Raw genomic sequence first — 110,828 nt, 5'->3', positions numbered from 1 at the left:
GATCGCCTAGCAAACGGCCACTCCGATTGGCCGTTCACGGCGATCTGTGATTGGCTGTGTCCAAGGGACACGGCCAGCAGAGAAGTTCCCCGCTGCGCGCTCGGGAGCGCGTGCGGGGAACGCGGAAAGGGGCGGACGTGAAAACACGCCGCCCCAGAGAAGTAGAACCACCCTGCGGCCGTATATAGTCGTACGGCCGTCGGGAAGTGGTTAAGATTGCCCCTTTTTATTTTTTTACTTTTTGGTCCGAGTATACCCTTCATGACCAGGCCATGTTTTGCTATACGGCACTACGTTACTTTAACCGCTTAAGGACCGCCTCCTGCACACATACGTCGCCAGTATGGCACGGCTGGGAACAGGCTCGTACCTGTACGTCCCCTTTAAGAGCCCAGCCGTGGGTCGCGCACGTGGCCCGAAGCTCCGTGACCGCACCTGCGGGACCCGCGGACCCGATCGCCGCTGGTGTCGCACAATCGGGTCACAGGAGCTGAAGAACAGGGAGAGGTGTGTGTAAACAAACCTTCCCAGTTCTTCTGTGTGGCAGTGACACTGATCGTGTGTTCCCTGTTATAGGGAACGACAATCAGTGATGTCACACCTACAGCCACGCCCCCCTACAGTAAGAATCACTCCCTTAGGGAACAATTAACCCCTTTGCGCACCCTAGTGGTTAACCCCTTAACAGCCATTGTCATTTTCACAGTAATCAGTGCATTTTTTTAGCACTTTTCGCTGTGAAAATGACAATGGTCCCAAAAATGTGTCAAAAGTGTCCGATGTGTCCGCTATAATGTCTCAGTCACGAAAAAAAATCGCTGATCGTCGCCATTACTATTAAAAAAAAAATATTAATAAACATGCCATAAAACTATCCCATATTTTGTAAATGCTATAACTTTTGCGCAAACCAATCAATAAATGCTTATTGCAATTTTTTTTTACCAAAAAAAAGAAGAATACGTATCGGTCTAAACTGAGGAAAAAAAAACGTTTTTTTTATATATTTTTTAGGGATATTTATTATAGCAAAAAGTTCTCTATTTTTGTTTATAGCGCAAAAAATAGAAACGGCAGAGGTGATCAAATACCACCAAAAGAAAGCTCTATTTGTGGGGGAAAAAGGACGCCAATTTTGTTTGGGAGCCACGTCGCACGACCGCGCAATTGTCAGTTAAAGCGACGCAGTGAGGAATCGCAAAAAGGGGCAAGGTCCTTAACCTGCATAATGGTCCAGGTCTTAAGTGGTTAACTTGCATTGGCGCGGTCAAGCAAAGCTGTAACAAAACAACATTTATATCATTTGTTCCTTTTAAATAGAGCTTCCTGTTGGTGGTATTTGACTACAACTGCATTTTTATTTTTTGCGCTATAAACAAAAAAAGGCCGAATAATTTTGAAAAATAAATATATATATTTTTTTTACTTTCTGCTATAAAACATATAAAAAAATAAAAATAAATTCTTTATTGCTAAGACACCCACCCCCCCCCCCCCCTTGCAGAGTAGCACTAGCATCAGGAGCGTTCGGCATGTGTCATAGTCATTGCACAGGCGCCGTTGGGAGCGTGCGACATGTGTCATAGTCATTGCGCAGGCGCCGTCGGGAGCGTGCATCATAGTCATTGCGCAGGCGCCCGGGAGCGTGCGACATGCGTCATAGTCATTGCGCAGGCACCGTGTAGAGCTGACTCTCAGCTCTACATGTTCGACTATTTCCGGTGGCTCCTTTGAGGTTCGTACTGCGCAATCGCTGCGTCGGGAGCGTGCGGCATGTGTCATAGTCATTGCTTAGGCGCCGTGTAGAGCTGACTCTCAGCTCTACATTTTGGGTATTTTTAGCGGGTCTGTTGAGGTTCGTACTCAGGGCTTTCACACTGGAGACACAGCAGCGGCTGTTTAGGGTTGGTTCGCAGGCGCTATTTTAAGCACAATATCGCCTGCAAACCGCTCCAGTGTGAAATGGGTCTAAAAGTTTGCAACTTACAACAATTTGTGAGGGTAGGTTCACACCAGGTGCAGTAGGACTGTATTAGGTGGGGGGAGCAAGAACGCAGCCCACACCGCCTCCCGGCTCTCTGCTCGCCACTCCCAGCACTGGGCTGACAGGAGTAGTGATGTCGCTGTCACTACTCCTGTCAGCCTTGTAACAGAAAGAAGGTCGCCCACATGCCTACAGTAAAACCATTGCACCCAGGGCAGCTGATCCTCCCGCCCACCCCTTGTCCCAGGCCCTGCCTGGCATCCAGCACTTTCCTCTACTTCCCTCTTCTCCGCAATTGCACTGTCCCTTGGCATCCTCACCTAAATTGCAGGGCATTGTACTTGATTATGTCAGAGAACCTGCGACCGCCGGGGCTTGGTAACCTTTTTTAAAGATCTGTTTTTAAGCTGCTTCTGCCACCTTCCTAGATGGCAGGGTGTCTGGCAGTTGGATGCACAGCCCCAGCACCTCGCCTACAAGAACTGGGTTAAAATGAAGGCAGTTTGCCTATCCACGCATGCGCAGTGTGCGCTCTCGCAAAAGCAGCGGAGCGCAGCGCTCTACATGAGAGAGATAACTGCGCATACGTGGTTAGGCAAGTCGCATTCTCATACCCGAGGGCTCATTTATGAGGTGTTGGGGCCACACATCCAGCGGTCGGACGTCCTGCCATCTGGGGGGGTGGCGAGAGGAACCCATCGTAAAAGCAGCTTAAAATGTAAGGATGGGGGGAAAGTACACTTAAGGTCTAACTAAAAGCAAAATATTTTGTAGTGGAGAGGGATTAGAACACCTGTCAGTTTTTATTGCTGTCTGTGACCCAATCAGGGAGATCCTTCCTCTCTATTTGTCCTGTTTGCCATTATCATCGAAAGTGACAGTAAAAGAAAATCCCAAATTTGGGGTTGTCCCCAGTAAAGTAATAGAGGGGAAATCTTCCAATGGGGACAACTAGTTCCCCAAGGAATTCCCTTAATTTGCAGTTTGGCTAATTACACTTCCTGTTTGGATATGGGACAGGAAGTGAAGGGAAATCTCCCCAATGGGACACAGATGGAGAAAAAAATCTGACAAGGGTTCTAACCCACCCTTACTTTATCCAAAATAAAAAAGTTTTACTTATAGTTCTACTTTAAAACTGTAATGCCTAGAGAATTTTGTTTTCAAAAGTGTCATTAAAAGGTGAGCAAACCCTTTAAGGACCTGCTGTGCCGCTCTCCTAGCACCCCTTTGATCAGACAACCCCTCTCCTAGGCTCCCTATTGGTCAGGCACCCACTGAACCTGTACGGAACCATAAACGGTCTTACATCCTGGAGGGTCCGGTAAGTAAAACTGCTTGCTCTGCCCCCCCCCCCCCCCCCCAAGACCTTAACCCCTTCAACACAGGAAACCCTCACTGGCCAGGGAGCCTTTTTTCTTTCCTTGGAGTTCAGCCTTAATTCCCCCGCCATGCCGTTCTCCTAGGCTGCCTATTATTCTGGCAACCACTGAACCTGTACGGAACCAACAACCTGGAGGATCCGGAAAGTAAAACTGCTTTTTCTGCCCTCCAAGACCTAAACAGGCAACTAACCCTTTCCACACTGGAAACCCTCACTGGCCAGGGAACATTGTTCCTTTCCTTGGAGTTCAGCTTTGAGTACCCGCCATGCTGCTCTCCTAAGCTCCCTATTGATCCGGCAACCACTGAACCTGTACGCAGCCATGATGTATCCCCCCCCCCCTCTCCCCTTTCCTTACAGCCTAGCCAAAGATACAAAATATCAGCAGAGAGGAAACACATGTATCCAGACAGATCAACAAATCCATAAGCGCTCCCTGAGCCCCCCACACCAAAACTGAGGACCAAGAGGGAGAAGACATCTAGACACGGCTCCAGATAAAGGCCAGCACAGCAGCTGAAGACTGTCAGGCCTTTTGTATTGATTAGTGGATGGAGGTAGGGGAAGGAGTAGGAGGGGACAGAGGAAGGATGGGGGGGTTCTTCCAGGTCTGTTTGGAGACGACCCCCCATGGTTGGAGAGGACCCCCCATGGTTGGAGAGAACCCCCCCCATGGTTGGAGAGGACCCCTTATGGTTGGAGAGGACCCCTCATGGTTGGAGAAGACCCTGCATGGTTGGAGAAGACCTTCCTGGTTGGAGAAGACCCTTCATGGTTGTAGAGGACCCACCATGGTTGGAGAAGACCCTCCATGGTTAGAGAGGACCTTCCTGGTTGGAGAAGACCCCCTGGTTAGAGAAGACCCACCTGGTTGGAGAAGACCCCCCCCCCCCATGGTTGGATAAGACCCCCCATGGTTAGAGAAGACCCTTCATGGTTGGAGAAGACCCTCCATGGTTGGAGAAGACCCTCCATGGTTGGAGAGGACCCCCATGGTTGGAGAAGATCCCACTGGTTGGCGAGGACCTCCATGGTTGGAGAGGCCCCCTCATGGTTTGAGAACACCCTCCATGGTTCTAGAGGCCCCCCTATGCTTGGAGAAGACCCCTCATGGTTGGAGAAGACCCCTCATGGTTGGAGAAGACCCTCCATGGTTGGAGAAGATCCCACTGGTTGGAGAGGACCTCCATGGTTGGAGAGGACCCCTCATGGTTTGAGAACACCCTCCATGGTTCTAGAGGCCCCCCATGCTTGGAGAAGACCCCTCATGGTTGGAGAAGACCCCCCATGGTTAGAGAAGACCCCCCATGGTTGGAGAAGACCCCTCATGGTTGGAGAAGACCCCCCTGGTTGGAGACGACCCCCCTGGTCGGAGAAGATCTCCATGGTGAGGGTTGGGGGGAAGAAGAAGGGAAAGCCAGGCTTACTTGAGTACAGACTGCTCCTTCTCCTCTTCCTTCTTCTGCCGGTCCATGACGGCCAGGATGGTCCTCCTCTCGTCCTCGGTCAGGTGGCTGAGGTCCGGCATCTCCGGTAAGAGCGGCTGTGCGGGAGGCGGAGGGCCGCCCCTGGGCCCGACAGGAGCAGACATGTTGGTGGATGAGCGAGGAGGACTGAACGTCAGGCGGCTGAGGACATAAATCACACCGATCCTTCCTCCGATCACCGGGCGGGCGGGCGGGGAGGGATGTCACTCCATGGAACAATCGCAGGCGATCGGAGACAGAATGCTACAAATAATAACACACCGATCTGTCCAATGGGGGCCGCCTGATCCTGGGGGGGACATTCCACATCTCTGCACTGGGGGAGCACATCACACCCCAACCACCCCCCCAGAAAAAAAAACTCCCCACTGTCCCCCCTCCCCCCTGCACCCCACAAGGTGTCCCTGATGGTGAGCGGAGGGGCCCGGAGAGAGGCGATGGGTGACAGGCAGCAGCAGCAGCTGGAGAGAGATGGGGGAGGAGGAGGAGGAGGATGGCAGGAAAGGCTGCTGAGCATGCGTTGGTCCCAGCTAGGTGGAAGAGGAGGAGGAGGATGGATAGAGATCTTCTTCCGGAGGCTCCATCAGCACCAGATGGCTCCTAACACACATGGGCACCCAGAGGGGCCACAGCCTCCGATCACCCTCCGGGGGGGGGGGAGGGGCACAGCCTCTCATCACCTTCCAGGGGGCCACAGCCTCCGATCACCTTCCAGGGGAGGCCACAGCCTCTCATCACCTTCCAGGGGGGCCACAGCCTCCGATCACCCTCCAGGGGGGGCACAGCCTCTCATCACCCTTCAGGGGGGGGCACAGCCTCTCATCACCCTCCAGGGGGGGGCCACAGCCTCTCATCACCTTCCAGGGGGGGGGGGCACAGCCTCTCATCACCTTCCAGGGGGCCACAGCCTCCGATCACCCTCCAAGGGGGGCACAGCCTCTCATCACCTTCCAGGGGGGGGGGCACAGCCTCTCATCACCTTCCAGGGGGGCCACAGCCTCCGATCACCCTCCAAGGGGGCCACAGCCTCTCATCACCTTCCAGGGGGGGGGCACAGCCTCTCATCACCTTCCAGAGGGGCCACAGCCTCCGATCACCCTCCGGGGGGGGGCACAGCCTCTCATCACCTTCCAGGGGGGCCACAGCCTCCAATCACCCTCCAAGGGGGGGGGGGGCACAGCCTCCGATCACCCTCCAGGGGGGGCACAGCCTCTCATCACCCTTCAGGGGGGGGCACAGCCTCCGATCACCCCTCTGGGGGGCCACAGCCTCTCATCACCTTCCAGGGGGGGGGCACAGCCTCCGATCACCCTCCAGGGGGGGCACAGCCTCCGATCACCCCTCTGGGGGGGCCACAGCCTCTCATCACCTTCCAGGGGGGGGGGCACAGCCTCCGATCACCCTCCAGGGGGGGCACAGTCTCTGATCGCCTCCCCCCGGAGGGCCACAGCCTCTCATCAACCTCCGGGGGGGCCACAGCCTCCAATCACCCCCCAGTGGGGGCCACAGCCTCCAATCACCCTCCGGGGGGCCACAGCCTCCTATCACCCTCCAGGGGGGCCACAGCCTCCAATCACCCTCCAGGGGGGCCACAGCCTCCAATCATCCCCCGGGGGGCCACAGCCTCTGATCTCACCCCCCGGGAGGGCCACAGCCTCTGATCTCACCCCCCGGGAGGGCCCCAGCCTCTGATCACCCACCAGGGGGGTGCCACGGCCTTCGATCACCCTCCGGGCAGGCCACAGCCACTCATTGCCCTCTGGGGGGCACTGACCGTGTGCAGCCAAAAGTGGTGCTGGCATAGTTTGCGCCATTGGCACGTAGCTGCAAAAAATTATCAACGTTAAGGCGCCGTTTAAACGCACTTCCACGCGAGTTCACTTTTCGATTGGGATCCTAGTACACGTGATGGGAGAATCAGACAGAAAAATAGCGATTTCAGAGCGATCGTACTTTTGAGAGCCGATCACGCCAGTTTATGCGAAACTATCCAAAGGAAGAAGCATGAAGATTTTTAACCCCTTCTTTGTGGTTAAAAAAGCCTAGCTTACGGCTGAAAAGCACCACTTAAACTAATAAAACGAGTAGCGCTAACGCAGTTGCGTCCCCAGTGTGAAAGTTATTGAAATATATTAGCGTACAAGCGATAAACGCACCTAGTGTTAATACGCTTACGCATGTCAAGCATTTTTCTGCGAAAGCGCAGCTGTTCCTGGACGTTCTCATTGGCTGTGGAGGTTTTTTTTTTTCTGCCTCTAAATGCCTATGTGTGCATGGACATAGCAGCTCACATGGAGGGGCGTTAAGGCTCCATTCTCATTAGCGTGTTTCCAAAGTCGCACAATTTCCAGTGCGACTTTGATGCAACTGTTGGTGCGACCCTGATCCGACTTTATATTTTCTGGACCAAAGTTACGTCAAAACTCGCACCAAAGTAGCGCAGGCACCTTTTTTTAAGACCCTTTCACACAAGCGTTTTGCAGGCAGTATTTGCTCTAAAAATAGCGCCTGCAGTGTGGGCTTTTACACTCGAGGGCTTTTACACTGGAGCGGTGCGCTAGCAGGATGGTAAAAAAAGTCCTGCTAGCCGCATCTTTGGAGTAGTGAAGGAGGGGTGTGTATACCGTTCCTCCACCGCTCCTGCCCATTGAAATCAATGGGACACCGCGGCTATACCGCCGGCAATGCGCCTCTGCTGTGGCGCTTTGCGGCGGTTTTTAACCCTTTCTCGGCCGCAAGCGGGGGTAAAACTGCCCCGATAGCGGCCAAATAGCGCCGTAAAATTGGCAGTAAAAATAGCGGCGATTTACCGTTGACGTCGCCCCAGTGTGGAAGGTTGCCCCAATTTGAATGGGTGCCATTGAAAAAAATGGGCTGCGGCTTGTCATGCGACTTTAGACATCAAGTCGAACATGTGTGAATGAATCCTTTTTTTTTTTTTTTTTTGCATGCTAATCTCAGATAGAATCTGATGAGTTTGCTAAAGTCACGAAAATTTCTGTATACCAGAATAAAAATTCAAAAGTGATGTCGTGTTGTAATGCATTTGCATAGCATTTTCGAACGATAGCTGTACTGATGAAACGAAAATCGTGCGTTCTGGCATCGTACGAAAAAAATCGTGCTTATAATATCGGATGTGAAAAAAGGGGAAAACACTGCGCTAAACCAAACATATATGTGAAGCAAAGCAGCTAGCTCACAAATAAACAAAGTGGTTCTACTATAATATTGGATGAACCGCCGAGATTGGCGCTTGAAAGCTCTGGGGTGGATTCAGGTAGGGGCGCGCACTACTACGGAGGCGCAGCGTACCGTTTTTACGCCTCCGTAAATTACGTGCGCTACGCTTCATTCACGAAGCAGTAGCTCCATAATTTGCGTGTGCGCTCCATAAAACTGCCTGGCGTAAGCGCGCGTAATTTAAATGATCCCGTAGGGGGCGTGGATCATTTAAATTAGGCGCGTTCCCGCGCCGAAAGTAGTGCGCATGCTCCGTCGGGAAACTTTCCCGACGTGCATTGCGGTAAATGACGTCGCAAGGACGTCATTTGCTTCAACGTGAACGTAAATGGCGTCCAGCGCCATTCACGATTCACTTACGCAAACAACGTAATTTTTAAAAATCGCGACGCGGGAATGACGGGTATACTTAGCATTGGCTGCCCCTGCTAATAGCATGGGTAGCCTTACGCAGAAACCCACGAACGCAAACAACGTAAAATGCGAACGCAGGGCACGCGTACGGTTGTGAATCGGCGTGAGTATGCAATTTGCATACTCTACGCTGAACAATACGGGAACGCCACCTAGCGGCCATCGTAAGAATGCAGCCTGCGATACGACGGCATAAGAGCCTTATGCCAGTCATATCTTAGGCTGCAGTCGGCGTATCGAGCTTTCTGAATACAGAAAAGTCGATACGCCGGCGTAACTAAGCAATTGCGCTGCGTATCTATGGATACGCAGACGCAATTGCTTACTGAATATACCCCAAAGTTACTAACAATCCGATTTTCGTACGATCGCCTCGATTTTCTGATCTTGTGTATTGGGCTTTAGTGGCAGAAAAAAATAAAACAGACACCCCTAACAGTTCGGTTAAAAACGTCCAGTGAGGCCTAAATGCACCCAGCAAAGGTTTGTTTTTGAACGCAGCAAAACGCACAACATACAAGCTAAAACGCGCAAAAAAATAAACCACACAAAGCTCATAGGGCAGCCCATTAAAGTGAATGGGCTGCTATACGCCATTACCTGAAAAACACACATTAACCACTTCCTTACTGGGCACTTAAACCCCTTCCCGACCAGAGGACTTTTTGCGATTCGGCACTGCGTCGCTTTAACTGACAATTGCGCGGTCGTGCGACGTGGCTCCCAAACAAAATTAACGTCCTTTTTTCCCCACAAATAGAGCTTTCTTTTGGTGGTATTTGATCACCTCTGCGGTTTTTATTTTTTGCGCTATAAACAAAAATAGAGCGACAATTTTGAAAAAAAAATAAAATGTTTTACTTGTTGCTATAATAAATAGCTCAATTTTTTTTTACGTTTTTTTTATCCTCAGTCTAGGCCGATACATATTCTACATATTTTTAGTAAAAAAAAAAAAAATAAATCGCAATAAGCGACTGGTTTGCGCAAAAGTTATAGCGCCTACAAAATAAGGGACAGAATTATTATTATTATTTTTTTTTACTAGAAATGGCGGCGATCTGCGATTTTTATTGGGACTGCGACGTTATGGCGGACACATCGGACACTTTTGACACATTTTTGGCGCCATTCACATTTATACAGCAATCAGTGCTATAAATATGCACTAATTACTGTATAAATGTGACTGGCAGGGAAGGGGTTAACACTAGGGGGTGAGGAAGGGGTTAAATGTATTCCTTATATAGTGTTCTAACTGTGGGGGGAGGGGGGTGACCGATCTGTGTCTCTATGTACAAGAGACACAGATCCGTCTCCCCTGACAGCACCGCTGTCTGTGAGAGCCGGCAATGAGAAATGATCTCATATGTAAACATATGAGATCATCTCTCATTGGCCGCACAGATCGCCTAGGAAACGGCCGCTCCGATTGGCCGATCTGTGACTGGCTGTGTCCAAGGGACACGGCCAGCACAGCAGTTCCCCGCTGCGCGCTCGGGAGCGCGCGCGGGGAACGTGCAAAGGGGCGGCCGTAAAAAGACGGCCTGTTAGAGATTGGGAGCCGCGCTGAGGTCGTACAAAGTCGTACGGCCGTCAGCAAGTGGTTAACACAGCAAGCAGGTGTTATGCTAGATTTAGATCTATGCATGTGCAGTTGATGCGTTTGGAAAGTGTTGATGTTTCTAGGAGGAGGTGTCTGTTGTCATGCAGGAAAACGCACCAAAATGCTTGTAGAATATGAAAAAGCGATCGGCGGCACTCCACTTAGCCCCTCTTGCCATATATTTTTTAAATAATCAATACATTTTCCAGTATACAGTAATGTCTCCACCCAAAAATCAACCTTTCTTGACGCGTTTCACCGCTTCTGGCTTGCTCACATTTTGATGCAATTCCATTGAAGTTTATGGACCTAAAAACGCACCATACTTCAGGTAAAAAAAGTCCCTGCACCTTTCCAAAAAAACACATTGCAGGAAACTGCGTAGATGTCAATGGGACCCACAGGTAATACAGTTACGTGGATTGTAGTGCGTTTCTGTAGATTTGCAGGCAAACTACTAAAATGCATAGATGTAAACCTAACTTTAGGGCAGGATGGGTGCAAGGATTTTTGTCTACTTAGACGATGGTGCATTTTTCCAACACCCCCTTGTGTTCTGCCAGCTACTTCCCCCAGGGATCTCCAAACTACGGCCCTCCAGCTGTTGTGGAACTACATGTCCCATGAGGCATTGTAAAACTCTGACATTCACAGACATGACTAAGCATGATGGGAATTGTAGTTCCTGAACAACTGGAGGGCCATAGTTTAGAGACCCCTACCCTAGAGAATGACAGCTCTGGTACAGGAAGTGATGTCATACACGTCACTTCCTGGTCTGTGCACACTGGGGGAGGCTGAGTAGACAGAGATATGCTGAGATCCCGCCTCCTTTCCCAGCTACACCCACTACGACAGTACCGGGTCTGCAGGAGGGACAGCAGAGCCCGGTGAACACGGCACTGGGGGGGGGTCGTTCGCGGTGGGGGGTGGCACATTGCTGCGGTGGTTGAAGTGATAGGTGGCTTCACTATCACTTCCACAGGAAAGCCGACCGTCGGCTTCAGTAAAGCACACACAGTAAACCTATAAGACCCCTTTCACACCGAGCCGCCCCGAGCGTCGGTGGTAAAATGCCGCTATTTTTAGCGGCATTTTACCGTCGGATTTTCGGCCGCTAGCAGGGCATTTTTATCAATTTGTATCCCCCGCTAGTGGGCGAAAAAGGGTAAAACCGCCCGCAAAGCACAACTACAGTGGCATTTTGCCGGCGGTAAGGCGCCGCTGCCCATTGATTTCAAGTGCATTAGGAGGCAGGACTTTTTCTGACGTCCTGCCAGCACACTGCTCCAGTGTGAAAGCCCTCGGGCTTTCACACTGGAGTGAATGGAGCAGCTGTTTTAGGGCGCTTTGCAGGCGCTATTTTTAATGCTATAGCACCTGCAAAATGCCCCCAGTGTGAAAGGTGTCTAAAGCTCCAAACTATGGCCCGAGGGCTATATGTGGCCCTTCGCCTTTATCGTCGTATCTCTGCGTTGCGCCGTCGTATCTATGCGCCTGATTCTTAGAATCAGTTACGCGTAGATATCCATTAGATCCGACAGGCGTAAGTCTCTTGAGTATGCAAATTAGCTAGATACGCGAATTCCAGAACGTACGCGTGGCGCTTTTCCCGGCGTAAAGTTGCCCCTGCTATATGAGGCGCGGCCAATGTTAAGTATGGCCGTCGTTCCCACGTCGAAATTTGAAAAAGTTACGTCGTTTGTGTAAGTCGTCTGTGAATGGGGCTGGACGTCATTTACGTTCACGTCGAAACCAATGACGTCCTTGCGGCGTACTTTGGAGCACTGCACACTGGGAAATTCCACGGACGGCGCATGCGCTGTTCCGCAAAAACGTCAATCATGTCGGGTCACAGTAGTTTAACATAAAACACGCCCCCCTGATCCAAATTTGAATTAGGCGGGCTTACGCCGGCCGATTTATGCTACGCCGCCGCAACTTACGGAGCAAGTGCTTTGAGAATACAGCACTTGCCCGTGTAAGTTGCGGAGGCGTAACGTAAATCAGATACGTTACGCCCGCACAATTTTACGCGGATGTACGTGAATCTGCCCCAATGCATTTAGGCATCTAGATGGGGTAAAGACGACTTGCTGACGTTCAAACTGAGCATCAGAATGGGGAAGAGAGGGGTTTTAAGTGACTTTAAACGTGGCATGTTTTTTTCATGCTTATTTGCATCTACTGAGCTTCTACAGTCTCTTCCTGTCTGCATGCATGTACCCCAGTGGTGGCTGCATGTCATTGCTCTAAACCAACTCCATGATGGTGACAGGTGCACAACATGCCTTTGCTGTGAGCATCAGCAGGCCTGCTTGTAGTCTTTAATGCAAATACGGTAAAAAAAAAAACTTACTAATGTATCAGTAAAAAACAATCCAGAAAGCAGCAGATTGATGTGAGATATACACAAAATATGAATGGATAGAAGAAGCCACTCTAAATAGTCCAAATAATTAAAAATAATTGATTAACCACTTAAGCCCCGGACCTTTAGGCAGCTAAATGCCCAGGCCAGGTTTTGCGATTCGGCACTGCGTCGCTTTAACAGACAATTGCGCGCGTGCGACGTGGCTCCCAAACAAAATTGGCGTCCTTTTTTCCCACAAATAGAGCTTTATTTTGGTGGTATTTGATCACCTCTGCGGTTTTTGTTTTTTGCGCTATAAACAAAAATAGAGCGACAATTTTGAAAAAAATGCAATATTTTTTACTTTTTGCTATAATAAATATCCCCCAAAAACATATATACATTTTGTTTTCCTCAGTTTAGGCCGATACGTATTCTTCTACCTATTTTTGGTAAAAAATCGCAATAAGCGTTTATCGATTGGTTTGTGCAAAATTTATAGCGTTTACAAAATAGGGGATAGTTTTTCTTTTGTTTACTACTAATGGCGGCAATCAGCGATTTTTTTCGTGACTGCGACATTATTGCGGACACTTCGGACAATTTTGACACATTTTTGGGACCATTGTCATTTCACAGCAAAAAATGCATTTAAATTGCATTGTTTATTATGAAAATGACAGTTGCAGTTTGGGAGTTAACCACAGGGGGCGCTGAAGGAGTTAGGGTTCACCTAGTGTGTGTTTACAACTGTAGGGGGGTGTGGCTGTAGGTCTGACGTCATCGATCGAGTCTCCCTATAAAAGGGATCACTCGATCGATGCAGCCGCCACAGTGAAGCACGGGGAAGCCGTGTTTACATACAGCTCTCCCCGTTCTTCAGCTCCGGGGAGCGATTGCGAGGGGGCGGCTATTCGAATAGCCGCGCCCTCACCCCGGATCGCTCCCCACGGGTTTCCGACCGCCGCATGTACCGGGGGAGGGGTCCCAATCGGCAAGCAATTGCTTGCTTGCGCCAGCGTTACGAATGCTCCTGATTCAGGAACATCGTAACGCCGACTGCAGCCTAAAATCTGCGTGGCATAAAGCTCTTATGCCACGCAGATTTTAGGCTGCATTCTTGCGATGACCGCTAGGGGGCGCTCCCATTGTGCTCAGTGTATAGTATGTAAATTGCATACTAACACCGATTCACAATGTTGCGCGAGCCCTGCGTACGCAAGTTACGCCGTTTCCGTACGGCGTGTTTAGCGTAAGGCTGCCCCTTCTAATAGTAGGGGCAGCCAATGCTAAAGTATACCCGCCGTTCCCGCGTTGCGAAATTTGAATTTCACGTCTTTTGCGTAAGTGATTCGTGAATGGCGCTGGACGCCATTCACGTTCACTTTGAAGCAAATGACGTCCTTGCAACGTCATTTGCCGCAATGCACGTCGGGAAAGTTTCCCGACGGCGCATGCGCTTTACGATCGGTGCAGGAACGCGCCTAATTTAAATGATTCCCGCCCCCTACGGGATCATTTAAATTGCGCGCGCTTGCGCCGGGCAATTTTGCAGGCGCGCCCTGGCAATTTACGGAGCTACTGCTCCGTGAATCGAGGGCAGCGGCGCAAATTTGCGGGGGCGCAGGGCAAAATCGTTGCCCTGTGCCTCCGTAATTTATGCGCAAATCTTACTGAATCTGAGCCACTGTTTATTTGTTGCAGGCATTTATGTATCACCAACAATTTACACAACTCTATACATATTGCACATTGACATCAGCCCTGACCTCAAGGCGCTTACAATCTAAGGTCCTTTTTTTACATGTATATATACTAGGGTCAATCTAGAAAGGATAAACCTACCAGGATGTCTTTGGAGTGTGGGAGGAAACCCACACAAGCACAGGGAGAACATGCACACTCCAGGCAGGTAGTGTCCTTTTTGGAATTCAAAATGAGGACCTCATTGCTGCAAGCCAGAAACGCAAACCACTCTCCCATCTTCTTTTGTAATGTCATTGGGTACCAACCATCTCTTCTGGGTTCTTGCACTGGTCCCCTGAAGATACACAGCTAAGCATGTACAATGTGTGGACTATGTGTGGTAGATGGCCCCGAAACCTCCTGGAATGTCTGACATTAGTATTCCAGGAGACTGCAGGCAGCATGATGTTGCTCACCTAGGAAAGAAAACAAGGATGTGTGGGCCGGTGTTCTGTCAAAACAGCCAACTCGCACTGGCAGCGTATACACTCTGGTAGACGATATAATAAGTGGACATTTTTAGTCCGCTCGCTAATAAGCAACAACTTGGCGCCTCCAAGGCGGTGACAGCTTTTTCCTCCTTGGCCGCTGTTCTGTCAAAACAGCCAAGTCATCGTTTACCATTGAGTATACCCTGCCAGTGTTGTGTCAAAACAGCCAACTTGTCGAGATCTCCATTTACTGATCCTGGAGAATCACCAGAAGTGACGTGATTGGAGATTTTGATGAGCTGGCTATTTTCACAGAACGACGGATTTAAAAATAAAAAAAGGTGTTTACACAAAAAAAAGAACCGTGGCAAGCAGCCTGATAGGAAATTGGCAGACACGGCTCAACAGCTCCTATAGCACAAGATAACTACAACACCACACAGAAAAAACAGGGAGCATATACAAGGATGATGATGACAATGGTGGCTGCAAACTGTAGTTCCTGCCAATTTTGTTTAGATGTTTTCTAATCCAAACCTTACCAGACACCATAGACAGATCCTGACTCTGAAGATCAGGGCCGATCCGCCCTATAGGTCACTATGCAAGCCGCTTAGGGCCCCGCAAAGCTGCGGAGGGCCCCCCAAATTACTAGAGGCCCCGGCTGATGAGAAGTCATTTTCCATTTTCAGCCCCTCACCCCGCTTCTCAACTCGCTGGCTGCATGGGAGAAGAGGTAAGAAGTCGGCAACCCCAGCTTCTCACTTTAATGTAAGATGTCATTTCCAACAGCAGAATACCCCCCCCCCCACTTCTCAACTTCAATCTTTAATGTGACATGTCTTTTTGCTTAGGGCCCCAGGGAGGTCAGGATCGGCACTGCTGAAGATTACACACTTCCAGCCTCACCCTGTGCAGAGATTTTTCAGCTTGTCGGACAACAGTTTAGGCACTAGCAGATTTATGCCGCATACACACGATCATTTTTTGGCATGAAAAAAACTTTGTTTTTCAAAAACGTCACTTAAAATGATGGTGTGTGGGCTTCACATCATTTTTCAGGTTCTGAAAAACGACAAAAAAATTATTCGAACATGCTGCATTTTTTAATGTCGTTTTAAACAATGTCGTTTTTCGGGTTGTAAAAAATGATCGTGTGTGGGCTAAAATGAAGAAAAAAACCCGCGCATGCTCAGAAGCAAGTTATGAGACGGCAGCGCTCGTTCTGGTAAAATTACCGTTCATAATGGAGTAAGCACATTCATCATGCGTAACAGACAAAAAAGCGTGAATCGTCTTTTACTAACATGGAATCCGCTAAAGCAGCCCAAAGGCGAATGGAACTTCCCCTTTATAGTGCCGTTGTACGTGTTGTACGTCACCGCGCTTTGCTAGATAATTTTTTAAAAACGTTTTAATAATGAAGTTGGGAAAACTTCGTTTTTTCGACATGCTGAAAAACAACTTTTTTTTCGGGCTGAAAAATGATCGTGTGTACGCGGCATTAGGCTTCATTTAGACATGCAGTGGAGGGGGAGGTAAAAGTGAGCTGTTGAGCTGCATTTTTGCCACCGGTCACACCCCCAACCCCCCTCCTGCAATAGACAATACACAGGGGTGTTTCCATGCTGCAGTCGCAAAGCTTTGCTTCACGCCCGTGACAAAGTTTACCCGACATGTAGCCTCCAGGAGCCACAAGCACACCTATCCTAAATACTAATCTAGATTTCCATCTGACAAAGTTTTGCAAACTTACAACCAGTGTAATATTTAGTGGAATGAAATTACGATTAGTTAGATAACAAGCATGATATAGTTCTGATGTTTGTTTCTCCTCTGAGATCTAATTCAAGAGTTTAACAAAGTACAGAAATACCAACATAATTGGACAAGTATCAAGAAATGGATGCTCCCTCCAATACAATCAAGGGCCCAAATATTATTAGCAAGACCCAAATAAATGAGCCAAACAGGCTGGGCCCCCCAATGAAGCGTCTGTTTACCAAGAGCATGAACTCTGTGAATGTAGTTACCAAATACAGAATAAAGGCATATTTATAAAAGAATGTCACATTAACAGTTAGTCAAATGGTAACACAGTTGCATTCAAAGATATGTGGAAGCGATAACATAGGGATTATGGGCCAAATCCACAAAGATCGTGCGTAACGTAAATGTTTCCATTTAAGTTACACTGCCTTAAAATTTCTACCTAAGTGCCCGATCCACAAAGCACTTACCTAGAAATTTTGGGCTGTGTAACTTAAATTCCGCCGGCGCAAGGCGTTCCTATTCAAATGGGGGCAATTCCCATTTAAATTAGGCACGCTCCCGCGCCGGCCGTACTGCGCATGCTCGTGACGTCATTTTCCCGACGTGCATAGCGCAAAATTACGTTACGCCGAGCTTTGTGGATTGCGACGGGTCAATAAAGTTGCGTCGGGAAAAAAAAAAAGATATGGCGGGAAAAAAAAAATTCAAATTTAAAAAAAAATCGCGTCGCTGGAAAGAAAGGTCTGCTTTTACATGGTGTACTAACTTTACACCTTGTAAAAGCAGCCCTAATTTTGCATATGCAAACTAAAACTTACGGAGAAAAAACTAAGCTGGAAAGCTTCGTGGATCTCCGTAAGTGCTAATTTGCATACCCGAGGCGGCATTTCGACACGAAATTCCCCCAGCGACGGATGCGGTACTGCATCCTAAGATCCGGCAGTGAAAGTCCCTTACACATGCCGGATCTTCTCCCTAACTATGGGAAACTGATTCTGTGGATCAGTTCCATAGTTAGGAACAGGGATACGACGGCGTAACAGCAGTTACGCCGTCGTATCCCTTTTGTGGATTTGGCCCAATGTTCATGTTCTATCTCTAAAAAGGTAAGTACTGCATTGATTTAAAAAAACACCCGATTGTGCTTTCCACAATTAGCCTCAATCTAATGTTAAAAATTTGTTTTTCGGGTGAACCCCCGCTTTAAGCTAGGCTGCCTAAGCCTAGGCATGAGTTTTAAACATGATCTGTTTTGTCACCGACTTGCAAATTCTGGGGAAAATTAGGATGACTTGGTGTTTAGTATTAGTCCCCCATCTTAGGGGTTTGTCAGACCTGTCACTGGACATTGAAGATGCAACTGTTCAAAGCTCTGCACTCCCTCCTCCAATAAGCAAGCTCCATTTGTTGGATTCCAGGCACTGTGCAATGTGTAAGGCCCCTTTCACATGTGCGGACCGTATGTCCGCATTTTCATCCATCAGTTTGCGGATGAAAACGGGACATACATTGGTCCCTATGTGATTGCGGGTGTCAGCGGATGAACATCCGCTGACACCCGTAATCACCCGCCTCCGCAAAGATCCGATTTTGCGGACGGAAGAAAATCCTATTTTTTCTTCCGTCATCGGATGAACACGGACACACGGTCCGTGTTAATCCGATCCCCCCATAGGGGAGAGCGGAGAAAAGACAGGGCGGTCCCTGCACAGAAAAATACCCTTCCCCAGCATGCCCCGCGAGGGAAACACTCCTCCATTTGGCTGCTGGGGAAAAGCGGCTCCGCCTGGACCCCTCTGGCGCCACCTGCCATCCAGAGATGGAACTACATCTCTGGAGCACAGAATGACCCACAGAACAGCCCAGAACCGACAGAACCCAATTTAGCAAAACAGCACGGATGAGAGCAAGGTAACTCTCTCATCCCCCAACTAAATTTAACATAGCACCTGTACTGAAAAGTACACAGGCGCTACACAAGTATAGTTGTTTCTTCTGGTTCAATATTACCAATTCTCCTGATCCTAAGTATATACTGATTTTTTTTATTCTTGTGTTTTGCCAGCAATTTGTAGATCTGCTGAGAAACTGCCATTACCTTGAATGTAAGAGAGATCACATGACACCTTGTAAAATGTTAAAAGGCAGAAAGCCTAGGTTTGTGTTCTTTCGCTACTATCATTTTAATTACAAATCAGCAACTTGAACTCTGTAGACCTATTTGGGTTAATTGCATTCACATTACATATGTTAAATTTGCATCACGGTGTACGTCACCAGCAGATGAAAAATAGCAAATGCCAGCTATGAGTTTTGCAGTAGCTCAAAGGGAAAATAAAAGGTCAGAAGGCAGGGACATCATTGTCCTCTGTGTTAAAGAAAACCACACAGGATGAGCCAAAGAATTCTAAATGCAAATGTATATCATACATGGAATATATACTGTATATCATGCTAAAAGTTAAATCTAAAGGTGCCCTTAATGCCACGTACACACGATCGGTTCATCCGATCAAAACGGACCGATGGATTTTTTCATCAGATATCCGATGAAGCTGACTTTCATCAGTCTTGCCTACACACCATCAGTTAAAAATCCGATCGTGTCCAACGTGGTGACGTAAAACACAACGACGTGCAGCGAAAAATTAAGTTCAATGCTTCCGACCATGCGCCGACTTGATTCTGAGCATGCGTGGATTTTTGACCAATGGATTTCCCCACAGACGATCGTTTTTTTCAGTTTTTTAACCATCAGAAAATTTGAAAACAGGTTCTATTTTTTTCTTACCGATGGGAAAAAAAACGATGGGGCTACAGCACTGGCCAATCACAGTGCCGGAGCCGCGATACCCGGAAGTAACTCGGGTATCAATGGCGGCGGCGAAGGTTAGGAATGAATGTCGCTTTGGGGGCTTCGATCTCAGGTAAGTAATTTATAATGAGCTATTATTCTATGCCTTTCTCTTGCAAGGGTTTGTTTTTAAAAAAAGGCTTTAGAGGGTTTACTTCCTCTTTAAAGTTGGGGGAATAAGTTTGAGATTCAGTGTTGGGGCTCCAAGGAAGGTTAGTCTGAGAGTAATGCTGGCCATACACGCAAAGAATTTCGGCCGAAACTGGTCAGCTTATGAAAGATCTTTGGACAATCGTGTCGTCATTGAACGCAACTTTACCGATGATTTTGACTGTGGGCCCGGCTAATCTTGATGGATACGAAGCAAAACATTTTATTGTTTCAACAAAAGGTTATAAGTGTATGTTATAATCTAAACTAAAATAATATATATATATATATATATATATATATATATATATATATATATATATATATATATATATATATATATATACAGTATCTCACAAAAATGAGTACACCCCTCACATTTTAGTAAATATTTTATTATATCTTTTTATGTGACAACACTGAAGAAATTACACTTTGCTCCACTCAGAACAGGCCTCGCCATGGTCGACCAAAGAATTTGAGTTTGCATGCTCAGTGTAATATCCAGAGGTTGTCCTTGGGAAATAGACGTATGAGTGCTGCCAGCATTGGTGCAGAGGTTGAAGGGGTGGGGGATCAGCCTGTCAGTGCTCAGACCATACGCTGCACACTGCATCAAATTGGTCTGATTGGCTGTCGTCCCAGAAGGAAACCTCTTCTAAAGATGTTGCACGAGTAAGCTCGCAAACAGTTTGCTGAAGACAAGCAGACGAAGGGCATGGATTACTGGAACCATGTCCTGTGGTCTGATGACACAAAGATAAACTTATTTGGTTCAGATGGCGTCAAGTGTGTGTGGCAGCAACCAGGTGAGGAGTACAAAGCCAAGTGTGTCTTGCCTACAGTCAAGCATGGTGGTGGGAGTGTCATGGTCTGAGGCTGCATGAGTGCTGCTGGCACTGGGGAGCTACAATTCATTGAGGGAACCATGAATGCCAACATGTACTGTGACATACTGAAGCAGAGCATGATCCCCTCATTTTGGAGACTGGGCTGCAGGGCAGTATTCCAACATGATAATGACCCCAAACACACCTCCAAGGTGACCACTGCCTTGCTAAAGAAGGTGAGGGTAAAGGTGATTGACTGGCCAAGCATGTCTCCAGACCTAAACCCTATTGAGCATCTGAGGCATCTCCAAACAGAAGGTGGAGGAGAGCAAGGTCTCTAACATCCACCAGCTCCATCATGGAGGAGTGGAAGAGAACTCCAGTGGCAACCTGTGAAGCTCTGGTGAACTCCATGCCCAAGAGGACTAAGGCAATGCTGGAACATAATGGTGGCCACACAAATAATTGACACTTTGGGCCCAATTTGGAAATTTTCACTTAGGGGTGTACCCCGACGGCTCACCGACAACATCCCTTGGGAGAATTCTATACACAGATGTTCCTTTTTTTTACTTCACTAACATGTGAGTTGCCATTTGTATGTTTTTAAATAAATAGTTGTTTTACTCCTACACTTAGAGGCGTCTCTCCCCTTGTTTATTTTTTTTTAAACATACCACTTGGATACCAACTTTTAGTGGTTGTCAATTATAATGTATGGTGTCAGTATCAGTAATCCTCACGAAGCCAACTTCATCAACTGTAAGACCCCTTTCACACTGAGGCAGTTTTCAGTCATTTTAGCGTTAAAAAAATAGGATTTTTAACCACTTCCTTACTGGGCACTTAAACCCCCTTCCTGCCCAGAGGACTTTTTGCGATTCGGCACTGCGTCGCTTTAACTGACAATTACGCGGACGTGCGACGTGGCTCCCAAACAAAATTGACGTCCTTTTTTTCCCACAAATAGAGCTTTCTTTTGCTGGTATTTGATCACCTCTGCAGTTTTTATTTTTTGCGCTATAAACAAAAATAGAGCGACAATTTTGAAAAAAAAAAATTTTTTACTTGTTGCTATAATAAATAGCTCAATATTTTTTTTTTTTTTTTTTTTATCCTCAGTCTAGGCCGATACGTATTCTACATATTTTTAGTAAAAAAATAAAAAAAAATCGCAATAAGCGACTGGTTTGCGCAAAAGTTATAGCGCCTACAAAATTAGGGACAGAATTATTATGTTTTATTATTTTTTCTTACTAGTAATGGCGGCGATCTGCGATTTTTATTGCGACTGCGACATTATGGCGGACACATCGGACACTTTTGACACATTTTTGGCACCATTCACATTTATACTGCAATCAGTGCTATAAATATGCACTAATTACTGTATAAATGTGACTGGCAGGGAAGGGGTTAACACTAGGGGGTGAGGAAGGGGTTAAATGTATTCCCTATATTGTGTTCTAACTGTGGGGGAAGGGGGGCGACTGGGGGAGGTGACCGATCTGTGTCCCTATGTACAAGAGACACAGATCGGTCTCCTCTCTCCCTGACAGCACCGCTGTCTGTGAGAGCCGGCAATGAGAAATGATCTCATATGTAAACATATGAGATCATCTCTCATTGGCCGCACAGATCGCCTACCAAACGGCCACTCCGATTGGCCGTTCACGGCGATCTGTGATTGGCTGTGTCCAAGGGACACGGCCAGCACAGAAGTTCCCCGCTGCGCGCTCGGGAGCGCGCGTGGGGAACGTGGAAAGGGGCGGACGTCAAATGACGGCGCCCCAGAGAAGTAGAACCACCCTGCGGCCGTATATAGTCGTACGGCCGTCGGGAAGTGGTTAATAACAGCTTACCTGTAAAATCCTTTTCTTGGAGTACACCACGGGACACAGAGTCGTCATTACATAGTGGGTTGTATAGTTCACCAAAGGTAATTGGACACTGGCACAACCAATGAAGATAGGCTCCCCTCTATATAACCCCTCCCATAAGGGAAGTACCTCAGTTTTGTAGCAAAGCAATACATAACCCAGAAAAGAGGGGTGGGACCTCTGTGTCCTGTGGTGTGCTCCAAGAAAAGGATTTTACAGGTAAGCTGTTATTAAAAATCATATTTTCTTTATCGTACACCACGGGACACAGAGTCTAAGTCATTACATGGGACGTCCCAGAGCAATGCTCAATATGAGGGGAGGGAGACACAGATCAAGCAGGCCGCCAATCGGACGAGAGGCCCTATACCGCGGCCTGCACCACACTACGCCCGAAGGCGGCATACTCATGTCCTCTTACATCTGGTAGAATTTGGTAAATGTATGGACTGAAGACCAAGTAGCAGCCTTACAGATCTAAGATCTAAGACCCATGCAGGATCTAATGCCCAAAGTAGCATTGCAGGTTGTACCCACAGTGTGGGGACCAGGTACAGCACCCAAGGTTGCACCAATCCAAGCGCACTGCTTCTATTGTATAGGAAGACAGTGAGAAATTGATTGAAGAGTCCAAAGGTAAACTAATAATAAAGTACTTAAGGTAAGTGATGTAAGGGAGAAGAGATACATCACTTTAGGACACTGGCAGAAAATTCACGGAGTGGGGTAGGGTTATGGGGGAAGATGTCCAGGGGACGTGTCCTCAAAATCCTTCCAGTGTCCAATCACCTGAAGGTATCAGCTTATAACCCAGGGTCTATGAATGGTCAGCCTGAGCGCCGCTGCTGTGTCTTAGCCAATCAGGAGGGCGAGAGACGGCCATGGGACTCCTGGACATCGATGGACAGAGATGGGGCTCATGTAAGTATTAGGGGGTGCTGGGGTGGCTGCTGCACACAGAAGGTTTATCTTTTTAATGCATTAAGACAAAAAAACTTCTGCCTTTACAACTCCTTTATTGCAAAAACCTACTGTACACAGGATTCCCCCCTTTTATACTTACCTGAGCCTGATCTTGATCCAGCACTGGGCCCGAGAGCAGTGTCACTCCCCTCTCTCTCCTTACTGGATATGGAGGCAGAGCTGTATCTTGGCCTAGGCCGATAAGACCTAGGCCTAGGGCGGCACTTTGTGGGGGGGGCAGAGTTTTGCCCCCCGCACGAAAACGCCCCCACCCGGCCTCCCGACTCAGATGCAGCTTATCGCGGCCGCCTCCCGCTCAGATTGCTTTCCGCGGCGCTGCCACCTCCCACAGCTCACTTGCCTTGCTTTGTGTCATGGGCGCATACTGTGGGGAGCGACTGCCGCCCCAATAAAAGGGGCGATCACTAATGCAGTTCCGCCACGCATGAGCGCTGTGAAACGCAGATGCTGGCCAGTTCGGTACTGAGTTCTTCCCTGACAGCCACAAGTATGTTATATCCATACAGTATATATGGCTTCAAGACACATCTATTAATTGTTTGTACCTGGAATACTCGTTTAACTGATTGCCACCCACGCTGATGGCTATAGCATGGATCTTAATTACCAGGAGGCCGTCAATAGACGTCTTCCCGTGCATTAGTTGCCTGTGTGCCCCCTGCGATGCGCTCTGTGATCAATGAGACTCGGCTGATCACAGATCAAAGTAAGGGTCCGATCCCAGCCCCTTACCTGTGATCAGCTGTCAGCAAATGACTGCTGATCATGTGATGTAAACAAAAGATCGGTAATCGGCTTTTTTTCTTCTTGGGCTGACAGCGTTAGGAGAAAAAAAAAAAACGATCAAGGCATTTGTCAGAGGGACAGCGGTCCCGAAGAGGGTGAGATGTCACCCAAGTATCTGTGCCTGCCAGTGCCCACCTATAAATGCCCATCAGTGCTGCCAATCGGTGAATCATCATCAGTGCCACCTATCAGTGCCACCCATCAGTGCCGTCTTATCAGTGCCCATCAGTGCATCCTATTAGTGCCGCCTTTTCAATGAAGGAGAAAAACTACCTGTTTGCAAAATGTTTTAACAAACTATAAAAACTTACGTTAGATCTACCGGTAACGGTATTTCTACGAGCCTTCCAGGACGGCACACCAGAGAGATGAGGGCTCCTCCCACAGGAAACACAATCAATTGACAAGTTTGTTATAAGTTCCCACCCACCCCCTTGCTCCTCAGTATTTAATAAAGTAATCTTGAACTGGTTCACAAGGGGCACCCCATCGGTACTTACCATTTAGCATATAGCTTACCTTTCTTCACATAGGGTGGGTAGTAGGCCTGCCGTCCTGGAAGGCTCGTAGAAATACCGTTACCGGTAGATCTAACGTAAGTTTTCTCCTAACGCCTTCCAGGACGGCACACCAGAGAGGATATTAAAGGACCTCAGGCCTACCTCAGGGTGGGACCACAGCTTGGAGGACCTTCCGACCGAAAGCCAGGTCTTGCTGTGACAACAATTCTACACGGTAGTGTTTCAGGAAGGTGTGATGACTTGACCAGGTAGCCGCACTACAGATCTGGTCCCAGGAGGCACCTGCTCTCTCAGCCCAGGATGTCGCCAGAGATCTGGTTGAATGAGCTTTGATATTAAGTGGAGCTGGTTCTCCTGCACACTGATAAGCCTCTGAGATAGCTTCTCTAATCCATTTTGAGACTGATGGCTTTGAGGCCTGCAATCCCTTCCTGACTCCGGCATAGAGGATTAGGAGATGGTTAGATTTCCTAAAACTTTTGGTTCTCTCTAAATATATAAGAAGACATCTTCTTACATCCAAACAATGAAACTTAAATTCCTTCTCGTTCTTTGGTTCTGAACAAAAGGACGGCAATATCATTTCTTGCGTCCTGTTGAGTAAGGATGCTACTTTAGGTAGGTATAGGGGATCTGCCCTAAGAGTGACCCTGTCTGGTTGCACCCTAAGGAAAGGCTCTTTCATGGACAGAGCTTGCAGATCTCCCACCCTCCTAGCTGTAGTAATAGCTAACAAAAAGGCTAATTTTAACGTAAGGAGCCTAAGGGAAACTTTCTCTAAAGGTTCAAAAGGGGGCATAGATAATGACTCTAATACCCTAGTAAGGTCCCATGGTGGACAGAAGCTTTTAAGGACAGGGAGCATTCTTTCCCTAGCTAGTAAGAACCTCTTAACTAGGTCGTCCTTCGCTAATCTTTTATCCAGGTACACGGAGAGGGCTGCTACCTGTACCCGCAGGGTGCTAACCTTAAGCCCGGCGTCTGCTCCATCCTGGAGAAAATCCAGGATAACCGGAACCGACTGGGAAGACTCTAGTCTTTTTCTACTCGAGGTCTGGAAAGTTTTCCATACTTTTAAGTAGATTTTTCTGGTGACCGGCTTTCTACTTGTAAGGAGAGTATTTATCACCTTTTCTGAACAACCTTTTTGTTTCAGAATCTGGCGCTCACTAACCAGGCTGTTAGTTGAAAAAACTCTGGTCTCGGGTGAAACACTGGACCCTGCCTGAGGAGATCTGTTCTGGCTGGCAGTTTCAGAGGTTCTGCTACTGACATGAATCTCAGATTCGCAAACCATGTCCTCCTTGGCCACCATGGGGCAATAAGGAGGACCTGACCGGGGGACCTGCTGACTTTCTGGAGTACCCGCGGAATTAGCGCCAGGGGTGGGAAGGCGTATGCCAGTCTGAAGTGCCAGTTCTGGGACAACGCGTCCAGGCCCTCGGAATCCCGTTCTACGGAGGTTGAGAAGTACCTGTTCACTTTCCTGTTCTTCCGGTTTGCGAACAGGTCTATGTCTGGTTCGCCAAACTGAAGAACTAGGGCCTGAAAGACCTCGGGATTCAATTCCCATTCTCCCTGTCTTATTTGTTGGCGACTGAGGAAGTCCGCTTCTATGTTGTCTGTCCCCTTTATATGTATGGCTGAGATGGAGGTGACCTTTTTCTCTGCCCAACCCAGAATTTCCATGGTTAGTTCCAATAAGGGCCCGGATCTGGTACCGCCTTGGTGGTTCAGGTAGGCTACTACTGTAGCATTGTCTGAGCTCACCTGGACCTCCCTGTCTATGACATCTTGTTGGAAGGCCTTCAGGGCTTCTCCCACTGCTCTGAGTTCCCTGAAATTGGAAGATTGACGAGCTAGAAGGTAGCTCCATCTTCCCTGGGCTTTTTTCCCCCCCATGTGGGCACCCCACCCCCATGTGCTGGCATCCGTAGTTAATTTTACCGGATCCCATTGGGCCCAAGGTCGACCTTCCCTTAGGTTCTGGTGACTGGTCCACCACACTAGGGACGACAGGACCTGAGGGGTGAGTAGAATCTCCTGATCCAGGGATTCCTTCTTCTTGTCCCAAGAGGACAGAAAGAAAAAATGGAGTATCCTGGCATGCAACTGGGACCAGACTACCGCTGGTATGGATGCCGACATTAAGCCTAGGACTCTCATAACTGACCTCCTGGGAAGTTTGGGGAATTTCACCAGATTTTCTGCTGCTGACGCCAATTTTTTTATTTTTTCTTCTGGCAGGAAGAGCGTCTGAAGCCTATAGTGTAGCCCAGGAATATTTTTTACCTGTTCTGGTATGAGGGAGGACTTCTCTAGGTTGATAATCCAGCCTAGGCTTTTTAAAACCTCCATCACACTGTTGGTATCCCTCTGAACCTGTGATTCTGTCTGACCGGAGATCAGCAGATCGTCCAGGTATGGTATAAGGCATATCCCTTGAAGATGTAGGAAAGCTACCGCCTCTGCCAGTATCTTTGTAAAGATTCTGGGGCTGGAGGTTAGGCCGAAGGGCAGCGCCCTGAACTGCCAATGACAGATTTCCTTCCCTACCACCACCGCAAACCTCAAAAACGCCTGATGGTCCACGTGAATTGGCACGTGCAAATAGGCGTCCTTTAGGTCTATGGTTGTCATGTAGGCTCCCTTCATGAGGTTCTTTCTTACTGAGTAAATACTCTCCATGGAAAACTTTTTTTGTTCTAAAAATTCGTTTAGTTTTCTCAGGTTTACTATCAGGCGGAATTTTCCTGATGGTTTTTGAACCACAAACACGTGGGAATAAAACCCCCGGTATTGCTGTTCCACTGGCACTGGTATTATTACTAGCTGCTCTGCCAATTCCTGAATCCCTTCCAAGAGGGCCTTTCTCTTTAGGGTATCCTTGGGGAGCTGCGTGAGGGTGATCATAGGGGGGGGGGAGGTAACAAATTCCAGGCGGAACCCATCCCTTATAATCTTGTGTATGTAGGGACTGTCTGAAATACTTTCCCACTGTTGTACAAACTGGGACAGCCTCCCCCCTACTTTTACCTTGGCGTCACTTGGTCTGTTTAGCATCAGCTTTGGCAGGGGGAAAGAGCAAGTTATTCTTTTTGTTCCCTTTGCCGTAAAACCAGCGCCTGTTGGGTTCTCTTTTATACTTCTGTTTGTTTTGCCCCTGGGGACCTCGAAAAGTCTTCTTAAAACCATCTTTTTTAGGTTTCACAGGGAATTTCTTTCCCTTTTCTGAAGACCTAACCAGGACATCATCTAATCCTTGGCCAAACAGGAGTGAACCCTGGAAAGGGAGTCCACACAGTTTTCCCTTTGATGTGACGTCCCCTTCCCAAGCCTTAACCCAGATAGCCCGCCTGGACGAGTTGATCAAGGCCGCTGTCTTGGCTGAAGCTTTAGCAGTTTCCAAAGCGGCATCTGCTAAGTACGCGACAGCTTTCCCTATCAAAGATAGAGACCCCAAGATTTCCTCTGACTCCGTAAACTGGGCGAGGTGTTCTGCCAGTTTCTCTACCCATAGGTCTGCATTCCTGGCTACACAGGTCGCAGCTAAGGCTGGGGCCATAGAAGCTGTGTTAGCCTCCCAGGCTTTCCTTAGGAGTGATTCGGCCCTACGATCCATTAGGTCTCTAATACTGCCAGCATCTTCAAATGAAAGGTCTGACTGTTTTGTGACCTGGGACAGGGCCGCATCCAGTTTTGGGAGTTTAAAAAAGACTTCCCCAACTGACTGGGGGAATGGGTACTTCCGTTTCCAGGTTTTCTGAGTGGTCAGTCTCCTTTCTGGATATTTCCACTCTTGTAGGATTATTTATTTTAGTGATTTGTGAAGAGGGAAGACTCTATCCTGTGTTTCACTGAGCCCCCTATACACCTTATCCTGTGCAGAGGTCGTTCTGGGAACCTCTGGAATCTCTTCAGTGGCATAGATTGCCTGAAGGAGACTGTCCACATCCTCTGCTGAGAAGAGGAACCTTTTCAGTTTTCCTTCCTCCTGAGACATGACTGAGTCTCTATCCTCCTCACCCTCTGAGCTGTGTCTAGTGACCTGGCTCATGACCTCACTTTCCTCTTCTTCCTGATCATGAAGAAAGATTTGGGAGGGTAGGAAAGGGGTACTGGGTCCTGCAAGGAGACTTCCCTGAGAGGTCAGACCCTCTCTAGGGACCGGTTCCTCTGTACTAGGGGCTGTGGCTGCTTGTGTAGCCGTCTCCCTGAAAGCGCTAACCGTAGCCAACATTTCGGACTGCATTGATAAGAGAACATTTTTCATCATGGCAGCCGCCTCCTTCCCAGCCAGCTGGTTAATACACTTGTGGCAGAAGGGTTTGGTGTGGGATTTTGGGAGCTTATCTTTACAGTTTCCGCATTTTTTAGAGGAGCTGTAACTAGCTGAGGCTGAGGATTGAGCAGAGGCCCCCTGGGTTTCACCGGGAGATTCTGTTAGAGAGGGAACATAATAAACAGCAATGTTATTCCTTCCCGCTCAGGGCTGCAGGCTGTACTGGGGAGAAAAGAGAGAGAGAACGAGGAAGGCAGCCGATACCAGCTGCATCCTGAAGTTCAGGAACTCTCACTCTCCTCTTTCCTCCCTTTCCAGGAGGGACAGTACTCACCGACCCCCGATCTGGATTTGGTTGCCGCAGCGCTAGTCTTCCCTTCCTCTTCCATCATGAGGAGGTTGACTGGGTCCTTGGCTTGCCGGTACCTGTTGTAGGGTTTATCCGCCGCCGACCCCACCGCTCCACGCTGCTCTCCACGCCGAAGCGTCACTTCCGGGTTGCCGTGTAGGGAACGCCCACTCTCCGGTGACGCGCTTCCTGTACCTCAGAGCGAGGCCTGGAGCGCAATGCTCCTTTGCAAACCCCCCCAGGAAGGAGAGATCAGCAGCGTGGCGGCTTTTTTGCAGAGGGACGATGGCTTTTTCACCACAGCTCAGAGCGCCCATGCATATCTTTGTGGCGACCTGTGAGCGACCGAAGCCAACAGGTTAGTTCAGCTCTCCCCGGCCTCCCTGAACCTGCCTCAACAGGGGTACCCTTCGACCTCACCGTCTCCAGGTAATATAAAACAACAAACGTGTCGCTGTGTTCGGGAAGAAACACAATCAAATACTGAGGAGCAAGGGGGTGGGTGGGAACTTATAACAAACTTGTCAATTGATTGTGTTTCCTGTGGGAGGAGCCCTCATCTCTCTGGTGTGCCGTCCTGGAAGGCGTTAGGAGAAACAGTTTTTTTCAAAATTTCCGGTCTTTTTTTTTAGCAAAAGAATAAAAAAAACTGCAGTGATTAAATACCAAAAGAAAGCTCTATTTGTGGGAAAAATTGGATAATAATGTAATTTGGGTACAGTTTTGCATGACCGCGCAATTGTCCTTCAAAGAGTGACAGCGCTGAAAGGTGAAAGTTGGCCTGGGCAGGAAGGGGGTATAAGTTACCAGTAGGCATGAGGTTAAGATTTGTTCTGGTATGCCCCCTTCCAATTCCCATCAGTCATATGGCATTCTAATAAAAAAGCTTCAACATTATTTTGGTAAGTTAAACTCCTTCCCACACCCCCCTTTGGGACCATGACTGTGAAGAATGGCAATACTAGCCAGCAGTCCGGTAGGGGTAGGCCCCCGTTATTCAGGGTACCAGGACACTCATGCAGACACATCTAACAGGTATGACAAGGGACCACTGGGCGCCTGTATTGTAGTACTGCAGACTGTTTTGTATCACTATGGTGCTGACAGGTTTACTTTAGCCTCAAATCTGAGCCACTGCAATGTTGAATAATGCACTTTGTACTTTTGTTCAGAGCAGTTTTGGATACAAAGCGGCAGTCACTTCTGCTGATACAAAGACCTCTGTATTTTTTCTTTATTTCTTTGTCCTAATTAATAGAACTGCCCCCTGTTGTCAGGTTCCCTTTCTTCCTACTGATTCTACCCAGCCTGTGCGGTGAACGCTTTCCCAGAAGCCTTTGCTGCCACTTCTTATTCATTACTCTGATTAAAGGAGAAATGTAGGGAATCAAATTAATGGCATAGAGCAGTAAAATATGAAAACTTACTTGTACAATGCCTTGCTGGGGAATAAAGCCATATTGCTTTAGTGACAAACTGTTTTAATCAAAGACCTAATTATGTTTATATTAACATGGTTTTATCTGTATAGCCTATAAGACTTTTTTTTAGTTTGTTTTATGAATGGCCTTATGTCAGAGTTCCAGGGGGTCCCCCTTAACCCTTGAAAGTAGAATTGTTTTATATCAGCAGGTTAAGGAAAAATCATGAAGTACGATATTCTCAAACACTGATATTTATGCATCCACGCTTAACTCGGATGGGGTTAACAAAAATGCTGCCTTGCAGTAGGGCTGTCCCAGCAGCGGCAAGGTTTAAAGCAGGGGTCTCAAACTGGCAGCCCTCCAGCTGTTGCAAAACTACAAGTCCCATCATGCCTCTGCCTGTGGGAGTCCTGCTTGTAACTGTCAGCCTTGCAATGCCTCATGGGACTTGTAGTTTCGCAACAGCTGGAGGACCGCCAGTTTGAGACCCCCGGTTCAAAGATACGGCGGAGTAGCTTTGCGTGTTTAGGCTACGCCGCCGTAAGTTAGCTAGGCAAGTACATGATTCACAATGTACTTGCCTGCTATGTTACGGCGGCGTAGCCTAAAGCGGGCGGGCGTAAGGGCGCCCAATTCAAATGTGTGTAAGGGGGGGCGTGTTTTATGTTAATAAGGCTTGACCTTACGTTTTTGACGTTTTTTTTTTACTGTGCATGCGCCGGGCGCCTACATTTCCCAGTGTGCATTGCGGCTAAGTACGCCGCACGGGCCTATTGATTTTGACGTGGACGTAAACAATGTAAATCTCTATTCGCGGACGACTTACGCAAACGACGTAAAAATTACGAATCTCAAAGCGAGAACGGCGGCCATACTTTAACATTGCTATTCCATCTAATAGATGGAATAACTTTAGGCCCGATAATGGCTTACGGAAACGGCGTAAATGTACTGCGGCGGCCGGGCCTATGTTTGTGAATCGGCGTATCTACTAATTTACATATTCTACGCCGACCGCAATGGAAGCGCCACCTAGCGGCCATCCGAAATATTGCAACCTAAGAGAGGACGGCGCAAGCCGTCCTATCTTAGATATGTTTAAGCGTATCTCTGTTTGAGCATACACTTAAACATAAGTCGGCTTAGATTCTGAGTTAGGTCGGCTTATCTACTGATAAGCCGGCCTAACTCTTACTGAATCTACCTATAATTTAGGTCTACTGGCCCACAAAAAGCACTCCCGTAGGCTCCTTGGGTTTGCAAGACTGGACCCCAGGGCCCTTTTCCCAATATACTCCAACGCCCACAGCCCTACACTGGATGTGAGGATGCCAGGGGGTAGTCTGTAGAGGAGAGCATGTGCCCCTAGGCTTGAACAAGCAGTTAACTTTATATGTTCTTGTGGGGTAGGACAGAAGGGTCAACAACCTTGTGTAAGCTCCAAGACAGACTGTCACAGAGCTTACACAGGGATTAGACCCAGAGCCTAGTCAGAAGAACAGTTACAGAAAAGAGCAAGGGAATAATCACTGGGTGTGGAGGGGTATCTATTTGAGAGAACATGTCAATAGAACATTTTTCTCTCTCATTTTTAATCATTTGATTTTTCTTCTTTTTTACATCACTCTTATTTATTTTTACTAATTTATTCATCTGTCTGATTTAATCTTTAAACAGATACTTCTGTATTAGCAGTCTGCTCAGTGTCCCCGCTGTTTTGTCTTTTCTTCTATATATATATTTTTTTAATTAGCTGCAAGTCCCTTCAGGTATGCCCTCATTAAATTACCTTGCTATGTTATGGATTATCATATATATACTTTTTTACTGTTAGAAAAAAATACCTTCCCTTCCTTTTCTCTAATATTGATCTTTTCATTACTAGATAGCAACTACCAGAGGCTCCTGGATGTGTATTTGCTTTCAGGCGACTTGGGTTCCCTACTTGGCTCACTGGGCAGCTGTGGGTAGGTTTACCATCATGTTACCCTCCAGGGTTTATAGTGCTTGCTTGCACTATGTGGGGCTCTACAGGGGTTATGGGACTTTTTTGGGGTTTGCATTTTGGCACCTGGGCTTTAATTTTCTCCGCCACATTTCCTAGCTAAACTATAAGTAAACTAATTATTGTGAACAATGTTACACTTATGTAATTATTGAATGAATTGATAAATGATTTTTGTCTTTCTAGAGTATTTCATTGTGATGGTCACGTCATAAATCCCCTGATGAAGCCAAAGGATTGGCGAAACTAGTAGGGAAGACTTGACCACTGGCTTGTATCTTAATGTATTGCTCCCACAATATTTGTACACTGCTCTTATGTCCGAACTAATCTTTATCTTTATGTAACCAATAAAACTTTTCTATTTTTGTATATCCGCTTTTGTTTGGTTTCTATTCTGGCACCGCAATAATCCCATACTCCTCCATTCCCTCTTTTTATGTCAATAGAACAGTAAGGCTGCATTCACACCTAGGCGTATTTACGCCCGACGCTCGTGCCGCTGGAGGGGCGAATTTACATTGAGGTCTATGAGATGGTTCACATCTCACGCCGAACGCCGAAACGCCGTACGCCTGCCGCCTGAAAACAAGTCCCGGACCCTTTTTTTCAGGCGGCTTTCGGCGGTCGACATAGACATCAATGTTAAATGTTTTGTTAAAAAAAAAAAAGTTTACAAATCGCGGCAAAATAGGCCGCATACGCCGCGTTATAGTGTGAATGCAGCCTAATGGTAGTATGGTACAAAATCATACAAGAAGCCAAGGGCAGCTGGAGACTCCTAACATGTATCTGCGCCAAATACAGCTAAACTAGCAAGTGGTAATCTCTCAAATCAATGTATTACTAATAGAGGAAAAGTGCACATGGATGGGGTCATTTGCAATACTGAACAATGCAAAAAAAAAAAAAACACAAATGGGTAGATTCACGTAGGGGCGCCTAAAATTAGGACGGCCTAGCCTACTCTTTTTAGGCTACACCGCCGTAAATTATTTAGGTTAGAAGTGATTCTCAAACCACTTACCTTCAAATTTTCGGCGGCGTAGCCTAAAACGAGCGGGCGTAAGCGCGCCTAATTCAAATGACTGGGAGAGGGGCGTGTAGTATGGAAATGAGGCTTGACCTCACGTTTTTTGACGTTTTTTACACTGCGCATGCGCCGGGCGACTACATTTCCCAGTGCGCATTGCGGCTAAGTAGGCCGTACGGGCCTATTGATTTCGACGCGTACGTAAACGACGTAAATCCCGATTCGCGGACGACTTGCGCAAACTACGTAAAAAATTTGAACCTCGCGACGGGAACGGCGGCCATACTTAACATTGTTATTCCACCTCATAGGTGGAATAACTTTAGGCGGCCTATCGCGTACGGAAACAACGTAATGCGACGATGTCGGCCCTGTCGTACGCTCGTGAATCGTCGTATCCCCTCATTTCCATAATCTAGGCCGGCCGCAATGTAAGCGCCACCTAGCGGTAAGCCAATACATTGCAATCTAAGATAGGATGGCGCAAGCCGTCCTATCTTAGATATGTTTAAGTGTATCTCTGTTAGAGAATACACTTAAACATAGGTCGGCTTAGATTCAGAGTTAGGTCGGCTTATCTACAGATAAGCTGGCCTAACTCTTCGTGAATCTACCTAAAAGAACCTCCAAATACCTTGAGAGCACCTAGATTTCAAAATGCAGCAACACCACACTTCACTGGCCATTAGTTTGTATTTATTTATGTATTTTATTAATTTTAAAAAAAATGATTGAAACCAAAATACAGACATGACTAGCATTTAATTAACGCAAAGGGCAGTTGCTGCCCACAGTACCCGGTTTTCTGCAGAAAATAAATGCCGTAACTGCATACGAAAACAGCATCCAGTTGGGCACATATTGCTAGCATGTAAGCTGACCACATAAAATGACCCTAATAAAGATCAAGAATACTTCCTGTGAAAAAACACTCACTGTCGAGGGGTTAGCATGCCATGTCATACCCTGATGGAGAATTCAAAAACCAGGATATGGGGTTCCTCTATCTTAGCATTTTATATTTCGTTGGGGCTGAACCAGGAATTATGACATGATAATGTGGTAGGGAGGGGGAACCCTCTGAACTGAAAACTTATACTAATACTGGGGGGCTATAACTGGAAAGCAGGCATCTAGAAATACTTATTTCAGCAGATTTCTTCCTGAGGGCACTGAAAGCTGGAGTGTTCATCTTTGCAAAGTTCATCTTCATCTGGGCACTCAGGCTCATCCGGCAAGATAACAATCCCAGTGATGTACCAACAAGGAGGCGGATTGAGGACATTGTAGCTCAAGTCAGAATTTGCATAAGTGAGCCTCAAGGTCTCTCAAGAAGCAGCAAATTTATTCATACCACCATTGTATGCAATATAAGATAAATTACGTTTCTTGTTAAAACAGGGCAGACATATACAAGGAAAATAATCCATATCTATACCCGAAGTGTTTGGTAGAGTACCCGCCAAGCTCCATATTGGAGAAATCTCCCACTTCAGAAGCTAAACAAAATTATTAAAATCTTATTGGCTGCAGTAACTGTAAAAATATTATTTTTCACCCCAATCAATGTTGTCGACCTCCCCAGTCTCTTATTTTGCCAATGTATTTCTCAACCTTATGCCATTTCCTACTTCATGTCTACATCTAGGTAAAATTCATCCTTGTCAAAGTTCAGACATGCACTTTCACTTTTCTCTTGGATGGCCAAAGGTCAAACTCCACAGGCCACTGTACTATGCATGATTATGAAGTTGCAAGTAACGCTTCATGTTGCACCCTGGGATGCCAACATGTGGCAGCTTGAAGTACAGACCACAAGTGTAAAAGTCCCATACCCTACTATCTGGCATGTGTTTGTACACTATGCTATGTTCCTAATGAAGTCATGGTGTGACTATATAAAAATAAAACTTTTATTCTGTAAAAAATTATAATATTTTTTTTTTTAAGTGCCAGTGTTCTGTAGATCAGGACAGATGTTTTCTAGAATTCTATTAGCTTGGAGGGCATAGAATACCTTGCACACTGGGTGGTGAGTAGTCATGCTCCAAAACCAAGTCACAGAAAAGGCATCTAGTACAATGTTTGTTAAACGAAATAACAGCCTTTACTGCCATAGTCTTGCTTCATCTTTCCTGTTCCAACAGCTGTGCAGGCCAAATATAAATGTGCAGGCCAACAGGCACCAGAGTTTGACCATTTTGCCCAATACACTGCTATTTAAAAACGGAAGAAAAGATTGTAAATACCTCTCTTCCACTGACGCAATATCCACTAGCTTCCTCAACAGCACCTACATCTTCTCAGGGTTTCGGATCTTCTGCTATTTTACAGATATTAGAAAATATAAGCTGTGCTACCTCAAACCTAAATTCATGCAAAACCCATAATAGCGAATACTGATATTAACCACTAGGCGTCCACGCTATAGCCGAAATGACAACTACAGCGCGGACCCCAATTGCCGGGAGGCCATTAATAGACGTCCTCCCCTTTGCACGCACCCCCTGCAAGGAACGCGTGCGGAGATAATCGAGTCACTGAAACTCCGGTGATCACAGATCCGAGTATGGGGCCAGTCCTGGTGATCAGTTGTCAGCCAATGACAGCTGATTACGTGATGTAAACAAAGCTCTGCAATCATTTCTTTTTCTCCTCATGCTGACAGCGTGAGGAGAAAAAAAAGCCGATCAGCGGCTCTTGTGTAAGGGACAGCGGTCCCCAGTGGAAGAGGCGCATCAGGCTCAATAGTGCCCACCTATCAATGGCCACCAGTGATGCCAGTCAGTCAGTACCTCATCAGTGCCACCTAGCAGTGCTGCCTATCAGTTTCACCTACCAGTGCTGATCAGAGTCCATCATTGCCAGCTATCGGTGCCAACCAGTGCAGCCCATCGGTGCCCACCAGTGCAGCCTCATCAGCATACATCAATGAAGGAGAAAAATTACCCATTTGCAAAATTTTATTACAAAATATAAAACGGTTTTGTATTATTTTTTTTTTTTATTCTGTCATTTTTATTTTAACAAAAAATAAAAACCACAGAGGTGATAAAAATATCATTTGGGTACAGTGTTGTATGACCGCGCAATTGTCATTCAAAGAGTGAGAGCGCTGAAAGCTGATAATTGGTCTGGGCAGGAGGGGGGTTTAAGTCTCCAGTAAGCAAGTGGTTCATAATATTGGGAAGCTGCTGCGAATAAGTTGTGATAACATGAAACAGTAAGTAAAAATAGCTGCACTACCCCTCCCCAATAGTGATACTTTTTTAAATATATATATATAAATTATTTATGAATTCCACCACCAAAGTGCAAAAATGCTGTAAATAAAGTGCAAACTGCTTAAGTGCTCCGTGTTGAAAACCACAATCTTCATGTCCCATCACCACTCCAGTGCACTCCTTGGACCAAACTCACAACAAGTTGTTGACCTCCTGAGTTTATGCTGAGGTAGGTTAAGATGTGCTTAGTATATCTGGTCAGCCTCTCATGGTAGGTCATTAGCCACAATGCTCCATATATCCGTTTGTTGAAGATACTAGGCTCATGGCTTTCCTTTTATTTAGCACGTACCCCCAAAAGGAGTACCCCTGTTTACCTGCCCGGTGAGGAATATTAGAGATGTCTGGATATACATCCAATGGTTTTCCACACTCCAGGGCTGCTCTCGCCTCTTTGCTGAAGGCTGGCTCCTTTCCAGGCTGAATTACACCCAGTTTTCACTTTTATGGACTGTTAGCACTTCGATAATTGCATTCATATATCATTTTATATATATATATATATATATATATATATATATATATATATATATATATATATATATATATATATAATGATCACTATAGAGGAGGGGTAGCGCATAGTGTTGAGCAGAATATGCCATATTCGATTTCGCGATATATCTCGAATATATATTCGAATATTCGAGATATATTCGCTAAATTCGAATATTCGTGATATTTTATCGAAATTAAATGATTGCGATTTTTCGCTATTGCGAATGCGAAAATAATTGCGATTTTTTTATAACTGCGGTAGGAGCACTCTGATTGGCTCAGAATATTCGTGATATTTTATCGAAATATCGCAACATGCGAATGCGATATTTATTGCGCAATTTCGAGAAATGCTGGAGGAGCGCTCTGATTGGCTCAGAATATTCGTGATATTTTATCGAAATATCGCAACATGCGAATGCGATATTTATTGCGCAATTTCGACAAATGCTGTAGGAGCACTCTGATTGGCTCAGAATATTCGTGATATTTTACAATACAAAATAATTGCGAATATTCGGCAAATGCGGAAGGAGCACTCTGATTGGCTCAGAATATTCTTTATATTTTACAATACAAAATAATTGCGAATATTCGGCAAATGCAGAAGGAGCACTCTGATTGGCTCAGAATATTCTTGATATTTTACAATACAAAATAATTGCGAATATTCGGCAAATGCTGAAGGAGCACTCTGATTGGCTCAGAATATTCGTGATATTTTACAATACAAAATAAAAAGTGTTTTGCATTGGTGGTGATTCTTTACTCTATCCATCTGTCACAGCCGTTTGTCAATCAAACACCTTGAAGATTGAACACGTTCATGCTGCATGCTTTGGACTTTTTTTCACTTCACATATCAGACATTTTTATGAAAGATTATTTTTCTATTATTGGGACTATATTTCTTTATATATTTGTTTCACTGTGTATTTCACAAGTTATTTGCGCTTGCTTATTTTATAATTTGCCCACATGTCTTGTCACTAGACATATTTTTTATTCTTGTAGAGCGACTCCATTTTCTGTCTTGTATTAATTTATGTTGTATAACATTTTTGAGTTGCTGCTGTATTCTCCCCTTTTTTAAGGTATGCGCAATTTTTTCCTTCTTACAAAAAATAATAATATCAAACATACAAATATTCATAACATACACATACACAAAGCCCCCCCTTTTGCATCAGAGACAATCAGAGTTCTCCTACCACAGTTATCGAAAATTCGCAATAATTTTCGCATTCGCAATAGCGAAAAATCGCAATTTTTTTTTTTTCAATTTGGCAACATAAAAGGATCGCCTCAGCTTAGCTACTCGGCCCAGGGTCTCTAATCATACCAGCAATGCTTTTAGACGTCGATAGGATGTGATCTGTTTTAAAAATCAAATTGAAAAAATGCGAATATTCGGAATTGCGAATATTCACCGCGAAATTCGAAATATAGCGCAATTTCTCGAATATGCTATATTCAAGTCGAATATTCGCAATGCGAATATTCGTGAGCAACACTAGTAGCGCAGCCATTTTCACCTATTCTTGTTTTTTTTTTTTTTGATTGGCTGGCCTGGGATGATGCAAATCCTGCCTCAAATTGGTAATAACAGTACCGACCTTACTCCAGCCCAATGCGCACAGCAGTTAATTCATCTCTGCACGCATTGAATGTACACTGAGCTAAGCATGCCAGATCAATGTACATTATACAGAAATTTTTAAACAGGAAAGTAATAGGCTTTTATTGCAAGGGAGACCTCTGGGGACTATTATATAAAAAAAAAATTCTGCTTACAAAAAAACATCATGGGCATTTGTTGGGTGTCAATTAACCGCCATCTGCATGTTAGTTTCAGGCATTTTTCACACAGTGTAAAAAGCTGTGGCTGTTGTATGAATTGGACAAATTTGGATGTTGTTAGCGCATTTTCTTTTTTTGATTGAATGTTCTTGGGGTATTTTCACCAGAGAAATGCATACACCAACATTTTAAACAGTTAACACATTCTAACTTGTTTGAATTTGACAACATTGGAATAAGCAGGATATGACAAAATAATGTTCCATTTGCCTTGCAAAAAGACAACTTTAAATGGATAGTTCACCTTTACCACAAAACTGCCTATGCAGATACAAGCAAACTGTGCAGCTTTGACTAAAGTTGAATAAAGCCCTTGCTATAGGCCATTTACATACCTTATGAACCCTGACTGGAATACTCCCAGGACGTTGCAAAGTGAGGCCTAGTCATCACTGCTCACCTCCTCCATCACAGGAGTGAGCTCTCAAACCCTGAGCTCAGAACTACTACATCAGGGGGGAGAGCGAGAATATGAGGGAGGTTTGCATTAGAGAAAAAGGTAATTCGTGTGATGACCAAGGTGAGCAGTGATGACTAGGCCTCACTTAGCAGCAACCTGGAAATATTCCAGTCAGGTTTTATAAAAGGCATCTAATTTACCTCTGCCGGGTTAGCCCCCCCCCCCCCCCCCCCATATAAAAATGTTTGGCTTTTTTTTTATGCAGTTTGTTAGATCTTTGTTAGAGCAGCCCCCGCTACACACTCCCCCCACCAAAGAACCTTTGGTCCACCAAAGGAGGTAAAGAGTTTATGAAGTGTTACATCCTTTTAAAGCGGAGTTCCGGCCACAATTTCACTTTTTAAATATAAATACCCCTGTAATACACAAGCTTAATGTATTCTAGTAAAGTTAGTCTGTAAACTAAGGTCCGTTTTGTTAGGTTGTTACAGCATTTAGACACTTTATAAAATAGAAATTGACTGGGGCCATCTTAAGTGTGGGCATCATGAAGCCAGACTGTATGACTTCCTGGATTTCAGCCTTGCAGATCTCGCACATGCTCAGTGCTGCACAAGCAGTGTAATAGGTTTCAGATCAGGTTTCAGCACCTGTACTGTCCAAGTGACATGATTCTTCAGACTCCTGGAAAGTTACACCCACTACATTCCCAGGAGTCTGTGCGGTGTAGGTTAGGAAGCTTAAGCACCTAGGTGCAGGAAGAGGGAAGATTAACTATTCTGCCTAGCAACAACACTTTAAAGGCATCTAAAAAAAAAAAAAAAAAAAGGTTAGTGTGCACAGGAAACCATACAATTTGCATCTGCATAAATCCTGGCAGAGGAACATCCCACAAATTACCATAGGAGGGGAGGTTATCCTGCCTCGCTGTTTTCATCTTCATACAAAAAAATCACTGGCGCTCAATGGGAAATAACTAATATCCCATGAAATACTTAAAACCCTCGTATGGGCTGAGAACAGTCCGTGCTGCAGAGATCCGGATACCCTGAAGTACCACAAATACACAAATACACCAAAAAGGAAAACTCTGCGCTCCTGAAAGTTCACCAATTATAAATCCACTTAATGTTTGTGAAGAAAAAAACATACATTAACACTTTAATTTTCGGAAGATCCAGTCCTTTATATGGTTAAAAAAGGGAAAGTTTCCACAATGTACACAATATAATAAAAAAAGTATAAAAAAAACTTTCCAAATGTCTGCATCAGACCAGCACCCTCTTCAGACTTCAAATGGTTAAAGCTTGCGGTTTTAGTTTGTGGGCTGTCTAGCAAGACATCATTAGTGCAAATGGTGAGCACAGTACATTACCCAGCCAGATGTACACATCGATCGAATGTCCTTCTCCTGGCTGATGTAACAATGTCCGGGATCCTAAGCTCTCTCCTATGCGGGTATGGAAGCTTCACAGACCCGATAAATGTGACTGCTGGAGACACAGGGTGGATCAGCCTATCAGAAAGGACGCTCTCCCTAGGCCCTATCTTAGTCTATTTAATTAAACTTTATACCTAGGTCCTATTGACTGTGACAAAGCTCTTGTAAGGGCGAAACGCGTCGTCTAGGACCCCTCTTAATATCCCCCTTTTATGATGGAAGATCCTATTCATGCATAAGAACTTTTATATCCGATTATTTTAATCGCCATGCAACGCTGTTGATTTTTCAACAAGCGCATACTGCAATTTGCCCACTGGAGGGCGCCTAAACTTCTCCCTGCAGTACAGCTGGTTTACTGAAACAGTGTCTCAGACGTGGGACGCTTGCATGTTCACCCAGGGAGAGCGTCCTTTCTGATAGGCTGATCCACCCTGTGTCTCCAGCAGTCACATTTATCGGGTCTGTGAAGCTTCCATACCCGCATAGGAGAGAGCTTAGGATCCCGGACATTGTTACATCAGCCAGGAGAAGGACATTCGATCGATGTGTACATCTGGCTGGGTAATGTACTGTGCTCACCATTTGCACTAATGATGTCTTGCTAGACAGCCCACAAACTAAAACCGCAAGCTTTAACCATTTGAAGTCTGAAGAGGGTGCTGGTCTGATGCAGACATTTGGAAAGTTTTTTTTATACTTTTTTTTATTATATTGTGTACATTGTGGAAACTTTCCCTTTTTTAACCATATAAAGGACTGGATCTTCCGAAAATTAAAGTGTTAATGTATGTTTTTTTCTTCACAAACATTAAGTGGATTTATAATTGGTGAACTTTCAGGAGCGCAGAGTTTTCCTTTTTGGTGTATTTGTTTTCATCTTCAGCAAGGGGTACAGACAGATCTAGTCACTGGCTGGGATCTTTGAGAGGCCGTGGGTGTGGACTGTTAATCTGTCTGTGGTGGCACATGAACTGCTTCTGACAGAGGCATCAGATGATTGCGATGCCAAGTCTTCAGCAGGCTTGTGCTTCCCTCTGGCCGGCTTTGATATACTGGGAATACTGGCAGATGCTTGCAAATGACATAGGGCTGTGACTTTCAGTGGTCAGCCAACTTGTGCTTTCCAAGGACACCCAGGTTTCTCAGCAGTACCTTGTCATCCGGCTGTAGGTCCTGCACTCCTACCTTGAGGTCAAAGTTTATTTTGTTTCTCTGTCCTCGGGCATATGAGGCAGCTTGAGCCATATCATAGACAGTCTTCAGATGTCTCTGCACGTGATCCACATACCTCAGCAACTTCCCACAGAGGGTATGGTCGAGGTATGTGCCGAAGGCCAAGTCTACTGGCAGCCGGGCCCACCGTCCGAACATCAAAATATAGGGAGAGTAATCTTCATTGGCGTTGCTGTTATAAGCATGCACAGTAGCCACTATATGATTGCTCCAGTGCTGCTTTTGTTATGAATATAGAGTTCCGAGCATACCTAGGAGGGTTTGATTTAATCTCTCTGGTTGAGGATCTCCTTGAGGATGATACGGGGTGGTTTTAGACTTCCCGATGCCCAACAGGACTAAAAGTCTCTTGATGAAACTACTCTCAAAATCTCTCCCTTGATCAGAGTGGATGCGTTAGGACAGACCATAGTGCACAAAGAATTTCACGGCCGATGCTTGTTGGTCCCTCGTGGAAGACGCCAGGGCATACCGAGTGTAATGGTCAGTCACTACCAGGATATTTCTCTGCCCGCTAAGATCAGGCTCCAAGCACAGAATGTCAATGCACACAAAGCTCCATGGGTCCCTGACTCTGAAGATGGCCCATTGGGGCAGCTTGGTGAGGCAAAGTCTTCCTTTGGATACATCTGAAGCAGGAGTAGCAATAGTCCTTAACTTCAGCCCGCATACAAAGCCAGTAGAACTGGTCCCTTGCCAGGTGAAAAGTCCTCTTGGGCCTTAGGTGGCCATAGTTGTCAGGTAAGGCAGTTAATACTGTCTCCCTATGTTTTTCAGGTCGGAATAGCTGCAATTTTTCTTCAGAATCATCAGAGGGGCCCCTTCGGTAGACCAACCCTTGGTGCACCAGAAACCGTTCCCACTCTCTGTGTAGCAGAGGGGTTTCCTTTGGGGAGTCAGTGAGGAGCAAGTCAGGGCGTTGGCTCTCCAAGGCCTTCAATGCCAAGCTACAGGGAGGGTCTTCCAACTGGTCCCTCCACAGGTCTTTGATAGCTTCGAGCAGACCTTCATCTCTGACATTGCAATAACATCTGACACACACACACACACCCCTCTCTTTTTGTTTACACTACAAGATACTTGTGCCTATGGGTGGTGTGTGGCCATTACTCAGCTCTGCCAGCACAGAACACTACAGTGGAATATTAATTTTCATGAAAAAAAAAAAAAAAAAAAGGTTAAACTTTTAATATATATATAAAACGCATGTATAAAATAGTCCTAATGAATTGTGTTAGTGTGAAGAAAACAATTGCAAATTCATTTTAAAGGGAATTTGTCATGATAGAAATATAGAAGGTCCACTTAGGCCCCTTTCACACTGGGGCGTAAGGTGTTTTTACAGAGCTTTCTATTCATTTTAATAGAGGGGCGTTTTTGGAGCGTTTTTTTTCAGCACCCAAAAGCTGCTCCAAAGATGCCGCTTGCAGGACTCAGTGTGAAAGGGTCCATTGAGATGCATGGAGAGTGTTTTATGAGCGTTTTAATAGCGCCATTTTTAATGCCAAAACGCTGTAAAAACGCTTCAGTGTGAAAGGGGTCTTATAACCACCAGCTGCCAAAGCCAATTCTAAAAATTTGCATTGGCTAGAACATTCCTTAGAACCCCAAAACAAATATTTTTTTAGGCAGAGGCCCTAGAGAACACAATGGTGGGTGCTGCACTCTCTATTTTGCACAACGATTTTTCAAACGCAAGTTTTTTGGAAAAAATACACTTTAATGAATTTTAGTGAACACAAAACACAATAGAACACCCAATTTTGGGGTAAAAATGATGTTACGCCATGTAAATAGATACCAAACATATCATGCTTTAAAATTGTAGTACAAAGAGATGTCCGAGTAGAGAGGACCTCCCCCCCCCCCAATCCCGCATCACTCACATCCCCCGTTACTTTTAACTTAGAGGCGTCTTAAGTCACATGTTCATATTGTTTTTGAAAATAAAACCAACATTTTACAAGGGATATTCCAAACAGACATGTTCCTTGATGACTCTGCCCAGATATGAAAAATACATTTTTGGGTTTGTGGTCCGAGTCCCAAAAGCATTGAAAGAAATACTGTGCCCTTATAGCCACATGTCCACAAACTGACACGGCAAAGGATAGCCTTAGTCCACCACGGCCACCACAGGCTTCTGCTTCTCTGATAAAATTGGCACTGTGCCCGCTTTGCTGTGTTTGCGACGATTCACATCCCTGCAAAAGGAAATTACAGTTAATAAATTGTAAATAATAAATTTTGGAAAACTCTTCTTGCTAATACAGATTATAAAAAGGAACTTCACAGCATTTTTATGAATTATAAGGATATCATCAACATTCCTAGCAGTTTCTGATCACTGTTTTCCCAAGGACAACTAAAAAAAATTGTAATAAAAATAATAAGGTTTGGTTCACACTGCCGCGGCTTGAAAGTCACACAACTTGCGATGCGACTTTGCCAGGCAACTTCCTGGTGACTGGAGTACTACTTTGATAGACGCATAGAGTAGAAGGGAATAGAAGTCGCCTTGAAGTAGTACAAAAACCTTTTCCGAGTGTCTTCAGTAGTGCCAATTAAAGCGGATGTGCACTCAAAAAAAAATATTAAAAGCCAGCAGCTACAAATACTGCAGCTGCTGACTTTTAATATTAGGACACTTACCTGTCCTGGAGTCCAGCGGCGCCCGCAGCAGAGGACGAGCAATCGCTCGTCACCCTGCTGCTCCCCCCTCCATCCACGCTGAGGGAACCAGGAAGTGAAGCGCTCCGGCTTCACTGCCCGGTTCCCTACGGCGCATGCGCGAGTCGCGCTCCGCCCGCCGATTGGCTCCCGCTGTGTGCTGGGAGCCGAGTGTTCCCAGCACACAACAGGGGGGGCGATGGGAGGTGGCGCAATGCCCGTCTTTTGCCCGTGAATGCCGGGCCGGAAGTGGGTGCAAATACCTGTCTTTAGACAGGCATCTGCACCCCCCTCCCCCCTGAAAGGTGTCAAATGTGACACCGGAGGGGGGAGGGTGCCGATCAGCGCGACTTGACTTTAGGGTGGAGAACCGTTTTAAGTCAACTCTCATTAACCAACATGGGATCTCACAAGTCACGGTAATGTGAACAGAGCCTTAGAACCAAATGAGAGGTTTTATGGGAGGACAAGATCAGCATTAGAGTAGTTCTGCATCTGAAGCCTCATACACACGATCGGATATTCTGCGGACAAAGCGTAGGACTTTTGTCCGAAGGGCGTTGGCCATAAACTTTTATTGCATACAAAACGGCAAAGAATTGTCGGCCAAACATGAAACAACGTGGTTTTTCAGCTCTTTAGCGCCAACCTTTGGACAACTTCTGCCAACGTTGTGTTTGGTGAGCATTGCTTCCGAGCATGCGTGTTTGTACTTTGGACTTTGGTACACACGATTGAATAATCCGACAACACACAATTGTTGGCAGACAATTTTAAAGCATGCTATCCCACATTTGTCAGCGGAAAGTCTGACAAAATTGTCTGATGGAGCATACAAACGCCATCACACAATTCCCACCAGATAATTTGATCGTGTGTACGAGGATTAAGAGTCCATCTTCCATCACCCATAAATATTCTCTGACACGCTAGGCCGATAAATCATGAATTTTTTTTTAAAACCCTTCCAATGTAAATTAGACTTTTCAACCAAAACTGCCACATTTTATGCTCGTTTTGAACAAGTACAATACTTCAGATAACAACTAAAAGTGTTTACATACTTCTTGCGACGAGCTTCCTTCATAACGCGTTGCTCCTTTATCTGGCTGTATATAGATTTGGGGAGGTGTCTGTGCCTTGAAATTCTCTTGATTTGTGGGTGATGCTGGAATTTTTCCTTTAGCTTCTGGTTGTAGTTCTGAGCGGCCTTCTCACGTGGCGTCAGCTAAAATAAACAAAATATAAATAGGCTTACATGGACAGATTCTACTATAGATTGTGGCAAATCACAAAGCCCGTTTGATTTGATTTTGCTACCAAGGGGAATGCCTCTGCCACCTATGATTGTCTGTCAGCTTTAAAAGTTTTCAGTCAGAATAGCTTGGGCTCATGTCCAACAAACCTAAGCTCATCTCCCGAGTATAGGGCGCTGATTGAACCCCCCCCCCCCCCCCCCATTAGTACATCCAATGGGCAACATCAATTGGGATGGAAAAGACAGCCAGGTGGGGGGGGGGGGGGGGGATCAGTGCGCCACAACAAGTAGATCCACTACAGAAGTTTCCCTGTGCCTCTTTGCATCAGGAAACTGCTTCCTTGCCCACCTGACCCCACTGCAGTGTGCCCTCTTAAACCCACTGTACCATGTCCTCCTGACGTCTCTGTCCCTGCCAATCCCCTGTCCTGCTCAACCCGGTTCTCTGCTGTATGGATCCCTGTACACTGCCGTCCTCTGTACACTGCCCTACATACTGCCGACCTCTGTACACTGCCCTACATACTGCCGACCTCTGTACACTGCCCTACAAACTGCCGACCTCTGTACACTGCCCTACAAACTGCCGACCTCTGTACACTGCCCTACAAACTGCCGACCTCTGTACACTGCCCTACAAACTGCCGACCTCTGTACACTGCCCTACAAACTGCCGACCTCTGTACACTGCCCTACAAACTGCCGACCCCTGGACTCTGTTTTACATACTAATTACACTGGCCAGAACTCTGTTGAGCAAGTCAGCCTGCAGTACCACATGGGGCACCACACCCCAGTGATCTTTAATCTCCTACATGTTGTCTACCTCTGATTTAAGGGGCAGGTGTTGTGTAGTCTGGAAGGTGAGAACTAAAGCAGGGCTGATAACACTGCTTGGGGTTAGCACTGTCAGCTCACTACAGGAAGTTAGGAGCTAGATTTTTGCCAGGTCAACATGTTATTTTTTCTGCACTAACATTTTAAGGAAATAAAACAAAATAAAATGTGTGTACTGTACTAATTTATCATTTAAAACTTAGAAATGTGACCTTATGGAAGTAAAAAAATAGACGATCACAAATGGTCTCATTTAGAAGTGGACTGTGGCCTGTTAGACTGTTATGTGCATGACAATGATCAAGATGTAGAATCCTATTATTCACACCTGAGCATTGTGTTGCTTACTGCCTGATGCATGAAGCACGAACAAATACATGAGCTTCCTTAATAGAAGCACCTGAAAAATACATGTTTATGCACACAATGATGTCACTGCTATTTTTACAAGGTAAGAACTGGATTTGAAAATGCATTTGATGCACCCAGAGTAGATTTATATTGCTTGTGGCTTTTGAGGAATTTACTGAAAATAAAAGTTTTTCTGCTCAGTTTCCCAGAAAGTGTGGAAAACCTCTACACCCCTAACCCACTGATCAATAGAGTTGTCCTGCCTTGAAAATGCCGACCCATTACCAAAAGCAAGTTATTTCTGCCAGTGGCAATCTTCTTTAAAGTAGATACAGTATAACCTCAATCACTAAAATCTCATAAAATTTTAACTTTCAGTCTCTTTAAAGCAAAAATTTGGGGTTAAAACAAACAAAAAAAAAAACACATCAAATACTCACCTCTACGCTCCCATGTCGGTTCCAAGATCGAGAATTGAGTGATGACATGATGGCAGTCACTGCTCCCCATTTTGCCTCTAGCGCTCCCTAGAGCACCAGATGGGGAGGAGGTGGAACAGCTAGCTCCGGGTTCCCCGCTTCGCACTGAGAGGAGGAGCCAGCTGTCAATTAGGCAGTTAGATAAATTAGATAATCCTGACAGCATTATCGGGACCCTTCAGCGACTCTGCCACTTTAGCTGATAGTGGGAAATAGTGACTCCGAGTCACAGAAGGACAAAAAGGTTAAGTGTACACCCGTGACCTACAGGAGAATGTGGCCAAAAAAGCTTTCACTATCAAGAAGCCTGCCCTGAACAATGACAAGAACTGGAGTGCATGCATGGAGACAGGAAGTTGCTGCAGACAGGCTGGAGAAGATCAGCAGCACTGAGATTCCACAAAGAAAAAGAAAAAAAAAAAAACACACACGCACATACTTTAAAGCGAAGTTCCTACTTAAAAAATAAATAAAAATAATAAAAGTCAGCAGCTACAAATACCGCAGCTGCTGACTTAATAAATCGGACATTTACCAGTCCCAGTGTCCAGCGATGCGGGGGAACGAAGTCCTCCCCCTCCTCTCCGCAGAGCCGTCATCACTGTGGGCACCCGGCTGTGGCTTCACTGCCGGGCACACACTGCGCATGCGCTAGCCACTGTGACTGGCCGGGCAATCATCTGGGACCTGTGACGTGTCCCAGACGACTGCCGAGGGGGGGGGGGGGGGGGGGGGGGAATCTAGGAGGAGAGGTGAACTTCTGGTGCCCTGGGAGGAAGTGGAAGCTGGAACCTTCTAAAATGAGGATTTCCGCACCCCCCCCCCCCCAAAAAAAAATGACAGCCCAAATGTGGCATGTCAGGGTGTCACCTTCCCTTAAAGTGGAAGTTCCATTTTTGGGTAGAAAAATAAATAAATAAATAGCAATGGCTTATGATACCAAGTACCATAGCAACTAAGATGTCATTGTGTTAGGGTTTAAATCTACTTTAAAGTTACCATGTCATCACAAGTAACTTAATATATTTATGATTACATATTGAAGAAAATAAAAATAAAACATTAAATCGTATATTTCTGGTGTCCTGTATGTTTAAATGATGCCTCTTTGCCAGCTGCTACAGGTATTTGACTGGGCAGATGGGTTAAAATACTGTTTCCCCCCACCATACGATGTGGTTCCTCCCACCAGGATGGGCAACCTGTAGCCATGTATGAACTGGTGGGAGAAACCACAGTACCCCCTTTAAGTGACATAAATATTATGACATCCCCCCCCCCAAAAAATAAAAATAAATTATATATATATATATATATATATATATATATATATATATATATATATATATATATATATATATATTATACACACACACACACACACACACACACACACTCTAGGTAATTTGCCAACTATACTCAGCAACCCCCTAATACACCATGGGCCAGATTCACAGAAGAGATACGAGAAACGCCATCATATCTCTCAGAGTATCTATGCGGCTGATTCATATAATCAGTTACACATAGATAGCCCTTAGATCCGACAGGTGTAATTGTCTTACACCGTCGGATCTTAGGATGCAATACCTCGGCCGCCGCTGGGTGGAGTTTGCGTCGTATTCCAGCGTCAGGTATGCAAATGAGCAGTTACGGCGATCCACAAAGGTTTTTCCGTCGGCACAAGTCTTCGTTTCCCGTCGCAAAGTTAGGGGTGCTATTAACATGGTGTAAAATTACTCCACCATGTTAAAGTATGTCCGTCGTTCCCGCGTCGCTTTTGATTTTTTTTTTTCGGCGTAAGTACGTTACGCACGTCGCGATTCACAAACAAGTCGCGCCGCCCTAATTTCGTGCAAAGCCCTTCAGGAAAATTGCGAACGGAGCATGCGCAGTACGTCTGGCGCGGGAGCGCGCCTAATTTAAATGGTACCCGCCCCATTTGAATTGGACGGGCTTGCGCCGGACTTGTTTACGATACACCGCCGCAAGTTTACAGGCAAGTGCTTTGTGGATCGGGCACTTACACTGAAAACTTGCGGCGGTGTAACGTAAACGGGTTACGTTACACGGCCGCAATTCTATGTGAATCTGGCCCCATAATCCCGGGCATCTTCCTGAGCCAGCCTAAACAGAGCCAACATTTTCTTTTTTCCTATTGTGCAGCAAGTTGTCACCAGCCTACGAGTGAGAGGGCTTTTATTCTAATTAAAAGCAATGATTTTCTTTAATTTAATTGAGGAAGAGCAAAGTGCTGTTGCTGATTTAGTACAACCTAAAAACAGTTTTGTAGACGAGAACCTGTATGTATGCATACAATGCATTACATGGGGAGCAGACACTCTGATTAACTGTTTCATACACAGATCCGATCGGCATATACTGTACTGGCAGAGGAAGAGCAATCGAATGCTGTACAGGTGGTCCCCTGGGTTACAAACCAGATCAGGTCTGTAGGTTTGTTCTTTCAGTGGAACTTCAGTCATTTTTCCATCTATTAAAACTTCTGCCCTTGTTGTTTTAACCTTGGATAGTAAAACTTTTTTTTCTGCCAGTAAATATTTTACCCTATACAGCAAACTTCCTGTTTCTTGTCTGGTCATTAACCTAAGCTTACGACATCATGCACAGCTCTCTCTCTAACTCTCATATGAGTTTGCCAGGAACAAAGGGGGATGAGTCATAAGAGGGCCAATGAGAGCTGAAAGGTGTGTGTGTAAATCCAGGAAGTGAACAGGCAGCAGCTTCAGCTGCCCTCAGTTAAAATAGCTGCAGCCAGACTCAGTGGAGGGAGATTTCTGCAGCATATTTGGCAAGTACAGAACCACAGTATATATAAAATAATATGCAAAGTGTTTGGAGGGAAGCTTCAGAATGGCAAAGATGCTTTTTATTACAGATTATGTGAGCAGAGTGCAGTGCCTCGTTAAGTTGAATTTGTATTCAAGTCGGAACGGGTACATTTCTTAAGTGCAACTCCAGCCCAAACAATTTTTTTTACGTTGTTTGAATGGCATAGAGAAGGGTTAACACCCCCGTAATGTTTGTTTTGCCATCTGCTCCCCTGTTTAGAAGATTTCACCTCATTTCCTGTCCTGTGACAGGATTTAGTCTTTGTAATAGCATAAAACCAAGATCAAGAGTTCTGAAGCCCATCATAGATAAAATGTAAAGAAATAACAAAAAAATAATAATAAAACAAATAAATAAAAAAAAGGGCGATTTAAATTGTATGGGGTATAAATAAAACGCACTGAATCCGACATCAGTTATTCACTGCAGGTAAATCTTCCTTTACTGTTTTTTTTATTTTTATTTTAATTAAAAAATATTTGTTTTATTCTTTTTTTTTTTTTTTATAAAAGGTCATTTTCACTGCTACTGGATACCAAGTGTAGTATTCAGCCTCCCTCAGATACCCTGCAGAACCCCCCTAGTCTTTAAACGGCTAGAAGAGAACTGCACTCTTGGCGATTTACATTGGCCTCCTGCTAGGAGAAAAACAAATTAGGATTCAATTAATTGTGCTTTCTTGTTAAAGTGTTGAGCAATGACCTGTACACTGAAAAATAGTGCGATTTACAGGAGACTCAAGTCTCCCGCAGTGGTGAAAAGCTGCATAGCGCCTCCATGTGGCCAGAAAATGAACACATTAACCTAGAAGACTCCTGTAAGTAATTAGTACAAAACTGAACAACATAATAAATTATTCACATTGTTTTGAAGCTTTGCTTGTTGTTGTGGTTTATCAAACTTCACCCAAACATCAGAGATACGGATTTGTGGGATTTTTAGTTTTTGGCAAACGAACGTGGTGTAGAGAAGTCTACGATAAGAGAAATAATAACCAATGCAAGTGTGTCAAGCTACAACTCAAGAGTTAAAAGGCTGCCAGCTTTTTTCATTTGAAGGCTGCATTCACACTATAGAATTTTGTTTTCAATATCTCTATCTATCAATCTCAATGGAAAAAATAGCTGCCCAACTAATGTGAATACTATGGTAGTGTTAGTACAAAGTAAATTAAACAAATCTTTCCCCCATACATGAGATATTACATTGAGCCTAGGTTCACACTGCTGCGAATTCAAAATCGCGGTAAAATGCGCGATTTTACCACGATTTCGCGGCTGCGATTTAATGTAAATCGCAAAAAGTAGTACAGGAACTACTTTTTGAAATCGCAGATGCGGCGTCGCACTGATTAGGACAGTGCCATTGCCGACAATTGCCGCCGATTTGACATGTCAAATCGCATCTCAAATCGTTCCAAATCGTACCCAGTGTGAACCAGGGCTAATAGTGAGAAAAATAAAACATGTGAGAAAAATAAAACGTGAGAAAAATAAAACATGTGAGAGTCTATTGTTCAAACAACAAGATGTGCATCTGATGGTAATTTGATAGTAGAAATTCCTTTTCCCATTCAAGCAGATAGTGACATCAAAATTGCATGAACCTCAGGAAAGTGCATGGATAGACAGGACACCTCCACCTCTCAATCACACTGTCCCTTACCAGAAGGGAAGATCCCAACTAGAGATCTTCTGACAGCAGACGGCTTATTCCCCAGCCAGGGGGTTACGTGGCAGGATATCCAGGGCCGAAAACTTCTCCCACAGTGGACCGGTAACCAATGTTGATAGAAACCAATATGGAGAAGAAAAAAGCTACATAGTGTGAACCCATATAACGATTTATTAAAAAGATTAAAATCACACTTACAAGAATGTAGATAAAATTCGCAGTGAATAAGACCAGGACGAAGTCTTATGAGACGAAACGGCGTAGGGTGGCGGCGTGCTGACGTCTAGAAACCGCATACTGTGTCCCGGAGTGAACGGGTTGTGCTAGCCGGCCGGCTATATTTTCACTGCAAATTTTATCTACATTCTTGTAAGTGTGATTTTAATCTTTTTAATAAATCGTTATATGGGTTCACACTATGTAGATTTTTTCTTCTCCATATTGGTTTCTATCAACATTGGTTACCAGTCCACTGTGGGAGAAGTTTTCGGCCCTGGATATCCTGCCACGTAACCCCCTGGCTGGGAAATAAGCAGTCTGCTGTCAGAAGATCTCTAGTTGGGATCTTCCCTTCTGGTAAGGGACAGTGTGATTGAGAGGTGGAGGTGTCCTGTCTATCCATGCACTATTCTGAGGTTCATGCAATTTTGATGTCACTATCTGCTTGAATGGGAAAAGGAATTTCTACTATCAAATTACCATCAGATGCACATCTTGTTGTTTGAACAATAGACTCTCACATGTTTTATTTTTCTCACTATTGATGTAATATCTCATGTATGGGGGAAAGATTTGTTTAATTTACTTTGTACTAACACTACCATAGTATTCACATTAGTTGCGCAGCTATTTTTCCATTGTACTAGTTAGTTTGTGGGTATCTCACATTTTTAAGCTGCTTGCATTCATATATTCATTATCCACATAGACAGCGTGGTATCTTCAAATTTTTTCACTATCTATATATAAAAACAAAAAAAATGTTGTGGAATTTTGCATGCCTTAAAGAAACTCACAAAAACATGTGTAGTTCTTGTGATGCTATTTATTGTTAATGGCGTCACAAACATGATTTTTCACGCGGAAATACACAGCAAAATGCGCGGTAAACCATGCAAAGCTTTATGCTCCAAAGAGGTGCAAAGTCTACTTTGCTGCATGTTACGTGTAGGGCAGCTGATCGAAATGTATGAGCTGTCCTATGCATGTAGCGCAAACACCTGCATATGGGGCTTTAAGCAAAAGTGAACATAAAACAGTTTTTTTTAAAGTTGTTCTTAAGTTAAAACATTGTTTACCTGAATGCATTGCCTGCATTCAGGTAAAAAAAAATTTACCACTTGCTGTGCAATCTTCCCCCACCCCTGAACACTTACCCGACACCAGTCTTGAGCCAACACCGTCTTCACTGGCACTCCCGCTGGGGGTGGCAAAGCGGCGCCGTGTGCATCTAGGGACACACAAAGCCAGGCTCAGGAGCGAGCCTGCACGTCTTTTCCCAGAGTACACAGCTTTCTATGGGGGTACAAGCAGAAGAGGAGGGGTGGACAGTGCTGGCAGGGGACCCCACAAGAGGGGGAATGGGGCTGCTTTGTGCAATACAATAGAGCTTACTGTGGGGGGGTACAAGAGGAAGAGGAGGAATGGTCAGTGCCAACGGGGATCCCACAAGCAGGGGATGGGGCTGCTTTGTGCAATACAATAGAGCTTACTATGGGGGGTACAAAAGGAACAGGAGGAATGGTCAGTGCCAACGGGGAACCCCACTTTTTTTTTTGGTTAAAATAATAAACAAGAAGATTGTTTTTACAATCACTTTAATGTAAGCCCACGGTTGTATTTGCAGGTATGACTGTATAGTGCAAAATACACCTATATTTGCAGCACCATCTAATGCATAATTCTGCCAGTAGGAATGAATTACAAAATATGAAGTACCAGGGTATACACTGGTACTTTACACACATTTTCCATATTTGTGCAAGTACAGTACTGGGTTTACATGTATATTCATTCATATGGACAGAATTATACAGCAGCAGGGGCTCCTTGAAGCTGCAAATACAGGCATGTTTTACACCACAGGCCATACACCTGCAAATACACCTGTGTGCATGGTCCCTAAAAAAATAAAATCCTTCCGAGAGATGGGCAGTACCTTTTTGCTGGTGTCATCAGCAGGGGCGGCTCTAGGCTTTGTAAGGCCTTAAGCAAAACTTAGACACAGGGGCCCCACTTATGCCCATAATGGGTAAAAAAAATTCAAACAAATAAAAATGGCTGCAGAAAGACAAATTAGGCAGCCGCAAGGCCCCTGTGAGTGCGAGGCCTTAGGCGACTGCCTAATTTGCCTAATGAAAGAGCCGCCTCTGGTCATCAGGTCAGGAAGTGAGGGATAAAAAAAAGCCATAAACATGCACACAGTGTCAAAATGATTTAAACAAACCATAGACAGATTTTTCCACAAGCGTTTGCCCCTGTTTACTGTGCAAGTACACTAACTGCTTCTCTTTCTTTCTTTTAGTACTACTACTTGGGCACTCTACATTGTTAGGTGAACTCCAGGCACAAAAAAAAAATAAAAAAAAAATATTATTCAATAGCCACAAATGATATAAATCCACTTTGAGTGCACCAAATCTCTGTGCAAATCCAGTTAATACCATATAAAAGTAACATCACAATGCTGTACTTGGCTTGTACAGAGAGCAGCGCCAGCCGCTGCGGCCTGTCTTCAAAAAACTACAGGAGGGGGCGGATACCAGACCAGTCACCCTGCACAAGGAGAGAGAGCAATAGAGACTGGTCTCAAAGTGCAGAAGTTATTTCATGCTGGACCATTTCATAGATACAGAACAAATACACAAAGGACACCAGGATTAAAGCACCTTCACGATTCTTGTAATTTGACAATGTTTGTTTTATCATGGTATCCAGCTTTATGAAATGAGAGTTGCATGGGAATGGTGGAAAAGCGCACTTATATTTGTGTAATGTGCAGCGATCAGACTTTACCACTGTCTTCTAATAATGCATATACCACACTATCCCGTTTAGCTCACTCACTATACTGCTTGATGCTTAGACAGAGGGAAGTGGCTCCCCCAAAAAAAACACATCACAAACCTTTCCAAGCCAAGCACTAGACATGTGGGACAATCATGAGCTGCTGTGTTCACCAAGGATAAGGAAGTTGCAGACTGGCAGACTGTCTACTAGAGGAAGTTTTGCAATAATTTATAGAACACAAAGCTTCCTCTGAATGCTCCGATTGGCTAAGCTGCATTCAGTCCACCTTGGTTTTGTTTCGGGAGAAGGATGGGAAGTTCCTATCCCACTGCTGGAGAACAGTCCTGTATACCAGGGGTTCCCAACCCCCGGGCCACGCACCGCTACCAGTCCATGGTCTGTTGATGACCGGGCCGTACAGAAAGCGAACGGCGACCCCAGTCTGGACTGGTCTATCACAGACCGCGGTCTCCGCTCAGCTCCCGCTGTGCCCGTGTCCCCTCCCGGCTCTTCCTCCCTGCCAACATTGTCATCCTATCAGCAGAGCAGGGGATCTGCACAGAGAACAGGAGTCTTTTCATATTAACAAGCGGGTATAAACTGCTTGTTAACATGAAAAGTTGGGCAGCTCCCATCCTCCATCCAGATCTGCAGCTCCTGCCCTGCTGATATAGGATTACATCGTCGGCAGGGCGGGAGAGGACACACAGGACAAATCCTGTCTCTGCCCTGCAAAAAGGTAGTACAGTGCAGGGGAAGCAAAGAGTGAAAAGGGTCCACTGTGACTGGGGTGGGGCAATGATTGCTAGGGGCACTGTAAAAGGGCACTGTGATGTAGAGGCGTCTGCACTGTAATCATTACAGTGTCCCTTTAAAGTGCAGTCCCCTTTATATCACAATGCCCTTTTACGTTGCATTTCCCTTCACATAATAGTGCCCCCTTTCAGTGCAGTTCTTGGTACATTAATGTAAAGGGGACTGCACTTCACAGGGGCACTTTAATGTAAAGGGGGCTGTGATGTGAAGGCAAACCGAGGACACTGTGGGACTGCTATAAAAAGGGAAATTGCGATGTAAAGGGAGACTGCGCTGTAAATGTGAGTTGTAGTGTAAAGAGGGGCTGAGGAATAATGACTCAGAACACCCCCCCCCCCCCTCAGCTGCCACAAAACCGCTCCCCGGTACCAAAAAGGTTGGGGGCCGCTGCTTTATACGGTACCTAGCTCAGGCTATATACAGAGCACACAGCTGCTGCATCTATTAGTGAAGTAAAGAGTTTGGACCATTTTGGTACAAATTAACTATTTAAACTTCACTAAAACCTGGAGTTGTGTTCCAAGACAATGACTAAGTAGTGAAACAAGGATGAGGACAACATCCCAGAAATAAGCGTGCACTGGTAGTTTTAGATTTTTATCTTTGCAGGTTCCCTTAAAGGAAATGATTCTTTCTATAAAATTAGGAAAATACAATGACCTTGCATCTTAAATTAAAGAAGGAACAGTACTGGAAGTGCTAATGACTCATGTCCAGATCGGAGGTTGTATAGAATGAGTCAGAGGAGAAGCTCACACCCCCGAGCTGTGCGCTGCACCCTGGCTTTGCAGTCTCTCTGCAGCCACAATTAACAGATTACTTTATTGGACAAGACGAGCGTTCTTACCAGGCCAAGTTTTTCTGAAGCATTGGCTTTCCATATGCGAATGTTCATTTCATCGGAACCGCACAGAATGTATTTGTTGTCCGCTGACCATCTGACACAGGTTACATGCTGCATCCTCTTTGTGTGATACACTTCCCTGGGACCAATAAGACAGCTCACAGTCAAGGTACTTACAGTAAACACATTTCATGTCCCTAACCTCACCATAATGCTTTTGGATACAGAAAAACAATATACAGTGAGGGAAAAAAGTATTTGATCCCCTGCTGATTCTGAATGTTTTCCCATTGACAAAGAAATGCTCAGTCTATAATTTTAATGGTAGGTTTATTTTAACAGAACAAAAATATCTAGAAAAACGCATTTAAAAAAGTTATAAAATTGATTTGCATTTTAATGAGTGAAATAAGTATTTGATCCCCTATCAGCAAGATTTCTGGCTCCCAGACAGGCAACAAGCTGAGATTAGGAGCACTCTCCTAAAGGGAGTGCTCCTAATCTCAGCTTGTTACCTGTATAAAAGACACCTGTCCACAGAAGCAATCAGATTCCAATCTCTTCACCATGGCCAAGACCAAAGAGCTGTCCAAGGATGTCAGGGACAAGATTGTGGACCTACACAAGGCTGGAATGAGGTACAAAACCATCACCAAACAGCTTGGTGAGAGGGTGACAACAGCTGGTGCAATTATTCGCAAATGGAAGAAACACAAAGTAACTGTATCTCTTTGGTCTGGGGTTCCATGCAAGATCTCACCTCATGAAGTTCCAACGATCATGAGAGCGGTGAGGAATCAGCCCAGAATTACACAGGAGAATCTGGTCAATGATCTCAAGGCAGCTGGGACCAAAGTCACCAAGAAAACAATTGGTAACACACTACACTGTGAAGGACTGAAAGCCTGCAGCGCATGCAAGGTCCCCCTGTTCAAGAAAGCACATGCACAGGCCCCTCTGAAATCTGCTAATGAACATCTGAATGATTCAGAGGAGAACTGGGTGAAAGTGTTGTGGTCAAATGAGACCAAAATCAAGCTCTTTGGCATCAACTCAACCTATGACCCCCAAAACACCATCCCAACTGTCAAACATAGAGATGGAAATCATTGTAGACACTCCTGATTGATGCCGCTGCTGTGTCTCAGCCATTGGCTCTTGCTGCTGTGTCTCAGCCATTGGCTCTTGCAGCTGTCAGTCAGCCAATCAGAAAAAAAATAAGTGGCGGGGCCTGGTTGGGGCTACCGTGTCTAAATGGACACATGGAGCTGTGACTCTGCTTGGGTGCCCCCATAGGAAGCTGCTGACTGTGAGGGCACTCAATAGGAGGGAGGGGCCAGGAGCAGCAAAGCGGGACCGGAGAAGAGAAGTACTGGGGCCGCTCTATGCAAAACCAGCTGCACAGAGGAGGCAAGTATGACTTGTTTGTTATTTTATTTTTAAAACAAGACTTTACAATCACTTTACAGTGTTACTAAACCTACAACAGTAAGATCAGTCCATATATGCAGTAACGCATGACTGTTATACTCACTGTGGAACCTAAGGGGGTTAATCCCCCACAATGTGTAAAAAGGCTGTTTGTTCCTCTCTATTCTCTGATCCTCCCCTTCTTCCACAGTCCCCAGTACAACTCCTGATCGTACAGAACCTAGGAGTCACTCTGCACATGCATATTAGTGCCACCCCATCAGTGCTGCCTCATCATGGCCCATCGGCGAAGGAGAAAAATTACTTATTTCACAAGATTTTCTGACAGATTTTTTTTTTTTAAAGCAAAGTGATTAAATTCAACCAAAAGAAAGCTCTATTTGCGGGGAAAAAAATTATAAAAATTTCATATGGGTACAGTGTTGCATGACCGCGCAATTGTAATTCAAAATGCGACAGCTGAAAGCTGAAAATTGGCCTGGGCAGGAAAGGGGTGAAAGTGCCCAGTATTGAGGTAGATAATAGCACATAATATAACCCGAGTTTCTACAGCAAAGCTAATAAATATTCTCACCTGCTGTGGCCGCTTTCAACCGAAAACATGCGAATGGATTTATCAAAGCTGGCAGATACAAATTCCTTTCCGGTAGGGGAATAATCAACATCCAGGACTGCAGAAACGTGGTCCAAGTGCACCTTTACTGGACTGTCCATGTAGCGCATGTCATAGGTGTACAGTCTGTATAGAGAGAGACACATTAGCATTAACAGATGCAAATAAGATAATCAATTTTATATATAAAAAAAATTATAATTATATATATATATTTTTTTTTTTTAAATATTAAGGCCTCTGAAGAGACTTGGACATATCAAACTGGACAAAAGATGAATAAAAGTTTTTGCTCTATGCCTGGGGTCTCGAAACTTTTTAAATAAAAGGGCCAGTTTACTGTCCTTCATACTTGGGGGGGGGGGGGGGGGGGGGGGGGGTTCGAACTGTGGCCAGCGGGAGTATAAAAATGTCTCGACCTCCAGTCTCACCAGCCCTACCCAGTCTCACACATCTGCCGGATAACAGATTTATAGATTGTATATAGCAACGATGGTGAACCTTGGCACCCCAGATGTTTTGGAACTACATTTCCCAAGGATGCTCATGCACTCTGCAATGTAGTGGAGCATCGTGGAAAATGTAGTTCCAAAACATCTGGGGTGCCAAGGTTCGCCATCACTGGTATATAGCATGGAACTCGGGGAATCCCGCAGACAGCTGTTAAGGTTGTTAAGGACGTGGCAGCTGGCTTACCGGCCCTCTCCTTAGCAACCAGCTATATACGCTGTTTGAAGTTCAGTCACTTTTTTGTTGTGAAAAACAGATGAATACTTCATCCGTTTTGACATGGCTGAACTGATGAAACGAACTGTATTTGTGAAAGGGGCCTTAATGTTTAATGTTCACTTACAGTGCTTTTTTTTCCCCATAAACGATGTCTTAGAATTTTATAGACAAATTTACTCATTAAATCCCTAGCACTGCCCCCTCCCTCCTTGCATGTCATAACCTTCTCCTCCTCTGTGAGGGCCTCATTAGTGTCTATGCTGACCCAGCTCCTCTGCCCCATCTTCTACCTCCTTACATAATCTTTTATGTATAAGCTGGGATGGGGCAACAGGTGAATACTATAAGGTCAATGAGTGAGGCCTGTCACTTTATACAAGCTTTTGGAAAGTCTTCAAATAAAGAGAGACTTTGTCATCTGACCATTCATTTCAAAACCCATCTTCCTATAAGATTATATGTGCATTTACCATATTTTAAGCATGATATTTACTTGCAAGAGCCTCCCTTGTGTAGAGTTTCCAAGACCTCAAGACTGATGCCAAGATCACATCTACAATGCCGCCGCCCAGCAGCAGGTCTCTGGGATTTTGGAACTGTACACAAGGGAGGCTTTTACAGATAAATATTCTTAAAATACGTTAAATGCACATATAATCTTATGGGAGGATTGTTGTTGAAACTAATTGTAAGGGGGTCTTTTTTTTTAAGCCTGCTACCAGGTTAAAGTGAAAGCCTGTACTCCCAAATAAATGTGCTTTTTACATCCTCAAAATTAACCTAAAGGTTGCTTTAACCGCTTTCGGACCGCCGCATGTACATTTACGTCGGCAGAATGGCACGGACAGGCACATCAATGTACCTGTACGTGCCTGCCTAGACGTGGCAGGCCCCCCCCCCCGCCGTACATGCGGCGGTTCCCGTGGCTTCAGGAGCGATCCGGGACGAGGGTGCGGCTATTCGTTTCTAGCCGCCCCCTCGCGATCGCTCCCTGGAGCTGAAGAACGGGGAGAGCTTCCCCGTGCTTCACTGTGGCGGCTGCATCGATCGAGTGATCCCTTTTATAGGGAGACTCGATCGATGATGTCAGACCTACAGCATCACCCCCCTACAGTTGTAAACACACACTAGGTGAACCCTAACTCCTACAGCGCCCCCTGTGGTTAACTCCCAAACTGCAACTGTCATTTTCACAATAAACAATGCAATTTAAATGCATTTTTTGCTGTGAAAATGACAATGATCCCAAAAATGTGTCAAAATTGTCCAAAATGTAAGCCATAATGTCGCAGTCACGAAAAAAAAAAAAAAAAAAAAAAAAAAAAAAAAAAAATCGCTGATCGCCACCATTAGTAGTAAAAAAAACAAAAAAAAACAACTATCCCCTATTTTGTAAACGCTATAAAATTTTGCGCAAACCAATCGATAAACGCTTATTGCGATTTTTTTACCAAAAATAGGTAGAAGAATACGTATCGGCCTAAACTGAGGAAAACATTTTTTTTTATATATGTTTTTGGGGGATATTTATTATAGAAAAAAGTAAAAAATATAGATTTTTTTTCAAAATTGACACTATTTTTTTTTATAGCGCAAAAAAATAAAAACCGCAGAGGTGATCAAATACCACCAAAAGAAAGATCTATTTGTGGGGGGGAAAAAAGGACGCAAATTTTGTTTGGGAGCCACGTCGCGCAATTGTCTGTTAAAGCGACGCAGTGCCGAATTGTAAAAACCCCTTGGGTCATTTAGCAGCATATTGGTCCGGTCCTTAAGTGGTTAAAAGCTTAAACAGAACTGACTGAAGCCTGCTGAAAGCTTTTTAAAAAGATATGAGATTCAGATGTAGCTCATTATGTATCACCAAGTTCCTTGATCCTTGTTGATAATATTAAAAATTGTTGGTCAACCCCTCCTTACAGTGCGATCCCATCCGGGGTAAGCGGGGGCTGACTAACAATTAGATATCAATACTTATTATTCTTTCTTCTGTTGTACAGTAGACATGTGCACTGACGAAACATTTGTTCATTTTCGTTTTTTTGCTTTTTTCAGAAATCTAAAAATTCAGAAATTCAAAAAGTCATAAATTCGAAAATTCTGAATTTCGAAAATCCAAATTTTCGAATTTCCGAATTCGGAATTTTCGAAATCTGAATTTTCAAATTTTTGATTGTCGAATTAGAATTTTCCGGGATTGTGGGATTTTTGTATTTTGGGATTTCAAATTTTCAAAATTTCGATATTCGAATTTCCGAAAATTTGAATTTAAAATGTCCGAAATTTCGGAACAAATTTGTCAAAACTCGTTAAAAAACGAATTCGGGGGCGTGTCCAAGATGGCGACGTGAGCGGTCGCATTCTCCGTGAGCTCCGCTGGCTTCTCCTCTTAGATCCGTTCCTGTGGTCTGCAGCCTCATATCTTTCCGCCCGCTGCCACCTGGATGAGGCGAGGGATCCCCCGGGCGCAGTCCGGTAAAGGAAAGAGGCTTCGTTTCCCTCCACAGACGGAGGTATCTCAGCCCCCTCCGGCCTACCACGTGGAGCCGCGCACCACGCGCTCCTCCCGCATGGCGTCTCATCCGCCCGCCCGCGGACCCCGCGGACTCCAGACCATCCTGGCTCCCGGAGGTGATGGCTGCCATAGCGACCTGCCAGTCCACCCTGACGGCCAAGATAGAGGAAGTGCAGCTCGATGTGGGGCTCATCCGTCAGGACAGGGACAAGCTCCGCTCTCGGGTCACGGAGACGGAGCAACGCATCGGGCTCCTCGAGGACGATTCCAGCGACCACTCGGCTTCCCTCCGCACACTCCACACTAAGGTGAAGGCCTTGGAGTTTAGGGCCGAAGACGCCGAAAATAGAAATCGGAGGAACAATCTCCGCATCATCGGCCTCCCGGAGGGGGTCGAGGGGAAGGACCCGACGGCCTACGTGGAGGACTTGCTCCGATCCGTTCTCCCGGACGCGAGATTCTCCCCACACTACACCGCGGAGAGGGCGCACAGGGTTCCCCCTAAGCCAGGACCTCCGGGAGCCCCCCCGAGGACATTCATCCTGCGGCTTCTGAACTTTAGGGATAGAGACGAGGTCCTACGGGCGGCCAGGCAGCAAGGAGAAATCCGTTTCCAGAATTCAAGGCTGATGATTTTCCCTGACTACTCCGTTGAGACTCAACGGCAACGCAAGTCTTTTGACCAGGTCAAGGGAGCCCTGAGGGCCCGGAACATCAAATACAGCGTCCTTTTCCCGGCCAGGCTCAGGGTCCAAGATGGCGAATCCCTCCGGTTCTTTAACACCCCGAGAGAGGCCTCTGACTGGCTTGACACCCTACCTCCGCACCGTTGAGCAAGTAGCCGTGAGTACCTTCCTTGTTTTCTCCCTCGTCTCATTTGCTGCTCTAACCCCCGCATCTTGGATGGAGACTCTGACCCCCATGTTGTTGGCTTTTTGCCCCCCTTCTTTCGGTCGGATGTCTCTCCCTCCGAGGCCCCCTCCCCTGACTATTATCCTTGCCTTAGAAGGCCTGTGGGGGGGCCATACGGTGGGACCTTGGGAGGACTCCACACCCCCTTTGGGGGTCTCTTGGCTGGAGAGCCGTACCAAAGACACTCTGTTTATACCTGACGTTGCAACACAAGTTTTGAGCCCCTGAGTATCTCAGGAGAACATTAAGTTAAGCCTACTTTCTATGATATGCAGCCTACACCCACCTGCGGGGATCCTTCTTTGGGAAAGTTTTTTATTAAATCTTTTTTTATTTTTTTTTGGCTCTTTCAAGAGAAGGGAAGGGAACAGAAAGAAGAATTTTTATTTTTCCCCCGCCGGTTTATGTTTATGTGAGGTGTGGCATGACTGTAGGAGGTCAGCACCCTAGCAGGGGAGGGGGGACGACACACTGAACGCTGTCATGGGGTTCTTTCCTCCCCCCTTTTTCTGATGTCCTGCCCCACCTGCTTGTTAATTTCATATGGAGAGGCCAGGAGCGGAGAGGCGTCGTGCTCAAGCGGACACCCCCCGGACATCCGGTGGGCCCCGGCTCGCCTCTTGCACATCTACCCCCGTTTGCAGCCAGCGTGCTGATGTGGGACTGGGGAATGGAAGCTCTTCCCAGTTTTAAGGGACTGAGCAGGGTGGGGGGGGGGGGGTTTGTTGCCCGTTCTGGGCTGGTTATACCATGTGCTTTTTTTTCCTTTCACTCATTTTGTTTTTTGTTTTTCTTTGAGTTTATGTCCAGATGTTTTATTGAGCATGCACGGTGTTGTACACTGTCTAGTCTTGTGCTGTGGGACCCGCCTCGGGCCCTGGCGCCAGTTTCCCTGGAGCTTTATTTCTATGATCCGGTCCACTACCCTCCCGATGCTCGCCATGCCGGTACTTAACATTATGTCCTGGAACACCAGGGGCCTCAATTCTCCGGTTAAGAGGTCACTGGTGTTCCAATTTATCAGGTCCCATAACCCTCACATTTGTATTCTTCAGGAAACCCATTTAGTGGGCAGTAGAACTCTGGCTCTTAAAAAACCCTGGGTTGCCGCCCACTATCATTCCACCTTTGCTAGAGGGGTGAGCATTTTAGTTAATAAATCCCTGCCTTTCAAGCTCCTGGACCTGGCGCTGGACCCAGACGGCAGATATGTGGTTATCAATGCTAGAATCCTATCCCAGACGTGGTCTATTGTGGGTCTCTACCTGCCCCCCCCAGCCTCCCTGGTATTGTTGAATAAGATAACTGCTATTTTAGCTGACTTTGCTTCGGACCACATGATAGTGCTGGGCGACTTTAACATGGCCCCCGACCCGGCTGTGGACAGGATGGCGGGTGTGGGTCCCTCTTCCCCGGGACTGGTTTCCTGGGCTGAGGCCTACGGCTTGACTGATCTTTGGAGGTGGAGACACCCTCAGGAGCGGGCCTACACCTGTCACTCTGCCTCATACGCCTCCTTCTCCCGCATAGACCTGGCCTTCGCGGGTCAGTCGGTCCTCTCTAGGGTCGGGGAGATTAAGATACTCCCCAGGGGTATTTTAGATCACGCCCCTCTGTGGCTGAGTCTGGGAGACACGGGGACCCGAGCCGGGCTGTGGCGGCTGTCACGGTTCTGGATCTCGGACCAGGATGTTGAGGCGCAATTCACGGGAGTACTAGATAACTTTTGGACTACTAACCCGGGCACGGCCTCCCCGGCTATGGTCTGGGATGCCTTCAAGGCCTTCACCAGGGGCCAGTATCAGACCATTATAGCTCGAGTTAGGAGGGAAAGGCGTTCTGCGCTGGTTGCGGCTGAGGATGCTGCCACAGCGCAGGAGGCATTGTATGTCCGATCCCGTGACCCCCAACACTATATCACGCTGCAATCCCTCACTAGAGAGGTTATGACACTCCGTACTTCCCTGACCCAGAAGAGACTGCTGGCACAATCCCACCGTATATTTGAACAGGGGGAGAGATCGGGCAGGCTCCTTGCGTGGCTCTCGAGGGAGCGCTCGGGGGGCATGGCCGTTCCCCAGATTGCTGGTCCCGACGGGGGCATTCTGTACACCCCGGAGGAGATCACCCGGACCTTTGCAGAATACTACCAGCGTCTTTACACAACACAGGTGACCTTTGGCGACGACGACTTGGCCCTTTACTTGGAGGAGGTTGACGTCCCCGTCCTATCTGACAAATATCGGACTACCCTTGACAGACCCATCTCCCTGGACGAATTACTTAAAGCACTTAAGACCATGCAGCCGGGCAAGACCCCCGGACCCGACGGTCTCCCCGTAGAACTTTACAAACAGTACCCTGATGTGTTGGCTGCTAGGCTCCGGGAGGTGCTGGTGGCTGCTGACCACCTGCACTCTCTTCCCACCTCCATGGGCGAAGCGGTGATTGTGGTTATTCCAAAGCCGGGTAAAGACCCCTCTCTTTGCCCCTCTCCTACAGGCCCATCTCATTACTAAACGTCGATGCTAAACTGCTTGCTAAAGTCCTGGCTATCAGGTTGAACACGGTCATCACGGCCTTGGTGCACCCTGATCAAACGGGCTTCATGCCAGGTAGGCGTACTGACATTAATCTCAGGAGGCTCTTTACCCATATTGCTAGGGCAGACGACACGGGCCAAACCCTGGTGGCCTCCCTCGACGCCGAGAAGGCTTTTGACTCCGTTGAGTGGAGGTACCTGTGGGCGGTCCTTGCCAAATTTGGATTTGGTCCCAAGTATATTTCCTGGGTCAGACTTCTCTACGACTCCCCCCGGGCCAGGGTCTCTACAAATGCGTGTCTCTCGGATCCATTCCCATTGCAGCGTGGTACGAGACAGGGGTGTCCCCTTTCCCCGGGTCTCTTCGCGCTCGCCATAGAGCCCCTTGCGGCTCTTATTAGGGCGGACGGGGAAATTCGGGTTGGTCCTCTACACGAAAAAAATCTCCCTCTACGCTGATGACGCCCTACTGTACTTAGCCGACTCGTCCACTTCCCTTGACAAGGCACTGGCCCAGTTTGACCGTTTTGCGGGCTTCTCTGGAGTCCGCATCAATTGGGATAAATCTGAACTCTTCTCACTCCATCCCTCCACCACTAGCTCCAATTCTCGCTCGCAGCTTAAATGGGTAGGGGAAATTAAATATCTGGGAGTCAGGGTCACTGCGGTGTTAGACGATTTCGTAGCACGAAACCTCCAACCTCTGATGAGACAGGTCACCACTAAACTTGCGGCGTGGCGCTCGCTCCCTTTGACACCGGTGGGTAGGATTAACCTCCTGAAGATGGTACTCCTGCCCAAATTTTTGTACTTTTTTCGGAATACCCCAGTCCACCTTTCGAGGGAATTTTTCAAGAAGCTGGAGAGTCAGCTGGGGGCTTTTGTTTGGGCGGGTAAGACCCCTAGGATAGCTAAGAAAACACTGTACCTACCCCTCTCGGGAGGTGGCCTGTCGCTCCCAAACTTTCAGCTGTACTACTGGGCGGCGGTTTTGGTTACGGTCAGGTGGTGGTTCGCCCAGCCCAAGCAGAACCCGGCGGTCACGCTGGAGGCTGCTGTTCTGGGCTCATACGCCGCTCTGAGCAACCTAGCATTCCGGGGTTGCCGGGCGGCCCCTTCGGTCACGGTTCCCATGCAGACCACCATCAGGGCCTGGAAGGACGCTAGGGGAATCTACGCTAAACCCTCCCATGTCTCCCCTCATATCCCTCTCTGGGGTAACCCCCTCCTGCCCCACTTCCACTCTCTTCCCGACCCCTCGGTGTGGGCTAGTAAGGGGATAACAACTCTTAAACATATTGTATCCGATGGCACTCTCATGACTTTTCAGGAGCTAAGAAACCGGTACTCGATACCGCCGCAGTGGACTTTCCGGTACTGGCAGCTTAGGCACGCATACGGAGCCCAATTCCCAGACAGACTCACACTCCAATCGGACTCGATCGAGCGACTCTTGACTTCACGTTCCATGGGGCGCCCGTTATCTACCCTTTATCTTTATCTGACGGTAGCGTATGACACTGGGTCGACCCGCACACTTGAAAAATGGAAGGCTGATATACCTGACCTGGATGACGAAAAGTGGGAGGAATGTGTCTCCGTGTTCATCCCGTCACTTATAGCAGCTAGAGACAGGTTCATCCAGATCAAATTTTTACACAGGGCCTACTACACCCCTCAAAGGCTGGCTCGTATCTTCCCCCAGCGAAACCCCCTTTGCCCGCGCTGTGGGATCCACGAGGGCTCGTTTTGGCACATGGTGTGGTCCTGCCCCAGGATCCGGCCCTACTGGAGCCGGGTTGCCGAGGTCCTGAGCTCCGTGTCTGGGCTGCAGATCCCGATGGAGCCCCTACTTCTCCTCCTGAGCCATTTGGAGGAGGTGGAGGGGGACAGATACTCCAAGCTATTTCTTACTTTCTCCCTCTTCTATGCCAGGAGGGAAATCCTCCTCAAGTGGAAGGCGGCAGATCCGCCTACGGTAGACTCTTGGACCCTGTCTATCAATAAAGTGCTCCCGCTGTACAGGATCACGTATGAGAGTAGACAGTGCCCGGCGAAGTTTGACAAAGTGTGGTCCGTGTGGATTGATGCCAGGGGCTAGGGGTGGTTCCAGGTTCGGCTGCTGAACTATTCATGTATAACAAAAGCTGCTCCTTATTGCCTTCTCCTCCCTCACCCTTCCCCCCCAGCCCCCCCCTCTCTGCGCTCTCTGGTCTACTGCTCTCCCCCTTCCTGTATGATCCTCAGAGGGGGGCGGGCATTGTTGAGGACCCCGATACGTTTCCTATGGTACGGGTGGGGATTTGGACATCCTGTTTTTCACCCTGACAATGTGCAGTGGCTAGGGACTTGGACTCGCTATGTGCCCTACAAACTCCCCCTGATGCTTGTGTAGTACTGTGCTTTTGTATACATGTGTCTATGTAACCCTGCTTTTTTTGTCTCAATAAAACATCTCTGTTAAAAAAAACAAAAAAAAAAAACGAATTCGGAACTAAATGAATTGCACATGTCAATTGTACAGCGTTTTGTTCTCACAATATGTGCCAAATAAAGTATTATGATCAATCCTTTAAAGATATGTCTAATATTGTCAATATCTGTTATGATCCCTTTCATTAGAAATAAAAAATGTATGGTTAAAAAAAAAAAAAGCTTGCTGTACATATTGTTCCTTCAATTGAGCCTTCCTCTACTTACTTGTAGTTTTCATTAGCAGCTGTAAAAATAAAAGCTTCCATGGGGTTCCAGCAGATTGCATTTGTTCTCATCTCTAGAATAATCTGTGAGAAAAAAAGGGCTAGTTTTAAACTTGCAATTTAAAAGAGAAGTATATAAACATTTATAATCCCCTAGGTGGATGCAGCATTAATCCGATGCTGCATCTGTCCCTCGCTGGCTCTGCAGTGAAAACTGAGCAATCAAACACAGCTGATAGTTTAGTTCTCCCCCTCTGAGCAAAGAGCTGGGACTGTTAGTCTCTGGCTCTCTAATCTGCCCACTCCAGCACCCACTGGAAGTTCTGGGCAGGAGGGGCTGGCTCAGGCTCTAACGGGAATGCTGAGAGGCAAAGTCAGGTGCCTGTCCAGCCTTCTGGGTGGATCCGGAGAATATGGTGGAGATCTTTTGAGAGCCTGGACCAGCTCTGTGATATCAGCTGACAGCGGGCTTTAGCCGTTGACTGAAAACGGGTCACAGGAGTGCTTTGGAATTGTTTTTGAGGGGTTGGGCTTGGCCCCTTGGTTCCAGTGAAGGGAACACGTAAGGCGTCAGCATACCAAGACATTTTTGTCAATTTCATGTTCCCAACATTCTAAGAACAGTTTGGGGATGACCCCTTCCTGTTCCAACATGACTGCGCATCAGTGCACAAAGCAAGTTCCATAAAGATGTGGATGAGCGAGTTTGGGGTGGAGGAACTTGACTAGCCTCACCCCGATAGGACACCTTAGGGATGAATTAGAACAGGGACTGCGAGCCCGGACTTCTCGTCCAACATCAGTGCCTGTACTCACAAATGCACTCCTGGAAGAATGGTCAAACATTCCCATAGACACTCCTAAACCTTGTGGACAGCCTTCCTGGGAGAGTTGAAGCCGTTATAGCTGCAAAGGGTGGGCCAACTCAATATTGAACCCTACAGACTAAGACTGGGATGGCATTAAAGTTCATGTGTGTGTAAAGGCAGGCGTCCCAATACTTTTGGCATTATATTGTGTATCTATACACACACACACACACACACGGACGGACAGAACATGACTTGCCTTTTTCAGTGGTGTAGGCTTCCGCATATCATAAAGGACAATACTTCTGTCAACTGCGCAGCTTCCCAAAATGTGTGTCTGAAAACAAACAAGCTCAATTTATTCATCACATCAAATCAATTCAACCAACATGTATTACAATAGCAATGAAATACAGCTGAAAATGAATGTACAGGATGGAAATAAGCATTCCTTAAATCGATTGCAAATGATCACCTTGTTAATTGACCCATTCAGTATAAAATATAAATGAAAGGCAAAACATTTTTGTATAGGTAATAAAAAAAAAAAAATACCAATCTCCCCCCCCCCCCCTTTTATTTATTTATAAGTGATCACATTCCCTCTGTTCTCAGATGCATAAGAGCAGGGGAGGATAAGAAACAGAACATTGATCTTCCCAGTGAATGGCTGTGCAGTGCGGGGTGTGTAAAGAGACAAGTCTGATCATTGGAGGAGAGCAGGCGGAGTTCCAAGCATAGCTAGAGAACTGACCACAGTGTGTTTTCTTCCTTAGTGTGGTCAGTTTTTTAATAGGAAAGCAGAGGAACTGGCAGGAACATCAGGGACTTCACACAAAGGAAGCAATAGAAAGAACAGGAGACTTCCTCATACAAGTACATGGAACAGCAGGCACATATCAGGAATATGAAGTTTTGGGGTAACAAACACTTTAATGCAAAAAATAAATAAAATAGAGTCAGTGCCCCGAACATGTTTATTGGATCTGTATGTTGGAAAACAAACCTGGCCCCCTCACTCACACTAACACCCCCCCATGGATGAAAAGGTGGGGGGGGGGGGGGGGGTCAGTGGTCGTACCATATAAGGCCAATGACGAGGTGGTGCTGGGTCCCGGGTAGGGCTCCAGGAAGCTTAAAGAGGCTGTTGCTGCCCCTCCACCTGCTACTCCTCGCTCCAGATTGCCAAGGGAAGAGCCAGGGCGGTCGCTTCTCCTCCCGGCCAAACAGAAAGTGGGTCCTAAGACCTAAATTAGTCGAGAGTCCCAAGACTCCCAGGCCAATCGGGTCTCAGAACCCGCTTCTTGATTGGTCCAGGAGGAGAAGCAGGAAGACATTAGCAAATATTATTTTGCCAATGTCACACAGTTGGGTGGGCTCAGGGCTCTTCCCACCCCTTTTTGAAGCCACCTAGAGCCTCAGGCTCCGATCGTGTGCTTAAAAAAAAAAAAAAATATTATTAAATCCATGCGCCTGGCACCGTGCATGTAAATTAAAAGCCGGTGCATGGATTAGGGGGGGTGGCGCCTTGCATGAGCGGTCACCACTGCTCAGCGGGTCATCTCTGTGGGGGACACTAGTGTGAAGTTTTACCTCTGGCCTGACAAACAGACTGAACAATCTTAGCTTTAAGCCAAAAGACCCGTGTCAGTGTTTCAGGGAAGCTCTGCTAATCATATCTACAGCTCGCTGTACATTAGTGTGATGGTCCCTGGGAAGAATGTGGTCATTAAGAAAAATCCCCCCACCCAGGCCTCATTCAAAGGCCAGTGAGTCGTAAGAACAGGTGGTTGATCTGTGTTTTTACCTCTCCTGCAACTGCACCCCTCAACTGTGTAATGGCGACCATTGGGGGGGTAGTAGTACATATTGTCATGTCCGTGATGCTATGCAGCAAAAATGAGACAGCATATTGAGTTTTGTCAGGAACCCCAAGGTTTCACATAACCCTGGCTGAGGAAGGCTGCTCTAGTGGATTCTCTATTAGAATATATGGAGCCATATTAGACAGGAGGGGGGGGGGGGGTCTCAAAACTGGGATGTATGTATACTGTATATATGCCCAACATTGTCAAAATGCCCCTACAGAAAGACAATTACCAAGCTTTAATGTCCTCTGTAGAAAGTGTGCGTTTGTCCCTCCCCCCCAATCAATAGCTTCTACAGAACAAGGGAGCAAAAATAAGAGCCATAACTCTCAAGTCAGCCATAGATGGTTCGAATCTTGGCTGGTTCAGCAGGTACCGGCCAAGATTTGAGCTGTGTGTGGGCAGGCTGAATGGACTAAAGTTGATCGAGTTGGGTACAACCAGCCTGTCTGATTTAACATGCCATTATAGCCACTACCAGTAATCACTGTGCCCCCACCCCCCTGCTAATGTCTCTGAACCCAGTACACATATTATATGCTTCTTATACAAACATATTACCTCAATGGGGTTAAATCGGACGCTTGAAATGCTGTCCACTCCCCAGGCGTAAGATCTCATTGGACTCGTCCTTTGCTCATCCCAGACGTCCACCTGCTGCCCACATGTGACAAACACAGGGTCCCTCCAATGATGGTCCACCCCTGTAAAGACAGTCTGTAGACAGAGAACACAGAAATGCATTATTATCTGAACATTACCAAGTGTCCTTACACAGAGCTTGCCTTTGCAAACCAAGATATTACTTTGTAAAAATAGCAATGACATCATCTCTGTGCCATACATAGCCTGTGCAAGGAATAGACCTGCTGGGGCCCCCCCCCCCCCCCCCAACAGGCTCCACCCACTACAGGCTGCCTGCAGAAAACTACAGGAGGGGGTGGAGACAAGACCAGACACCAGCACAATGCACAGATTCCTGCAGGCTATTCTCTCCGACCCTAGGTTCTTATCTAGGTATTGACCTTCAGTTACGGGGGGGGGGGGGAGGGAGAGAAAGTATCAAGGGATTACAGAAGTAGTGATGTCACTACACTTGTACTGTATTGGCATCTATGGGTCCCTCTACCATGGTGTCAGATGGGGTTTGCAGTCTTCCATTCACAGATCTGTGTGGGCAGGACCATACACTGCTGCACCCATTTAAAAAGCCCACAGAAGCCTGTGGGCAGAAGAACCCCACCATCTGGGTAAGTGAGAGGGTTGTTTGAGGGTGGGGAGCTGGGGAATGGCGCCATGTTTCAGGTTACGTGATGAACAGAAGGCAACATTAACCAATATCAGAAAGGTAGTATTAAGCCTCGAACACACGAGCCGAATGACGGGCGACATCGACCGGTTCAATAAAAAACACTCAACATTCGGCCCGTGTGTACTGAAATCAGTCCGTTCAGCCGGCTTCTGTTGGACATGCATGCTGGAAAATTGGGTATGCAAAATTATTCAGCCCCTTTACTTTCAGTGCAGAAAACTCTCTCCAGAAGCTCAGTGAGGATCTCTGAATGATCCAATGTTGACCTAAATGACTAATGATGATAAATAGAATCCACCTGTGTGTAATCAAGTCTCCGTATAAATGCACCTGCACTGTGATAGTCTCAGAGGTCCGTTTAAAGGGCAGAGAGCATCATAAAGAGCAAGGAACACCCCAGACAGGTCCGAGATACTGTTGTGGAGAAGTTTAAAGCCGAATTTGGATACAAAAAGATTTCCCAAGCTTTAAACATCCCAAGGAGCACTGTGCAAGCGATAATATTGAAATGGAAGGAGAATCAGACCACTGCAAATCTACGAAGACCTGGCCGTCCCTCTAAACTTTCAGCTCATACAAGGAGAAGACTGATCAGAGATGCAGCCAAGAGGCCCATGATCACTCTGGATGAACTGCAGAGATCTACAGCTGAGGTGGGAGACTCTGTCCATAGTATACTGCACAAATCTGGCCTTTATGGAAGGGTGGCAAGAAGAAAGCCATTTCTTAAAGATATCCATAAAAAGTGTCGTTTAAAGTTTGCCACAAGCCACCTGGGAGACACACCAAACATGTGGAAGAAGGTGCTCTGGTCAGATGAAACCAAAAATCTAACTTTTTGGCAACAATGCAAAACGTTATGTTTGGCGTAAAAGCAACACAGCTCATCACCCTGAACACACCATCCCCACTGTGAAACATGGTGGTGGCAGCATCATGGTTTGGGCCTGCTTTTCTTCAGCAGGGACAGGGAAGATGGTTAAAATTGACGGGAAGATGGATGGAGCCAAATACAGGACCATTCTGGAAGAAAACCTGATGGAGCTGTAATCGCAGCAAAAGGTGGCGCTACAAAGTATTAACTTAAGGGGCCTGAATAATTTTGCACGCCCAATTTTTCTGTTTTTTGTTAAAAAAAGTTTGAAATATCCAATAAATTGCGTTCCACTTCATGATTGTGTCCCACTTGTTGTTGATTCTTCAAAAAAAAATTACAGTTTTATATCTTTATGTTTGAAGCCTGAAATGTGGCAAAAGGTCGCAAAGTTCAAGGGGGCCGAATACTTTCGCAAGGCACTGTATATATCCACCTTTACTGCCAAGGAAGCATATGTGGCTCATTTGTGAGAAAAAATAAAAGTGGCGTGTCATCAGCTAGTAAACACAAACAACCTACGTAAAGTATTTCAATATTTCAGATAAAAAAAAAAAAAGTGGGGACATATATGGCAGTCTACCTTTCCCAGTATTGTATGTATAGGTTCCTCCTTCTCTCCATATCCTGGACTTTCCATCTTCCACTGTTTTACTGTCTTGTCATCACCTACCTAAAACAAACACAAAAAAACATAAAAACACCAGAAGTAAATAAGGTAGTTTTCAACGATTAAAGATTTAAAGTAAAATTTAGTAAAGAGGAAGGGGAGTAGGCCTTAAAGTGGTTGTAAACTCTGACAAATAACTTTAACCTACAGGTAAGCCTAGATTAAGGCCCCGTACACACCATAGAATCCATCCGCAGATAAATCCCAGCAAATGGGTTTCAGCGGATAGATCCTATGGTGTGTACACGCCAGCGGATCTGTTTCCGCGGATAAATCTCCTCTGGGATGGATTCCAGCAGATCGAATATTCGCTGACATGCAGAACATATCCATCTGCTGGAGTCCATCCCAACGGATGGATCCGCTGGTCTGTATAGACTCACCGGATCCATCCGTCCGAAGGGATCCCCCGCATGCGTCGCAATGATTAGACGCATGCGTGGAATTCCTTATATGACAGCGTCGCGCACGTCGCCGCGTCATAATCGCGGCGACATTCGTCATCGCCAGATGATTTCGGCGCGGATTTCAATGCGATGGTGAGTACACTCCATCGCATGAAAATCCGCCGAAATCCTCGAGAGGATTTATCCGCGGAAACGGTCCGCTGGACCGTATTCGCGGATAAATTCTATCGTGTGTATGGGGCCTAAGGCTTACCTGTAGGTGCAACAAATATCTCCTAAACCTAGACGGTTTGGGAGATTTTTGCAAAAGAAAGGCACCGATGTCTACGGCACATGCGCCATAGACAACAGCGTGCAGGGACACTGAGCGTGCTGCTTATAACGGCGATCATGCCGTTAGTGGCGGCACCCGTGCGCATGTGCAGGAGTGACATCATCGTGGCTCCAGCCAGTCACAGTACCGGAGCCGCGATATGCGGAAGTCACTCCTGGAGAGATGGCGCCGATGGAGGAGGGCAATGAGCATCACTGCGTGGGCTTTGATCTAAGGTAAGCATTTCATAATGAGCTAGTATGCTATGCATACTAGCTCATTATGCCTTTGTCTTGCAGGGTGCTTTAAAAAAAAAAAAAAAAAAAAAAAGGAGGGTTTACTTCCTCGTTAAAGCGCAGTGTCCCCTTTTGGGTGGAGCTCCGCCTTAAGCTGACAGAAGGTGAAATGCGTTAGCCAGCCATTCTAAAAGCAGGAAGTTGCAGCCTGCAACATTCTATGAAATAACGTTTTGTGAACAGACAATGACATCATTAGAATGCGACCTGTTTGTGTGGAATTTAAAGGGAAGCTCCAGGCTCCATCAGAATAAAGGAAAAGTCAGCAGCTAATAATACTGAAGCCGCTGACTTTTAGTATTAGGACACTTACCTTTTCCTGGATCCAGCGGTGTCTTTACCCCAGATGACTTTTCAATCCGCTCTCGGGTGCTGCCACTGCCATTTTTTGTAAGGGAAACCGGCAGAGAGGCCTTGCGGCTTCACAACCAGTTCCCTACTGCCCATGTGCGAAGCACTTTGTGAATGGCAAGGAGTGGGGGGAGGAGGCAAACTTCTGGGTGACTTCGCTGGCGAGATCAGCCGGAAATGGGAGTGCGTACCTGTCAAAACCAGGTACCCGCTCCCCCCTTGCCGTGCTGTGCTTTTTGTGGTCGGTTTTTAATAGGAAACCAGAGAGACTGGCAGGAACACCAGGGATTTCACACAAAAGAAGCAATCCAAAGAGAACAGGATATTTCCTCATGACTTGTTTACATGCGCGCCCCTCTATCCGAAAGTGTCCGATCATGTATATATACGTACTCCAGTGCACAGGCGCCACTCTGTAGCAGTAAAACCGATATACGGCGGACCTTAAAGTGATATTAAATCTATTTTTTTATTAAAACTCCTGGCCCCTCCATCCTGCCAAGTGCCCCCCACAGCAAGCAGCTTGCTATGGGGGGTACCAGAACCGAGCCGCAGCTCTGTAAGTCCATTCAGACTCGGCCTCTCCATCTCCTGATTGGCTCACTGGCTGTGATTGACAGCAGCGGGCGCCAATGGCAAGGCTCTCCTGGACCATTGCTGGATCTAGTGGGGGCTCAGGTAAGTGTTGGGGGGAGGGGGGGCTGCTGCACACAGAAGGCTTTTTATTTTGACGCATAACAGGGAAAAAAAAAAACGTATGCCTTTACAACCACAATGTTTTTGCAAGTAATATAAAATGAAGTAGAAAAAAACACAGATAAACAACATCAATCGGCTGTATAATGTACTTACTGTAAAAAATGATGTTCCACAAAAGCGAACACAGAGCCCTCGGACGAATCCTTCATGTGCCTGTATGGTCCTGGTACACTTCCGAGAGACTAAATTCCAAATCTTCACCTGAGCAAAAACCAACATCAGGGTGGTCAGTTTTATAGTACATAATATTAAAAAGGGGAACCCACAGTTTTTTCTGAATTTAATTTTTCTGAACTCTTTACAATATGTATCTGTTTTTTTTTGTTTTATGTTCTAATATATTTATTGGGTTTTTCTCATATTAGAATGCCATATATGCTGCACTGTTCCTCTCCCTCCAGCCATGTCTATGGGTAATCATACACAGGCAAACCTCCCACCAAGAACAATGGGCTATGAGACCCTGCCAATCAATAACTGTCCTTGGCACAGGAACCTTCCAAATTTGACCAACGGATCCAAGTGCTGCAAATGCCACAACAGCAACATTTTTATGCAATGGATTTTTCACCGTGTTGACTTGCGACATACAGCGCCTCCTGAAAGTATTCCTAGTGCTTCACTTTTTCCACATTTTGTTATGTTACAGCCATATTCCAAAATGTATTATTTTCCTCAAAACTCTACAAACAATACCCCATAATGACAATGTGAAAGAAGTGTTTGAAATCTTTGCAAATTTAAAAAAATAAAACAAACAAACAAAAAAATCCCATGTACATACAGTATGTATTCACAGCCTTTGCTCAATACTTTGTTGAAGCACCTCTGGCACCAATTACAGCGTCAAGTCTTTTTGAATATAATGCTACAAACTTGGCACTCCTATTTTTGGGCAGTTTCTCCCATTCTTCTTTGCAGGACCTCTCAAACTCCATCAGGTTGGATGATGAGGAGCGTCGGTGCACAGCTATTTCCAGATCTCTCCGGAGATGTTCAATCAGGGTCAGTTCGGGCCACTCAAGAATATTCACAGAGTTGTTCCGTAGCCACTCCATTGTTATCTTGGCTGTGTACTTAATGTATTTGGCCTGTTGGAAGATGAACCTTCACCCCAGTCTGAGGTCCAGAGCGCTCTGGAGCAGATTTTCAAAGACGTCTCTGAACATTGCTGCATTTATCTTTCCCTCGATCCTGACTAGTCTCCCGGTTCCTGCCGCTGAAAAACATCCCCACAGCATGATGCTGCCGCCACCATGCTTCACTGTAGGGATGGTATTGGCCAGGTTTTCTTCAGACATGATGTTCGCCATTCAGGCCAAAGGGTTCAATCCGTTTCATCAGACCAGAGAATTTTGTTTCTCATGGTCTGAGAAACCTTTTGGCAAACTCCAGGCGGGCTGTCATGTGCCTTTTACTGAGGCTTCCGTCTGGTCACTCTACCATATAGGCCTGATTGGTGGAGTGCTGCAGAGAAGGTTCTCCTCTCTCCACAGAGAAATGCTGGAGCTATATCAGAGTGACCATGGGGTTCTTGAAGGCCTTCCCCCCCCCCCCCCCAATAGCTCAGTTTGACCGGGCGGTTCCAAACTTGTTCCATTTATGAATGATGGAGGTCACTGTGCTCATTGGGCTCTTCAATGCTGCAGAAAAGTTTTCTGTACCGTTCTGCAGATCTGTGCCTTTATACAATCCTGCCTTGGATGTCTACAGACAATTCCTTGGATTTCATGGCTTGGTTTGTGCTCTGACATGCACTGTATATACACACACACACACACACACCTTATATAGACAAGTGTGTGCCTTTCTAAATCATGTCCAATCAACTGAATTTACCACAGGGGGACTCCAATCAAGTTGTAGAAACATTTCATGGATGATCAGTGGAAACAGAATGCACCTGAGCTCAAATTTGAGTGTCATGGCAAAGGCTGTAAAACACTTATGTACATGGGATTTATTTTAGTTTTTTTATTTTTAATCAGATGGATTGGGGGCAGTAAGAGAAGGGGGCAAAGGGTCAGAGAGAAGGGGGCAAAGGGTCAGAGAGAAGGGGGCAAAGGGTCAGAGAGAAGGGGCAAAGGGTCAGAGAGAAGGGGCAAAGGGTCAGAGAAGGGGGGAAAGGGGCAGAGAGAAGGGGCAAAGGGGCAGAGAGAAGGGGGGAAAGGAGCAGAGAGAAGGGGCAAAGGGGCAGAGAGAAGGGGCAAAGGGTCAGACAGCCTTTTTACACAATACAGAGTATTAACCCCTTAGGTTCCACAATGAGTATCACAAGCCTGCTATGCTGCATATACAGACCGATTTAACTGATGTGGGTTTAGTAACACTTTAAAGTAAAATTTAAGGAAAACCTTTTTCTTTCGTTTTGTACATTGCGCAGATGGATTAGAACTCATTTTGTTATTGCTGTCTGTGCCCTTGTTCTAGAAATGAACCCTCTCTATTTGTCCTGTGTACTATTATCATTGAAGGTAAAAGAAAATCCCAAATTTTGGGCTGTCCTCCGAAAGCGAACAGTAGGGAAATCTTCTAATGGGGGACACTAGTTCTGGTTACATGGGGGTCCCCAAGTAATTCCCTTAATTTGCAGGATTTCCTCTCACTTCCTGTTTTGGCTATGGGACAGGAAGTGAAGGGAAATCTCCACAATGGGACACAGATGGCGGAAAAAAACCTGACAGGGGTTATACCCTCCCTTCCTTAAACCCCCCCCCTCCAAAAAAAATTGTTCTACTTTAATTCTCTATAAAGTGCTAGAATTTCTGGAACGCTGCTTTAAAGTGACACAATTGTACTATGGAGGGTATAGTACTAGTTTTGGGTGGAGTCCCACTTTCAATGTTTGGGGTAAAGCCTTTATACCCGGTTGTGGTGAGGCCCCTACCTCTCCATCGCAGGCTCCGGAGAACACAGTTGACAAGCTCTTGGGATGTTTCGCCATACAGTTGATGCCATCTTTGTGACCATCTAATGAAGCAATGAACGGCTTGGCAAAGACACGCTCAAGCTTGGTGGCGTTGAGGGCTCTGGTGTACTCCCGGGGAACTTCAAACGGGTGCAGGGAAGGATCATAGTTCCGAGGAACTAAATAAAAGAATAAAAATAAACATGTAAAAAAGAAGCTTGAAGTATATGTCACAATAACAATGTCAGCAATCATGGCCCAGAGCTTCTGTTACTTTGGCCGTTAAAGTGATTCTAAAGGTTTATTATAATTTGATATATAACAAATGTGTTATACTTACCTTCTCAGTGTAATGGCTTTGCAAAGAGTGGTCCTGATCATCCTCTTGGGTCCCTAACTGGCAGTCCCCATCCTCCTCTTCTTGGGTCCCCCCCCACCAACGGTCACCACCCTCCTCTTCTTGGGTCCCCATGCCAGCAGTCCCCATCCTCCTCCTCTTTTTGGGTCCTTATACTTCTCTTTTTGGGTCCCCCGCCAGCAGTCCCCATCCTCCTTTTCTTAGGTCCCCGCCAGCAGTCCCCATCCTCCTTTTCTTGGGTCCCCGCCAGCAGTCCCCATCCTCCTTTTCTTGGGTCCCCGCCAGCAGTCCCCCATCCTCCTTTTCTTGGGTCCCCGCCAGCAGTCCCCACCCTCCTTTTCTTGGGTCCCCGCCAGCAGTCCCCATCCTCCTTTTCTTGGGTCCCCGCCAGCAGTCCCCATCCTCCTTTTCTTGGGTCCCCGCCAGCAGTCCCCATCCTCCTTTTCTTGGGTCCCCGCCAGCAGTCCCCATCCTCCTTTTCTTGGGTCCCCGCCAGCAGTCCCCATCCTCCTCCTCTTGGGTCCCCGCCAGCAGTCCCCATCCTCCTCCTCTTGGGTCCCCGCCAGCAGTCCCCATCCTCCTCCTCTTGGGTCCCCGCCAGCAGTCCCCATCCTCCTTTTCTTGGGTCCCCGCCAGCAGTCCCCAACCTCCTCCTCTTGGGTCCCCGCCAGCAGTCCCCATCCTCCTCCTCTTGGGTCCCTCACCAACACTCGTGATCCTTCACTTCTCTGAGTGCCCCCACAGCGAGAGACTTGCTAGGGACCACTTGTGCAGCTCGATTACAAGCAACACTCTGTGCGTCTATAGACACACACAGTGCGGATCAGCCCCACCCCCTGATCTCTGCTCACAGGCATTCCCCACTGCTGCAAGTATACAATGGGCGGGAAAAGGCTCTACCATCTATGATTGGTTGATGGCTTTGACAGCTTCCTGGTGGCATAGCTCTGGTGGGTTTGGCATAAAGCTGGCCATACACTATACAATCGGATTGTACAATCTTTTAGTTTTACCAATACTATGTAATGAGGACTAGTGATGAGCTTGGGTGTGTTCAGACCAGGATCTGAACCCGTCGGGGTGCCGACACCCGTATGGGCCCATCATCTGCGCCTGGATCTCCCCCCCCCCCACCCCACATACATACATGGGGGGATGCCCCAGCCACAGATGATCGTCTCATAGAGGTTCCCACCAATGTGGGTTTAGATCCTAGTCTATACAAGCAAACTCATCACTAGTGAGGACAAAAACCTGATTCCTTCAATTATTATCCAATCAGCCAGGCCCTTGTACTACATAGCTGATGGCAGATCTGGAGGAGATCGTACAGTGTATGGATAGATCTAGAAAGTGATCCCCCGGGTGTGTAGAGCACTCACCTCTCTGTAGATCCTTCTTGGTCTCCCGCACATAGTCGTCCGGATTCCTGCACAGCACCTTCACCTTCATGGTAAACACTGGCAGCACCACGTGTGGCCGGAACCGGGACCTCGGCTCACAGAGATGACATCACTACCAACGCGGCGGCCATGTTTACTCCGGTCTTCCGCCCATACTGCCCTCATCTAGGTTGGTCGGGACCGCTGTACTAAAGGGTCACGTGGGGAAGTCAGCGTCCTCAGCCGCCATGTTTAGGAAGGGCAAGGTGTGAGTAGTGGGCGGGGCTCAGGCTGGAGGTCACGGGCGACTGATGCAACGTGTGTAGCGGAATACCGGCTGTCAGTGTGATTTCCGTACACATGGCCGCCCCGACCGGACCGGCGACACATCCCGCCCCCCCGGGATCGCAGCTCACCCGGGTCCTCCGACATGTCAAGTACGAGGACCTGGCGGCCGGCCTGAGCGGAGGGGTCATCTCCACCCTGGTACTGCACCCGCTGGACCTGGTCAAGATCCGATTCGCAGGTACCGATAGATCATCACTGAGCGACCATACACTATGTGATCTAATTGTACGACCAGCCATGCAATGCAGCATCCTGCCTGATGTAACCCCTTTGCTTCCAGATACGGTTTTTATCCCCGCTTACCAGGTTGTGTGTCCTGCACAATTAACCACTTAATGACCAGAGCATTTTTCTTTGCAATACAGCACTGCGTTTTTTTTTTAGCTGACACTTGTGCGGTCGTGCGATGCTGTACCCAAATAATATTTGTCCTTTTCCCCCCCACAAATAGTAATGGCAGCGATCAGGGACTGCGACATTGTGGTGGGCAGATCGCACACTATTTTGGGACCATTGACTTTTATACAGCGATCAGGACTAAAAATAGCCACTGATTATTGTATAAATGTCATTGGCAGGGAAGGGGTTAACACTTGGGGGGGGGGGGGGTAAATGTGTTCCCTGGGAGGGGTTTCTAACTGTGGGGGGGGACTGACTAAGAGTAGAGGGAGATCGCTGTTCCTGATTAAGGATGAGCTCCAGCGTGTTCGCATAGTACACGTGCAGAGCCCGCCAGGAAGTCTGCACTGCGCTGCGCTAATCACAGCTAGGGAGACATTGTCCCGATGCTCGGCTACAGAGATCGGAAATGTCTCCCTGGCTGTGATCAGCGCAGCGCCGTGCAGACTTCCTGGCGGGCTCTGCACGTGTACCATGCGAACACGCTGGAGCTCATCCTTATTCCTGATCACTAGGAACAGACAATCTCTTTCTCTACTCCCCTGACAGAATGGGGATCTGCTTTGTTTACATTGACAGATCCCCATTCAGCCTCTAAGGAGTGATCACAGGTGGCCAGCAGACATCACAGCCGCTGGACCCGCCCATTGGCTCCCCTGCTGCGCAGCGGACGCCCACAGTGACTCGTGCACAAACGATGTACGGGTATGACGTTTCGCGCAATAGAGACGCTCTGCTGCAGTATATATGCGGTGGGAGGTCCTTACGTGGTGAAAGTATATCTTAAAGCAAAATGTTTTTTTTTTTTTTTTTGGCTAGAGTGGAGAGGGATTAGAACACCTGTCAGTTTTTATTGTTGTCTGTGTTCCCATTAGGGGGACATACGTTCTGGTGACCTGGGTGTCTCCAAAAGATTCCCTTAATTTGCAGGGTTTTTCTCTCACTTCCTGTTTTGGGACAGGAAGTGAAGGTAAATCTCCCCAAGGGGACATGGATGGCAAAAATAAACCTTACATGGGGGTTATAACCCTCCCTAACTCTATCCAAAATGGGGGGATTTTTTTTTGCCTGTACAGTAGGTCTACTTTAACCACTTGCCGCCCGCCAATGACCTATTGACGTCGGCAAAGTGGTTGTAGAATCCTGACTGGATGTCATATGACGTCCTCAGGATTCGGGGGCGCGCATCGCGGCGATCGTTGTTGCAGGGTGTCAGTCTGACACCCCGCAACACTGATCAAGGTAAAGAGTCTCTCACGGAGACTCTTTACCACATGATCAGCCGTGTCCAACCACTGCTGATCACGATGTACACAGGAAAAGCCGGTAATCGGCTTTTCCTCACCCCCCCCCCCCCCCCCGAGGATGCCCACTGGACCACCAGGGATGGCCATATAGAGCACCAGAAATAATAATAAAAAAAAAAGACGCCACCCTAGACCACCAGGGATGAGGAGGACACAAAAAATGGATGCCAATCAGTGCCGCAATGGATGCCAATCAGTGCCCACAATGGGCATCACTGATTGGCAGGCATTGTTTGGCACTGATTGGCATCCATTAGTACAACACATACAATAGTGCCCATCTATGCCCATCCGTGCCGCCTGTCCGTGCCCGTCCGTGCCGCCTGTCCGTGCCCAGCTGTGCCGCCTATCTGTGCCACCTATCCGTGCCCATGCGTGCCGCCTATCCAAGCCCATCCATGCCCATCCATGCTGCCTATCAGTGCCCATCCGTGCCTACCATCAGTGCCGCCTTATCAGTGCCCATCAATGCCACCACATCAGTGCCGCCTTATCAGTGCCCGTCAGTGCAGTACCATCAGTGCCCATCAGTGAAGGAGAAAACGTACTTATTTACAATGTTTTATAACAGAAACAAAAAAAAACTTTTTTTTTCTAAATTTTCGGTAATTTTTTTTGCAGAAAATAAATATCCCAGAGGTGATCAAATACCACCAAAAGAAAGCTCTATTTGTGGGTACAAAATGATAAAAATTTAGTTTGGGTACAGTGTAGCATGACCGCGCAATTGTCATTCAAAGTGCAACAGCGCTGAAAGCTAAAAATTGGTCTGGGCGGGAAGGTGTATAAGTGCCCTGTATGGAAGTGATTAAAGTGGAACATAACCCATAACAATTTGATACAAAATAATAATCTTTAGCAAGGAAAATCCATTCCACATTAATTATTATTCTACCAAAATTAGTGTGTGCTGTAAATTGCCTCCAGCATCGTTCCAGCACTCGTTTCTTCTTGCCAGAGGCTGCCATTTTGTTGAAGCCCAGAGCCCCTAAGTAAATCATAAAGTGGAACTAAACTCCATTTAAGGCCCCTTTCACACTACCGTCACTTCAAAGTCACACAATTTTACAGTGATTTCAGGTAGTTGCAGATCAAACAGAAGCAGCTTCCTTGGCTGTAAAGTAGGGATGTACCGATACTAGTACTCTGTGCAGTCTTTCCTCCCCTCCCGTGCTCCGTGCAGTCTTTCCTCCCCTCCCGTGCCCCGTGCAGTCTTTCCTCCCCTCCCGTGCCCCGTGCAGTCTTTCCTCCCCTCCCGTGCCCCGTGCAGTCTTTCCTCCCCTCCCGTGCTCCGTGCAGTCTTTCCTCCCCTCCCGTGCAGTCTTTCCTCCCCTCCCGTGCTCCGTGCAGTCTTTCCTCCCCTCCCGTGCTCCGTGCAGTCTTTCCTCCCCTCCCGTGCTCCGTGCAGTCTTTCCTCCCCTCCCGTGCTCCGTGCAGTCTTTCCTCCCCTCCCGTGCTCCGTGCAGTCTTTCCTCCCCTCCCGTGCTCCGTGCAGTCTTTCCTCCCCTCCCGTGCTCCGTGCAGTCTTTCCTCCCCTCCCGTGCCCCGTGCAGTCTTTCCTCCCCTCCCGTGCCCCGTGCAGTCTTTCCTCCCCTCCCGTGCCCCGTGCAGTCTTTCCTCCCCTCCCGTGCTCCGTGCAGTCTTTCCTCCCCTCCCGTGCTCCGTGCAGTCTTTCCTCCCCTCCCGTGCTCCGTGCAGTCTTTCCTCCCCTCCCGTGCTCCGTGCAGTCTTTCCTCCCCTCCCGTGCTCCGTGCATTCTTTCCTCCCCTCCCGTGCTCCGTGCAGTCTTTCCTCCCCTCCCGTGCTCCGTGCCGCTCTTCTCTCCCCCTCTTAGTGCCGCTATTCTCCCCCTGTCCGTGCCGCTATTCTCCCCCCGTCCGTGCCGCTCTTCTCACCCCCCCCATCCGTGCCGCTCTTCTCACCCCCCCCATCCGTGCCGCTCTTCTCTCCCCCCATCCGTGCCGCTCTTCTCTCCCCCCATCCGTGCCGCTCTTCTCTCCCCCCATCCGTGCCGCTCTTCTCTCCCCCCATCCGTGCCGCTCTTCTCTCCCCCCATCCGTGCCGTTCTTCCCTCCCCCCCATCCGTGCCGTTCTTCTCTCCCCCCCATCCGTGCCGTTCTTCTCTCCCCCCCCATCCGTGCCGCTCTTCTCTCTCCCCCCCCCATCCGTGCCGCTCTTCTCTCTCCCCCCCCCATCCGTGCCGCTCTTCTCTCCCCCCCCCCCATCCGTGCCGCTCTTCTCTCCCCCCCCCCATCCGTGCCGCTCTTCTCTCCCCCCCCCCCATCCGTGCCGCTCTTCTCTCCCCCCCCATCCGTGCCGCTCTTCTCTCCCCCCCCCCCGTCCGTGCCGCTCTTCTCTCCCCCCCCCCCGTCCGTCCATGCCGCTCTTCTCTCCCCCCCGTCCGTCCATGCCGCTCTTCTCTCCCCCCCGTCCGTCCATGCCGCTCTTCTCTCCCCCCCTCCGTCCGTGCCGCTCTTCTCTCCCCCCCCTCCGTCCGTGCCGCTCTTCTCTCCCCCCCTCCGTCCGTGCCGCTCTTCTCTCCCCCCCCGTCCGTGCCGCTCTTCTCTCCCCCCCCGTCCGTGCCGCTCTTCTCTCCCCCCCCGTCCGTGCCGCTCTTCTCTCCCCCCCCCCGTCCGTGCCGCTCTTCTCTCCGCTCTTCTCTCCCCCCCCCGTCCGTGCCGCTCTTCTCTCCCCCCCCCGTCCGTGCCGCTCTTCTCTCCCCCCCCCCCCGTCCGTGCCGCTCTTCTCTCCCCCCCCCGTCCGTGCCGCTCTTCTCTCCCCCCCCCGTCCGTGCCGCTCTTCTCTCCCCCCCCCCGTCCGTGCCGCTCTTCTCTCCCCCCCCCCGTCCGTGCCGCTCTTCTCTCCCCCCCCCCGTCCGTGCCGCTCTTCTCTCCCCCCCCCCCCCGTCCGTGCCGCTCTTCTCCCCCCCCCCCCGTCCGTGCCGCTCTTCTCTCTCCCCCCCCCCCGTCCGTGCCGCTCTTCTCTCCCCCCCCCCCCGTCCGTGCCGCTCTTCTCTCTCCCCCCCCCCCCCGTCCGTGCCGCTCTTCTCTCCCCCCCCCCCCCCCGTCCGTGCCGCTCTTCTCTCTCCCCCCCCCCCCCGTCCGTGCCGCTCTTCTCTCCCCCCCCCCCCCCGTCCGTGCCGCTCTTCTCTCCCCCCCCCCCCCGTCCGTGCCGCTCTTCTCTCCCCCCCCCCCGTCCGTGCCGCTCTTCTCTCCCCCCCCCGTCCGTGCCGCTCTTCTCTCCCCCCCGTCCGTGCCGCTCTTCTCTTCCCCCCCGTCCGTGCCGCTCTCCCCCCTGAATCTGTCAGGATGGAGAGCTAAATCCGGCTCCTACCTTTTTCGAATGGACAGAGTCAGTGATCACATAACTGAGCATCGTAACCTGTGTTTACGATGCTTCAGTTTATGAATGGAGAGGAGCTTCCCTCCATTCATTTCAGCTGAGGCTGCAGAGAAAGGGACTGGGGAATCTGTGTCCTTAGTCCCTTTCTCCTCTGTCTTAAAGGGGAGATTTCAGAGGTCTTTTAAGACCCCTGATATCTCACCAAAGACCCCCAACAGGGCTGATAAAAAAAAAAAAAATGTAAATTAAAAAAAAATAGTAAAAAAAAATTGTAAAAAAAATACCTCCACTGTCACATGACATTAAAAAAAAGTATCGGTATTCGGTATCGGCGAGTACTTGAAAAAAGTATCGGTACTCGGTCTCAAAAAAGTGGTATCGGGACAACCCTACTGTAAAGGATAGGAGGGTTTAATTCTGCTTTATGACCTCTACAAACTCTGCAGTGCCTAAAAATGCAGAGCAACTGAGCATGTGCAGAGCAGGGTGAGGCAGTGCATCGCTGGATTTGAAACAATATACAAACTTATTTTAATGTTTTACATGAAATACCTGCAAAAGGGGTCGACCTGAAGTCATCTTCTGACTAAAGTTTCATTCTAACCTTTTGACAAAAAAAAAAAAGCGCGGATTGGTTTCTATGCAGAGCTGCACCAGATTTTGCACTCTCCAGTTTTAGTAAATCACCCCAGTGTGACTCTCTGAAGTCTTCATTTCCTGGATAAGCATTAACCTGACCCTGAGCATTCCTGTAATCAATGGACAGTGACAGCTGGACACCCCCACAGTGTGTGCAGACAATGCAGGGTCATGAGGTAATCCACCGCTTTCACCAATGCCCAGGCCAATGTTCAGCTTTCAGCACTGTCACACTTTGAATAACAATTGCGCAGTCATGCAACGTTGTACCCAATTTTTTTTCATTTTTGACACAGATAGAGCTCTCTTTTGGTGGTATTCAGCCTCCACTGTTTTATTTATTTTTTGTTTTTTCTGTTAAAAAAGACCGAAAATTTTGAAGGAATTTTTTTTCTTAGTTTCTGTTAGAAAATTTGGTAAATAAATTATTTTTAATTTGCTTTCACTGATGAGTAGGGTTGCCACCTCATCCCTTTAAAAAGGAACACATCTGAATTACACAGGTTCTGTGGCTGATTAAGGTGGTAATTAAACTCACTTGGTGCCTTATCTGCATTAAATTAGCCTCAGAACCTGTGTAATTCAGATGTGTTCCTTTTTAAAGGGATGAGGTGGCAACCCTACTGATGAGGCGACACTGAGACCCCATTTACACCTGAGCGTTTTGTAGCTTGAAGCCTCAAGCTACAAAACGCTGGAGGGGAAAAAAATCTATTATTCTCTATAGAGATGGTTCACATCTTCACTCCAAAACGCCTGAAGCTCAAGCAAGTTCTGGGACTTTTTCAGGCAGATTTGGGCGTTTTTCTGCTTTTTTACATTGGTGACCTTTTCACCTGTACAAAATCACGGCAAAAACGCAGCAAAAATCGTGGTAAAATTGTGCGACTTTCTGCCTGAAAACGCTATGCTCAGGTGTGAATGGGGCACTACTGATGGGAGGCACAGATGGGCACAGTTTGGGCTGCACTGATCAGTGCCCTGATTATCTGTGCAGGTCTCCCCTGTGGGGAAATGGCACTGATCAGCTCTCCTCATGCTGTCAGTGTGAGGGGAGGAAAGCCGATAACCAGCATTTCCTTGTGTACATTTGATTGGACACAGCTAATCACATGGGCTCTTTACCAGGATCGGGAATGCACCGTGCCCCGGGGACACATCGCTCTGCCGATGGGCACGACAAGAGTAAGAAGACGTCATATGAATATCCCAGTACAATGAAATCAACCCGCAGCTGTCATTTGCCTATGTGGCAGGCAGGAGGTGGTTAAAGTGGAGGTTCACCTGAAAACGTAATTTTTAACATTAGATTGAGGCTCATTTTGTCAAGGGGAATCGGGTGTTTTTTTTTAAATCGAAGCTGTACTTACCGTTTTAGAGAGCGATCTTCTCCGCCGCTTCCGGGTATGGGCTGCGGGACTGGGCGTTTCTATTTGATTGACAGGCTTCCGACGGTCGCATACATCGCGTCACGATTTTCTGAAAGTAGCCGAACGTCCGTGCGCAGGCGCCGTATAGAGCCGCACCGACGTTCGGCTTCTTTCTGCTACTCGTGACGCAATGTATACGACGGTCGGAAGGCTGTCAGTCAAATAGGAACGCCCAGTCCCGCAGCCCATACCCGGAAGCGGCGGAGAAGATCGCTCTCTAAAACGGTAAGTACGGCTTCGATTTAAAAAAAACTACCCGATTCCCTTTGACAAAATGAGCCTCAATCTAATGTTAAAAATTGTTTTTCGGGTGAACTCCAGCTTTACGCAAAAAGCCCCCCCCCCCCCCCAGTACGCCCCTCCTTTCTTAAAGTGGTTGTAAACCCACTTTTTGTACTTTTACCTACAGGTAAGCCTATAACAAGGCTTACCTGTAGGTAAGGAGAATTTCTCCTAAACCTACACGGTTTAGGAGATATTCCCCTCGCAATGCGCCGCTGCGCATGCGCAGGGGGATCTACGGCGAAAGGACCGGCAGCCTCCGGACCTTGCCGCGTTTTAAATCTCCCGCGCGCACGCGCGGGAGTGACGTCATCGCCGCTCCAGCCAATCACAGCGCTGAAGCGGCGATACCCGGAAGACACGCAGAGGCACGATAAAATCTTGCTCGGCGTGAACCAGGTAAGTGATACGCACCTCGTTCCGAGGTAAGTATTTCATAATGAGCTAATATGCGGTGCATATTAGCTCATTATGACTTTTCCCTTACGGGAGGAAATTTATTTTTTTTTTCATGCGGGTTTACAACCGCTTTAAGATGAACCCCTTAGGTCAGGGATGGTGAACCTTGGCAGTGGCACCCCAGATGTTTTGGAACTATATTTCCCATGATGCTCAGCTGTGCTACAGAGTGCATGAGCATCATGGGAAATGTAGTTCCAAAACATCTGTGTGTCCCTAGGTGCTGGCTTACCTCATGCCTGCAATGGCCTTGTTGTTCCTTCTTGTTAACGTGTTGTGACAAATTCTTGAAGCATCTGCAACACTTTTGGTTCTGACTTGTGCACCAAATTCATGGAGATCCAAATAAAATACTGAATATTTGTATTTTCTGAAAGTGGAGCTAATTAAGATCCCTCTCTGTTGGTGTAAAGAGAGACATCCTGGTGAAGACGGATTTGGTGAAAGTGGCTCATGTGCATTTTAAAAGTGAGGCAACATGAGCCATATACAGGTACACCTTCCAGACAAGAGCATGTTGTGCTGCTTCTAAAACGCACACGTAATGTAAAATCTTCATGAATTCCGAGGACTTTTATTATACTAAAGCTCATGTCTCTTTTATTATTTTTTTTGTCTTTTCCAGTCAGCGATGGATTGGAGCTCCGACCCAAATACAACAGCATACTGCACTGCATGTCCACTGTGTGGAAGCAGGAGGGTGTCCGCGGCCTCTACCAGGGGGTGACGCCCAATATGTGGGGAGCCGGGGCCTCCTGGGGCCTTTACTTTTTCTTGTAAGTGTTTATTAGTTTGGTGCAGTATTAGACGTGTTTATAACATACCATCTTCTGCAGGTAGGTCTTCCAGAAATATTGGATCATCTCTGCGGTTTTTATTTTTTGTGCTATAAACAAAAGAAGAGCGACAATTTAAAAAAAAAACACTATTTTTTGATTTAATAAATATCACAATTTAAAAAATAAAATATTTTTTTTTCCTCAGTTTAGACCGATACCTATTCTTCTACATATTTTTGGCAAAAAAAATCGCAATAAACGTATATTGATTGGTTTGCGCAAAAGTTATAGCGTCTACAAAATAGGTGATAGATTTATGGCATTTTTATATATTATTTTTGTTTTTTACTAGTACTGGCGGCGATCTGCGATTTTCTTTATTGTGACTGTGACATTGCGGCGGACACTTTTGAAACGTTTTTGGGATCATTCACATTTATACAGCGATTAGTGCTATAAAACTGCACTAATTTCTGTGTAAATGTGACTGTCAGGGAAGGGGTTAACACTAGGGGGCACTGAAGGTGTTAATATGTTCCCTAAAGTGTGTTCTAACTGTAGGGGGGAGGGGACTCACAAGGGGAGGAGACCGATGTGTGTTCCTCTGTACTGGGAACACACATCGGTCTCCTCACCTCTGACAGGACGTGGATCTGTGTGTTTACACACACAGATCCACACTCCTGCCGTGATCACCGGCAATCGCGGGTGCCTGGCGGACATCGCGGCCGCCGGGCATGTGCGCCGGTCACGAGCAGGGTGCCGCCGGCAGCGCGCCCCAGTTTGCCGAGAAGAAAGGACGTCATATGATGTCCACCCGGATCGAGGGAGGGTTCCTGCCGGCGTCATTTTATAATGACCCCGGTAAGGAAGGGGTTAAATCCTGACTCGGTTTGCGAGTGTTGTCTCGCAAAACAAACCGAATTCAAGCTAATGGGGTGTTCAGTACCGCATTTGGCCAGAGGTGCGGGGGCGCCAGTGACGCTCGGTTTGGAGTCTTTCGGAAATACTCAAACATTCAAAATACTCTGGGCTAGATTCAGGTAGGGGCGCGCATTATTACGGCGGCGCAGCGTATCGTATTTACCCTACGCCGCCGTAAGTTAGAGAGGCAAGTGCTGTATTCACAAAGCACTTGCCTCCTAAGTTACGGCGGCGTAGCGTAAATGGGGCCGGCGTAAGCGCACGTAATTCAAATGAGGATGAGGGGGCGTGTTTTATGTTAATTCTTGGTGACCCGACATGATTGACGTTTTTCCCGAACGGCGCATGCGCCGTCCGTGGAATTTCCCAGTGTGCATTGCTCCAAAGTACGCCGCAAGGACATCATTGGTTTCGAAGTGAACGTAAATTACGTCCAGCCCTATTCGCGAACGACTTACGCAAACGATGTAAAAAATTCAAAATTTGACGCGGGAACGACGTCCATACTTAACATTGCATTGCGTACACCTCATAATAGCAGGAGCAACCTTACGCCGAAAAAGCCTAACGTAAACGACGTAAAAAAAAAAATAGCGCCGGGCGTACGTAAATTTGTCGGTGTATCTAGGTCATTTGCATATTCTACGCCAAAAACGACGGAAGCGCCACCTAGCGGCCAGCGTAAATATGCACCCTAAGGTACGACGGTGTAAGAGACTTACGCCATTCGGATCTTAGGCTAATGTCGGCGTATCTTGCTTTCTGAATACAGAAAGAAGATACGCCGTCGCAGCTTTGAATTTACGCGGCGTATCTATAGATACGCCGGCGTAATTCAATGCTGAATCTAGCCCTCTGTTTCCAAGTTCAGCCAAGCTGTCCCCAAGTATTTCCGAGGCTCTCTGGCGCCCTCCCACCTCTGGCCACATGCGGTATTGCATGCAATAGAAGTAAATCCTGAACAAATTATCTTTGTTTCCATTGGCTTTTATGGGGAAACGTGCTTTCATATGCGAGTGCTTTGTATTACAAGCATTCTCCTGGAACGGATTATGCTCGTAATCCAAGGTTCCACTGTATTAGGTTTTGAGCAACTCACTTTTTTTTCCCACATATTATATTTATTCTTTTCACACTTTGTACATTCATAGGTGAGCACAAAAAGATTTTGATTTCCTTAGTGTAGACAGCATATGTTTTATTTTAATTATTACATGTATGTATATAGTACTGACAATTTACACAGTGCTTTACATACTATACATTCACACCAGTCTCTGCCCTCAAACGGTTTACAATCTATGCTCCCTAATTCAGTTTACAATATGGTGCTAATTTAGACCGGAGCCAACGTACCAGCATGTCTTTGTGGGAAAAAAAAAGACGCCAATTTTGTTTGGGAGCCACGTTGCACGACCGCGCAATTGTCAGTTAAAGCGACGCATTGCCGAATCGCAAAAAGTGGCCCGGTCTTTGACCAGCAATATGGTCCGGGGGTTAAGTGGTTAATGTCTTTGTACTACCTTCATGTGACTGGCTCCTTGTGTTCATATTCTCTTTGAGTTGCTCAATGCCTGGGCATGTGTAAAGGAATGCTGGGGCTGCAGCTTTTATTGGTATATAAAATATATTTTTTTTCTGTGTTATTATTGGATAAGGAAGGCTGATTCCCGCAGTCTGTGGCCTTGATGGCGAGATGTCTCGGTACTCCATATTTATTTGATGGGTGTCAGAACAGTTAGTAGGGGAATATCTGAAATGGCTGTAGGTTTACTGTTGTTAATCTATTCCTGGTATTTATGTAGTGCTGACGTATTACTCCTAGATACATTCAGATGGGTCCATGGTTTGCAGTGGATGCCCCAGTATGATCTGATTAATGTGTTATTGATTTGTCCTGCAGCTATGGTGCAATCAAAGCATACAAGAAGGAGGGGAGAGCCGAAAACCTGACTGCCACTGAACACCTCCTGTCAGCAGCTGGAGCAGGTAAGTAACTGCCGGCACTGATGATATTTGTAGAAGGATTGGGCTCTGACATTTAGAAACCTTCTTGTTTGTTAAAATTGCACTGTTAAAGTGAAGTTCCACCCGAAAGTGGAAGTTCTGCTTTAACCACTTAACCCCCGGACCATATTGCTGCCCAAAGACCAGAGCACTTTTTGCGATTCGGGACTGCGCCGCTTTAACTGACAATTGCGCGGTCGTGCGACGTGGCTCCCAAACAAAATTGGCGTCCTTTTTTTCCCACAAATAGAGCTTTCTTTTGGTGGTATTTGATCACCTCTGCGGTTTTTATTTTTTGCGCTATAAACAAAAATAGAGCGTCGATTTTGAAAAAAATGAATATTTTTTACTTTTTGCTGTAATAAATATCCCACAAAATTATATAAAAAAACATTTTTTTTCCTCAGTTTAGGCCAATACGTATTCTTCTACATATTTTTCGTAAAAAAAATCGCAATAAGCGTTTATAGATTGGTTTGTGCAAAAGTTATAGCGTGGTATTTTTATGGCATTTTTATTAATATATTTTTTTTACTAGTAATGGCGGCGATCAGCGATTTTTTTTTTTTCGGTACTGCGACATTATGGCGGACACTTTTGACACATTTTTGGGACCATTGGCATTTTTATAGCGATCAGTGCTATAAAAATGCATTGGATTACTATAAAAATGCCACTGGCAGTGAGGGGGTTAACACTAGGGGGCGGGGAAGGGGTTAAGTATGTCCCTGGGTGTGTTCTTACTGTGGGGGGGGGGGGGGGGGTGGCCTCACTAGGGGAAACACTGATCTTCTGTTCATACATTGTATGAACAGAAGATCAGCATTTCCCCCCCTGACAGGACCGGGAGCTGTGTGTTTACACACACAGCTCCCGATCCCCGCTCTGTAACGAGCAATCGCGGGTGCCCGGGAGTCAGGGGCGAGCGGGGGGCCTAGTGGCCGCTCGAAGAGCCGACTTAATATGACAGGCTCTCGCCCAGGAGAGCTGACCTGCCGCCGTAGAATGACGGCGGCTGTTCGGCTAGTAGTTTACCAGTTGCCGACCGTGTCACGCAGATATACTGCGGCACAATGGCACCCGTACGGGTACGTCCTACCTGTTTTCAGCCACCAGAGGGCACGCGCCTGCTGCATGGCGGGGGACCCGATGCGTGTGGCCGGCAGGCACGATCGCCGCCGGCCACGCACAATTGCCAACATGGGGATTTGTGTGTGTAAACACACAACACAAATCCCTGTGCTATCAGAGGAGAGGAGACCGATCGTTTGTAGTAATCGGTGCATTTTTATAGCACTGATCGCTGCATAAATGCCAATGGTCCCAAAAAAGTGTCAAAACTCTCCGATCTGTCCGTCGCATTTTCTCAGTACCGCTAAAATTACAAATCACCGCCATTACTAGTAAAATAAAAAAATAACAAAAATCTTTCCCATAGTTTGTAGACGCTATAACTTTTGCGCAAACAAATCAATATACACTTATTGCGATTTTTTTTTTTTGTAGAAGAATATATATTGGCCTAAACTGAGGAAAAAACAAAAAAACGTTTGGAGATATTTATTATAGCAAAAAGTAAAAAATAGTGTTTTTTTTCCCCAAAATTGTCGCTCTATTTTTGTTTTAGCGCACAAAAAACACCAAAAGAAAGCTCTATTTGCGGGGAAAAAAAATGACGCAGGGAAAAGAAAAGGACGCAAATTTTGCCTGGCTACATCGTCGCGCGACCGCACAATTGTCAGTTAAGGCGACGCAGTGCCGAATTGTAAAACGTGCTCTGGTCAGGAAGGGGGTAAAACCTTCCGGGGCTGAAGCGGTTAAGGAGTCCTCTGCACAAATATGCCATTTGGCATGTCATTTTCTTGGCGGGGTACCTAGTTTTGACAGGTACCCAGCTCCCACTTTTGCTCGGGCCGCTTAAGAGAATCGAGCAGAAGTTCTCCTCTCCCCCTCCCTCTCTATAATCTTCTGGGACGCGTCACAGGTCCCAGAAGATTGACAGCCATTAAGTAGGCGCAGCGCGACTCGCATATGCGCAGTGAACACCCGGCTGTGAAGCCCCAAGCTGTCAGTTGGGTGCCCACACTTGTGATGCCCGGGGAGCGGCGAGGGTTCAGGTGGCCGCATCCCTGGACCGTGGGTGTATTTATTAAAATTCGCTACTGACTTCTAATAAACACAAAATTGACTGGAACTCCGCCTTAAGGGAAATTTTCTAGAGATATGCAGAGATTTACAAATACAATTTTAACACAGGGGGCACTCATAACATGGTATTTACCAAGCGTGATGTGCACACTGGTGGATGTTTGCCTTCAGACTTAGGCCAGCCATAGAGGGATTGAAATTATATGGGCACGCTTCTTGTATTGTAATAGAGCTATCAATTGACTTCAGTGCAACCAGCCTGTTGGGTTTTTCTCATTTGCTTATTGCCAGGGGCTATAGTTGCTAGCAGTAATCATTGTATTCTGATTGTGGAGAAACCTCCCGCTGTCAGAATACAATATTGCAGCGGGAGGGATGCCTCCATCAACACTGACTGAGTTGATTGGGGAAGTGAGAGATTTTTATTTTTATTTTTTATTTTTTTCTTCAGCCCATATTTGAAGGAAAAAAAACTTGCATGATCTATGGCATGCTTAATGCTGCTGGAAACATTGTAGGAAGCTATCTGAACAGAGCAAGCAGGGAAATGGGTCAGGGAGTAACTTCTCTGACACACATATTTGTATATGTAAATTTTGTCTTGAGCTATTGAGTTATGTGAACGGACTTAAACGGAAAAAAAAAGGGCGCCAACTGCTGGCTCAGTATATGAATATAATCTATGTAATATTTTATATTTACCTGACAAAACATTTCTTTTTTTCAATTCTAAATACAGTACCGATAACAAAAAAAACACTTGTACACCCCTCGCCAATGTTAGTGAAAGGGGAACTAAACACTCCTATCCTTTAGAGGCAGGAAGGCTGCCATTTTGGCCTCTGTTTGATCTTCAGTAGCTACGGTGTTGCATATATGATCAGTTATGACATCAGCCACTTGACAGTTCAGTGCACAAGCAACTGTGACAATTACTATTAATGGCATGCCTTGAATGTAACTGGTTTGAGAAACTGTTAAATTGAGTTTAGTTCCACTGAAGAAGTATGATGTTGCACGTGGAAAAGCCATATTTCAAAAACCTTTTTTTTTTGCCACAAATGCTTACTGCTAGTCGGGCATTCTAGGATAAAGCCGGGTACACACTAAAGGGTAGATTCACGTAGAATGGCTTATTTTTTTGCGGGCGTAGCATATCGCCGATACGCTACGCCGCCGTAACTTAGTGAGGCAGGTTCTGTATTCACCAAGAACCTGCGCCCTAAGTTGCGGGCGTAGCGTAAATCTGCCGGCGTAAGCGCGCCTAATTCAAATTGTGAAGAGGTGGGCGTGTTTTATGTAAATAAAACATGACCCCACGTAAATGACGTTTTTGACTAACGGCGCATGCGCCGTCCGTGAAAGTAACCCAGTGCGCATGCTCCAAATTAACTCGCAAATAGCCAATGCTTTCGACGTGAACGTAAATTACGCACAGCCCCATTCATGGACGACTTACACAAACAACGTAAAAATTAAAAAATTCAATGCGGGAACGACGTCCATACTTAACATAGGATACGCCTCATATAGCAGGGGTAACTTTACGACGGAAAAAGCCTAACGTAAACAACGTAAAAAAATGCGCTGGGCGGACGTACGTTTCTGAATCGGCGTATCTACCTAATTTGCATATTCCTCGCGTAAATAGATGGAAGCGCCACCTAGCGGCCAGCGTAAATATGCAGCCTAAGATACGACGGCGTAAGAGACTTGCGCCGGTCGGATCTTAGTCAAATCTATGCGTAACTGATTCTAAGAATCAGGCGCATAGCTACGACGCCGCACACTCAGAGATACAACGGCGTATCTCCTACCTGAATCTGGCCCTAATAGTTTATTTTTATTATTCTTTTGTTCAATCCAGCCTGAGCCAACTTTAGTATAGCGATCTCCCCCACTGAGTTGTTGTATTCTGACCACCCTCCCCCCCGCCAGAACACTCTGGACTAACCGCCATACATATGCGGGGCCAAATGTTGGCCATTTAGTTTTTTGGGGAACTGGCCGATGTCGCCCGTTTGTACTAGGTCTAACTGTCTTGTAACTTGCAGTTATTGTTTTTTTACTGAAGTCAAGTCATGTTGCATGAATTCTGATTAGACCTGCCTAATGCACCGACTGGCACAGTAAGATGGCATCGTTCACAGGGTGATGCCGTCAAGTTACGGAAGACCTTTGCTCATATCCTCCATAGGTAATATTGTTTTTCTTTGTTCAGGAGCCTTAACTCTGTCTGTTACAAACCCGATATGGGTTACCAAGACTCGCCTTGTCCTTCAGTACGATGCTGGGGTTGACCCATCAAAACGCCAGTACAGAGGCATGTTCCACGCCCTGGCTAAAATATACAGGCAAGAAGGAATCCGGGGACTTTATAAGGTAATTTAATGTACATAATTAGAGACTGGAGCAGTATGGGAAATGTAGATGGAAATTCTAATTCTCCAGCCTCCTTCAGCACTTTCCAGATCACTGTTCCTTACAGTATTTCCAAATTTCTCATACTTTGAACTAAACACCACAATATATTGAAGCCCACCTTCTAGTGATGTGGTGGCCCCATCCCTCGCTGGCCGCTGTCATCTTCTCCCCTGGAGACTTCCAGGTCCCAGTCTTTGGCTTCTTGATTGGTCAGTGGGGAATGATGTGATCGTGCATAGGATTCGGTCATTCCAGCATTGCTAGAGTGTGCCAGCAATACGTGTTGAGATGCCCATTCATTTGAATACCCCAACCAGGCAGGTACGTGTGTCTTATTGCAGAAGAGACATCGCATATCTCCTGCGCAGTAAGAAAGTTGCCTGCTCGCAATGCATGACGGTAAAAAAACCTTCAGCCTTTACAACCACTTTAAACTGAAATTAATAGATTTTTCCTGTATAAATATAAATACAGTAAAACCTTGGATTGCGAGCATAATTCGTTCCAGAAACATGCTTGTAATCCAAAGCACTTGTATATCAAAGCAAATTTCCCCATAAGGAATAATGGAAACTCAAATGATTTGTTCCACAACCATTTATTCATAGGTCCTTCAGTTTATAGTCCATATAAAAAGAATATAGCAATGTGACCAGGTTGTGTAACCATAAAGGGCCAGATTCACAGAGAGATACGACGGTGTATCTCCTGATACGCCGTCGTATCTCTGACTTAGGCCGGTCATATCTATGCGACTGATTCATAGAATCAGTTACGCATAGATATGCCTAAGATCCGACAGGTGTAACTGTGTTACACCGTCGGATCTTAACTGCAATTTAAAAATGGCCGCGGGGGGCGTTCTCGCTGATTTACGCTGAGAAATATGTAAATCAGCGAGATACGCCAATTCACGAACGTACGCGGACCCGACGTAGTGTTGTTACGACGTTTACGTAGCGGTTTTCCCGGCCTATACTTACCCCTGCTTCTATGAGGCGCAGCCAATGTTAAGTATAGCCGTTGTTCCCGCGTCGTGTGTTTTTTTTTTTTTATTATTTTTTTTTTTTACGTCGTTTGCGTACGCCGATTCTCAAACCCGTTCGTCGCAAGTTACACTCACGCCGAAACCACTGACGTCCTAGCGACATCAGTGGGAGCAATGCACGCCGGGGAAAATTCACGGACGGCGCATGCGCATATAAATTGGCGCGGGGACGCGCCTGATTTAAATAGTACACTCCCCCTAGCCGCGGAATTTTAATTCTGCCGGGGGATTTACGATACACCGCCGCAAGTTTGGAGGTAAGTGTTTTGTGAATTACCCACTTGCCACGCGGATCTAAAGATCCGCTGATCTATGTGAATCTAGCCCAAAATGTCCATCCACAAATGGAAGCCTCTACAAGGGGATTAGAAGCAAAATCCAGCAGGAGCTCCAGAGTATAAAAGAGAAGAGAGGCGCCTCCAAGTGTAGCAATATTTTTCTAAATGTTGTACCTTCATTAATTGTAACCAAATTGCTACACTTAGAAGCGCCTCTCTTCTCTTGTATACTTAGTTGTGACGCGGCGCTACTTGTATATAAAGTCAAAATTTATAAAAACATATTGCTTGTCTTGCAAAACGCTCTCAAACCAAGTTACTCTCAAACCAAGGTTTTACTGTAAATCTATGTATGCCCTATATATGGTATTATTAGGCCCTCCCCCATGATTGATGATGGAAAGCCCTCCAAGTAAATAATATAGCCTGATGGTAGACCATGTTTTATGGAACACATTTTATTTACATACTACTGAGGTTTACTTTTGGTGATTTATTTCCCATATAGATGATGTTGTGTGCATTAATAATGCTTTCTGTCACTGACCTGTCTGCAGGGGTTTGTGCCAGGCCTTTTTGGAACTTCACATGGCGCCCTTCAATTTATGGCATATGAAGAACTAAAACTGGAATATAATAAGCACCTTAATCGCCCAAGTGATACGAAATTGGTAAGTTTCTGTGTGCTTGATAAGTATTGCTTTGTGTTTCCATTAAGAAAAGGCCAAGACCAGATAAGTGATAATATTCAGTATTTAATACATTATATTAACTCCATCCAAAACATGAAGGCGGCCATTGCTGACCTCTCCTGAAAATGATAGTTGCCTATTTGTTGTGTTGATACATTGGGGCAGATTTACTAAAACTGGAGAGTACAAAATCTGGTGTAGTTGTGCATGGTGGCCAATCCGCTTCTAACTTCAGCTTGTTCAGTTAACCACTTAAGCCCCGGACCAATATGCTGCTAAATGCCCAAAGGCGTTTTTACAATTCGGCACTGCGTCGCTTTAACAGACAATTGCCCGGTCGTGCGACGTGGCTCCCAAACAAAATTGGCGTCCTTTTTTCCCCACAAATAGAGCTTTCTTTTGGTGGTATTTGATCACCTCTGCGGTTTATATTTTTTGCGCTATAAACAAAAATAGAGCGACAATTTTGAAAAAAATGCTATATTTTTTACTTTTTGCTATAATAAATATCCCCCAAAAACATATATAAATATATTTTTTTCCTCAGTTTAGGCCGATACGTATTCTTCTACCTATTTTTGGTAAAAAAAATAGCAATAAGCGTTTATCGATTGGTTTGCGCAAAATTTATAGCGTTTACAAAATAGGGGATAGTTTTATTGCATTTTTATAAATTTTTTTTTTTTTTTTACTACTAATGGCGGCGATCATAGATTTTTTTTTTTTCATGACTGCGACATTATGGCGGACACTTCGGACAATTTTGACAAATTTTTTGGGACCATTGTCATTTTCACAGCAAAAAATGCATTTAAATTGCATTCTTTATTGTGAAAATGACAGTTGCAGTTTGGGAGTTAACCACAGGGGGCGCTGAACGTGTTAGGCTTCACCTAGTGTGTGTTTACAACAGTAGGGGGGTGTGGCTGTAGGTCTGATGTCATCGATTGTGTCTCCCCTATAAAGGGGATGACACGATCGATGCGCTGCCACAGTGAAGCACGGGGAAGCCGTGTTTACATACGGCTCTCCCCGTTCTTCAGCTCCGTCCAGGATCGCTCCCCGCGTAAATCCGCCCGCCGCACGCAGCAGGGGGGGGGGTCCCGATCGGACCCCCGACCCGCTTGAAGGCAAGGACGTATATATACGCCCATCTGCCTGTCCGTGCCATTTTGCGGATGTAAATAGTCGTGCGGCGGGCGTTAAGTGGTTAAAGTCGGAGGTCCCATTACAAAAAAAAAATAAAGTCAGCAGCTACTAACACTGGAGCTGCTGACTTTTAATAAGGACACTTACCTGTCCTAGCCGCCAGTGATGTCTGCCCCCGCCGAGGCCGATCCTCGATCCTGGCAGCTCCAAGCGCCGCCATCCACAGTAAAGGAAACAGGCAGTAAAGCGGTACGGCTTCACTGCCCGTTTCCTACTGCGCATTGCGCGAGCAGCGCGGCGCTTTGTGAATGGGGCGGCTGCTTTCTGGCACACACAAAGTTCCCAGAATGCAGCGCGCCCCATTCACAAGAAGACACCGAGTGTAGGAGGAGGAAGAGAATCCGCCGCGGAGGATGAAGAGGCAGATTCGGCACTTCCGCATAGCAACAGCTATTTAGGGTAAGTTAAAAAAAAAAAATTGTCAATTTTTTTTTTTTTTTTTTTTTTTTTTTTTTTTTTTTTTAGATTTCTGGTGGAATTTTTTTTTTCAGGTGGAACCTCCACTTTAAGCTTTCCTCCAAAAAAAACTGGAAGCTGAATAAATGTCAGCAATACTCCTTCTCTATGATATGTACATTTTCCTGTTTCTATGCGGAACAGCACCAGATTCACTGAGACTCGGGTGATCACAGATCCCAGTAAGGGGCCGGTCCCGGCCCCTTACCACGTGATCAGCTGTCAGCCAATGAGGGCTGATCACGTGATGTAAACAAAAGCTCGGTAATTGTTTTTTTTTTTTTTTTCCTCACGCTGACAGCGTGAGGAGAAAAAAAGCCGATCATCGGCTTATGTACAAGAGCATTGGTCCCGAAGAGGCACAACTGCCTCATCTGTGCCCACTATTGCAGCCTGCCAGTGCCCACGAGTGCCACCTATCAATGCCCACCAGTGCTGCCTATCAGTGTTACCTACCAGTGCTGATCAGTGCCCATCACTGCCACCTATTAGTGCCACTTCTCAGTGCAGCCTATCGGTTCCCATCAGTGCAGCCTCATCAGCGTAAATCAATGAAGAAAAATTACCTGTTTGCAAAATTTTATAACAAAAAAATAAAAGACCGAATAAAATTTTTTAAATTTTTTTTTTAAAATCTATTTTAACAAAAAAATAAAAACCGCAGAGGTGATCAAATACCACCAAAAGAAAGCTCTGTTTGTGGGAAAATGATACAAATTTAATTTGGGTACAGTGTTGTATGACCGCGTAATTGTCATTCAAAGTGCATCAGCGCTGAAAGCTGAAAATTGTTCTGGGCAGGGGGGGGGGGGGGGTGTTTTAAGTGCCCAGTAAGCAAGTGATTAAATGTGGCCTTGTATGGCTCTAGCAATTTTTGCAGTGTATGAATATTTTCATTGTGATTATGATGGCGGTTCAGCCGACCTTTAGGAAACCTGTGTTGACATGACTAAGCTCTGTTGTGAAAAACATCAGCATGGAGAGGCAAGGTGGGTTGTGCATGTGTGTACCCTTAGAAAAAGTTTTACACCCATTTGACACTCTGTGCAGCTGCAGGTTTATTGCTGTGCATGCACACCTAGCCAAGTCTGTTCATTCGTCCTGAGCCATTTCTACAGAAGCTCATACACTGCTTGTTCTTTCAGAATACTATGGAGTATATCGCCATGGCGGCCTTGTCGAAGATTTTTGCAGTGGCAGCTACTTACCCCTACCAAGTTGTTCGAGCGCGTCTTCAAGATCAGCACAACCGCTATTCTGGGGTCATAGATGTTGTTAGACGGACATGGAGGTAAGGCAGGCCCATACATGATTCACTTTTCTTTTTCAACTAAGAGGTGATACAAAAAAATCAATTTCCCCCATTCAGTGTGGATAGGAGAATGACTCCCGCTGCGCTATTGTATTCTGCTAGCAGGGAGACTTAACCGCCTGCAGAATACAATGATCAGTGTTGCTGACTCTAGCCGGTGGCACTGATCTTTGGGAAAACTCAAACAGGCTGGTTGTACACAAGTCAATCGATATATCGACATGTGAACAACCAGCTATCCCATACATGGATTGAAATGTGGCCATTGGCCCTGCTGAATCTGACAAATTGTGATCCATGTGTGGCTGGATTAAGACAAATTTTAAGAACCATAAGGTATATAGATAGACTTTTGCTGTCTGCTATAGAAAAAATGAAAGCACGTTTATTAATTGTCCTCCTCACATCAACTGTTCTAGAAATAGAGGTGTCGGTGGGAGGAATACTGCCCCATTGTCCGTGTTGGTGGCATAAACTATACCCCACTGTTTCTGTCAGTGGGGGGAAATAATGCTCCAAGGACTGGATAAAAGTAAGCAAAGGACCGCAACTGGCTCCCGGGCCACAGTTTGGAGATCACTGCTCTAGACCAATGTTTCTCAACTCAAGTATCCCCGACAGGTCATGTTTTCAGCATTTCCCTCAGATGAAACGGCTGTGGTAATTGCTAAGGCAGTGAAACTAATCAAACTCCTGAAAGCATGGCCTGCTGGGGGTACTATAGGACTGGAGTGGAGAATCATTGCTCTAGACCAGTGGTTCTCAACCTTCTAGTGCCGTGACCCCTTGATACAATTTCCCAAGTTGTAGGGATCCCTAACAGTAAAATTATTTTGTAGTGTGGGTTGTCGGCACCCAAGACAAGACAAGTAATTTGTGCCCCTAAACCACAGACATTTAGCGCTCCCTGAGTCCCTTCCACTCGTACAGTATTAAAAAAAACAAAAACAAAAAACCTTTATGCTACATTTTAGGATGTACCCCTCTTTCTCTTTGTTCTCCTTTCTTTCCCTTTTATCTCTCTCTCTCCTAATTTTTTTCCCCCATCCCTCTCTCTAGCTGTCTTTCTTGTTGTTTAATGGCAACTATAATCACAGGTAGTGTTACTCACTGTGTCTCCGACTTTGGGGTGTCTCGCTGCAGTGACACCTATGCTGAAATCAGAAGATAGGGTCTCCCTAGCCCCTCCCACTTCATTCTTTGCCAGTCAGCTGACCTCTAGTCTCTGCCCCCCAGCCATGCCGTGAACTGAGTGGGCGGCCGCGGGCTCCAGGGACAGCCCAGGATTCAATGACCCCTGGCATATCGTAATTTGACCCCTGAGGGGGTTCCGACCCCCCCCCCCCAGGTTGAGAACCACTGCTCTAGACCAAAATGAACACCTACCCCTTGAGGTGCATGCACAGCCCCACTGCAAGGGATGATTTTTTTTTAGTTGGCTGGCGTTGGGCTTTAGGACTTTTCATACCTTTTTTGTTATGAGGTACCTGGAATGATTTATATAATTTTATAGTGAGGTTTGGTTGGACAATAAAGTTTTCATCTGCTGTAAGAGAAGAGCAGTACCCTGCAATTAAAGCTATATAGTGTTGTGTGATTGAGGGGTGACATGTCCTCTTTAAAGGTGTTTTACTGACTGTTTAATTCATGGTTGTGTGGTTGGAAAATGTTGGGGGTTATTATAGTGAATACGCGTGTTGACCGCCTTTCTTTTTTTTTCCCAAAGGAGAGAAGGCATCCAAGGATTCTACAAAGGCATTGTCCCCAATGTGATTCGAGTTACTCCGGCGTGTTGTATCACTTTTGTAGTCTATGAGAAGGTCTCCCATTTCCTACTAAGTCGGCGGAAAGACCAGAATTAATGCTGCACCGGACACACTTGGGTCCCTCTGTGTCAAGTTTCCTGGATTACCAGGAAGACCCAGGAAAATGGACATATAGAGAAGGAATACTGACATTTATTCAGGACTTCGCACTTCATCCTGTACCCGTGTGTCTATACAGTACTTGAAGTTGGGCTTCTGTGGCTCTCCAGTACTGGGTGGGATGACTGGCTTCCTAAGCAGGGATAGTTGGCCTACTCTTCTTACTGTGTACGGGCAATTTAGGAGCGGATTTAATTTTAATTTATTCTATTTTTGTAAAAGTTTTTCTAAATATATATGAGTGAATGGTGTTTGTTATGCCCGAGGATTGTATTGTTTTTATACAGATCAGATTGTTTTAATTTAGTTTTTTTTCTACAGTATATAAGTACTGTACCGGGAGAATTTAAGGTGTATATTTCCCTACCTCTTGGTAAAGGAATATGCATAAAGCCTATTGTTAGAAGAAGAAGAAGGTGTTTACAGTTTGAGCCTGAGCTGCTATAGTTGGCTAGAACAATAAAACATTTAGTATTATTCTGTTTTTTTTTTTTTCTTAAAGGAGTTGTAAAGTAAAAAAATGTTTCACCTTAATGCAGGGTTTGACAAATTTGCTTGGAATCTAGGAGCCAGCTAAAAGTTAGGAGCCAGAAAACGCGTCCCGTCCCGACGAGCTTGCGCGCAGAATCGAACACATACGTGAGCAGTGCCCGCATATGTAAACGGTGTTCAAACCACACATGTGAGGTATCGCCGCGATTGGTAGAGCGAGAGCAATAATTCTAGCCCTAGTACTCCTCTGTAACCCAAAACATGCAACCTGTAGATTTTTTTAAACGTCGCCTATGAAGATTTTAAAGGGTAAAAGTTTGTCGGCATTCCACGAGCGGATGCAATTTTGAAGCGTGACATGTTGGGTATGAATTTACTCGGCAAAACATTATCTTTCATAATATTAAAAAAAATGGGGATAACTTTACTGTTGTCTTATTTTTTTAATTAAAAAAAGTGTAATTTTTTTTCCCAAAAAAGTGCGCTTGTAAGACCGCTGCGCAAATACGGCGTGACAGAAAGTATTGCAACGATCGCCATTTTATTCTCTTGGGTGTTAGGATAAAAAATATATATAATGTTTGGGGGTTCTAATTAGAGGGAAGAAGGTGGCAGTGAAAAATAGTGAAAAATTACATAAGAAATGGTGTTTAACTTGTAATGCTTAACTTGTAATACCAACGGCCACCACCAGATGGCGCCAGCTCACACATCTGGTGGTAATAGCTTGTAATACCAACGGCTCACCACCAGATGGCGCCAGCTCACACAAAATAAAATTTGCCCACCTTCCAAGCCAAGTCGCCAGGACACAATTTCTAGTCGCCATGGCGCCCGGGATTTGTCGAGCCCTGCCTTAATGCAATCTATGCATTATGGTGAAAAAACATCTGATGCTGCCGCCCCCCCAGCCCCCGTTATACTTACCTGACCCCTCGAAAGTCCCGCGCTCGGTCCAGAGATCTTCTTCGCCGCTCAGCCTGGCCGCTGATTGGCTAGAGCGGATAGATTGAGAGCAGCGCAGCCATTGGCTGGCGCTGCTGTCAATCACATCCAGTGACGCAACGCGCCGAGGGGCAGGGCTGAGTGATACAGTGAGCGGCTATGGCCGCTCGCTGTATCTCGGGAGCGAGCCCGCAATTACTCACCACCATGCGAGATCTCTCGTATGACTGTGGTCTGTACTTGCGGGGAGGACCAGAGACAGCCGCCAAGCGACCCCATAAGACGTGGATCGGGGCCACTCTGTGCAAAACGAGCTGCGCAGTGGAGGTAAGTATGACATGTTTGTTATTTTAAAGGAAATTTTTTTTTCCTTTACTAACCCTTTAACTGAAAAGAGCATAGAATTTTATCCAGACTGCTGGTATTGCATTTATGCTGTGTAAGTGCCGCTTATTGTTTTTGGCTCCATATACAGAAGTGAGAGATGCAGCACAAATTCCTATAACCAAAAGCTCCTCAAATGTACAGAAAATTCTTTCTCTGACTTAAAAGCATACTGCTTCTCACAGTGTGCATTAGAAGCTGGAGCAGGTCAGACAGAATCCGCCTCATTTCCAGTCTGTAGGACACCCAGCATCTTTTAGGACAGTCATGGCAAACATCGGCACCCCGGCTGTTTTGGAACTACATTTCCCATGATGCTCATGTTCTCTGCAGTGTAGCATCATGGGAAATGTAATTCCAAAACATCTGGGGCGCCATGGTTCGCCATCACAGGTCTAGGGCCTCCCTCCCCAGTCTTGACTGTTCCTGGCCCATCCCTTTTTATTCATTGAATTTCAGTCCCTTCCACCATGGAGGCTCAGATTCACGAGTGGGTGTGACCTAAGGTAGTCTACATGCAAATACAGCCTTCCTAGGTATTCCCACTCCTCCAGATTGACATCTCCTATTAAAGGAGTTTTAATCACTTGCATAACTCCACCTAAGAGCCAGCCCACTGCTTCCATCAGGGCTGGTGATGGTTTCAGGAAGATATGTGCAGCACCTTGCCACCAGTCATGATTTGCGTGCATTGCATAGAGAAGCACAGTGACCTAGTGATGATATCAGTGGGTGTAGAATAAGGTATGTAGTAAAAGCGGGTTTTATTTTTAAATGTCATTACCATGTTGATGGAGGATGAAAGAACTAAGGAAAGCAAGTAATTGGCAAATGAAAACCTCGGCTAAGGGAAACAATCGTGCAATTGCAGTAAGTGAGCGTTTTGGCAATCGTAATAGTTAAAGCTCCTGCAAACAGTTATGTCTTTGCTGTTACACATTTTGATTATATTATATACAACTTTTTTTAATCCTTTATATTTTGCTCTTCTTAGTACCGTATTTTCCGGTGTATAAGGCGACCCCCTAATTTTACTGTATTTCTACAGTTTTTGCCTATACTCACTGTATAAGACGACCCCCCCCTTCCGAGGCTTCATATTTCCTATATTTCCTTCTTGTCTTGCTGGAGCTGGAGCCATACCGCTCTAAGCCAATCGCAGCAAGCAATGTATTCTATTATTGAATACAAAGCCTGCTCGGATTGGCAGAGGCTGTAACATCATCAACCCACGCCTCGCTGACTCTCAAATCCGAGTTGGCTACTTGGCAGAGGTTGCCAATTACTCCAATCTGAGCAGGCTCTGTATTCATTAATACTGTAGAATACATCGCTCGCTGGGATTGGCTCAGCGAAGCTACATACTACCGCACATCCGGCGTGCTGACATACAGTGGGCTGCATTTTATACCCGGCGTATAAGACGACCCCCCCCTGCTTTTTTTTTTTTTTAAGTGTAAAAGGTTGTCTTATACGCTGGAAAATACAGTAATTCACAGACTTTCCTATAAGACTTCCAAGATAAGAAGTTAGTATGTCAAATTGTTTTCTATAGTTTGCTGTCCTTGAATCCCAAATGCAATTTTGATGACCTTTCCCTTTGCTACAGTAGCCTGAGAGGGCGCTAATTATCGGATACAGTAGATCAGGGGTGTCAAACTCTATTTCAGTGATATGCAATTAGCGGACCTCCAGCTGTTGCAAAACTACAAGTCCCATCATGCCTCTGCCTCTTGGTGTCATGCTTGTGGCTGTGGCTGTCTTGCTATGTCTCATGAGACTTGTAGTTCTGCAACAGCTGGAGGTCCACTAATTGCATATCCGTGCTCTATTTCATCGCGGGCCACATCAGCCATATGATTGTTTTCAAAAGGGCCAGTTGTATCTGTAAGATTGGATGTCCAGCGCATCCCCTCCCATTAGATGTCAAGAGCCACCTCACCAACAGAAGATGAGTCCCCCACTCTCCCTTACATCACATTGCACCCCCTTTGCTGCTGGGAAGAAGCTGAATGCATTGCTTGAAAGTAGGGGTCTGGAGGAGGGCTGGAGCTCTCCTGCAGCTGCAGGAGAGGTGCAAGGGCCACATGAAATGGCCTGGAGGGCCGAATTCGGCCTGCAGGCTTTGTGTTTGACACCTGTGCACAGGGCCGGATTTGCTCTCCCTGCTGCCCCAAGGCCAGGTTCCGCAATGCACCCCCTCCCCGCCAACCAAACCACCCCCCCCCAAATCAACAGAGAATGCCAACCGGATGGCAGGGGAGTCACGGTTAGTTCAAATATTTTTTGTTTCCTTTTTCTTTTTTTTTACTTTTTAATCACTTTTTTTTATTTGTAGCTTGTCATTTACTTTTTCTTATTCTTGTATAATTTTCTCATTATTTGTAATATTATTTTTCTTATTCTTTACTTTTTAATTACTTTTTAATTTTATTAATTTAATTATTATTTCTTATTATTTTTTTATTAAAAAAAAAAAAAATTTTTTTCACTTAACTTTATTGCTATCACACGGGAGAAAACACTTCCCTGTGTGATATCAATTGGAGGTGACAGGTTCTCGTTATTGACCCTGTCACCTCCAAAACAGGAGCCCTGGCACTGTGCTAGAACCTCCTGTCACAGCTGAGATGGGAGGAGCACAGCTCACTGTGTACATCAGCGGCGGCAGGGGACAGACTCGGTGGCCGGGGGGAGGACGGAGTCCCGAAGACAGAGCCAGCAAAGGGAGGTATGTGTGTGGGGGGAGAGGGGAGGACGGACAGCAGCACACATTTTACCATTGATTTTGGCGACATCGCCGCAATCACTTGTTAACGAGCAAGCGGATTCCCCCACACTACATTTAGTCCTGCTAGAAAGCAACTTACCGCCATTAACTGTATGTTTTGGGCGTTGGGGGACTCCATGCCACTGCCGCCCCTTGGCGCCCTGCCGCCCCGAGGCCTGGCCTCGGTGGCCTTGTGGGAAATCCGGGCCTGCCTGTGCAGTAGATCCAGTGGGAGCTTACAGCTGATTAAGTGGTGGTCGTGGTGGCTCTCTTGCTCACTTACCTGTACATAGTCTGGCAGTTCAGTGATTGTTACTTTATTTTAGGTACTGCAGTGTTATAACGTTTCTTTTAAAATTAAGTAAAAAGGGCCCTCGGACATAATGCGGCCCCTTGAAGATTATTTTCACTGAATTCAGTCCACTGTTTCATTCAAGTTTGATAAGCCTGCTTTATTTTTTGCAGACTGTCATTCTCTTAGGGAACACAAGAGGGCAGGCTTGCCTAGCACTGCATTATTCTATATGACGTTTCACTGCATGCACGTATAAGTTGCTGGGGACGTGGGGAGTAAGGGCCACAATGTGTTTGCACATAAAATAAGTTATTGTAGCAGTGTAGTGTATATCAACCATAGCTATGTGATGTAGGCGCTGTCTGAATAAGACACGTACCTGATCATTTCTGTTTGTGCACATACATCAGGAGAAAAAAATCTGAATGTGCTCATATTTGTGATCCAGCAGCCAGATCATACAACATTGAGCTTCCAAATAATTGTAGATTAGTGTTCTCCAAAGTGCGAGTGAGAGCCAGCATCATTTATTATAGCATGGTGTGTTGTACTATCCTTCTGCACCAACTGGATTCTTCTATACCAGGTGTCTCCAAACTAGGGCTCGCCAACCACATCTGGCTTGCTAGAAGATTTTTTTTCTGGCCCGCAGCTTGGCCCTATCTTTAGATTGAGAATACAAGTCAGCAGAGGCTGCATATAGTCTCCTCTTCAACTCTCCCCACAACCTGCACCTGGATCTATAAAGGGGGGACTCTGATGTTGACACTGTTGGGGACCCTAATGTAAGTGTAGCACCCTCTACTTTAAGTAGGTGCTAGTAGTAGGATGTTTGTCAGTAAAGCTAAAGTAATCGGGACTAGCTGTAAACTAGGCAAGGATTCATTACATAGTATAAATAGAAAAAATCTCAATAAAAAAAAAAAAAAAAAAAAGGATGTATAAAGAAAATTGTATTGCAAAATGATACTGTCCGTTAAACGATACCCGTCACCACAGGGCTCGTGGCACGTGAGACGGATAATCTGGCGCGTTTCGAATGTATGACATTCTTCTTCAGGGTAATTTTACAGTAACAAAGTCTAAAATGAGAAAATACAAATAAATACATGGGATGGTGATGTTTTTTTTTTCTTTTTTGGAATATTTAAGATATATTTATTTGTATTTTCTCATTTTAAACTTTGTTACTGTAAAATTACCCTAAAGAAGAATGTCATACATTTGAAATGCGTCAGCCCTGTGGTGACGGGCACCGTTTGACGGACAGTATCATTTTGCAATACAATTTCCTTTATACATCTTCATGTTTTTTTGTTTATTATTGAGATTTTTTCTATTTATACTATGTAATAAATGTTGTACTTTTTTTTATGAATTTTTGACTTTTTGCCTTAAAAAATCCCACCCCTTTGGTTTTTTTTTCAGTTTTTGATTGATCAAGGGATGATGGCAAACACATGCTGCCCTTTTCAGCTGTAAACCAGGCTTTTATGCTTTGATTTGTGTGGGCGGGAGTGGCTCACAGTAGGCTAGTGACTCACAGATAGCATCATCTTTTGGTTACCTACCTTTCTGCTTCTATCTAGATGTAAGGAGGGGAAGAGAGGTGGGGCTGTCTGGGGTTTCTCAGAGAGCTCTGACCAATCCCCAACTAGGATTGGCAGGGGGCAGGCTCCCTTGAAATACCCAGGGTCAGCCCAGCAGGGGAGGAGTTGTCAGGTGGAAGAACTGGGAGGTGGAGTACGAGCTGTCGT

The 110,828-nt window shown here is 46.3% G+C and overlaps 3 protein-coding genes across 3 annotated transcripts in view; 1 reads left to right on the top strand and 2 right to left on the bottom strand.

Annotated features, from left to right (window-relative positions):
- RIMS2 (regulating synaptic membrane exocytosis 2) overlaps nucleotides 1-5,194 on the bottom strand; it is an 830,084-nt gene extending 824,890 nt beyond the window's left edge. Inside the window, exon 1 of the mRNA XM_040354833.1 lies at nucleotides 4,796-5,194. Within this exon, the coding sequence (XP_040210767.1) occupies nucleotides 4,796-4,959 (164 nt within the window). The 5' untranslated portion in view covers nucleotides 4,960-5,194. The remainder of the gene's footprint in view (nucleotides 1-4,795) is intronic.
- Nucleotides 5,195-44,005: 38,811 nt separating this feature from the next.
- On the bottom strand, nucleotides 44,006-80,940 carry DCAF13 (DDB1 and CUL4 associated factor 13). The gene is made up of 11 exons (XM_040354823.1): nucleotides 80,778-80,940; nucleotides 79,017-79,216; nucleotides 76,223-76,330; nucleotides 73,917-74,006; nucleotides 71,709-71,864; nucleotides 69,539-69,616; nucleotides 68,472-68,554; nucleotides 59,035-59,199; nucleotides 57,033-57,168; nucleotides 45,973-46,136; nucleotides 44,006-44,442 (listed from the first exon to the last, which is right to left on the bottom strand). Exons 1-11 carry the CDS (start codon nucleotides 80,845-80,847, stop codon nucleotides 44,355-44,357), a joined length of 1,338 nt encoding a protein of 445 aa, XP_040210757.1. The 5' UTR covers nucleotides 80,848-80,940; the 3' UTR covers nucleotides 44,006-44,354.
- A 94-nt stretch (nucleotides 80,941-81,034) lies between these two features.
- Nucleotides 81,035-104,661, top strand: SLC25A32 (solute carrier family 25 member 32). Its single transcript, XM_040354824.1, has 7 exons — nucleotides 81,035-81,303; nucleotides 89,609-89,759; nucleotides 92,590-92,675; nucleotides 97,063-97,223; nucleotides 99,149-99,262; nucleotides 102,094-102,239; nucleotides 103,987-104,661. Exons 1-7 carry the CDS (start codon nucleotides 81,138-81,140, stop codon nucleotides 104,120-104,122), a joined length of 960 nt encoding a protein of 319 aa, XP_040210758.1. The 5' UTR covers nucleotides 81,035-81,137; the 3' UTR covers nucleotides 104,123-104,661.
- The last annotated feature ends 6,167 nt before the right edge of the window (nucleotides 104,662-110,828 follow it).

This window comes from Rana temporaria, chromosome 5 (assembly GCF_905171775.1).
Source record: "Rana temporaria chromosome 5, aRanTem1.1, whole genome shotgun sequence".
Classification (NCBI taxonomy): Eukaryota; Metazoa; Chordata; class Amphibia; order Anura; family Ranidae; genus Rana; species Rana temporaria.
The sequence above is the reverse complement of the archived record's forward strand: the minus strand, read 5'-3'. Positions and strand labels throughout refer to the sequence as shown.

Coding starts and splice junctions, on each gene's coding strand:
- DCAF13 (XM_040354823.1), bottom strand. CDS start 80,847: ATGAAGGTGAAGGTGCTGTGCAGGAATCCGGACGACTATGTGCGGGAG. Junction 59,200..68,471: donor GCTGCTAATGAAAACTACAA/GTAAGTAGAGGA, acceptor CTCTCTATACAG/ACTGTACACCTATGACATGC. Junction 44,443..45,972: donor AAGGAAGCTCGTCGCAAGAA/GTATGTAAACAC, acceptor TTCCTTTTGCAG/GGATGTGAATCGTCGCAAAC.
- SLC25A32 (XM_040354824.1), top strand. CDS start 81,138: ATGGCCGCCCCGACCGGACCGGCGACACATCCCGCCCCCCCGGGATCG. Junction 99,263..102,093: donor GCCCAAGTGATACGAAATTG/GTAAGTTTCTGT, acceptor TTGTTCTTTCAG/AATACTATGGAGTATATCGC. Junction 102,240..103,986: donor GTTGTTAGACGGACATGGAG/GTAAGGCAGGCC, acceptor TTTTTCCCAAAG/GAGAGAAGGCATCCAAGGAT.